This window comes from Sorex fumeus, unplaced genomic scaffold, assembly GCF_029834395.1.
Source record: "Sorex fumeus unplaced genomic scaffold, SorFum_2.1 ptg000075l, whole genome shotgun sequence".
NCBI lineage: Eukaryota > Metazoa > Chordata > Mammalia > Eulipotyphla > Soricidae > Sorex > Sorex fumeus.
In genome coordinates this window covers 5,511,310-5,655,488 of record NW_026606132.1, presented here as the reverse complement: position 1 = coordinate 5,655,488, position 144,179 = coordinate 5,511,310, and the positions used below count along the sequence as shown (strand labels likewise).

Sequence of the window (144,179 nt, the reverse complement as noted above, 5' to 3'; positions counted from 1 at the left end):
CCCTGCCGCACCCCTCTCTTGACATCAACGATCACTTCTTTGTAGAATGGTGAGATCCTGGTAGTGAATCCGCAATACAGCTCACGGAGGATCCTGATGTATTGGGCTTGAATGCCCTGATTGGCTAGGGCTTCAATGACCGCTTCCGTCTCAACAGAATCAAAGGCCTTCTTTAAATCAATGAACGTTAAGCAGAGCGGCATCTTGAACTCCCGAGAAACCTCAATGAGCTTGGTTACCGTGTGGATATGGTCGATGATGCTGAATCCTTTGCGGAACCCTGCTTGCTCGCATGGTTGTCCTTCATCTAGTGTTCTGCCAATCCTATTCAGGATGACTCGAGTGAACAGCTTGTAGATGACAGACAATAGGCAGATCGGGCGATAGTTGCCCGATGGATGCCAGGAATAAATATTATTTGGAGTCAGTTAACTCCTAAGTTACAAAACCATGGCCTTAACTGTTTTCTTGTGTCTATACAAAAAGGATATTGCTCTAAAGTAAACTATGCAAAAGATATAAAGGAATGAGAAAAGCAATAGTTCACTTTCACAAAATCCAGAGCCCTCAGAAGAATTTGACTTTACAAGTTACAGGGTTTGATTTGGGGACATAAATGATTAACAGATAGGGGAAGAAGAGCACAAAGGAGAGGTTAAAGATAAACACAGAGGATTAGGAGTGTCTGATGGAATTGGGTGTGCCCCAGCAGCACTATGGTGGGAGTAACTCGATAGATCTAAACTCCCTGTGAGAGGACCAAGAACAAACTAAAGTTATCCAACCCCTTCCTATGTTTCTTTTTATCTCACATTTGAGCTCTCTTTCTCTTTTCTCTTTTTCTTGTGAGAGTGATGACATCTGCACAAGTATAGATGAATAGAACTAATCTCCTGAAACAAAACTGTAAATCCATGATAAATTGATAAAGTACACAGTGCTTTATAAAAATGTAAATAAGTAAATTGATAAAGTAAAATTTTTCCAAAACAATATGTTTAATAGGTATATCAATCAAAACTTAATATCAGGAATAATTCTGTTCCAATACATTTTAAAATTTATATAAAATAGAAACACCTTACAAATGTAAAATTTAGTAAGAGTGAAGAGAATTAAGAGAAATTTAAGGGGAAATATTAAGTCTATAAAAACATAAAGGTGTGCTTTATTCTAAGGAAGGGAATATTGACTTCATTAAGGAACTATATTAGATACTGTTTAGATAGCTCTCTTTACTTTTTTTCTTTTTTGGGGGGGTCACACCCGGCGATGCACAGGAGTTAATCCTGGTTCATACACTCAGGAATCTCTGGCAGCGCTCGGGGGACCGTATGGGATGCGAGGAATCGAACCTGGGTCGGCCACGTGCAAGGTAAATGCCCTACCCGCTGTGCTATTGCTCCAGCCCCTAGATAGCTCTCTTTAAAGTACACTCTCCGTGCCTTTGAGTACCTCACATCCAGCTGTTTAACAAATGCAGTCTTGGATTTGTTTGTGGCATATACTTTGTATAGAACAACAAGTTAAATTGCTCTTTGGATTCCTTTTGTTTTCTTGTATGGAGAGGAGGGGAAGTCTTCACAAGTAGTTGGATCTGCAGGTGGTAGTTCCCTGATGGTTTATGAGTTCTGGGAAGTCAAACTCAGATCCTTTTCCTGTCATCTAGTGGCACCCCTAATCTTTGCCACTTACTTGTTCTCAGAAGAAGAGTTCGAAATATTTTTGGGTTTTTTTTTGGGGGGGATGTTGCAGGCCACAAACAGTGGTGCTCAGAGGCTCAGTGCTGGGTGGGGGTGGGGTCGTTCTGTGTTACCAGGATTGACCTCTTGCCTCCTGCATGTAAAGCATGTACTCAACCTCTTAAATAATCTCTGACCCTAAGACAGAAAAAAATTTTTAAATCTAGCCAAAAGATTCTTTACTAAAACACCCACAATTTTTTCTAGTGGGAAATGATCTTCGGTGGGGGGAGGACTTTTTGAACATACCCAGCATCTTCATTCAGGTATCATGACTGTTGTTGCATGAGGGACTCTATGTGGTATCCAGGATCAAACCCAGGTCAGCCATGCACAAGGCAAATACCCTGCCAGCTCTACTGTCCCTAGTAGGAAAGAGTCTTGAAGATGTTGCTCAAAGCCCAACAGAACCAGACCACAGATGGCCAGTATCAGAGCATCAGATGTGACATATCAGAAGAGTCATGAACCCTTCTTCCTTTCAGAATTCTCATAGTGAAAGGATGATCCTGGGGCTGGAGCGATAGCACAGCGGGTAGGGTGTTTGCCTTGCACGCAGCCAACATGGCCGACACAGATTCGATTCCCAGCACCCATATGGTCCCCTGAGCACCGTCAGGAGCAATTCCTGAGTGCATGAGCCAGGAGTAACCCCTGAGCATCGCCGGGTGTGACCCAAAAAGAAAAAAAAAAGGATGATCCTGCTGATTGCCTTCCAAGGTGATGGGTAGGAGTCCTTGAGATAGTCATGACTGCAGTAAAGATGGAGAGAGAGAGTACAAAAGCTAAGATGCTTGCCTAGCATCTGGCTGCAGTCCCAATCTGGTTCCAATCCTGGCATTGCATATGATCCCCCAGCCATCTCCAGAGGCGGGCACCCCCCCCCCCAAAGCAAAGCAAAGCAAAATAATATTAATAATCACAACCACACAACTGGAGGTGAAGTAATCTCATTTAATTTTTCTTTAGAGGGGTTTGGGGACACAGCTGGCATTGCTCAGGCCTACGCTCTGGGCTCTATTCTAAGGGGTCGTTCCCAGCTCTGTGCTGGAGGACCATAGGTGGTGCTGGAGATTAAACTTGTGTCAGTGGGATAGAAGGTCAGCACCTTAAGCCCTGAACTATCTCTCCAGAATTCATTTAATTTTTATGTTGCTGTGTGGGGAGTGTGGGGAACCACGAAGTGGGGAGGATCTCTCAGTAGAGTTCTATTGGCCTTTTGTTTGGCTGGTAGGGAGCAAAAGTGGGAAACTAGAGGCAGGACCTCTGAGTGATCCATTCTAGAAGCTGCACAAAGATGACTATGTCATGGGGGCTGGAGCAATAGCACTGCGGGTAGAGCATTTGCCTTGCACGATCCCAGCCAACATGAGTTCGATTCCCAGCATCCCATATGGTCCCCTGAGCACTGCCAGGAGTGATTCCTGAGTGCAGCAGAGCCAGGAGGAACCCCTGAGCATTGCCAGGTGTGATCCAAAAAGCAAAAAAGAAAATAAAAGATGACTATGTCATGAATCATGATGTTATGACCAGAAGTTATTACCAGAACAGAGCAAAAGAGTCAGACTGATCTGGTTGCGTTGGCAGAAACAGAACGGGACCACAGGAACAAATAGTAAATATCCATATGAAATTTTAAAATGTACTGGGACTGGATTGATAGTACAGCAGGAGGAGGGCTTGTGTTGCATGCAGCCAACCTGATTCAATCCCATAATGTCCCCAAACCCTGCTAGGAGTGACCCTTGAGCTCAGAGTCAAGAGTATGCCCTGAGTATTGCCAGACGTGGACCTCCAAAATGTGTTAATCATTATGTAGGTTAGTAACCATCCTGTATGTTAGATGAAAATTATTCCCATAGATTGGATGTATTGTGTATCTAGTTTATATAAGCCCTTTTTGAACAGTGCTCATGGCTCAACCCATTTTGGCCTTTAGCCATGTCATGTCCATATGTGTAAAAAAAGTTGGCTCTTCTTCTAGTCTCTCGAGTGACAATTTCTTTCTTGTTTACAACAGGCCGGTTCTAACTGTAGTGTTTAAGTACTCCAGAAAGTACTCATCAAGTCTGCATGGCTTCCTGTACCATGAGAATGTTCTGTTCCTGGTCGCCCCACAAAGGCAGCCTCCAGGCTGCACCCAAGATCCATTTGATCTGCATGAGAAATGGTCCATACCACCCATGTTTCAGGGAAGCTGTGGTTCTCAGACTGGAGGCAGTTTCTGCTCTTGTCAGAGAAAGGAAAGGCAGTGACCTTTGTCCAAATCTCTCGGGCTCATCCTCTATCCTTGTTGAAAGAATTTCATGAACAGTGAAGCAGAAGAATTGCATTTTGGAACCATGAGAGGGAGAGAAGAGAGGATTGAATACCCTAAGGTAAAAGAAAAAGAACCCCAACACCCAAACTGGGATGCAGAAAACCCCTGACATAGAGGGCACCATAAAATAAAGGGAAGAAGTTGTGCAACCAGAACGGAGGGATATGGGGGCAACTCAGGATGGGATGCGTGCCCCTAGCTTTTGTGAAGCTGGTTTATGGGCTTCCCCCACCATGGGGGCGGGGCTGGCTTGGGGCTTTCTGCACAGATAGAATTCGTTGCTAGGGTGTTGTCAAGGGAAAAGAACTCGGAGCTCAGGTGGTCTTCATTCAGTCTCATCAGGGCCTTTTATTCCTGCTAACTGCCATCTCCTCTCCGAAGGGGATCCATTCTTCTCCATTTGGGGAGAGGTTGTTATTCAGAGTCTTATTAGGCCCCAGTTCCTGCAAAATCATCTCCAAAGGAGGTCCCGCCTTCGTGCCTTTTGGGCTAGCAATAGAACTGGTGACAGAGTAACTCCTTTTCCAATCAAATCCTGGTTTAATCTCTTCCTAAAGCTCATTGTCAAGGTGGTTCCCCTGCCTTTAGTTCCTGCTTCACTTAGGGAACTCTAAATGAGATCAAAGAGCTGCTGCAATGGGCTGGAGTCTCTGCTTTAAGGCGGGAGGTCCTGGCCCAATCCCTGGCACCACATTGATGTAGGCAGTTAGACAGGGAAGATCCCATGGCAATGGAATTCCTAGGAAGTAATAAAACTAATAAGGCCAAGGCTGCAAACACAGAAACTAAGACCCTCACCCCGGCACCACCAGCAACAGACCCATAGAAGGCTGGACACCCCCCCACCTGCCCCACCCCCGCCCTTGGAGAGAAAGTCCAGCCAAACTAAAGGTCAGTAAAAGAATTTCAAAGAAGGCCATCAACACTCCCAACTCAACCCCCTTGACAAACACCCTAGCAACAGACTTTCACCTAGGTAGAAGTCCCAGGTGGGGGCAGGTTGGAGAAATCCTACAAAGCCACCTTAAACAAAGGAAGTGCACGCCTATGCTGTGCACACTCACATATGCTGTGCTGCTTGTGCCCACGTGGCCAAGCCCATGTGGCGCTCGAGCATGTGTACCTCTTGAGATGTGGACTTTCATGCTCCCATATCTAATGCTGGGGTGCGCGCAGGAGTTGTCTCAGTCTCTAGGGAAGCCCGCACTCTCTCTTGAGCACGTTCCTCTCTCTCACTTTCTCTCCCTCCCTCCCCTTCCTAAAAACCTCCAAATAAAATCTGTTTTACTTCACTGCTTTTCTACTCCTGAAATTCCTTTCTCCAAGAAAGACAAAGAACCTGTAAACCCTGGGTAAGGCCTAGGACTTTCCAGACATAAAGTCCTAATTTTGATCAGTCCTAACTTTCTGAGGGTGACAGAGGCAGATCGGGAGAAAGTGATCGTCTCTCTCCACTCCACCTCACATAAGCCACCCCAGGGGGGGCCCACTGACTTCAGGTGTGCTGGAATCCCTGGAAAACCTGCAAGTGTCATTCAAGTGAGTAAGTGAGATGAGGAAGGCTGGAACAAGAAATGTGACCAGGAGCAAATGATATCCCCTTCCACAGTGTACTTTCTTACTGTAATGAAATGGAACTCTTTCAGAACACTAAGAAAACTTCAAGAATCTTAAACCCCAAATGTGGAGTAATGTCCATTGTCTATACACTACAAGTAAATTATTTCAAGAACAAATTCTAATTAACTCACTTGTCAGGCCCCTGACAGCAGCTCTATTAGGTTCGCATGCTGAAGCATGCATGACATTTCACGCGTTGCCAAATCGCCCCTTTCTTTTATGTTTATTTGACAAGCATGAATACTTCAAAATGTTCCGAATATTTCCTTAGAGCACAATGAAAGCATCAAGGAATATTTCCAGTAAAGCCCCTTAATACCAGATTATAATTTAATAATACATTTGTGGCTTCTTTGGCATGCCTCTTGCAATATTTAATATGCTTTTTCCCCCTTTGAGCCAAACAATGCCTTTATGTTGCCATGTTTTAATGGCAAATATAGCATTACAGTTTTTCAAAGAAAGAGAGAAGGAAAGAAAGAGAAGGAGACAGTGAAATAATTTTCATTCCCAGAGACATCCTTCCATTCTCGTTCAGCTGTTCAGATTATCCCACACTTTATTCATTTTGCAAGGAGTCATGCTTCTCTTAACCATAGGGATCTGTTCTGAAAAATGCATTATTAGGTAACTTTGTTATTATGTGAACATAATTGGGGGTACTTATACAAACCTAAATGGTTCAGCTCACTACACACCTAATCTTTATGGTCTGATCTTCGCGACTATGGCCATATGTGGGGTCTTTCATATACTGCAATGTCCTTAAGTGATGTGTGCTTTTATCTGCTAGCCCACACCGTATTGTAGGAACTCATTGTTTCAGGGACTGCATATGCAGTTGTAAGTGAAACAGTGTTCCAGCCTTGGTTGCAATCCCTGCTCCCAAATATTTTTATGTCCCCTCAGTTTTTCTCTCTTTTTTAGTGGGTAATGAAGACCACACCTGGCTGTGTTCAGGGGCTTTTCCTGGTTCTGTACTCAGGAGTGATCACTGGCATTATTTTGGGGTCCATATGCAGTTCCAGGGATTCAAACTGGGGTTAATGAGGTGCAAGACAACTGCCTTAACTCCAGTACTATATATCGGTCCCTCTCTTTTATTTATTTGTATCAGATGAGTTCCTTGCAACCGGAGAGACAGTGCAGGGGTTAAGTTGACTTCCTTGCAAGTGAGTAACGCTAGTTGAATCCCCATAACCACATATGATCCCCTAAGCCTCACTTGGAATGATCCCTGAACACAGAGCCAGGAGTAGCTCCTGAGTACTGACTACAAGGTATAGCCCCAAACCCTCACAAAAACAAAAAAAAAAAACCTTTTACATTAAAAAATCATTTCAAATGAGTTGGTTTAATTCCAGATGGCACAAAATATGCCGTAGACCTAACACTTCAGAGCACACTTTGGCAGGATTCTAGACTGGGTCTGCTGATCTCAGAGCTATGGTAGAAAACTGCTGAGTGAGAAACAAAGAGAGGATGAGCAACTTCATGACTTCTTTTTCTTTTTGAAAGAGTTTATTCTTAAATGCATAAAAATTTACTCTTAAATACACAAAGAAAAATATTCTTAGATGTAGAAAGCTTTTGAGACACATCATTCTAGCTATTGTTGGCAACAGAGCAGGGAGTCTAGATATTTAAACAGGAATAGGACTGAAGCTTACCATTATTACAGCCATTACGAATGATTTACAGGTTTCTTAATTCCACTAGTGGCCTCCTCTCTGGAAAGAAAGATGGTGGCCGCATGGGAGCCTGGTGGAGAGCAGGTCTGAGCCGGGGGTGGGGGCGCGATGGGTGCCTCATGGGACGGGGGGCGCTCCGACCCGTCCTTCACGCCCGACCGAGGTCACCAGTTGCCCCCCACGAGCGGCTCTCCGGCACGGCCACGGCCCCAGAAGCACAAGGACTTAATACAGAAATCCAGCAGCTTGGAGCAGAAAAGCGAATGGCTATGCATTAATCCGCTCCATCTTGCCTGCCCGGAGGGGAAAGGGTGTTGCCCCATTCGCCCTCTCCTCTCTGGAAAGAAAGATGGTGGCCGCATGGGAGCCTGGTGGAGAGCAGGTCTGAGCCGGGGGTGGGGGCACGATGGGTACCTCATGGGACTGGGGGCGCTCCGGCCCATCCTTCATGCCCGACCGAGGTCACCAGTTGCCCCCCACGAGCGGTTCTCCGGCATGGCCACAGCCCCAGAAGCACAGAGACCAATTTCTTAATTATCTGACTCTCAGTAGAAATACTTGCAGGATTAATAAATAAAACAGCAGAAATCCAAAACTGCACGGCCGCAATAGCGGCCACGTGACATCATTTAATTCTTGAACCCAGAAGTAGAAAGCAGATCATTTCACAATGCTTTTTCAGCATGGCTGAGTTTGGGGGGGGGGTAAAGTCTAAATAATAATGGTGCAACTTTTATCAAAACAATGAAGCTAGTCAAAGTAGACAGAGTGTTAACTAGAATTCATCTACCCCACAGACATTGGGGGGTTGTTGGGGGGTGGGGGTTTATTGGGGTTCTTCGTGGTGAAAAATAAGTATTGGTAAAGGGAATTGTGATTGATATTTGCATGACTGAGACCTAAACTTGAAAGCTTTGTAATTTTTCCCACAGCGACTCAATAAATAAATAAATAAATTTTAAAAAAATTTCACTAGTGGCCAAGCTGCCCTGCCCTTAGCTCTGAGTTCCTCAAATTTCTTCTGTTCCTTCTGTTCCCTATGAAGGCCTTATCTATGTCATCCATTTCCTTGGCCTGATACTTGGGTTACTCAAGGGCTTCTTGACAACTTGGTGGCTGGACATGGCACCTGCCACCACTTGCCCAGCCTCTCCCTTTTTAAAATTTTTAAGTCAGTATGTCAAAATGACAAAAAACCAAGCTCCTGGAAGAGAACAAGGCAGAGTCTCCTGCCCCCGTGCCTGGCTGTCCTCACTGGGGCCCCTTGGAGGAGGGCGGGTTGAGTTTCCCTCTCCTCCCCGAGCAGAGCCCTGACAACTGAAGACCTCCAGGACCAAGCCAAAGCCATGCTGAGACCACTCTCCGCATGCGTGGATGAGGAACCAGCAGAGGAACCCAGGTGTGTGGGACCCGGGGCTGAGAACTCCAAGCCTGCTCGGTTCGGGACTGGACCTCTTATTCTCTAGTTCTCACTCTCAGAGAACCCGGCAGGCTACTGAGAATATCATACCCGCCTATATGCCTGACTAGGAACACCTGTAGAGGTGATTAGAGGCTTCCCCAAAAGCCTCCATCCGTCTCAGAGAGCCCGGCATGCTACAAGAGTATCCTGCCCACACGGCAGAGCCTGACAAGCTACCTGTGGTGTACCGATAAGTCAAATACAGTAACAATGAATGGTCCTCATTCCTTTGACACTGAAGGAGCCCCCAATATGTAATCGGGCTACACTTGCACTTGACAGGGACGAATGGAGACATTACTGGGCCTGCTCGAGTGAACTGAAGAAAAACGGGGTGATAGTGATAGTGATATGTTATCATTTGGGCTGGAGCGATAGCACAACGGGTAGGGCGTTTGTCTTGCACGTGGCCGACCCAGCTGACCCAGGTTCGATTTCTCTGTCCCTCTGGGAGAGCCAGGCAAGCTACCAAGAGTATCTTACCCTCAGGGCAAAGCCTGGCAAGCTACCCATGACGTATTCTATATACAAAACACAGTAACAAGTGTCACAGTGGACACATTACTGGGCCTGCTCGAGCAAATCGATGAACAACGGGAGGACAGTGAGACTGACAGTGATATTATCAGTGACAGTGAGTGACAGTGATATTATCATTTAAAAAATTAAGATAATATTAATTAAGATAATGTTAAAAAATTAATATAATATTAATTCATCGAGGACCTGATGGTACAAGCACAAATGACCAAGTACAACATCATTGGTCTGACCGAGACAAGAAGGCACCAATCTCACCATGCCGTTTTCGACACTGGAGAAGAATTGTACCTCGGAACATGCGATAAAAGAGGTGTTGGAGGCATTGGTGTCCTTGTCAACACAAACTTGGCCATGAGCATTGATTCATTCGAATGCCTAACAACCTGAATCGGACGTTTACATTTGAATAGATGTGGCTCACTGCCGGCAGTTTCTATCTTCGTTGTCTACGCACCAACATCTCATTATGATGAAAGAGAAATCGAGAAGTTCTACATGGAGCTGGAGAAGTTCTATAAAGAAGACCACACCTTCTACAAGATCATCGGGGGTGATTTTAATGCCAAGATAGGACCGAGAAGATCAGCTGAAGAACTTCACATCAGGACCCATAGCCTAGAATGGAACAAACAGGGTGAGAGACTGTCTGAGTTCATCATGTCGACCAAGACCATTCATGGTAACTCACAGTTCCAGAAGGCAGAATCTAAACATTGGACATGGGAATCTCCCGGTGGATGATTCCACAACGAAATAGACCACATCATATTCAATCGACGGTTTTGCCTGACTGATGTCGCTGTTGTCACAAAATTCCGAACGGGATCGGACCACCGTCTCCTTCGTGCAAAATTCTACTTCACAGAGCAGGGAGAAAGGGCTGCAAAGTTTAAAAAGAGAACTCCCAGAACGACCACCAACTGGGAGCTCTTTGGCACTATTGCGGCAACATGGGAAGATGCCATTGTTGACAACATTGACGAGGAATACAATCGACTGGTTCAGCACCTCCATGATTGTGCGAGGAACGCCAAGAGAGAGATAGCCACAAAAAACACCTGTCTTCGAAAACTCTTGAGCTTATTTGCCAACGTGGTTTGGCGCATGCCTTAGGCAACTGCAAGCTAACGTTCGAGCTCGCAAAGCAGTGCAGAGTTGCGATCAAGGAAGACATCAAAAAGAGAAGAGCAGAAGTGCTGGTAGATGCGGCAGAAGCTGGGAAAAGTATTCGTAATGTCCGCCTGTCCTTCGTCAACTACAAGACCAAGATGACTGCCCTCTGACGTCCTGATGGATCCATCACATCCTCCAGAACGGCAATGGAGAATATTATCCATGACTTCTACTCAAATCTCTTCGATAGCCATGTCCACTTGCCGACATACCAAATTCCACAGGATGGATATGTCGTTCCCAACGTTCTCCCTTCCGAAATCCGACACGCCATTTCGTCAGTAAAGAAACGAACAGCACCTGGCCCAGACAAGGTCAGACCTGAACACCTGAAGAACCTGCCGTCAGTACTCATCAATACACTGGCTTGGCTCTTCACACGCTATCTGTCTGAATGCAAGGTTCCGTCCCAATGGAAAACCAGCAGGACCATACTACTGTTCAAGAAGGGAGACATCCATGACATTGGCAACTATTGCCCGATCTGCCTATTGTCTGTCATCTACAAGTTGTTCACTCGAGTCATCCTAAATAGGATTGGCAGAACACTAGATGAAGGACAACCATGAGAGCAAGTTGGGTTCCGCAAAGGATTCAGCACCATTGAGCATATCCACATGATAACCAAGCTCATTGAGGTTTCTCGGGAGTTCAAGATGCCGCTCTGTTTAACGTTCATTGATTTAAAGAAGGCCTTTGATTCTGTTGAGACGGAAGCGGTCATTGAAGCCCTAGCCAATCAGGGCATTCAAGCCCAATACATCAGGATCCTCCGTGAGCTGTATTGCAGATTCACTACCAGGATCTCACCATTCTACAGGGAGGTTACCATTGACATCAAGAGGGGTTCGGCAGGGTGATATCATTTCACCGAAACTCTTCAGTGCCACCCTCGAGAACGTCATGAGATGACTGGAATGGGAAGGAATGGGAGTGAAGATAGATGGTCAGCAACTACACCACCTCCGCTTTGCTGATGACATTGTTTTAATAACACCAAACATCAGCCAAGCGGCACAAATGCTGGCCGACTTTGACCGTGAGTGTGGAAAGGAAGGACTACAGCTGAATCTTACGAAGACAATGTTTATGAGAAACAGCCTCGTTCCTGATGCCCCATTCACTCTCAATGGAACGACCATCTCCGAATGTAACGGCTATGTGTACCTAGGTCGAGAAGTCAACATGACAAATGACCTGGCACCCGAGCTGCACAGGAGGAAGAGAGCGGCTTGGAACGCCTTCAAGAACGTCGAAGAAATAGCTAAGAGGACGAAGAACCTCTGGCTCCGGGCACGTCTCTTTGATTCCACTGTTCTTCCTGCATTAACATATGCCTCAGAGACCTGGGCCCTACGTAAACAGGATGAGAATGCTATTCGGGTCTCCCAAAGAGGAATTGAAAGAGCTATGCTTGGAATATCATGTTTCGCTCAAATGAGAGAAAGAATCCGGAGTTCCGACATCCGTCGACGATCAAGAATCAGGGACGCTGTCTCGTTTGCCAAGGTGTCAAAAATCAGATGGGCTGGTCACGTAATGAGATTTAAAGACGACCGCTGGAGTAGAGCTGTTAACCGACTGGATCTCACGGGATGTCAAAAGACCGTGTGGCCACCCACCTACCAAATGGTCAGACTTCTTCATGAAGATCATGAACGATCGGTTTGAGGCTCTTCATGTTCCCAGAGCAAACAGATGCCATTGGGCTACACTAGAACGCGACAGGGACAAATGGAGACGTTACTGGCGCCCGCTCGAGCAAATTGATGACTAACGGGAAGTTAAGTGATTAAGTGATTAATTCATCCAACTTTATGTACATTATGGGTACAATTTCACACCACTTTCAAGTATATGTTACCACAGCTCAACCACATTGGTATTAAAGTACCAATGTGGACATTATATGTTAAGCATTTCTCAATTGGTCTGCCTCAAAGAGAAGAATAATCAAATTGGTTCTGTAGACAAAAAGAATTAGTCAGTTTTCAAAATGTTTGTACAGCACAGATGCACAGAGATTAGAAGATAAAAATAAAAACTATTGCAGCTGACCTGAGTTCAATCCCTGTCACCACATATGATCCCCCCAAACCCCATCAGGAGTGATCTCTGAGCCCAAAGCCAGAAGTAAGCCCTGGGCATAGTCAGATGTGGCCCCCAAACATATATATTTGATATATTGTCACATCCCCATTTTATATATAAGGAAATTGAAGCTCAGCAAGATTATTGTAAACTCAAGCTCATGTAGTTTATAAATAGCCAAGCCAAAAGTGAAGCTTCAATCTATATTTTTGTGCTGCCGACAACATTTTCCTCTACTCTGGAGATGGAAATGAGTCTTCTAGTTCTTCCATAAAGAGCTTTGACTTAATTCCATTTCTTTCTTTGTGATGGTTACAGGGAGTGGAAAAATCATTCTGTATCATCTGTTGCTTAATTTTCTAACTGCCTCCAGGTTTGAAAGGAGACAGAAGTTGAGAGAAAAGAAGTGGCGTGCAATTCATAGGAAGGGAAAGAAAAAGGAATTCCTCTCGTTTTCTTTTCTTCTCACCTCAATCTTGTTTATAGAAAGAACTAAGAAAAAGAGCCAACAACAACTAATGGCATAAGATACAGATTATTAAATTCAATAACTTGGCAGAATCGTCAAGAAATGCCAAAGAGCCAGAGGTTTTGCGAGGTCTTTTTGTTGTTGCTGTTTTTCAGTTTTTGGTTTTGAGCCACACCTGGCAGTACTCACAGCTTGCTCCTGGCTCTGCATTCTTTTTATTTTTTGCACTTTTTAAAAAAAAATTATTGAATCACTGTGAGATAGTTACAAGCTTTCATGTTTGGGTTACAATCACACAATGATCAAAAACACATCCCTCCACCAGTGCACATTCCCCACCACCAATATCCCCGGTATACCCCCCTTTCCCACCCTTCCCCTGCACTCTTGCTGAGACTCAAAAGACCAACAATTTGGTGGCATACCTGAATCACTGGTTAAAGGGAGAACAAGGTCCCTTTGAACTTTCGAGTACACTCTCCATGTTAATAACAACAACCAAAACAAAATTCTAGTAACAGGTATCACTGGACAGCCAAACAGCTTTTAAAGCTTTCAGTACACTGCCTGGTAGTTTCTCAAATATAAACAATGCATGATCACTTTCTAGAGGGGGCGGAGCAATAACACAGAGCATTTGCCTTGCATTTTGCTGACCGGGTACAATCACCGGCATTCCATATGGTCTCCGAAGCCCACCAGGAGTTATTTCTGAGTGCAGAGCCAGGAGTAACCCCTAAGCAGTGCTGGGTGTGGCCCCCAAACAAAACAAAACAAAAAGACACTTTTCAGTGTAAAATTTTATGTAGCTCTTCAGTGTTGACCTAATAATATTGAATATTTTCTAGCATAATTTGTTGGATAACATTGGTTTATCCTTTCTCCTCTCTTAGGGAGTTTAGGCTTATTGAGTTACTCACACAACAGTGCTCCTGAGGCACATCCAATTCCATCAAGCACCAATAATCCTACATTGCTTTTCTCTTTCCTGTATGTCATTTACATGGTTTAGCAATGTCCTTTTTGTATAGACACAGGAAGACAGTTGATGCTATGCTTTTGTCACATGGGAATTAATTGACTCCAATTAATACTTATTTCTGGGCATCCATCATATTTACTTGACTTAAGCCTCAGTTGCCTTTACTTCCTGTAGCACTGTAGCACTGTCCTCCCATTGTTCATCGATTTGTTCGAGTGGGCCCAGTAACGTCTTCATTGTGAGACATGTTGTTACTATATTTGGCATATCGAATACATCACGGGTAGCTTGTCAGGCTTTGCTGTGTGGACGAGATCTCTCGGTAGCTTGCCAGGCGAGATACTCTTGGTAGCTTGCTGGGCTCTCCGAGAGGGCAGAGGAATCCTAGGAAACCATCTGGGTTGGCCACGTGCAAGGCAAATGCCCAACACACTTTACTTCCTAACACCTCCAAAAGGAAGGTCCCAGCTAGGGACAAGGATGGACCCAGGGCAAGCAGTAAGCTACCCTGGCATCAAAAGGCATCGCCAGGGCAAGCAGTAAGCTACCCTGGCATTGAAAGGCATCAAAAGGGGACAAGTTAAGCTCCATAAGTATAAGTTAAGAGCACGGTCATGGAACAAACTCTGTCATGACTCAAAAAAGAAGTACCTGAATAAGGACCCTGCTGGGGTTAGGAAAGACTAACCTGGCCTGAGGACTGTATTCTGGGATATATATTGAAATGTACCCAGGAAGTGTCACCTTTTAAGCTTTATATATTTCTTACTGTGTTCATACAAACTGACCAAAATATTATAAGAAGTAAATTTATTATGATGGTTTAAATGAATTACTAGCTGAGGATAGGAGAAAGCAATACAAGCTAGATGGAATCCTTCCCTTGAGCTGATCTCCGAGTACTGCAGTGCTGAACCCTCAGATGAGATTTTTGTCCTTGAATTAATCTCCTAGAACTTCCCCTGAAGGCATGGGTTTACATTTGTTTGTTGTTATGACAATGATCAACCCCACCTATGTGTAACGCCCACCCTTCGTAATTTCTATATAACTATGCTGGAAAGAGGGGAAGAGAAATTATTATGCTACAAGAGAAGACATCGAACTATGCTGGGGAGAAAGGAGGAGAAATTACTATGTTTTAAGGAGAGAGATCAAACTACATTGGGGAGGATGGAGAAATAAACAGTCTACCAACCAGCCTGGGGCCCTGCTTCTCTGTTCCCCAGTACCTTGTCTGTCAATTGCCATGGGCCAGCTAGGGGAATGGTTCTCAGCCATCAAATGCTCACATCCTTTGCACCCACACTTCTTTTTTTCTATTTTTTAATTTTTATTAGTGAAACACCATGAGGTACAGTTGTAGACTTACAAATTTTTGTGCTTGGGTTTCAGTTATACAATGATCAATGATCAAGTACCCATCTCTCTACCAGTGCCCATTTTCCACCACCACGGGTGCCAGTATCCCTCCCACCCTCATCTCCCCATCCCCCCATCCCACCCTGCCTCTGTGGCAGGGCATTCCCTTTTGTTCTCTCTCTCCTTTTGGGTGTTGTGGTTTGCAAAAGAGGCATTGAGTGGCAATCATGTTTGGTCTATAGTCTACTTTCAGCATGCTTCTCCCATCCTGGAAGGATCCTCCCAACATCCTTTATTTGGTGCTCCCTTCTCTATCTGAGCTGCCTTTTCCCCTAGCATGTGTGGCTGGCCTCCAAGGCATGGAGCAAAATTCCTGGTACTAATCTCGGCCACTCTTGGGTGTTAGTCTCCTATTTTATTACTTTATGTTCCCCAGATGAATACAATCTTTCTATGACACCCACAATTCTTTGAAACTCAATAATTGAGACTGCTATGTGAGTTGGGGGAACATGAAGGGACATTACAGACAATGGTGGAATGATGCTGGCACTTTGTTGGCTGATGTAGTGAGATGACATTGTAATATAAAATTATTAATATTAACACCATATGGATCAGAGTGACTACATTTAAATAAAGTTGTGGCCAGATTGATAGTACAGCAGGTAGGGTGTTTGCCTCAAACACAGCTGACCTGGGTTTGATCATCAAGCATCCCATATGGTCCCTTGCACACTGCCAGGAGGGATCCCTGAGTGCAGAGTCAGGAGTAAGCCCTAAGCACTACTGGGTGTGGCCCCAAAATGAAACCAAAAATAAAATAAAATTATGCTATCCTAAAGCAAAATATAAATATCTTGCACCTAAAGTAGTTAAACAGTATAAAACCAAGGACCAGAGAGACAGAACAGGGCTCAAGACACTTGCCTTGCAAAAGGCTGACCCCAGTTCTATCTGGACACCACATTTGGTTCCCCAAATACTAGATGAGTGAGTCCTGAGCACAGAGCCAAAAAAGATAGCATGCCTTGAACATCACCAGGTATGGCCCAACCCTCAAAAAAGCAGTATAAATCCAGAATGGGTTTGCACATTAAATGCAAACAACATTACAAAATGATCCCACTACAGATGCAAGAAAAATGTGCCCCTGTGTCGTCTGTCTGATTGTGGTAGCCAACACTGAAGGGAAGAATTCATGAGGGGGGAAAACTCTACAACCACTACAATTAATTCAGTATGATGAATGATACTTTTTGCTGTAACTAATCACTTCCCCAAATGTGAAGATCAGCATATGCCTTATTAAAACACTCCTCGCCCTCTCATCCTTTGGGAACTAACATATTATCCATGCACTAGGTCAACCTCTGTTCATTTCTCCTGGTACTACAATACAGTATTCTTTGGGTTAGGGTTCTAAATGGAAATGCAAATGTTGATGCTGAATTGCACGACAGTACTTGGTGAGAAGGTCATCATCCACTTAATACAGTTCTGGGAGACAACTTGGGGAGCACAGTTTTAGAAACACTAGAGATTAAGAGCACAAACTTGGGAGTATGACTTCTATTATTTGTCGGCTCATCTGGCTTTGCCATTTTCTAGTGGACACTTTCTACGTTGGGTATGTTATTTAACCTCTCTGTTCCTTCTCTATAAAAATGGGGCTGATAATAATAGTACTTGGATTTTGCCAGCAGGAACAGGCCCCATGACCCACTTTCTAGCCATGCATGATGTCTGGGCATGAAAATGCAAACTTTAAGCCTCCTCTGTAACTTGAGAACGATATAGTATTGGACACGTTGGGGGAAAAACTTTCTCTGGTCTCCCTCCCTCCCATCCTCCCTCCCTCCTCTATCTCTGCATGTGCTGTCCTAGGTTTGTGTTTTAGAGAGGAAATGGAAAATATGATTTCTCTGAAAAGGAAAACAACTATCAATGCCAGTAAATAGACAACTGAAAATGAGTTTAACACACATCACAAGACAGCTGAAGCCCACCAACAAAGGAATGGGATTTTTCTTTTCTTTTCTTTTTTTTGCTTCTGGGTCTGGCATTAATCCCTTGACTCTGGAGGCCCCCAAGGTTGAAAATAGCCCAGCCACCTGCCAATAGTTGGTGTATTTTTAGGACCAGCAGGAGTGGAAACAGGGCTCTGTATGCCTGGAACTTGAGCCAGACTGCTGGGTGGGCCTCTCACCCCCATTGGGTTGCTAGGTCTGGAGCTGCTGGCCAAAACCCAGCTGACAAACATGGAAGAGGAGAGAAGGCCCTTTGCAGAGCAGATTGGAATAGTGAAAGGAGGAGGTGTTTGTTTTAGGGGGAAAAGTGCATGGAGGATGGGATGCATAGAACGTCTTGTTAGCTTGTAGGTTTTACTAAAAGGTAAGACTCCACAATAAGTAGAAATCATGGCAGTGGGTCCTTTATTAGAAAAAGAGTAGTTCAAATTGATCCTATTGTCTCATCGAGCTCTCGATTTAAAAGCCCAGTGCAGATTGTCCGAATACCAGGTATTTGTCAAATTGTAACAGATGTATGCAAAGAATTTGTTCTCTTCTTCCTCTTATTGTCATCCTACTCAGGATAAAAAAATTAATTCTTTTCGTATCACTGTATGTTTCACTTTCCCAAATGCTTTATCAAAGTCACTTCTAATCCAATCCAATGCTGCTTCTGATGCACAGAGATAGAGAGAAAAGACACAACTAGATGAATTGATAAGAGAGCAGAATGGGACAACATCATTTAATCTGGGGACAGATGTAGATAGGCAGTAGAGCCTTGCATGTATGAGGTCCTGGGTTTGATCCCCAGTATTTCCAAAACAAGTTGATTGCATACAAATGCTCAGAACAATGCTATTTTCAATAACTGAAAAATATAAAAGGAATAAATGTCCATTATCTGGTAAATAGAGAAACATAAGTGTGGCATACATGCAATGGAATACTCCAGTAATAAAAGGGAAGGAACTACTGGTAATGTAATCTAGATGAAATTCACCCATGAAGTTTCATAGATGAATCTTGCTGAAGCAAAATTGAAAAGACATACCACATGATTTCACGTTTATGAAACTTTTTTCAAAGAAAAGTGCTTACATCAAATATGTATTTCAAATATGTATTACATCTTTTTGTGTTTATTACAACTTTTTTTGGTTTAGTTTTATTTTTACCAACTGCAACTCAATACACTGATATAAAATGCAAACTAGGAGTTAGGGAGATCACTCAAAGGACTAGCACACATACTTTCTGTGTAGAAAGTCTGGGTTTGATTGCTGGTAACCCATGATCCCCAGAGCACTCCTGGGAGCAACCTCTAATACTGAACTAGGAGTAGCCCTCAAGTACCACAAGTTGTGACCCCAAAGCAAGAGAAAAAACATAAACAAGCATTCAATAGTGATTAAAAGGCCAATCAGAGGCATATTGGAAAGTAGGTTAAGGGCTGGAGATAAGAACTAAACAAGAGGCCAGAGCAATAACACAGCTGGGAGAGCATTTGCCTTGTATGTGGCTGAACTGGCTTTGGTCCCTGGCATTCCACATGGTTCTGCAAGCACCACCAGTAGTGCAGAGCCAGGAATAATCTCTGGGCATCGCCAGGTGGGGTCCCAAAACCAAAGAAAAAAATGAAAAAGCAAGTATTAAACTAAGTCATGAAGAAATGTTGATGAGTGGTGCATATGCATACTATCACACTAACTTGATTGTGGTGATAGTTTTATGGTGTATACATATGTCAAAATCAATCAAATAGTATACTCCAAATATGTGCCATTTGGGGCTGGAGTGATAGCACAGCAGGTAGAGCGTTTGCCTTGCATGCGGCCGACCCGAGTTCGATTCCCAGCATCCCATATGGTCTCCCAAGCACGGCCAGAAGTAATTCCTGAGTGCATGAACCAGGAGTAACCCCTGTGCATCGCTGGGTGTGACCCCAAAAAAAGCAAAAAAAAAACCCAAATATGTGCCATTTACTGTATATTCATACTACCACATTTTAATCTAAAATATTCTTTGTGCTGGGAGGATCCTCCCAGGATGAAAGAAGCATGCTGAAAGTAGACTATAGACCAAACATGATTGCCACTCAATTCCTCTTTTGCAAACCACAGCACCCAAAAGGAGAGAGAGAACAAAAGGGAGTGCCCTGCCACGGAGGCAGGGCAGGATGGGGGGACGGGGGAGTGGGAGGGATGCTGGGACCCGTGGTGGTGGAGGATGGGCACTGGTGGAGGGATGGGTACTTGATCATTATATAACTGAAACCCAAGCACAAAAATTTGTAACTGTCTAACTGTACCTCATGATGTTTCACTAAAAAAATAAATTAAAAAATATTCTTTATGTTTGTTTTTGAGCAACACCAAACAGTTCTGTGGGTTTACTCTTGGATCTGTGCTCAGGGATCACTTCTGACATTTCTCGGGGCACCTTATGTGGTGCTGGGGATAGAATTAGGTTCGTTTACATACAAGAAAAGGCCCTTGTTCTCTTGTACTATCTCTCCAGGCCCTGAAAAAATTCTTTTTAAAAAATATTTTAATGAGTCACCGTGAGCTACAGTTACAGACTTACAAACTTTCGTGCTTATGTTTCAGTCATACAATGGTCGAGTACCCATTCCTCCGCCTGTGCCCATTCTCCACCAACAATGTTCCCAGTATCCCTGCCACCCACCCCCTATCATCCCCACCCTGCCTCTGTGGCAGGCACCTGAAAAAATTCATAATTGAATTTGAGATCTGAAGGGAGAATAGTGGGAGATTGTATTGCAGAAGTCTTTGGGTGGGAGGGAGCAGAGTGGGATGAAAAGGAAAGCAATAAAGGTAGTGAGAACAGTGTGTAAATGACCAGGAAGACTAGGGTATGACATACCTGTGGAGTTCAGACAGATCCCTATTGGTACACAATTAAGAGATCAAAGGGGAAAGTGATAGAGTATAATGGCAGAGGGTAGCAGAATCCAGATCATTCAGGACCTATCATTCATCTTTTCTTTGAACTGTCAGAGATCTAACCCAGGGCCTTATTCATACAAAGCATGAGATCTATCATGGAGCTACACCCCCAGCTCCTACATTCATCCATTCTTCCAGCAAAAACTTTTTGATTGCATCCTGTGTGCAAGGACCTATTCAAAAATATAGAGGATTTTTTTAGTTTCCTAATGTCGCCATAGTAAAGTACCATAGATTTGGTGACTAGAACAACAAAAATTTAATTTCTCAGATTATGGAAGGCTGGAGCAATAGCACAGTGGGTAGGGCATTTGCCTTGCACAAGGCTGACCCAGGTTTGATTTCTCCGTCCCTCTCAGAGAGCCTGGCAAGCTACCAAGAGTATCCCGCCCACACAGCAGGACCTGGCAAGCTCCCTGTGGCATATTCCATATGCCAAAAACAGTAACAACATGTCTCACAATGGAGACATTACTGGTGCCTGCTCAAGCAAATCGATGAACAATGGGAGGACAGTGCTACAATGCTACAATGCTATGGAAGGCTAGAAATTAGAAGTCAAGGTTCCTTCTGAGAACTCTCCTCCCTTAGCATATCAATATGTATCCCGTCTCTGTATCTTCATACCCTTTTCTCTCTGTGTGTCCATGTTTAAACCTCCTCTTAAAAATCCACCCACATGGGGCCTGGGCAATAGTACAGCGGGTAGTGCATTTGCCTTGCACAGGGCCGACCTGGGTTGGATTCCTGGCATCCCATATGGTCCCCCAAGCACCGTCAAGAGTAATTTCTGAGCACAGAGCCAGGACTAACCCCTGAGCATCGCTGGGTGTGACCCAAAAAGCAAAAAACAAAAAATCCACCGACATGACCTCAGTTTTTTTTAAATCAACTCTTTCAAGGTCCTCCCTCTAAATATAGTCATCTTTTATGTTGAGGTGATTAGGACTTCAATATTAGAATTTTAGTAAGAATGCAGTTCAGTTTATGATGGGAAGATAGAAACCCTTGTACAAAATAAAGACCCATTAACTCATGGAAAGAAGTCTTACACTAGAGCATGAATAAAGAATAAACAATAGTCATACAAATAGTCAAAATATACAGATTGTGGGAAGGTAATAAATATTATGGGGAAAGTAAAAAGCAGTGAGAGATTAGGGGATTGGAAATATGAGCTAACAGAAGGTGGAGAAGGAAATAGAACTACTAATTGATTGCTTTATCCTAAGGGCAGTTTAAAACTATGGAAGGGGTTTATTATTTATTTATTTTTTTATAGTGTAGGAGTGCTGCTATTTATTCAGCCACTGATTAAGCTGATTGAATTGGGCATGAACTTCACTGGAAGGGTTTTAAATATAGGTATGACATGACATTGTTTTAGAAGAAGACTGTTTTTATGTAAAAAGGGTTAGGAAGGCAGCTAGGAGGAAATGGTAATTGCCCAGAGGCATGTCCGTCTGATCTGGAATAGGATGGTAATTAGGAACTGGAATGTTAAGGATAGATTCCAGATACAAGGAAATTTCATTGATAGAAGCTGGCCATTGGTTCAATGTGGAAGGCAAGGAAAGTGGACAAAACAGGAATGGCTTCTGGGATGCTGTCTTGCATAACAATATGGATGACAATATCATTCATTTGGAAAAAGAATAGTAGAAAGGTGACTTACTTTGGGAGTGGATACAATGAACTTGGATGTAGTAAGGTGATATGTCTGTATGATTTTCATGTGGAGAGATTCATTAGATATATGGGCCGGAAGTCAGATAAAATGCACAGGCTGAGGCACATACCTTAAAACCTGCAACATAAAAATGGTAGAACCAATGGGAGTGGATGAAATCAGCATTATAATAGCAAGTTACTTTGTTTATCTGGTCTATGTGCTCTCTAACTTTCTGAAATGACAATTTCATGCTTTCTCCACCTCCTCGAAAATTATTTCACTCCTTTTCAACCAACACACAAAAATACACCAACAGCACCTCATTGAGTAAACCCCATGTCTTGTGAATCTTGCCCACTATTCCCCCTCTCTTCAGTATTTTTAGTCACTTATTCTTTATCCTCCCCCTCCCATTAGAACTTATATATGTGCCAATCTTTTCCATCTTCAGAACAATTTTCTTTGGTTCCACTTTCCCCTCCGGCAGTCTATCTCTTCATTGTTAAGCTCCTCCCAACTAATATCACTGGCCCTGTTTTGTCATTTCCACTCTCTTTGCAATTTAGCCTCATTTGTGTTCCAAATGAGGAACCCACTGTTCCACTAAACTCTTTCAAGAAGGTCAGTAAAATCTTCATGTTCCTAAATCTAATGGACACTTATGGATTATTCTTTTCCTTGGTGTTTCTGGAGCATTTGTAACAGTAGCTTGCAGTTGAGAACTAAAGCAGGTTTCTCAGATTTCTAGCTCACTTCACTCATGAAAAACATTCTGTCAAAGCCTCAAATCCAAACGAATGGGGTTCTTAGGTAGGAGGAACCTAGTTATTGTTGCTATTTTGCTAGAAGTTTGTAACTCCACTGAGCAAGTTATGTTTTTATGATGAGCATCACATGTGCACTAGCGTTATATAAATACTTTCTATTTTAGGGGCTGGAGTGATAGCACAGCGGGTATGGAGTTTGTCCTGCACGCGGCCAACCCGGGTTCGATTCCCAACATCCCATATGGTCCCCCAAGCGACAGCAGGAGTAATTACTGAGTGCAGAGCCAGAAGTAACCCCTGAGCATCGCCGGGTGTGACCCAAAAAATTACTTCCTATCTTATAATACAATATTAAAAAGACCATGGATTGGAGACATAGTACAGCAGAAAGTAAGACACCTGCCTTGCTTGTGATTATGATGACCACCACCCTATTTTGAATCCTCCAGCTACTGTGCATAGTCTGGATATAGTCCAAAATACACCTCCACTCAACCTCCCATAAAAGACCTGTGCTCAAAGGGTTGAGGTTTATTACAATCAACAGTTTTTGTAATTGTTGTTGTGCATGTGGATTCACACCTAGAAAAGTTGGTTGTTACTCCACTATCAGTGCTCAAAGGGTTGTTTTTGTGGTGCTCTGGGGTCTATGTGGTACAGAGATTGAACCCAATGTTCCTGCATGCAAAGCATGTGTTCTACCCTGCTGAACTATTTTCCTGACTCCAGTGAACACTTCTTACTCTCTACTCATATAAAATTATGTTCTATTTTTCTTTATTCTGGGGCAGAAGATAATGCAGAGGTTAAGGTGCTTGCCTTGCCTACAGATAACTCCAATTCATTCTCTGGAACCACATATGGTCTTCTGAACACTGCCAGGAGTGATACCTGAGCAACAGAGGAGTAAGCTCTGAGCAGAGTCAGGTGTGATCCAAAGACAAAATAAAGAAAAATTATTGCTTTCTCAAGGGTATAATGATGAAGAGTGCTGTTAGTATAAACTGATGCCACCACTTTAATTCATGCCTTGGCACCCGCATTTTTACACAGCGTTGCTTTTGCACAATCAATAAAAATGTCCCTCAGTTTTAAAAGGGAAGGAAAAATAATGACCATTATTATGCAACTAGTTTTAACCTCATAGGACTTTGGAAACGGTGCTCCTGGGAACCCTAATTGGAAAATAATTTTCAATTACATGGATTTACCTCCAAACTGGTGAATAGAGTCACATTCCCTAAGGTATAAAAGAGGGGTGTAAACTAGTATTCTGTTAACAAGGAAGAACAGAATCCGTGTTGATTGCCAACCAAAAGTCTCTTTGAGAGGAAAGGGATAGCTATAGAATGACCTCTCTTGTATGAGAGTCTTAAAGATACACAGCAAGGGGACTGGAGTGATAGTACAGAGGGTAGGGTGCTTGCCTTGTATGCAGCCCAATCAAATTCGATTCGCACACCCCATATGGTCCCCTAAGTCCCACAAGGAGTCACCTCTTAGTGTAGAGCCAGGAGTAAGCCCTGAGCACAGCTGTATGTGGCCCTATAAGTTAAAAATGATACACAGGTAACAACAAAGGTTCAAAGGTTGAGAGAACTGATTCACACAATTGAATGGTGGGGGGCTTTGGTATTGAGTGCATACACTTGTAATGGGTGTGGTGTTAGGCTTGGGTGCAAGAAAAACCACTAATGTTAGCATTGTAAACCACAGAATCTCAATTTAAAAATAAAAAAACTCCCCCCCACGAGCGGCTCTCCAGCACGTCCATGGCTCCAGAAGCACAAGGACTTAATGCAGAGCCCAGCAGCTTGCAGCAGAAAAGTGAATGGACTATGCATTAATCCACGCCACCATGCCTGCCGGTGGGGAAAGGGTGTTGGTCCCTTCTGCCTTTTTCCCTCTGGAAAGAAAGATGGAAGCCGCTTGGGAGCTTTGTGGAAAGTCAGGTATGAGCTGGTCGTAATGGGGCAACTGAAACCTCATGGGAAGGGGGTGTTCCCAGCTCGTCCTTCACGCCCTACCGAGATCACGAGTTGCCCCCCAAGAGCGGCTCTCCGGCACGACCATGGCTCCAGAGCACAGAAACCAATCTTATAATTATCTGACTCTCAGCAGAAATACTTCCAGGGTTAATAAGTAAAATACCAGAAATTCAAAATTGCACGGCTGCTATCACGGCCGTGTGACATTGGTTGATTCTCATGACCAGCTGTAGAAAACAAATTATTTCACAATGCCTTTTCAGCATGTCTGATTTGGGGGTGTAAAGTCTAAATCATAATGGTGCATCTTTTATCGAAACAATGAATCTAGTCAAAGTAGATAGAGTATTAACTAGAATTCATCTGCCTCACAGGCATTGGGAGGGTTAGGAGGGGGGGTTTATTGGGGTTCTTCGTGGTGAAAAATAAGTATTGGTAAAGGGAAATGTGTTTGATATTTGCACAACCGAGACTTAAACCTGAAAGCTTTGTAACTTTTCCCACAGTGATTCAATAAATAAATTAATTAATTAAAAAATAAAAAAATAAATTAAAAATTTTTAAAAAATAAAAATAAATAAAAATAAAAAAGCTAGAACTGGTGAGTTAGTACAGTGGGTAGGGTGATCACCTTGCTGACATCCCATATGGTTCCCTGAGCACTGCTAGGAGTGCAATCTGAGCGCCGAGGCAGGAGTAAGCCCACACATCAGCAGGTGTGATCCCCCCCCCAAACAAGCAAAATTCCTCCCCAAAGAAAACTCAAGTCAAAAGTCTCTTCAGGGGCCGGAGCGATAGTACAGCGGGTAGGGTGTTTGCCTTGCACGTGGCCAGGCCAGGTTCAATCCTCGGCATTCATATGGTCCCCCAAGCACCTACAGGAGTAATTTCTGAGTGCAGAGCCAGGAATAACCCCTGATCATCGCTGGGTGTGACCCAAAAAGCAGAAAAACAAGACAAAACACAAAACAAATGAAACAGTAACTCAAGAAAAAATATTTTTAAAAAGTCTCTTTAGGACTTTTTATTTATCTCTTCAGAGATAATACAGGGATCAAGGCACTTGCCTTACACGCAGCTGACCCCAGTTCTATCCTCAGCACCAAATATTTCCCCAAGCACCACTGGGAGGGATCAATCCCTGAACACAGAAACAGGAGTAGTCCCAGAGCACCACTGAGTGTATCAATAAAACAAAATGAAACAAAAGTCTCCTCATTGGAAAAACTCAGGATAACTAAGGGGCATGTAGAACTGAGCAGAATATTGAGGAAGGTATATGGGAGGCCCTGGGTTCTATCCCTTGCACCTTCCCCAAAAGTAGAATTTTGAATAAAAATCTGTTTCTTCTGGTTGCAAGATAACCAAGAGTGCAAGCCTTGGAATGCATGAGTGAAGAAAAATATTGGAAACAAGGAGTTAAGGGCTAGAAGAGTAATGACCAGGGTAATGAGTGGTTTGTTCATATGGGCATTTAAAACATCCCAGGATATGATGGCAATAGAGCTCTTGGTAGAAAGACTATAAAAGCCAGTTCATCAGTAGATACAGAATGGTTAGAAGTTGAGTCAATAACAGCAGACAAGATGGGTAATATTACAGTCAAACAATATGAACCTCAACGGATAAAGTGATGATGAAGAAAGATGATCCTCAATCTGGACAACACCCAATTCCCTTTCTATAGAACATGTTGGGAGACAAAATTGGCATCATTCAACTAAGCTACAAAGAAAATGGTTTCCTCAAAGGAAAAAGCATGTCTATTAAGTTCAGCAGGTCGGGAAATGCTCTGAAAAGGTGTTTAGAATGTAAAGGAGTGTGATAAACTATGTAATAACCATTCCAGAAAAGGCATGCTGGACATTGTTTCAATTGAATCACCTTGAGAATACACAGTTACAAAGTTGCCCATGATTGGGTTTTAGTCATATGATGTTCTAAAAACCAACCCTTCATTCTGGACATGTTTGGTTGCTGAGAGAAGAGTAGTTCTTCAAGGAGCAGGGAAGGAAACAGAGTTTTGTGGTGAGACATGTACTTGGAAAGTGGTGTGTGTGTGTGTGTGTGTGTATGTGTGTGTGTGTGAAGATATATCCCTATGGACTTAGAGTTGGGGAAGCAACTTTGAAAGTAAGTCTGTAACCTATCCTAGATTTAGTTTTGCTAGCCTCTGGGTGCACCAGACTTAGATTTCTGGAATTCAACTAAGGTTGGGAGGCCCATCAAGTCCTTGAGATCACTGACAATAAAATGTGGGTGAGGAACGTAAGTGCTGATGGTTTTATGATTTGTTAGACTAAAAACATTTCAAAGCCTGAAGAGATTACTTAATGGGCTGGAGCACATGCTTTGCATGCTGGAGGTCCAGGTTGAACTCCTGGCACCACACAACTCCCCAACACTTTCAGATGTGAGTCCCAATAAAAAGGTATTTCACATAGCTTTCTTCCCAATAAAGGAATCTCTGCCTCAGAGAAGCGTGCAAATCCATACCTCTTTAAGAGACAGAAAATGTCTGTAGTTTTGAGCTTAACTTCCCTAGTTTCCAATTCAAGTTATTAAAAATCATAGGAGCTTCTTCCAGAACACTCGGATATCTTTTAAAAAATTTTTTTTACTTTATTAGGTGGTTCACAATATTTTATTACAGTTAATATTCAAACACCAATCCCACCACCATTACACTTCCCACCACCAAATTTGGGATGTTTCCATCCCAAGCCCAATCCCTGTGCCAAAGCACAACCAATATAATATATTTTGTATTGTCTGTTATGGAAAACTGCCTTATGATGTGTCACGCGGCTGTGAATGTGGCCATGTGGTCCAGAAATATGTTCACGCATACGTAAAGCTTGGCCCAAGCATGTGGAACGGCCTTGAGCGTGGCAGCAGTTGGGTTCTGGACATGTCTGGATATCTTTCTTTTTCTTTTGCTTTTTAGGGTCACACCCGGCAATGCTCAGGGGTTACTCCTGGCTCTGCATTCAGGAATCACCCCTGGCGGTAATCCGGGGACCATATGGGATGCTGGGAATCAAACCCGGGTCGGCCACGTGCAAGGCAAACGCCCTATGCGCTGTGTTATTGCTCCAGCCCCATGCCTGGATATCTTAAAACAAGTATTAAACAGGACAAAAACTTTATTTTTACTTTATCATCTATTTATTCATTGAGCAATTTTGTTATTAAGGTAACATAGGTTTGCAACATTGTAATATGACTTTGTGATAGAAAAATGACTTTGTGATTACTATCAATGGAATAAAAAGAGTCAGTATTATTTATGGTTTAAATATTTTAAGATAAAGGGGACAGTTGTGGTTCAGTAGTAGGGCACTTGCCTTGCATGTTTGAAGCCCTGAGTTTAATCCCTACTTGGGCCACTCCAAAAAATTACTTTTAAAGATACAATTCCGAACAAATGAAATGAAGGAACTTAGTATATATATCTCAATAATATTTATGATTTTTATATGACTAGTCTATTGGTTGTCATAACAATAATGAGGCAACATGATTACAATTCATCACTTCCATTGCGGTGCATTTTACTAAAGAGTTTTAACACTGGTAGATGATTGAAGATAAGGAGGTGTTTCACGTTGCTGATAAATGAATCGCCATAGCAGGGTTTCCTTGCCCTATTTTCAGAGACTGCTAGTGGGGCTACAAGAGATATTACTGGGGTTAAGCCTAGCAAATGGCAAACCCTGGTTCAAACCTCAGCGTGCGTTTGGTTCCCTGGGCACCACCAAAAGTGATGCCTGAGCACAGATCCAGGAGTAATTCCTGAGAACAGCCAGGTGTGGTCCACTCCCCATTAAAGTAAAGAGTTTCCATAGAGTCCAAACTCCTTGGTCCTTTTCAATCACAAAGCTACTGGTAATCACAAACATTTCATCAGCACAGAGAGCACACTGTCACAAAGTTCAAACAGCTCAGCTTAAAAGTATGACTGGTCAACCAACTTGTATTTTGATGACATAATCATTTGCAGCAGTTTTTATTGGTTAAAAGCAATTTTATTGGGGAGGGTGTTTCAAAGACCAGGCACTTTTTAGGTACATGTAACTAGAAGTGGCTTATTGAATGAGTAGGCTTGGTGTGTTAAATATCGGACTTCATTTCTTTCATAAAGTTATCAATACTCCATACATAACTAGACTCGGATTTCACTCCAAATGCTAAAATTCAAAGTATATTTTGTAGAGTTATTCAGAGATCCTCAACATGTGTATAGACACTCCCAATTTACAAATAAAATAAATGGGCTACAGGAGACAAACTTGTCCAAAGTCATGCACAGTAACTGTCAAAGTTGAGGTTTTAACCCATATTTGAATGCTACTTTACCTGTAGAGTGTACCTGCCATTTGCAGTGGACACTTAGAAAAATACTTAAAGCTTGGATTATAGGGCTGATCACTTTTGAAGTACAAAATAATATGGGATGAAGTCAGTCTAATTATATACAAGCTACGTCTTAAGTATGTGTTGGATTGCAGGATCTCCCTGCCGTGGCTTACTCATCCCAATCATTGAAACCATCTGTGTCCCTGTGATGAAATTTTCCCAGATGTGCTGTGGCATGCATGCTTCACTTAAAGACATTGTTGTCAGCTCACTTAAAGACATTGTTGTCAGCTATGATAGAACACTCTTCTAAGTTTTCATAAGAAGTGACTAGATAAGGGGAATGTGCACGTTATACATCCTGAATACAAAATGAAATTTTATGTTCCCTTAACAGGGTGCACCCAAAAAGTTAGTTCAGTTTTAAGTTCTAAATAGAATAATATTTTATTGAGTACCTACCAGATTACCAGATAGAAAATCCCAGAGTGGTCTACCATTTATGAGAGAAACCACAATGGGCTGGGGATAGGAAGTATAGGCTTTGAAAAGAAACAGAATGAAAGGATGGAGATAATAAAACAACAGAAAGCTCCTCAGGCATGTTGTGGGATCTCCCATACAACCCTTAGAGTTTTCAGTAGTTACCAAAGTTAAAACATGCTGGATTTCTGGAGTGAAACACCAAGCCATCTGGGTTTGATGCAGGTCAGAACTAAAATGAGTATCCAAGTATGAGCATGTCAGTGCTCAAGTATGAGAATTAAAAGGATGGAAATAACCTGGAGAGTGCAGAGACATGAGCTGGAACTGTCTTGGTTACTGTCTTGAAACTTACAACTGTCTTGGTCAGTCAAGCCAGTATGGAGACCAGCAATCATTAGATAGAATTGGCTCCCATTACAATACTCAACAAAAACCAGTAAGTACTCTCTCCATCTCTATCCCTTTCTCTGCCGCCTCTCTCTATCCCTCTTTTTCTCTCATTCCTTCCTTTCTCTTTTTACTTTCTTTCATTAATTCTTCATAACAATAACAATATAATAAATGATAATACAGAATTCCTTTTACAATCTAGGCCAAAGTGGGTGATACAACAGTGGTATGATCAAATAAAGTTAAAATTAAAAAGTTTCAATAACCAAGTTGATACCTGAATTGAGTGGATTTATTCCTGAACTCATGGATCCTTGAACATTGTACAAAAAATGCATACAAAGCTCAGAAGCATAAGAAGTTAGACGTTTTTGTACTGTTTAAGTAGATGGGTTTAGGTCCCTCCCCAATTCCCAGGCCTCTCCTTTTACTCATTTACAGTGTCATTGTCCTGTCCAGTGTATAATGTACTAAATCTTATTCTTCACTGTTTTCTTTCTTGCCTCTGACGTATGACAACATTTCCTTGTCTCCCATGTTGTGTTCTATCCCATTGTGTATTTTCCTACACTGAATTTTGTCACCTGTATCCATTTACTGGCGCTTGCTGCTCTGTAACCTGTTACTGGGCCACTCCAGGCCTGTTCCAGCAGGTCCCTGTCACCTTATCTTTCTTTAATTTCCGTACAGAGATCCCTGCTGTCTTACCTTCTGTCCAGGAGTAAGAGCCTTGCTTGGTCCTGACATCTGTCTGGGAGGAGGAGGTGGGAATGGAGGATGAGGAGAAGGGGTTGGTGATGGAAAGGGGAGGGAAAGAGAGAGAACAGAGAGATTGCCTGGTCAAGGCCTTCCTTTTAGCTGCTGCTATCTCCCACCCACATTACTATTACTTATTGTGATTACTGGGCTGGAGTGATGGCACAGCGGTTAGGGCATTTGCCTTGCATGCGGCCGACCTGGGTTTGATTCCTCCATCCCTCTCAGAGAGCCTGGCAAGCTACTGAGAGTATCTCTTCCGCACGGCAATGCCTGGCAAGCTACCCATGATGTATTCGGTATGCCAAAAACAGTAACAACAAGTGTCACAGTGGAGATGTTACTAGTGCCTGCTCAAGCAAATCGATGAACAACGTGAAGACAGTGCTACAGTGCTACAGACCTATTGTGTTTACCTATTACCTATTATGATTAAGGTAAAGGTAAAGGTCCTCCCGTTGTTCGTCGATTTGCTCGAGCGGGCCCAGTAACGTCTCCATTGGAGACTTTGTTGTTACTGTGTTTGGCATATCGAATACGTCACGGGGAGCTTGCCAGGCTCTGCCGTGCGGGCGAGATACTCTCGGTAGCTTGCCGGGCTCTCCGAGAGGGGCAGAGGAATCGAACTCGGGTCGGCCATGTTGGCTGCGTGCAAGGCAAATGCCCTACCGCTGTGCTATCGCTCCAGCCCCAATTACCTATTGTGATTGGATACCTTTTGGATGGGTGAGATTTAAAATGGAACTGGACCAATAATACAGGAGGTAGAATGCTTACCTTGCACGCAGCTAACCAGGGATTGATCCCTGGCACCACATACCCAGGCATTTTCAGGAAAAACCTTTATTTGCAGAGCCAGGAGTAAGTCCTTGAATACCACTGGGCATGCCTCCCCAAAAGAAATTAAAAAAAAGATCAGTTTAATTAATTAGTTCACCTGGTGCACCACACTTCCATTTCCACTGTGCCAATACATTCACTCATGGGGATGCTGGAAAGATCCAGTGGATCAGTAGTCACTTCGTGTATAATTGTGGGACACTGTTTACTCAAAGAAAATAGATTTCTAGTGGTAGGTGTTTCTCAGTGATTTTTTTCTTAAAAGGTGGCAAACATGATTGCCACTCATTGCCTCTTTTGCAAACCACAACCACAACACCCAATAGGAGAGAGAGAGAGAGAGAGAGAGAGAGAGAGAGAGAGAGAGAGAGAGAAGGGAATGCCCTGTTTCAGAGGCAGGGTGGGATGGGGGGAATGGGGGGTGGGAGGGATACTGGGAACCGTGGTGGTGGGAAATGGGCACTGGTGAAGGGATGGGTATTTGATCATTGTATAATTGAAACCCAAGCACAAAAATTTGTAAGTCTACAACTGTACCTCATAGTGTCTCACCAATAAAAATAAAAAAAATAAAAAAATAAAACTCACTTGCAAGAAATAAAAAAAAAATTTAAAAAGGTGGCAATGAACCGAATAAGTTAACAAACCTCCATTCTAGTGTTTGCAAGCATTCCTTATTTCCTCTGTTCAGGATTTATCTGAAAGAATGTTCCAAAGATGAAGGAAATGAGTTCAGAGAAATTAAACAACTTACCCAGTTTCCATAGCTCATCATTTCATGTATTTTTACCCCTATAAACCACGAGCGCCGCTCGTGACAAACTGGCAGGCTACCAAATGTAACCTGCCCACACGGCAGAGTCTGGCAAACTCCCCGTGGCATACCCAATATGCCAAATACCAGTAACAATGCTGGGTCTCATTCTCCTAGCCCTGAAAAAGCCTTGAATATGGCACTTTTAAAAAAATAAAATCTCAGGGCTAGGATGAAGAAGACGTTACTGGCACCTGCTCGAGGCAATCGACGAACAACAGGGTGGTCGTGATCGTGATCGTGATAAACCATATTGCCTCATAGACCTCATACTGAATCATCATCTATATCTAAAAGGGACACTGTCTTTGGTTCTTTTTCCTTCATACAATTTAGGCACAAAGGAGAATATCCCACATCCCTCTCAACTCTTCAAATGCTGGACAAATCATCAAACAGGCATCAAGCAGATTGATAAGAGAAAGAGTTGAAATACGTTTATTAATCATATGCATACCTCCTGTATACATATCAGAGACCCCGAGAAAGTGAGTAACTCACCCACAATCACTTCCAAGGCCATCTTTAATTTAGGTCAGAAAATCAAAGGTAGTTTAGGTCAGAAAGTCAAAACATTAGGAAGGTCATTTAGGGACATTATCAGGGAAGACTCAGAAGAACTTTTTCACAGCTTTAAGTTCCGTCTTTTCCATTGATTTTTCAATGGGGAAGGAAATATGAGGTCAGAGAGATGATAGCTCAGGGGTTTGAGGCACTTGTCGTGTGTGGCCAACCCCAGTTCTATAACCTGCATAAAAAAGAGTCTGTGAGAACCACCAGGAGTTATCGTGAGCAGAGCCAGGAATAGCTCTTGAGCACTACAAGGTTTGTGGTGCCCCCTAACCCGAACATAAAGAAAGGAAAAATAAGGAAGTCAGGTCTTTCAGAAAGGCATGTTTGAGGTTGACAAGTTATGTTTAATTTTGTTTTTGAAAAGGAAACTTTTGCCTTTCAGAGTCCTTTCCATGAAGCCAGCTTTTGCCAAAGACATATTTTAACCCTGTAATGCTGTTTAAGACTATCTCCTTGTCTTAGTCACCTTTCTCTAGCACAATGAATAGTTAGCCCTGTGTAAGTGTTGTAACTTAGCAGGTGCAAAAAAATACAGGTGGCTTGGTTGTCACAACAGAAGATGAGAAATCCTTAGTTCTGTCCACAGGTCACTAAGTCATAGGTTCCTCTTGGTGTCAGTGAGATCACCCTAAACTTCTGGAGAATGAGAAAGGCTTCCCCATTAAAGAATAAAACAAATCATTCATGTATAATGTTGACATCTAGCAGACAATTTAATAAATTTTGTGCTAACTAGTAATTCAATTCGGCTGGAGCAATAGCACAGCGGGTAGGGCGTTTGCCTTGCACGCTGCCGACACGACTGACTGGAGTTCGATTCCTCCGCCCCTCTCAGAGATCCCAGCAAGCTACTGAGAGTATCTAGCCCGCATGGCAGAGCCTGGCAAACTCCCCGTGACGTATTTGATATGCCAAACACAGTAACAACAAGTCTCACAATGGAGACCTTACTGGGCCTGCTTGAGCAAAATCGATGAACAATGGAAGGACAGTGCTACAGTGCAGTAATTCAATCACTTTTTTTTAAAAAAAATATGGCTTATAGCTGACTGGAAACAATGTTTGTGGGTTTGTGGTAAGAAAGGAACCTTCATCCATTGTTGATAGGAATGTCATCTGGTTAACCTCTATGGTAAGAAATATGGAGATGTATCCAAAAATAGGAATAGAATTGCCATACACCTCAGTGATACAATGCAGCATCTATGCTCCAAACAGAAAACCATTAATTTGATAGGATATATATGTAGGATAGGATATATAGGATATATATACCTATGCTCATCATCACATCTAGTACAATAGTCAAGATATGGAAACAATTGCAATAGTTAGTTTGGAAACCACCCAACCCAATCAGGAAGTTGTGGTATAGATACACAAGGAGATAATATGCAGCTTTAAGTAAACACAAAATCATGCAATTTCTAGCAACATGGATGGAACTAGAAGATCTCATGCTGAGTGAAATCAGTTAAAAGGAAAGGGATAGATACAGAATGATCTCTCTCAGATGTGAGACTTAAGGTACACAGCAAGGAATCAATGAAGGGCCAAAGGCAACACAATAGGAGAACTGATCCATGCAATTGAGTTGTAGTGGGAGTGACAGGGAGGGTCATTAGGATCATTGTGGGAGGGAGGTGAGTCCAATGATGATGGCTGTAGTTCTGGATTTATGTGTATGAGAAACCATTATGAACAGTATTGTAAACTACAGAATCTTAATCAATAAAAATGGGGCATGGAAGAGATGTTACAGAAGGTAGGGAACTTGTGTTGCCTGGATCTGACCTGGGTTCAATCCCCAACACCCTATATAGTTCCACGAGCCCTGCCAGGAGTGATCTCTGAGCATTGAGCCAGGAGTAATCCCTAAGCAGGTGTGCCTCCGACCAAACAAAGGACTCAGATTCAGAACTGAAAAATAAAATCAAATATGGGCCATGGGGTAAAAAGATTGCATAATTTTTTTTCTATAGTGATTTTGTAAGTTGGATCAGGGCAGGATAAAGTCTATTTCCAGGACTTTGAATACAATTCCCTGGTTAGGCCTGACACAGAATCGATCACACAAATAAATGACCTTTGGAGATCTAGGATGAAGCAAGGATTTTTCTGAGGTCATTTTTCATTTTTTTTCATCATCCTGTTATTCGTCGATTGCCTCGAGCAGGCCCCAGTAACGTCTCTTTCATCCTAGCCCTGAGATTATATTCAAGGCTCTTTAGGAGAATGAGACCCATCATTGTTACTGGTATTTGGCATATTTGGTACGCCACAGGGAGTTTGCCAGACTCTGCCCTGTGGGCAGGCTACATTCGATAGCCTGCAAGTTTGTCCAAAGTAGGAAAAAGGAGGTCATATAGCTAGTTATTGGGAAAATGGCAATCAGTTGTTATTTTTTCAAAAAGCACATTAGGCAATTAAAACTCTGCCACCAAATGCTTGAAATTATTGAAAATTATTACTTCTATTACTGAATGTTTTCTAGAATGAGATATGGCTAGAATGAATAGGAGAGGAGCTCTGGGCAAAAGTTTCCAAAATGTCTGATTAGTCTAGAACAAAAAGTTTTCTCTCTAATGCCTTTGTATGTCTGGATTTGCCAGAATCCTGGCTTGTCTGTGTGTAAAAAATCTTTAAGGGCGGCCAGGGGGAGACCCCAATGGCTCTGCCCTTAGCCTCCCGCATTCGGGGTGGGCCCAGGCCGCTCCTGCAGCCAGGGCAGCCTGGGCCGTGGGGCAGACAGTGGACGAAGTGAGGGCCAAGCCAGTTGATTGATCAGTTGCCGTTTGTTCCATTCTTCCCATGCGCCTGCCCCAATCTCCCTGAGCCTCCCATTCTAGTCTCCACTGCTCCTCATTCCCGTCTCCTCCTGTCTCTCCTGCTTATCTCTCCATGCTCCATCTCGCAGCCTGGACTCTCTCTCTCCACGTGCCTGCTCCTGTATTCCTCTACATCCTTCTCTCTCTGTCCCCCCGTGCTAGCCTCTCTGAGGTCCATCTTGCCTCCCTGCTCTCTCCTATCTTCAGCTCTCTTGCCTCCAACTGCCCTGCACTCTGCGCTGACACTGCACCCAGTCAGGTAGCAAAATCAACATAAGAAAGCCCTTCCTGAGGGCAAAACACCCCTTAAGGTGTTTTTCTCCTTTCCCTAGTCCAATAACTCTATCAACATCTCAATACTAGTTATTTTGTATGGACACAATAAGAGGTAACATTGAGGCTTGTAGGGCAGCTCTCCGGGGAACATCTTGCCACAGACTCAGACTACAGCGCTCAGGCCAGATTAATCACTCCTAACCCTAGCAGGGCCCAAATCTAGTTATTGCTTTTTGGATCATGACAGCATTTGTCCATGACCAAGCTCTTAACTTACAGTTAAGCATTATGGCACTTTGGCCAGGCCCATCTTGATGCCAGGGTAGCACATAGCTTACCGCTTGCCCTGGTTCCATCCAGTCCCTCATCAGGACCCTGCTTTTGGGGGCGCTAGGAAGTAAGGACAACTGAGGCTTAGGTGGGAGAACAGATGCCCAGGAGGAAAATATCACTGAGAGTTACATTACAAAAGCATAGTATATGCTGTCTTCTTGTATCCATACAAAAAGGACATTGCAAAGGACTATGCAAAAATAAACTATGCAAAGGACTTAGGGAGAAGAGAAAAACAATATTTACAAGTCAACAGAGCACAAAGAAAGTTACAAATAAACAGAGAAATGGGAGCACTGTGATGGGAGCAACCTAATAAACCTAAACTACGTGAAGCTATGCAGAAAGGACAAAACAGTGTTATCCTACATCTGTGGAGGAGAATATGGCCAAAGCCTTGCTGGTTCTCAGCTCTATTTGAGCCATGTTTTCTAATCCCAGCCCTTGCTTCAAGTTATCAGAGAATGCAACAATATTACACACTCCTCTCAGAAGGTCCTTCTCAATCTAACAGTGGATCAAAATGAGTGAACCTAGCCAGGGCGGTGGTTCAAGTAACATATTATCGGCTTTATGTGTCTCAGAACCTGGATTTGATCCCTGGTACTGAACTGAGTGATTTCCCCCTACCCCCATCCAGAACCACTGCCTCCTGTCCACCATTGGGTGTGGAAACCTCCCCAGTGCCTCAGCAATAAAAGCAACAAAAGTATATAAAGTATATTATATATAAAGATATAAAAGCAACAGACTTTCCTAGAATCCTAGCTTAAAACTGCTAGGAAAGACCAAATATAGGGTGTTTGAAGGACCCACTAGAGTTGGGAGATGCGTGCCGAAACACGATGGCCACTCAATACCTCTATTGCAAACCACAACACCCAAAAGGAGAGAGAGAGCAAAAGGGAATGCCCTGCCATAGAGGCGGGGTGGGGTGGTGGGGATGTGGGAATGTACTGGGATCATTGGTGGTGGAGAATTGCACTGGTAGAGGGATTGGTACTTGATCATTGTATGACTGAAACACAAGCACGAAAGTTTGTAAATATGTAACTGTGCCTCATGGTGATTCACTAATAAAAATAAAATAAAATAAATTGAAAGTTACTTTGCAATAAAAAGAAAAAGAAATAATCTCAAGAATAATGTTTTGCCCATAAACAATGTCAATAAGTATTTCTGGATAAATTAATAAATAAAGAATCATGAATCTTGAAAAAACAAACTGCCAGAGCCAATGCCTACCAGAACTCATATCTCTTAATACAGCTAATTTAGGCTCTAGCAACAGTGAAGGGAGACCAGCAGTTCTTTCACAAATGGTTGTTGACCTATGAGTGTATGGCCTGAGGCCAGGACATGAGGCTATAGAGTTAAAATGTGGCTGCCTTTGGCCTCACTGAGATTCTGGACGAGTAGGTGAGGCAGTCTGTCAACTATTTATTTCACCTGTTATTCGTCGATTGCCTCGAGCAGGCCCCAGTAACGTCTCTTTCATCCTAGCCCTGAGATTATATTCAAGGCTCTTTAGGAGAATGAGACCCATCATTGTTACTGGTATTTGGCATATTTGGTATGCCACGGGGAGTTTGCCAGACTCTGCCATGTGGGCAGGCTACATTCGATAGCCTGCAAGTTTGTCCAAAGTAGGAATGAGACAATAAGATGTCATAAAAAAAAAGTTCTGATAAGATGTCTGGATTTTATAGTCTCTGAGTCTTGGCCACTGATGGGATTACACGGCGCCAGGGGGCCAGGTGGTGGGTGTGACCCCCGCCTACTGGAATTTGGAGGATCTGGGTGTAAGATGCTCGACTCCAATCCGAGTAGGCTTGGAGGTCTCGGCCCCGGAACCCGCGTGGCTTTGTCCCTCTGCCAGTACCTTCATGTGTGCGGAGAGTGGTCTCAGCATGGTGGTGGCTGGTCCTGGAGGTCTTCGGCTGCCGGAGCCCTGGTCGGGGCGGGGAGGAAAGCTCAACCCGCTCCCCTCCAAGGGGCCCCGGGAAGGAACACCCAGGCGCGGGCGCAGAAGACTGCACTGTTTATTTCACCAGTCGGCTCAAAATCCATCCGGAGTGCATTTTCCACCCTGGACTGACTCAAATCTTGGCTTGAGATGTATATTCCTGACTGTTTTTCCCTCTGGAGAAGCCCGTGTTCTTTCTTAAACACAGATCTCTTTCTTTATCTCCCCTCACATTCCTCTAAGTAAGTTTCCTTAATTAAAAATGAGTCTACTTAAAAAAAGAAAAAGTCCATCTGGCATGATGTCCTGCCTGGGAGATGTGGAAAGGTAGAAGAAACCAAGGCCAGCCTCAGCACCTCTGACACAGGAGGAAAATTAATGATGATACAGGGTTGAACTGCTGTGAAGAGGGACCAGCCCAGGATGCTAGGAGGAAGTCTGAAGAGAGGGGTTGAAGAGAAATCCTGGCTGGCAAAGCCCCCATGGCCCGGGGAAAATGCTCGGGAGGCTCTGATGGAATTGAGATTGTAAAAGCCACTCTCAAACACTTGGATTTCAGATAGTGACCTTAGGGCAAATGCAGATAATTTGTTTGGAAGCTAGGTTCTGAGGGCTGGAGACAAGGACATGGAAATTCAAGGGGAAGATATTGCCTATAGACTCGTGCTGTCGCTTAACAACGGGGCATGCAGTCTGAGAAATGTGTCACTAGGCAATTTCATTGTGTACGGAATGAATGTCCTAGAGCACAATTATACAGACATAGATAACATAGCTTACCACACACCTTGGCTACAGGGTCTTTTGACACTGTTGCGGGCAGGTCGGTAGGGGTCCCTGGTAATGTACTTTTGGGAAAAAAAAATAAAACAAGAAATTGCCTAGCTAGCCCTGAAGTAGCCTTAAAGCATGAAGACCACATCTCTTTTGCATGCAAATCCTGAGCTCTTGGGAGAAGAGAAACTGAGGCATCCACCCAGAGAAGGTGGATGTCCTGTCCACTCAGGACAGAAGAAGCTGCAGAAGGAAATTGATAATCTGAAAAGATGATCAAAAGGATGAGATATGCAAAGACCATCAGCAGTGCCAAGCTTTCCTGTTACAATGCCCAGATTAACTTTCATGTATGCAGAACTCCAGGAAAATACTATTTGGAGGAATTGTATTTACGCTTCTCCTGAAAGCTATTTGGTCTTGCTTTTCAAGCCCATGTTTTCTTTTGAACACGTCTCACTTGCTGGTGTCTCTTTGCTTGCTTTTTTACACTCTAGAGAGGCTTGTGTTCTTTCTTAAATATCTATTCTTTTCCTTCTCCCACCTCATATCTTTCTAAGTAAGTCATTCAGTACACTCTATCTTGTTTCACTATTTTGCCTCCTCCTGAAATTATTTTCTTTGAGGGAAAGGCAACAGACCTGGAATGTCTGTGTTGAGTGAGGTTAGGACTGACTTTTCTTTCCTGCAGAGAGGAACTCCCCACTCCACCCTCATTCCACAGTTCTCTGAGAAATCGGGTGGCAGGTGATAGATCAGGGAAGGAAAAATGAAGTGCCAGGTGAATTTAATTGGTCAGTTTAAATTTTGCCCATCGAAAAGGCTTCTAATAAAAATAGACAATGGGATAGCTGGAGAGAACAGCAGGTAAAAGGAAGCCCTAATCAGACACTCTTTTTGCAGACTCACCTACTGTAGGATCAGGTAGGGCTGGAACATCCAGAGAGATGGCAGAATACAGGCAGGGCTCATTGGCCCAAGCAGGAAGGGCTCAAAAGGCGCTAACAAGGTATTGAGCACAGGAGTCTCAACCAAGTGCAGAGCGGTAGCTGGAAACTTGAAAAGTTGAAAAGGACAATAGAGAATCACTATGATACGGTCCAAGAGAGGCCCAGCAATAGGTATAGAGAGAGCACAGGGATGTCCCCCACATTTGGCTATGGCTATGATGAAGAAAAGCTAAGGCAGCAAGAAAGTGCTGGGGTCCAGTCTGAGAGAGGTTCAGGCACAGGTGTAGAGCACAGGGATCCCGTGTATGTGGCTGTAGCTGGAGACCAAGGAGAGCTGAGGCATCAGGAAACTGCTGAGATATAGTTCAAGAGAAGTCCAGTCACAAGTACAGAGCACAGGCATCTCACTCAAGTGCACATGGCGGTGGAGAGACTTAAAAATGAGGATGGGGGCTGGAGCGATAGCACAGCGGGTAGGGTGTTTGCTTTGCATGCGGCCGACCCGGGTTCGAGTCCCACCATCCTATATGGTCCCCCGAGCACTGCCAGGAGTAATTTCTGAGTTCATGAGCCAGGAGTAACCCCTGTGCATCACAAGGTGTGACCCCCCCCCAAAAAAAAGCAATAAATAAATAAATAAATAAATAAATAAAAGAGGATGACAGGGTACTGCTGAGGTGCAGTCAGAGAGGCTCAGCAACAAGATTTCAGACTAGGAAAGCACACACTGGCTAGAGAAAAGTGTCAGAACAAGACCAGGCCATCATCCACCGGAGTCAAGCAGAAAGCAGGGGACAGGACACATAAGAAGTCATGCAAGGCATAGTGAGGCAGGATGAGTGACATTGCACATGGGTGAAAGGAGAGTCCTGGACATGGGAAGGAACCCAAACCCATGTATTTAACTGTACAATAAACTGCTTAACCTTCTGAATTTTTGGGGGGGGGGTCACACCCGGTGATGCAGAGGGGTTACTCCTGGCTCATACACTCAGGAATTATTCTTGGGGGTGCTCAAGGGACCATATGGGATGCTGGGAATTCAACCTGGGTTGACCGTGTGCTAGGCAAACACCCTACCCGCTGTGCTATCACTCCAGCCCCAACCGTCTGAGTTTTATATGTAAATATTTCCTACATTTCTTAAGAACCCTTCTGATCAGGAAAATCCATTTTCATGGTAACGGCAGCCACCATCTCCCACGCGGTACAGAACAAGGAGACTTTAGGCACAGCTTCATAGCTGCCTCATGGGACTGGTGAGACGTAAGCATCCGTGCTGTGTAGGTGTTCCTAGCAGACGTTACCAGTTCTGACCTAAGCCAAGCATTTCCCTGAGCGTGGGTGGCTGCGGTGGGTTGAGCAAAGAGTGGAAGCTCTCTTTTCTCAAGTCTACCTCCCTTGTTTTTCACTTTACCAAGCCACTGGCAACAGCCACCTTAATATATGTGGTTCATCATGGTCAACCAAACGTCATCCAGATCTGGATGCAGGTATCAAGCTAATGCCCATTGAAGTTCCTGTGCCTTACTGGAGCTTCCTTTCAAATTCTGCTCTGATTTTTCATTTCTCCTCTTCTGAAAGTCCTTCTCAGGGAGCAGAGATAGTACCAGGGTTAAGGTCTTGTGTTACTTACAGCTAACCCGGTTTCGAGCCCAGATACCCCATGAGCACTAACATCAAGAGTCACTTTTGAGCACACCTGGTCAGGCCACTAACTACCCGTGAAAGTTCTTCCCCAGGAAGATTTCCAAACTCATTCATTCTGATTTGTGAATAACAAATAGCACCGACTCCCAGACTTGCCTGAGGATAAGAGTCTCCTGGTGTTGGCTTCAAGCCCGTGCGTGTTCTCCACTGGACACGTATTTCGCTTGCTCATCTATGTTTCTTTTGCTTGCCTATTTCTCCCCTGTAGAAGCCCATGTTGTCTCTTGTCTTCTCTCTCAAGAATGTACTCCTCTCTTTCTCTCCCTTTAATCTTTCTAAATAAGGCTCACTAAAAACTATCTTGCTTCACTGAAAGAAAAAAGTCACCTGCTGTCACACTTAATTGCACTTAATCCCTCCCAGTTCTTGGCACCAAGCTCCTAAAATCTTTGGAATTTCCTAAGTGATAAGAGCAAAGAAAGATGTTCTGATAATCACCCTAATCCATTTCATCCACACCTGAGTTTATGTTAATGAGGAGAGTTTTAGAAAGTCCCTGGAGATGGGCTGGTTGCCAAGGGCAGCAACCATATGATTGGAGGGTTGGAACTTTTAGTCCCACCCCACCTGACTGGTAAAGAAGTGGGACTGGAGACTGAATTAGCTACCAATGCCCTATCATTTAATCAATTATAACTAAGTGATAAAGCCTATATAAAAACAAATTAGGATTTTGTATTTGACAAGGTGCTTAGGAGATTCTTTTTTTGGGCCATAGCCAGTAGGGCTTAGGGGTTACTCCCAACTAGGTGCTTTGGATCTTTCCAAGAGGTGCTGGGGATTGAACCTTTGAGCTCTCTGATTTCTCTAGGAGAGTCAACTTTGACAAAGTTCCCAGGCAACTTTGGGAAAATATGATTAAAAGCATTATCACCGATAATTTGCAAATTAGGCTTTGACAGAGAGATAGCTTAAAGGGCTTGAGCACACACTTTGCTGGTAGCAGGCCCAGTTTTGATCTCAGAACCACATGGTTGAGAAGTACAGCTGGGAGTGACCCAGAGCAAGAAGCTGGGAGTAGCTTCCTAGGTGTGGCCCCAAAAGCAAAATAAATAAAGACTTTGTTTATTTTTTAATGTGGACTTTCAAACATATATACAAAAGTAGTATAAATATGTTTTGTTTTGTTGGGGGGGGTAATACCAAAAATCGAAAATGGGGCCTTACAAGGGAAGTGAGTGTATAAAGATGTTTTAAAGACATAATAGTAAGGACCAGGGATGTGATTCACAGTAGAACACTTGACTTGTGTGTGTGAGATCCTGGTTGCAATCCCAGGCACCACAAAACAAACAGACAGATAAACATGGAGCCAGAGAGATCGCAAAGGGAATACAGTACTTGACTTACAGTCAGTCAAATTCAGTTGGATCCCTGGCACTTCAAATGGTTCCCCCGCCCACCCCTGCTGAGAACGACCAGAAGTGATCCCTGAGCACAGAACCTAGAAGAGACACTAAGCACCACCTGTGTGGCTCCCAAATTCATAAATAGAACAAAACTATTATTTAAAATGATCTTACACTGGGGGGTGGGAGGGATACTGGGATCCGTGGTGGTGGGAAATGGGCACTGGTGGAGGGATGGGTATTAGAAATAAATAAAAAGAAAGAAAAAAAATAAAATGACCTTACATTTACAAAGTGGTATGCATAAATATCCTATGTATCACATACATTATATACTATATACGTACATACACGCACACACACACATACACACACACACACACACACACACATATATATGTACATATGTGTGTCTTTCCATAGACCTAAAAAAACAGCCTAGTAAACTAGATTGACCAAGGATTCTTGTTTCTATTTTAGGGAGGGGAAATTCCCAATAAGAGTGTAGCTTGTAATATGATGGAAGAGAAAGTAAATATGCATTTAAGAAACAAAAACAACACAAAGCAAGAGAATTCCACTCTTCCAAGAGAATTCCTTAGAACAACACAATATACAAGGTCTGAAGGAATGTGGAGCCCAAAGTTAGGCTGCAGCATTTAGGGGGATATAGCTTCCCAAAGGTGGGAGATATGTCTGCATTTGCAAATTCCATGGTGCCATGAAGTTTGTTTATGCTGGATTCTTATGTGAATTACACTAGTTACATTTTCCACAACCACATATAATACCACAAACCAGTCTGACCTGCAAGGGAAGTACATGCTTTGGTCCTTTTGCAACACTCTGCTGCCTAATCAGTTTGCGTTTGCAAAATGACATGTGACTGGATCAAGATGATGTCCTCGTGAAGGGAGGCTAGTTGTTGAACAGAGTGTGCTTAGGATCCTTTTTGGGCCTATTTAGAGCTTTTCATGAATCTGAGTGGAAAGCAAAGATTTCATTTCACCCAGCTTTACTGATGTTAGTTCTACACCAGACATTGTATGATGGGTCAATTTTAGGAAATTTTAGTCTAGACAGGCGAGACAGACAACCTATGCATGACCAACCAGGAAGAATTACAAAAAAATAAGAATAACAACCTGCCATGTTGTTATGAGCAGGAATTCATAAGTTCTCAAGGAAGATGCTGGAAAGTTTATCAGAGGAACTGGCATTTGCACTAGGCCTGGAAAGACAAGTAGATATGCCAAAGAGAGAAGGCCATGAGGGAATCTGAGTAAAGGCACCAGAAGCCTGAGCCCAGGGAAGATGTACTGGCAATCCATTGCCTGGGCAGGACAACTGAAGAGAATTTTTCAGTTCTTATGCTTAAGGGGAGGCAACTTGAGGCTGCTGTGCATTTCTGAACATCCATTTTGTTTTGTTTTGTTTTTTGATTTTTGGGTTTGGGTCTCATCTGGTGGTGCTCAGGAATTACTCCTGGTGGGCTCAGGAAACCATATGGGATGCCAGGGATGAATTCAGGTGAGCTGAGTGCAAGTCAAGCACCCTACCTTGTCTTGTACTATCACTCCTGCCCCGATCATCGTTTAATCTCTTTTTTTGCTCAAGTTTTATCATTGTTGTTGAGGATCTATGTTACAGAAACAAAGAAGTAAACACTAGTGAGTTACTCTATTGAAGGGGAAAAATACAGTAAGTCCAACATCAGGTTAGGCTTAATCTAATATCTGACTCACGATATATCTGGCTATGGAACTGTCTCTAAACACTGTGCTTAAACATTAATCTTGAACATTCTGTCTTTAATGATCTTCCAAGAGGCCTGTGAAATAACTGGCAGTATGGCATCCTTCCAGGGAGAAATATTTGGGGCAGTTGGTGCTGGTTGAGTTGTGCCAGGTATCCCCGGAAGAGCAGTTTACTGGGATAGAGTATTGGGTGCACAACATGGTATGTAAAGGAGCCTATATATACCATGCTCAGGAGGTATAGGGATTCCTAATTGAAATGTTTTCAGAAGAGCACCTCACATCTTAGTTCAATGCCTCTGATTACTGTCTGGGTGATGGCTTAGGGATAGCCAAAGGGGCAGACTAGCTGGAGAGAGTCCAGCCAGGGGTTCACCGGAGAATAAAAAGTCCTGGAGCCTAAACAGAGTCTGTAGCATGGGGAATGCGGTGGAGAAAGAGGAGGTCAATAAGACTTGTAGGGCTCAACTGGCCAAGGGGACCCAGGGGATGTGTGTGAGTGTTGCATACGGAAATGAGACAGGAGTCAAGGGTGGCAGCTGAACACGTGCACCGAGAGAGGTCTCTCTGCAAGTCTCTCTTCCAGGCCCAGCCTGACTGCAATAGAGTAGATCCGAGTCGGATAAGGAAGTTTGCAGCTCGGCGTGGAAGGCAGAAACTCCCAAGGCCAGGTGGTTGCGGGGTTGGCCCGCCCCCGGCTCTGGCCCCGCCCCCGGCTCCACCTTCTCCCCGTCTTCCCACCCACCCCCCAGCCGCAGCTCATCCTCGAGGGCGGAGAGAGGTGGCATTTGAGTCCTCCGGTATCCCAGCAGGCAGTGCAGCTTAGAGACGCTGACAAAGGACCGGAGGAGCAGTCGCAGCTGCTTTCCGAGGAGCCGGTGTTGCCGAGGTGAGAGTCCCCCACCGTCCTGTCACCCACTTCCTCCGACTTCGGGGAAACGTGGAAGTTACGTGGCCGAGAGACCCCGCGGAAAGAATGAGCCGCACCCTGCCCCAAGAGCTTGCCTTGCATGACTGACAGCTGGGCGCCGGGGCGCCGGGGCGCCAGGATGCGGGTGGGAGGCGGGGAACAGGCAGAGCCCGAGTCCTTTCTGCTCCGAATCTCCGACTGTCAGTTGTCCCGTAGCCCGTGGTTCCCGATCCCAGGCTCCGGCTGGCCCCCCTTTGGTGCCTGGTGCTCCCGCCCGGGCGGAGGCGGCAGGTTTGGGATCCTCCCGGCGGCTGCCCGGCAGAGTTAGGTTGCCCCGGGGATGCGACTCCTGGGACAAACTCTGGCGGATGTTGCTGAGGGTGGGGTGGGGTGGGGGGGAGATGGACACGGTCCTCGCCCTTCCTCCAGCCCGGCCGGTTCCCCCCAACGAGTCGCTGGAAGGAAACCCGCGCACCTGCAGGCGCGGCGCCCCGGGAAGGCTGGGGTGGGGTGGGGGATGAAAGTGGGGCGGAAAGGCAAGGAGGGAGGGGGACGGCCTTCTTGGAATAATAGGGGTGGGGTAGGGGTTAAGTGGCCTGTATGCTTCCCCCTTCCTGGACCTCCGTGTCCGTGCGGAGCCTAATGGTTGCACCTGCTGCTCGGCTGTAAACAGGCTCACATGACCGGTTTCACATGGAGCCGGCCGGGACTGGGGACGAGGGCTGGAAGAGGCCGGGCCCCAGTCAGGTGGAGCTGAACTCTGGACAGTCCGATTTAGACTCCCTCTCCAGCACGTAATCGATGTGATGTGGTTTCCCTTCTCGGTCAAGTTACCTGCCGTCTGTCCTTTCCCGACCGAAGGCGCGTTTCCGCCCCAGTCCACTCGGAGAGACTTCACGTCGGGGAGCGAGAGGGCAAAATGTGAAACGAAAGAGACCCGGGTTTTTTTTTTTTAACCTTTGAGGGAAAGAGGAGGACACAAACTGAACATTGGGCTCTTTGGCTCTCGCCTTTTAAAGCAGTTCTGTGCTTGCAGAATGCACTGCCTTCATAATGTGAGTTCCAGACAGAAGTGGAACAGTCCTTATTTTCAGACAGGGCACACATGGGATTGAATAGATTCTTCATGATGAGAGTTTTGCTGGGAGACCCCTCCGCCTGTAAAAACCGTGCACTCAGACAAATTGAGGAGGGTGCAGACACCAACTTTCAGATTAGACATATATTGGGTATAATCCAGAGCCAAAGTTTGGGAAACACGAAATGGGGCCAAAGGTGCCTTTCGAGTTGTTAACGTCTCCATAGCCAAACAGGATGTGAGATGAAACTCGTTTTTAACAGCATTTCCAGAACTTTCAGAGTAAGAGGTTTACTTAAGTATCAGGACATTTGAAAATGTGGAGCTTTCCAAATCTCTGAGGGATAATTTGTAGTAGATTCCTTTTACATCTACTATAGAATTCAACATAATGGACATTATTCGATATAATTGCCCCTTTATAGGCAAGGTAGTAAATATAATCAATAGATTATATAGTAATGATTTCTTATCCTTACATTGTTCATGCACAGTTCCTATTCAAAAATTTTTAAAAAATTCTTTATGGAGCATTTACATTTAACTCCAGTTTCAAAAAACAAGACCAAGAAACTACAAGAACAGCTTCCTCCTCTTCTAATAACCTGATAAGCAATTTGTTCCCTTTTTTTTAAAAAAAAAAGTTTGAAGATGAAAAAGAGGGGACTTTTAAGGCTTGTTTGAAAGTTAGCAAAGGCACGGTATTCTCATTGTTGGCTCTGCTTTGCACCTATTTTGCATTTTGAAGAATTTTTCTCTATAACAAATTTAGTGAATTGCTTTTTGAGGCCCTCTGTCTCTTCATCTGTAATAAGTAATAAGTAAGTCTTGTTTTAATCTCTAGAGTTCCTTATAGATCTCAAATTTCAAAAATTAGTACAATTTTTTTACTTAGTTTTTGAGCCACACCTGGTAGTGCTCAGGGCTTTCCCCTGGCTTTGGGCTCAGGGATAAGTCCTGGGAATGTCCAGTGCCCATGTGTGGTGCTCGGGATTGAATCAGGGTTGACTACGTCCAAGCCAACATCTAAACTATCTCTCAAGCCCCAAGATGAGTGAAGTGTTTGACAGGGAATTGTTCTTGAACAAAATCAGTTGGTTAAACAAAGTGAGATATTGGCATCATTGGAAAGAGCATTCAGTAAGTGAGAAGCATCCAGGGTTCTAATACAAATAAATAGTAATTGAGGGCTGAGGAGATGGCTCAAGGGGATGGAATGCATGCTTTGCCATGTAGAAGATCCGGGTTTGTTCCCAGCCCTGTATTTTCCCTCAAACACATGGGTGTAGTTACTTCCCTACTCCCCCACACCTTAAACAGAAAGGAATGGCGCTCTGCAAAATCCACACTAGCTGAATATGTTAACCTGTACCCCCCATTAGGAAATTAAAGATTGCCTCAGCTGAATCCGGCCTCCCAAATTAGAAAGAACAGTTCCACCTGACTTTCTTGACCTTGGAGGCATAGTATAAAGTCTGATTCTTTCACTCATACCAGCTGCTTCTTTAATTCAGTGGTCGTGTGATCTGTAATGTAGATGAGATAGAATACAAAGAAGGCTTTAGACAGGGTCTCACCTTGGCAGTATCTTGGTTAGATCACCAGAGACTATGGTTTTGTTTGGCTTTGGAGATTTGAAATGTGAATTTTGCTAGACCCTCCCGAAAAGATTCCTGTCTGAGATCAATTTGTGGGAACCAAACTCACAGATGGTTTCTCTATTCCTGTGAGTGCCAGTGGACGTGCTGTGAGAAATAGAGCAGTCAGCCAGCCCAGCAGGCTTATAGACCACCCAGGACACCCTTTGCTCTTGACACTCTGGGAATACAGATGTTGCTTGTGACATTCCTGTTTTTTAGCATCTGTGTGCACCACATTTTTCTTGGGGCACATGTCAGTTGATCCATTCAACTGGACTATAGCTTTCTTTTCTAAATCACAACCATTACAGTCCTGCTTTCTGTATGACTAGATCCTACTCACCTGATTGGATTTGGGCCACCCGTAAAACATCTCTAAAATCTGTTTCCTTTCATTCCTGTTGTCTTAGTCTATGTCTTCATCATCTCTTTATGCCACATCCATTCATCAAGGTGTCTTTTTTTTTTCATTTACTGTAATTACCCCGGAGACTGGAGATTGGTCATAGCTGCCTGTTTCCTTCTTCAGTTTCCTGCTCAAAACCCTTCACAGGTTTCTCTTTGCCTGCAGCAGTGGTTTTCAGTGTAGCTAGATCCAATCTGAATCTTCCAAAGGGTTTGGAAGACACAGATGGACGAGCTCTAACCACAGATCTTGGTTAGATTCACTAGATCAAGGGCGAGACCCAGGACTTTGCAGTTCTAATGAGTTTGCAGGTGAAGCTGTTCCTACTGCTGGACACCACATTTGGAGAAACATTGACATCCAGAATCAAGTCTAAACACCCAAATTTGGTGTAGAAGATATTTCACCATCTGCCTCCTGCTTATCTTTCCAGCCTTATCTCTTGACACTCCCCCCCTTATCCGCATGCTCACTTTTAGCCATCTCCAGTGCCAAAGCTCAAAGCTCAGAGTCCCCTTCGTGCCTCTACACCTCTTCCTGGAATTCATCTCCTCTTACCGCCAACTCCTACTTTAAGGCCAACTCTGTCTTTGTGCTCCCAGAGCATTTTGTATCTAGCCACATTTGTGCACTTGTGACATCATATCCCAGTTACTACTAATGTCTGCTTTTCCTGCTCAACTGAATTTTTTGGAGGGCTGAGTTGTTTTCCTTGTTTCTCTCTATTCTGTAGTATAGTGCCCATTAAATATATGCCCAATAAATGTTTGTTGATTGAATTTCTTTTTTTGCTTTTTGGGTCACACCTGGCGATGCACAGGGGTTACTCCTGGCTCTGCACTCAGAAATCATTCCTGGTGATGCTCAGGGTACCATATGGGATGCTGGGAATCGAACCTGGGTTGGCTGTGTGCAAGGCAAATGCCCTACCCGCTGTGCTATCTCTCCTGTTGAGTAAATTTTTTGTTTTAAAACAACTGAGAGTGCTGCATGTAGTAACGTAGAGTACATGCATGTAATGAATTAATATGCATGTGGCTTTGCAAATTGCCCATCTTGAAATAATTGAAGACATATGAGGATATTTATGATAAAACAAGGGTTAAAATCCACTGTCCTCCCATTGTTCATCGATTTGCTCGAGCATGATCCAGTAACATCTCCATTGTGAGACTTGTTGTTACTGTTTTTGGCATATCAAATACGCCACAGGGAGCTTGCCAGGCTCTGCTGTGTGGGCGAGATACTCTCAGTAGCTTGCCAGGCTCTCTGAGGGATTGAGGAATAGAACCCGGGTCAGCCATGTGCAAGGCAAACGCCCTACCCACTGTGCTATCACTCCAGTCCAAGGGTTAAAATATCTAATTTAAAATGAGGTGAGTTTTGTTTTTGCAGGGGGATCACTTGGGCAATAGCTCAAAGGACTGGAGCTCATGCTTTGCATGCAGGAGTCCTAAGTTTGAACCCTGGCACATAATTATCTTTGAGTATTGCTGGGAATAGCCTCTACCATTGTTGTGTGGCCCTCCTCTGCAAATAAAAGTTTTGGGGAAAAGACATTACTGAAAGGCATCTTCATTTTTAAAAATAGAAGAAAATTTTAAAACATAAAATATTTTGCTTTGTGACTATTTTATAACCTTAGGACTCCATATCATTTATAGGAGTCACTTCCATTGGCAAGATAGCAAATTATACCCCCACCCAAACCTTAGGAAATGTGTAAAAACAAAATTGCCCAATGTTGAGCAATGAGCTACTTAAAAATACAAAGTGAACATTGTAACAGCACTTGTGAAAGAGTCAACTTTAGGAACGTAGCTGTCCCTCAAAACTCCTACTAGACAATCCTCAAGATGTAAAGAGGAAGAGAACAGTGTTTCTAAGCTGAGAAGGCAAAGCTTCTTAATGAGCATCAAGCAAAAGGGCATCATTTTTTTAATTAATGAAACACCATGAGGTACAGTTGTAGACTTACAAATTTTTGTGCTTGGGTTTCAATTATACAATGATTAAGTACCCATCCCTCCACCAGTGCCCATTTTCCACCACCACTGATCCAAGTATCCCTCCCACTTCCCATCCCCCCATCCCACCCTGCCTCTGTGGCAGGGCATTCCCCCTTGTTCTCTCTCTCCTTTTGGGTGCTGTGGTTTGCAAAAGAGGCATTGAGTGGCAATCATGTTCGGTCTATAGTCTACTTTCAGCATGCATCTCCCATCCTGGGAAAAAGGGGATCATTATTTTGAACGAGTTAAAACTGAGTTGGCCATGGGCAAGTACTACAAAGAGTGTGTAGGAAAGAGATAAAAATGCCTTTTGGGAGATAAAAGGGCCTGTGGGTGGGAATCCAAGTAAACACAAAAGTTAGGGACAAGTAGTAAGCAGCCATGCAAATGGATTACCAAATTCTTGGGGGAAGCCTGTGCTTCCCAGCATCCTTAACTATCTTCAAAGTTTGCATCACTTTCATTCAGGCATCTCCCAGGACTCCTTGATTTCTCTTGTAGCTTATTACCATCCCCTGAAGAAAAGGGGGGATGGGACAAAAGAGAAAATCCAAGAAAAATATACTTTGCAAGTGACTTCTGCTCTGTCTCCACCTGTTGAATCTCTAGTGGTAGAAGATACTGAAACTGCAGTGTTTAATTTCTGTCTTCTCTCTGGTCAATCCAAAGTGAGGAAAAGAGAAAATAATTACACGTTGGGGGATACTGGTATCTCTGGACTGATGGTGGCAAGAGTGTGGAATTGGGGGTGTTTATGCTTTTTTTTTTTTGGCTTCGTGAAAGAGTAGTTTGCCAACTGGTCACAAGGTGGTGTACATACATAAGGTTTTCTTCCAAATTTCATTTATTTTTATGTCCCTTGGGTATAGGAAAAGGACAGGGAAGTGAAGGCAGTTTCCTGTACCTCCAGCTCCTGGCTGTACTGTCTCCCTGCAAGGGGCCTAGGGCCACTGGAGCCAGGATGTTGGAGCACGGAATTTCTAAACACTGCTGGCCCAGTTGGGCACAAACAACCCCTGGGAGATAAGAGGGAAGTGGAAGCAGAGAGGGAGGAGATGGGCAGAGAGGGGGAGCAGAGGCAGCTGGGAATACTTCTTCCCTCTGCCCTCCTCTTACCCCAACCCATGGCAAGCTGCCACCTAAGATTTACTGTTCCACTGATTGCAATCTTTCGCCTGTCTTTTATGGACAAAGCGTCCATCTGTGCATGAGGGATCTTGTGCTTTATCTTGATCATCTGCTTCTCAGTGGAGCAGACAGTTATTAGGGTTCACCAATAAGCTCAGTGTCTAAGTGCCTCACACTGAATTTGGGTCATTTCTGGATGTAAAGGGGGTAACAACCCTGTAGAGAAACTTATCTGTTGCCGGATCTCAAGAGTCAACATGAATCCACAGCAAACAGATCAAAACCAAACCAGACCCAAACCATCTCTCCTATCCCGCCAGCCACTTAGAAATGAGTAATAAAGTTAGTGGTATCCAGGACAGTAGAGGAGTAGGGGAAGGCCACAAGCAGGGAGAATTTGAATGGGGCTCTGAAGAAGGAATAAAGTTTAGGTGTCCAGTGAGGAGGAATCCCCATGCCTTCATTACTGATGCCTTAATGAAGCCTTCCTGATAGCCAGTTGCACTTCCACATTCGTGGCAAGAAGGGGTTTTCAACTTCGCAAGTGAATTTGTCTCTTGATCTTTGTTGATCAAACTCAGAAGGAAGTCTGCTTTGAGTCGTGGAATTTGGCATGTCCTTGGGCAATCTTCTGGAAAACAGGGGACTTTTCTAGAGAGGGGTGTAGTTAGAACCCATGAGTCAGGATTTTGGAATTAGGACCCAGAGGAGGTGTTTGGGTATACACCTATAGATGCGAGCCTGGAGAGCAGATTTCTGCCGCCAGTACCCTGTGTGACTAAGTCCCTATCCAGGGCCTGCCGCTTTCATCATCTGTAAGGCGAGAAGGGTTGGGAGCTCACATTCTTTGACTTTGTGCTTGACTTTTGGAACACAACCTCAGAAACTGATTTGCAGTCAGGTTTTACCGGCTTAGTCTATAATCTCTCCCCAGAATTTTTGCACTTCATCATTTTGCAATATCGACTGGAGCAAAGTGAAAACTGCTGGTCTCCAGAAAAGTGCCAATTAATGGGAGGTGTTATGCTTCATTATGTTTGCTGGCAGAGTGTCTAATATGACTCTAGTGACCCAGTGCTAATTCCTACCTAATTTCCCCCTGGTTGGAGTTTAGGAGACGTCCCAACTTATATCTCATAGCCAAGCTAAGTGCTAAATGGGAGCAGGCCTACAAAATAGAATAAACTACTCCAAATTTATTGAAGACATGGATAGGCAGCCTACGGGTGGTTCATGTGGAAATGTGATCATTCATAGGAAACTTTCAACTCAGATATTTGTTAAAGAAAAGCAAAGTTATTCTAAGTTGTTATTTCAAGTGAGTAAAATGTGTACTCTGACCAACGTGGAGGAATTTCTCAAAGTTGGAACTAAGAGTTTAAGCACTTTTTCTGTGTGGGGTTAATTTTTTTTTTTTTGCTTTTTGGGTCACACCTGGCGATGCACATGGGGTTACTCCTGGCTCTGCACTCAGGAATTACTCCTGGCGCTGCTCAGGGACCATATGGGATGCTGGGAATCAAACCCAGGTCAGCTGCCTGCAAGGCAAACGCCCTACCCACTGTACTATTGCTCCAGCCCCCTGTGTGGGGTTAATTTTGACTTCATAACCAAATCTCTCTCTTTGCTTTCCATTATTTTGCCCTGGATATTTGAACTTGTATCTTTTTTTATTTACTTTTTAAATTACAGTTTAGGCAATATGTTTACAATAGAATTAATGTTTATGGTTTGGTGAGCATAGTTACTACTCTTCCACCAAAGTGTCCCAAACCCTCCTCCATCCCTGTCCTTCTGTCGCCTCTAGTCCCATTCTACCTCTCCGCACTACCACTACTTGGAAATTTCAGTTTTGTAACCCACGGCTAATGTTTGTCATCATTTGATACTGTCTGTTCCCTTGTTTTGTTTCTCATCATACCACTGGTTAGTGAGATCATCTGGAACTTCTCATTCTCCCTCTTACTTATTTCACTTTATATGATGCCCTCCAGTTCCATCCACACTGCGGTGAACTCCCAGCAAACACAAAAACATTCTGTTCCCACAAACACAAAAATATTCATTTGGAAAGATATATGCTCACCTATGTTCATTGCAGCACTTGGTACAGTAGCCAGGATGTGGGAAAAACTCAAATGTCTAAAGACAGATGAATGAATAAAGAAGTTGGGGTCTCTGTACACAATGGTTTGGGTACTACACCTGGTGGTACCAGTGATTGAACCTGGGCAAAACATGTGCCCAAGCCCTTGACCTATCTCTCTGGCCCTTAATTTGATGTGTTTTTGGGGGGGCGGAGGCAAGCACACCCAGTAGTGCTCAGGGCTTATTACTACCTGTGTACCCAGGGGTCATTCCTGTGAATGCTTGAGGGACCATATCATGCAGTGCAGAGATTGAACCAGTACCAGCCACATGCAAGACAAATTCCTTTATCCTTGCATTCTCTCTCTCTCTCTCTCTCTCTCTCTCTCTCTCTCTCTCTCTCTCTCTGATGGCCTTACTTTAACTTTAAAAAGTCGTTTGAATAGAGTTTAGAATTCAAAAGATACAAAAAGCTACCCGTATTTGATATGCCCAACACAGTAACAACAAGTCTCACAATGGAGACGTTATTGGGCAAATCGATGAACAACAAGAGGACAGTGCTACAGTGCTGTGCTACAAAAAGGCCATTCTTCCAACAGCATTTTATCCATATTTAAGAGAATAGGCTTCATACCCTTTCATTTTCCTTTCCATGCAAAAGGTAGCCTACTTGACACCTTGCTTTTGTTAATTAACCCCACAGACACTTGAAGATTAGTCCAGAGACACATTGCACCAAGAGCTTCCTCTTTCTTGACCTGCTAGCCCAATGAATGATCATATCATACTTTACTCAGTAAATCCCTTATTAACAGGCAGTAATAAGGACTGTTTCTAATCGTTTGCTTTGGGGAAGTAACAATGCTGCGGGCTGTTCCTTACTCGCTGTTCAGGAATTGCTCTCAGCGTGGCTCAGGGACCTGATGGTGCTGGGGCAGTTCTTGCTTTTTTATTTGTTTTTGGTCCCCACCTGGCAGTGCTCAGGAGCCGCTGCTTTTTTGCTCAGGAGTCACTCCTAGCTGTGCTCAGGGCACCATGCAGTGACAGGGAGTGAACTAGGACTCCAGCATGCAAAGAATGTGCTAAGCCTGGTGAGCCATCTCTCTGACCTCAGTCTCTTGGTTTTCACAACAAGTAGCTCTTTATTGAGTGCCAACCTCTGGTCTATGCATCACATAAATGGAACCCTTAGCAAGTCAAGGAAACCCTTATAAATATTACACCAAGGAAAGATATATGCCATGTAAATTTATAGAAGTAGAATTTCTAGATCTCGGAGTATTTGCATTTAATTTTGGTAGGTATAATAGATAAGCCAGTTCATATCCTGGCCAACAATGTTAGAATATGCTTGATTGTACCCATCATGTGTAATCAGTTTTTTTAAATTTTTGACACTGTGACAGGTATTTCAGACTAGCTTGTGAGAGAATGTGATTACATCATCTTTTGTACATTTAAAACAAACTGTATATTCATTTCTAGAAATATAATATTTGTTCCTTTTTATATTGAACTGTCTTATGATAGTTTGTAGTTTGTTTATAATACAAGAAAATTACACATTGCTTATGATATGTATTGTAAATTTTTATTTTGAGTAGGGCTTATTATAAGGAAGAGTTTTTGGTCATGGAGAATTTAGTAAATTTTTATATAATTAAATTTATCAATGTTTTTTATTTCTGGAAGTTAGAAAACTTAAGATTACAAAACATATCCCATGGTGTTTTAGTGGTTTTGTGCTTTGATTTTTACATTAATTTTTTGATCCATCTGTAATTTACCCTTATAAAAGTTTTATAAGGAGCAAAGGATAAAGTCATCCTTTTTTTAAGATGAAAACCTGGTTTTACTAATTTTTCCTGACTAATATTCCAGAAATCAAAGTTGCCACTTTTTTTTATCATGAGCTAAGTTCTCATTCAGAGTTTTAGAGTGATTGGTGAATATTATTTAATGAAACCAAATTTGGGTGTTATATTCCTCATACTGAAGTTTCTTAGGAAAGTGATTATAGAGCTTTTCTTTTTTTTTTTTTTTTGCTTTTTGGGTCACACCCAGCGATGCTCAGAGGTTACTCCTGGCTCTGCACACAGGAATTACTCCTGGCGTGCATGGGGGACCATATGGGATGCCAGGGATTGAACCCACCTACCTGCTGTACTATTGGTAGAGCTTATTTTTCTTAAAAAATAAAAGCAACAAACATGACAGACTTCTGAGAGCAGATTATCCAAACAAATATGTATGACTCACTCAGGTTAATCAGGTAAGGTGTTGGGTTTTGTTTGTTTGTTTGTTTTGGGGCATACCTTGGCAGTGCCTAGGGCTCAGTCCTGGTTCAATGCTAGGAGGTCTGTGCTGATGCTAATCAGGGGATTATGTGTGGTGCTGGAGATTGAGCCAGGGTCTGTCAAGTACAAGGCAAAAGCCTTACCCCTGTACTGTCTCTCCTTAATCAGGTACTTTTCTGAAAAATCTTAGGTTTGGTTTATTGAAGCTCATAGTTATTTTAATATAGTGGAAAGAATACTAGACTAGGCAGCAGGTGGCCTGTTGACATATTTTGGGCCTCACTCTGGTTCTTTTCCAAACGATAATAATGGTAACCAACACTTAAAACATCACCTGACGGTAAGTGTTATGAGCTTTACATATGTCAACACGCTCAGTATGTTTAATATATATTACTTATACATTCACTGTCACTGTCCTCCTGTTGTTCATCGACTTGCTTGAGCGGGCCCAGTAACGTCTCCATTGGAGACTTTGTTGTTACTGTGTTTGGCATATCGAATACATCACGGGTAGCTTGCCAGGCTCTGCCGTGCGGGCGAGATACTCTCGGTAGCTTGCTGGGCTCTCCAAGAGGGGCGGAGGAATCGAACTCGGGTCGGCCATGTTGGCTGCGTGCAGGGCAAACGCCCTACCGCTGTGCTATCGCTCCAGCCCTACACTTAAACATTAGTGTGTATATAAATAATTAAAAATTGTAACCTGTTATACAGTGGGTAGGGCAAGGGCGTTTGCCTTGCACGTGGCCGACCCGGCCCACCCAGATTCGATTCCTCCTTCCCTGTCGGAGAGCCCAGCAAGCTACCAGGAGTATCTCGCCCGCATGGCAAAGGCTGGCAAGCTACCAGTGATGTGTTCGATATGCCAAAAACAGTAACAACAAGTTTCACACTGGAGACGTTACTGGGCCCGCTTGAGCAAATTGATGAACAACAGGAGGACAGTGACAGTGACAGTGAACCTGTTATGAATTATACAACCGTTAGATATTCTTACCGATGGATTTCCAACACAAATCCAACACCATTATGAGCTACATGCATGGTTAGAGAATTTTTTTCTTTTTTTGCGTTTTGGGTCATACCTGGTGTGGCACAGGGGTTACTCCTGGCTCATGCACTTAGGAATTACTCCTGGCGGTGCTCAGGGCACCATATGGGATGCTGGGAATCGAACCCGGGCTGGCCGCGTGCAAGGCAAATGCCCTACCCACTGTGCTATTGCTCCAGCCCCACATGATTAGAGAATTTAACCAGGACCCACATGGTTAGAGAATTTAACCAGGACCAGCTGCCCCAGGATGTACCAGAGTGACTTGCTGAAACTTTTAAATGAAAAGAAATTGGGAGAAGATCCAAGAATGATGTTTTGCCTAATTATCTATCTCTCTAAAAACAGGAAATAAATCTTCTCTGTGGGAGGTCCTGGAGGTGAGAGACAGACAGCTTTGTCACCCCAGACTAGAGTTTACAAGATCTGTTTTCAAAGCATATGTAAATAACCCTGCCAAATGCCTTTCTTTAAATTCCAGTTTCTGTAGATCTGTCTTTTCTTCCCAATTAGCCTTGCCCTTTCATAAACTGTATAACTTCCCTGGAATAGCCAGGTGAAGAGGTCATATCCTGTGGGCCCTTGTGTAAATATAATTAAGGTTAGTCTTTTCTTTTCCTAATCTTTGTTATATTGGTTTATTATTAGGCCAACCAAGAGCAAGACACCAGAGCACAAGAAAGTTCCCACTGCCCTCCAAATTCCTCCTTCAGATACAGAATAGGAAGATAGTCTGGGACAGTCTTTGGGCTACTAACTCCCCCCAATTTCCCTTTCTCTGGTTCTGAATGCCCTTCCTTGCTCTCTCACCCCTGTCCCATTCTCAGCACAGAGGGGTGACCTTTCTTGATATTTGTGGTCTAAGACCACAAATATCATCTCAGGCCTCTCTTTCAGGCAGAATTATTCAAGTCGTCCTCTAATTCCTTACTACTTTATATAAAGTATGCATTATATTAGAGGTAGCTTAAATATTTTATCTCAAAAATTAGAATTAAGGGGCTGCAGCGATAGTACAGCGGGTAGGGTGGTTGCCTTGCAAGCGGCCGACCCAGGTTTGATCCCCAGCATCCCAGATGGTCCCCCGAGCACTGCTAGGAGTAATTCCTGAGTGCATGAGCCAGGATTAACCCCTGTGCATGACTGGATGTGACCCAAAAAACAACAACAACAAAAATTAAGTTTCTTGAGGGCAGGGCCCGTGTATTATTCATCTGTATACCTCTGATCAGCTTCTGATAATTCTTAGCCTAAAATGGGCATTCAATGGGCAGAAATGAATAAACAAAATCCTGATAAAATTATACAAGACCCTATTTGATTAAAAATGGAGATGCCTCAATCAGACTTACAGCTCTTGAGCACATTTGTGGGTAAAAACCAAAAGATTTCATCATTTTTATATATTTTTTAATGTATGAGAACCAAATACAAAGTATTAAGTCATCTATGGCCTATTTTCAAAGTGTGATCTACAAGGTGAAAATCATCCATTTTCTGTGATTGTATGTGTTCGCTTTTGCATTTTATTTTTAAAAGCCACACTTCGGGTGCTAGCTAAATAAGAGTGTTGTGGATTAAAATTAGATTAGGAAATAAATACAGAAACATCACACTTATCAGACAGTCAGACTTCTGCCAGCTACAACTATCTGGAACATATTCACAAACCCCAGAAGGAATACAAAAAAGGTCTCTCAAGTTGGAAGAAAATAACTCTGTGTACTTGAAGTAGGAGGGGAGGCATGTTGCCACCAGAATGCCAAAGCCTACTTCTGACTTTGAATTTTCGTAGAAAACTTGACTACTTAAGTGAGTTTGGATATTCAACTTCCTTTCAAGACGGTTTTACTTGCCTTGAGTTTCAGTAGAAAAAGATTAATTGACCCACGCATGCGACCAAAGGGCAATAACTATACTCATTGTTGAAATGTATTCCAATGGTCTCCTATAAGTCATGGAGACTTACTCCTTTTTTGTCTTAAAGAATTCTCATTGGCTCATATAAAATCAGTTGTGACAATACTTTTTTTTAAAGGAAAATATGAGACTTAAAAGATTGATGTCCTTTTGCCTCATGTCTGTGCAGGGGGGTGGTTACTAATTTGCAACGAAGTGGCTTCTTTATTCCCTTATGTAAGTATTTATGTAATGTTTCAGAGGTTGAGATCTTGATTAAAAGGAGCATGTGTACCTGTTGGTGCATAATTTGGTAAAAGCTATATATATAAGAAGGTGAAGGGAAAAGGCAGAAGGTACGTTGAAATGATTTGGAAATGTATTTTAATGCAAGCAAAGCATAGCTAATGAAAACTGGTATCATTCAACTTTCTTTCTCTCTTCTTTTTCTAGAATGCCAAAATGCTTTGGAGTTTTTAACTGACTTTTAAGGAAAGTCCAAAATAGCGTTGAGACGGTATAAACAAGCTGCAGCAAGGGGGATTCAGTGCCAATGCATCAACAAAAAAGACAGTCAGAGTTAGTGGAAGGAAATCTTCCTGTTTTTGTGTTTCCCACGGAGCTAATATTTTATGCAGATGACCAGTCAACACATAAGCAAGTGTTGACTCTGTATAATCCCTATGAGTTTGCCTTAAAGTTCAAAGGTGAGTTTCCTAAGCTATGTTGTGGCTTTTTAACTAGTCCCTACTAATTTTTAACTTTTAGAAATGAATGTTTTTTTAAAAAAAAACACTAATGGCTGTTGTGACTTTTTCTTTCAGTTTTGTGTACTACTCCAAATAAGTATGTTGTCGTAGATGCTGCTGGTGCAGTAAAGCCTCAGTGTTGTATGGATATGTAAGTCAAAATCACTTCTCGGTAACATGGTTTTAAATGTGTTAATATTTGTGTATTTAACTTGAAAATGATCTTTGCTCAAGGTCCTTCCTCCATTGGCATTTACTGTGATTTTATTTTATTTTTTGGTGGGGCATGGGGGTCACACCTGGAGGCACTCTGAAAACCATGCAGTGCTGGGGCGTGGAACCCAGACCTCCCTTTAAGCTATCTCTCCTGCCTTGCTGTGCATTTTTATTTTTGCTGAGAGTTTAAGACTATGAGGATATTTGTGAGAGATTCTAAGCAGGTCAACCAGATACCTAATGATATTTCATTACACTGGTGCCAATATGTGTTCCTACAACTGGTAGGGCTTTTGCCTGGCATGTGGCCAACCCGGGTTCGATTCCTCCATCTCTCTCAAGAGAACCCGGCATGCTACCGAGATTATCCGCCTGCACGGCAGAGCCTGGCAAGCTCCCTGTGGCGTATTTGATATGCCAAAAAATAGTAACAAGTCTCACAATGGAGATGTTACTGGTGCCCATTTGAGCAAATCGATGAACAACTGGAGGACAATGACAGTGACAGATTTTATAAACACTTCAGCATTGTTGTGCCTTCAGTCATAGCAGGGAGAGTTGAGAATATAAAGTTCTAACTTTTCTTTAAAGTTTTCTAGCTATGGGAGAGAATTTAGCTTTTTTTTTAAACTTTCTGCCATTAGAGTGACATCTGTAAAGCTAATAATACTGCACTCCAAGTACAGTGGTTACACGAATTCATCTGAAATGTTTCAGCTAATAAACGTGGAAGTTAATCTATACAAACAGGAAGCAAGTGTGTAACTGCTCATCTGTAAAAGGTTATCAGAGCTCTTCCAGATAATTTCATCTTAAAGAGTATCAGATAAATGATTGTTTGTTCAAGCTGTTCCTATTTAATTTTCACTTTAGAACTAGAGGTGACCAGATGGATTCATTGACCAGTCCTTAATTTAAGCTCTGAAGTGAACTGTGTTAGTTTAACTCTCCTGTGACAATAAGATGTCTATTCTTAGTAATATATTTTCTTTTTGTTTTGTGAGTCTGAAGTATTTCTTCATTTTTAAAAGATTTTATTATCGAATCACTGTGACATAGAGCATTACAAAGCTGTTCATGATTAGGTTTCAGTCATACAGTGTTCCAATATTCATCCCTCCAACAGTGTATATTTCCCAGTACCAGTGTCCTCAGTTTCCCTCCCATCACCCCTCCACCCCAGGAACATATTTTCATCTCAAAGCCACACGTGATATATCTTTGAGGATGTGTTTTTACACATTCCTTTTGATTTTCATTCAGTATAAAGTAAGCAAGGACTATAGCACTGTCCTCCCGTTGTTCATCGTTTTGCTTGAGCGGGCACCAGTAATGTCTCACAACAAACTGTGAGACTTTGTTGTTACTGTGTTTGGCATATAGAATACGTCACGGGTAGCTTGCCAGGCTTTGCCGTGAAGGCGAGATACTCTGGGTAGCTTGCCGGGCTCTCCGAGAGGGGAGGAGGAACCAAACCTGGGTCTGCTGCGTGCAAGGCAAATGCCCTACCCGCTGTGCTATTGATCCAACCCAAGCAAGAACTAGTCATAAGAAATAGAGTTTCTTTGCAGGTAAATGGGTGACTTTGAACTAATTGTTTTGTGTTCTCTGTGAAAAACAAGGGTGAAAGGGAATTGCAGCTGTCTGATACAAATTATATTGCTTTATCCTCTAGAGAAATACAGAAGTGTATTTCTTGCATTGCTCATACTGGATTATTTATTCAGTTGCTTACTTTAACTTTTCTGCATAGACTTCAATTTTAAGTCTAGGGTGAGGTCTGTTATTAGTTATTTATTTATTTTTTGCTGTTTGGGTCACACCCAGCGATGCACAGGGGTTACTCCTGGCTCTGCACTCAGGAATTACCCCTGGCAGTGCTCAGGGAACCATATGGGGTGCTGGGAATTGAACCCAGGTCCACCACGTGCAAGGCAAATGCCCTACCCACTGTGCTATCACTCCAGCCCTGAGGTCTGTTATTTAAAGAATAATCTGTGGCAATGGGAAAAGGAAGTGGCAATGGGAATTTATGAAGCTTCTTTTGGGGAAAGAAATGATTTTATATATCTTAGTAAATATTGTTACACTCAGCTACCTAGGGGAAAATGTCATTACTAAAAGGAATTTTCTTTCTTTTTTTTTTTGGTTTTTGGGTCACACCTGGCAGTGCTCAGGGCTTATTCCTGGCTCTGCACTCAGGGATCACTCCTGGCAAGTTTGGGCGACCATATTGGGGTGTCTTGCATCAAACCCAGGTCAGCTGCATGTAAGGAAAGCACCCCACCTGCTATACTATTGCTCCAGCCCCTAAAAGGAATTTTCTTGGCCTATTTTTCTTTTACTAAAGACTTTTAGTCTTAAGTTTGAGAGTATGAATCCCCATTTCTTTTTGGACTACACAAAGTTTTTTAAATGTCATTAGTAAATGTCTATATTTGAATATTTAATTCAGTCACTTTAAAATTCTTATGGTATGATTCTCTTGATGAATTCTATTTGGCAGGCTTCGGGAATCTAAACAGCATTTGTCTTTTTCTAAACACCCTTTCAGTGTGATTCGTCATAAAGATGTTCGATCCTGTCACTATGGTGTAATAGACAAGTTCCGCCTCCAAGTTTCTGAGCAAAGCCAGAGGAAGTCATTAGGAAGGAAAGAAGTTGTAGCTACTCTTCTACCATCTGCAAAAGAACAACAAAAGGAAGAAGGGGAAAAACGAATCAAGGAACATTTAACCGAAAGTTTATTTTTTGAGCAGTCATTTCAACCAGGTATTTTGGGGTTGATTGTTTTTTTGTCTGTTTCATTTATTAGACCTTTTGAGGGGGTTACATGTGTCTAACTTTAAAATAGCCAGATAATCAAGGAACTAAGAGTAATGACTAGTGAAATAATCTGCCACTTTAAACCTAAACAATTACTTCACAAGCAAACCCAGAGATCTGGCCCCTAATACGCAGCAAGAGGTCTAGAGCTCTGGACTCCCCGGAGGAGGCTGCATGGAAGGAGGAAACAGATGTTGCCATAACCTTTGAAATATCTAAACCCCGAGAATGTAGGCACTGCACTTTCTAATGCTAGTACAATTTGGCAATTATATACTTTTGTTCTGTGACTTTCCTATATCCTTTCTCATTTAATTAGTTCGAAGAAGGGGAGAGATTGTGTTTGGCAATTGGCCAAGCCTGGTGCACTGTTCATATTATTTTGAAAAAAAAAATCTCATTAAAGTTGAAGTTAATTAAACTAAGTAGATTATAATATCCCCTGTGGGCTATTAATTGAATCCCTCTCCATTCCTCATTTCCTTCCAGCTTAGATATTCAGAAGTGTTATGATATACTCTTTCAACATTGACACTCTCCTCATATTCAGCTCTTTCTTTGGATATCAGTCCCCCTCCCTCTTAGCTTCTCATTATCTCCCACCAACCCTGTGATAAGAGAAAGTAGATAAAAATTTTTCCCTAGAAAAAGTCTGGAAACTTTTGGATCATGATATATTAATGTGATAGCTGCCCTTGAAAGTGCAACATTCTATGTGAGGGATTAAAATAAATCTCCTTATCATTGCATTAATTCATACATCCCTGTCCATGTGTTCACGTTAGAATGTTGACTTCGATAAGACAGGAAGTAATGCCTCTTTGATTTACTAGAACCAAGAGTTTTCCCAGTTCATGTAGGAAGAGTGCCCAGATTTTCTGCTGGATACCAAGACTAGAGAGTAGTCAGTGGCTGGGAGAGCCACGATTTTCTCCTTGGCAACTATTATTAACAGATAGTGCTTTCCATTCTTTGAAGCTAAAAGAGAACCTCATCAAATATCACTTTGATGTCTGATGAATAGGGTGAAGTTCACTTGTAAACATTTTCCTTTTCTGCTATTTGGTCGGGGGCTCCCCAATGGTGCTTGAAGCCTGGGGGAGGAGGATACTCACTTGGCAGTTGCCAAGCTGAACAGTGTTGGGGACCACCAGGGATCCAACGTGGGACATCATGCTGCTAGAACCAGGCAGCATGCTAGTCCTGTAAGCTCTCTTTCCCCAGATGAAAAAAAATTTGTCTGTCTGTTTTTAATTTTTTTGACATTGTGGGCCATACCCAGTGGTGCTCAAGGGACTATGCAGTGCAGAAGATTGAACCTGGGCCTTGAACCTGGGCCACCTACATACAAAGCACATGCTCAGCCCATTGAGCTGTCTTTCCAGCCTGGATTTGTTAAATAGAGGCTGTGTCCAGTGATACTGAGGGGGGGGGGGGGGCTTGCAGTGCCGAAGATAGAGATCGGGGCAAAGCACATTCTAGGCATGCGCTCTACCACTTCTATTTCTCCCTGGCCCCTACATTCCCCTTTAAAAATGCCTCCTCTTGGGACTGGAGAGATAGCACAGCAGGTAGGGCGTTTGCCTTGCATGCGGCCGACCAGGGTTCGATTCCCAGCATCCCATATGGTCCCCTGAGCACAGAGCCAGGAGTAACCCCTGTGCATCGCCAGGTGTGACCCAAAAAAGCAAAAAAAAGCCTCCTCTTAGGGCTGGAGCAATAGTACAGTGGCTAGGGCATTTGCCTTGCACACAGCTGACCTGGGTTCAATTCCTGGCATCCCATATGGTCCCCCAAGCACTTCCAGGAGCTGAGTGCAGAGCCAGGAGTAACCCCTGAGCATCGCTGGGTGTGACCCAAACACCAAAAAAAAAAAGCTTCCTCTTGGGGGTTGGGGGAAGGCGCAGAGAGAAACTGGGGACATTGGTGGTAGGAAATGTACACTGGTGAAGGGAACACATATGACTGAAACCCAATCATAAACAACTTTGTAACTGTATCTCACTGTGATCCAATTAAAAAGTAAATACAAAATAAAAAAAATAGTGCCTCCTCTGTGGGGTAGAGCAATACCACAGTGGGCAAGGTGTTTGCCTTGCACACAGCTGATCCAGGTTCGATCCCTGGCTCCCCATATGACCCATCAAGTCTGTCAGGAGCAGTCCCGGAGGACCACCAGGTGTGGTCACCCCCACAAAAAACCAAAATAATAAAAAAATAAAACAAATATGCCTCCTCTAGAATAATCAAGGCCATTGAAACATTTCCAGGGACTGGAAGCCAACCTACAAGTCAACCCACATTCGATCCCTGTCACTGCATTTTTGTTCTCCAAGCACCATCATGTGATTCCTGACCATAGAGCCAGGAGTAAACTCTGAACATAGCCAGGTGTGGCCCCCAAATAAAAAATACTTTTATTCTAAATCTACAATTTAAAATGTCATTTCTGTAATAATTAAATAGCCAATAATAATGAGTAAAAGTTTAGTTATATCCTTCTTTAATTTTTTTTCCTATTTACTTTATTATTATTTTTGGGGTATTTGGAGATTGTTTAATTTTTTTTTAGTGAAACACCATGAGGTACAGTTGTAGACTTACAAACTTTCTTGCTGGGGTTTCAATTATACAATGATTGAGTACCCATCCCTCCTCCAGTGCTCATTCTCCACCACCAATGATCCCAGTAGCCCTCCCACCTCCCCAGCCCATCCCCCCACCCCACCCCGCCTCTGTGGCAGGGCATTCCCTTTTGTTCTTTGTTTCCTTTACGGTGTTGTAGTTTGCAATAGAAGTATTGAGTAACCATAGTGTTCAGTCTATAGTCTCCTTTCAGCACGCATCTCGCATTCCGAGCAAGTCCTCCAAACATCCTTTACGTGGTGTTCCCTTCTCTATCTGAGCTGCCTTTTTCCCCAGCATGTGCTGCTGGCTTCCAAGACGTGGAGCAGACCTCCTGGTACTTATCTCAACTATTCTTGGGTGTTTGATTCCCATTCCGTTACTATATATTCCCCAGATGAGTGCAGTTTTTCTATGTCTGTCCCTCTCTTTCTGGCTCATTTCACTTAGCATGATACTTTTCATGTAGAACCACTTGTATGTAAATTTCATGACTACATCTTTTCTAACATCGTACTCCTTTGTGTAGATGTACCAAAGTTTCTTTAACCAGTCATCTGTTCTCGGGCACTCGGGTTTTTTCCAAATTTTGGCTATTGTGAACAGTGCAGCGATGAACATAGAAGTGCAGATGTCATTTCGACTGTACTTTTTTGCCTCCCCGGGATATATTCCCAGGAATGGTATTGTTGGGTCAAACAGGAGCTCAATTTCTAATTTTTCAAGAATCGTCCATTTCTTCTTTTCTTTGGTTAGAAGGGCAGGGATTCCCAAGCAATGCTCAAGGAGCCTCGGGCCACTCCAGGCAATTCTTGCCTGAAGTTTCAGTTATTGTCCCTATAATGTTATTCTCCAGCTTTTGGAGCTGAGGTCCATGAGGGCTTCTGGGGATGGGTTGTGCCATGTGGTACCAGAACCTGGAGCCTCTACATCAAGGCCTGTGCTCTGACCTTCGTGTCATCTCTCCAGCTCCTTTTATTTTTCAGTTTTGTTTTTTGGGGTCACACCGGACAGTACTCAGGGCTACTCCCAACACAGTGCTCCAGGATTGCCCTCTGTGTTGCTCAGGGCACCATGAAGTGTCAGGGATTGAACCCATGCCTCCTGCATGCAAAGTATATGCTCGACCTGTAAAGCTATCTCTCCAGGCTCTAATAAATTTTATTTTTGCTTTTTGGGTCACACCCAGTGATGCTCAGAGGTTACTTTTGGCTCTGAACTCAGGAATTACTCCTGGAGGTGCTTGGGGGACCATATGGGACACCGGGTATCGAACCCAAGTCGGCTGCATGCAAAGCAAACGCCCTACCTGCTGTACTATCGCTCTGGCCCCTCTAATAAATTTTAAAACAAAACAGGTTGGCTGACAAGATAGCCCAACAGACCAAGTTTGGTTCCCAGCACCACATGATCCCTCAGCGTCACCAGGAGCAGCCCCCAAGCACTGAGCTGGTAGTAAGCCCTGACCAGTACTGGGTATGGCCCAAAAGCCCAAACAAAAAAAATAAACTTAATTTTTCACTTATTGGTAAAAATTTTCCTAAAAGACTAAATAACAGCACTGTATTAGTTGAGCAGTTTTCCCTTTTTTTTTTATTTTGACCCATACTCAGCAGTGCTTAGAGTTTACTTCTGGCTCTGCTCTCAGAGATTACTCCTAGGGGGCTCTGGGGACCATATGTGATGCCAGGGATCGAATCTAGTTTGGCCACGTGCAAGGCAAGCACCCTACCCACTCTACTCTAACTCCAGCCCCAATTTTTCTTATTTCCATAATTAACCTTAGCTTTGGTATCCAAAGTATATTAGAGAATCCATCTAATTGTAAAATTGGAGCAGGTAGATGAATGAAGCTAAGTCATATTAGCATAATCCATGGTGGGGTCTCTTGCCTTGATAAAATGATTTTCATCCCAACTAGATGAATCATTCATGTTAGTAAGCTCAGCAAGGGAAGTCACATTCTATGGGGTGTTTACCTTTATGTTCTGGGCACCTGGTGAATTATTTACACAGGAAAGTATGCTTGTGCTGCCCTAAGTGTGATGAGCTTCTCATCTTCTAGGGTCTGCTGGATTGATTTCCTTTGACTTACAAGGTTTTCATGGCTATTACCATCCTAGTGTAAGGACTCTGGCACAGCAGAGCATCCAGAGTCCTGACCGGAAATGGGTATCTACCCCAAGATAGTTTTATAAATATGTCAAGAAATTGAGTAACGATTTCTTCTTTAATTTAATATAATGGTGACTGATTTAGTCCCTATTGACAAAGTGATGCATATTATATATATATTGGTTTTGGGGCCACACCCAGTGGTGCTCATGCTTACTCCTGACTCCTGTGCTCAGGGATCACTCCTGACAGGGTTCATGGGACCAAATGGGATATGGATTGCTGAGGGTTCAACTCAGGTTGGCTGCTTTCAAGGCAAACACCGTACCCTCTGTACTATCTTTCCAGTCCCCAGCATAGTGATGTTTTTTATTTATGTTTATTCAGTTAATAGTAAATTGCATGTGACTTCCAGTATGAAGAATTCTAAGGCTTTTGCTGTTAAGTTTCTCTGAACTAAAATGTTGAAAACATTTGGGACTATTTTCTTTTATGGGAGTGGGGGGAGCGGACCACACGTGGCAGTGCTCAGGGATTACTGCTGCCTCTGCACTCAGGAATCACTACTGGCAGGGCTCATGGAACCACGTGGGATGCCAGGGAATGAATGTGGATTGACTGTGTGCAAGGCAAATTGCCTTACCCAATGTACTATAACTCTGGCCCCAAGACTTTTCTGGGAAGTTTGAAAGTGGCATTATTTTTGCATATTTTTAGTTTAGAGAATGTGTATTGGACATAGTACAAACCCAGCCGTGTTGTGAGGCTCTGAGTTAGCTGGAAAATAGTTGAAGAGGATCCTGAAATATTTGGATTTTAAAATGCATTGAATGGCAGTAAAAATGAGAAATTTCTTCTCAGCTTTACTATATAAAAAAGCATCAAGCAGTAATAAATTCCAGAAAGAAAACAGCACCTATCATCTAGCACATTGAACAGATCTGTTTAGACCTTGTTTAGGTACATACATGCAATTCTGTTTTTAACAGAATTTAAGGGAAAGCAATAAGGCATGCTTTTGTGAAATACCAACGCCCTGTTGTTCGTTATTAGATGTTTTGAAAAGGTGCAGCTGAATCTTAGTGGAGTTGTCTTAATTACATTACTGATGAACCCCTATGTGTATGCAGTGTTGGAGTCAGTGCCCTCTGGCTTAAGAAAATTATGTTCTTTATTATTGTACATAATAGCAAAAAAACTGAAAATGACCTAAAAGTCCATCAACTGGGGATTGCTTAAATCATGAATATTCATCAAAAGGGATGTCAGCCTGACATTCAATTTATAAGGATATGATATAATGACGGATGATTACATATTGACTTTAAAAATTTGTTCAAATATATTCCTGGGATAAAAGTTGTAGAACTATATAATATGGCCTTATTTATGTAAAAATTTTGTTATAAAATATTTATATGGGCATTTATAAAATCTGAAAGAATCTATACAAGCTGTTAACAGTGTTATTTCTGTAGGGATGGAATTATATATAGCACTGTAGAACTGTCCTATTGTTCATCAACTTGCTCAAGCGGGCACCAGTAATGTCTCCATTGTGAAACTAGTTGTTACTGTTTTTGGCATATCGAATATGCCACGGGGAGCTTGCCAGGCTCTGCCATACGCACGGGATACTCTCTGTAGCTTGCCAGGCTCTCCAAGAGGGACAGAGGAATTGAACCTGGGTCGGCCGTGTGCAAGGCAAACGCCCTACCCACTGTGCTATTGGGGCTGGAGTGATAGTACAGGGGGTAGGGCATTTGTCTTGCATGTGACCAACTGGAATTGAATCCTCAGTATCTCATACAGTCCCCCATATACTTCCAGGAGTAATTCCTGAATGTAGAACCAGGAATTAACCCCTGAGCATAGCTGGGTGTGGCCTCCTTAAAAAACAAAATGAAGTATTTTTAATAAGAAAGTTTCTCCTTTCTAGATCTCTGAAATATTTACAGGAATCTTCCAGTATCACAAAAATAGCAAGTTCCAGTTAAAAAAAATGTCAAGGGCCAGGCATGTAGCTCAGTGGCAGAATACTTGCCTTGCATATATGAGGCCACATAGATTCAGTCTCTGATACCCCACAGCAATACACTTCAATTATGCATGAAAAATTAGGGGAGGGATTCTGTAAATTATGGAATTATATTGTGGGTGTGTAGTGAAAGATATAATTATCGTAAATGATTTTTCCAGAAAGCTTATTTTTATATAAAGTTCCTTCATTTGGTAACTAAGAGAAGACTTGTTTGGAGCTATTTACGCTAGTTCATCTCCAAAAATAATTATAAAATTTGAATTTGTTGTTACCTATCTGGCTTTGGCAAGGCTCAATTAACTTCACACAACAGCGAAGGTATTAATAATTTAGAAAAGCTGCAGTTAGTAATAAAATGAACTCTGTTATTTCATTAATAAAACACAAAGATTGTGTTGCTGTTGGCTATTCCTTGTAATGAAAGGAATGGTAGTAGGAAAAGCCATATGACAGAAAATGATGTTATTTGGTTTCTTAAAAACAGGAGTGTGACTTTTGTACAAATGCAGCCACAACTGTGAGAGAGCTGGCCTTCTAGCTCTTGACATTTTTTTTTAAAGCCAGTGTTTTTTTAAATTTTATTTCATTGGAGTAAGAACACTTGACATGATGTTACCCTCTTTACAAAATTTCAAGTGCACAATTGTGTTTTATTTACTTGTTTTTGATTTTTGGACCACACCTGGCAATGCTCAGGGGCTACTCTTGGCTCTGTGCTCAGGAATTAACTCCTGGTGGTGCTCAGGGGGCAATGTGGGGTTCTGCGAATCGAACCCAGGTGTGCTGCACTCAAGGCAAGCACCCTACCTGCTCCAGCCCCCAGAATTGTGTTTTTAACTATGTGCAAATGCCTTAGCAGATCTCTGGAACATACTCATCTAGCATAATTGAGAATCTCTGCCCAGCAATTAGGAAATTCCATTCACTGCCTACCCCGTAGCCATCGTTGTGCTCCTAATTCCATGCGTTTGTCTGGTTTAGTTAAGTCTTATAAGTAGAATCAGATGGCATGTGTCCTTCTGTGATGAGTTTATTTCATTTATGATCATATTCACCAGATACTGTTTCTTCTGCTTTTTTCACTTCATTGTTCAAAATAAGGTAGTCAAACATGGGATCAAAGGGCTAGTACAGGGGTTAATGAACTTTGTATGAAGCCAACCTGGGTTCAGTTTCTGGCACTGCAATGTGATTCCCTGAGCACAACCAGGCGTACCCCCAATGCCAAAGTAAAGAAGCAGAACTTTAAAAAGTTAAGAGCGGTAGAATAGCAAGAATTTTCATAGGTGATTATTCCTTAAACATTTTTTTATTAAATCACTGTGAGAGAGACCCTTACAAGGCTGTTCATGATTAGGTTTCAGTCATACAGTGTTGCAACACCATCCCTCCACCAGTGTACATTTCCCAGCACCAGTGTCCCCAGTTTCCTTCCCATCACCCTCCACCCCCCCTGCCTGTCTCTATAGCAGACAGTTTTCTCTCTCTCCTTCTCTCTCTCTCCTTCTCTCCCACCCTCCCTTCCTCCCTCACTCCCTCTCTCTTTCCTTTTGGGCATTGTAGTTTGCAGTACAGATACCGAAAGGTTATCAGGTGTATCCCTTTATCTCCTTTCAGCACACAGTTCTTTTAAAGCACGATAATTTCCAGCTGCTATTGTCATACTCGTTCCTTCTCTATTTTACCTACCTGGGATCATTCCTGGTGGTGCTCAGAGTACCATATCTGGTGCTGGGGATTCGAACCACATGCAAAACACACACTTTTCCCACTCTACTATCTATCCAACCCCCTTCATAGGCAGCTTTTGACAGCTTCGGTGTCTTTGTGATGTCCTAACATTTTCAGAAATGGTAGCAGGGTGTTGCGTTGATAAGGATGAAAACTGGGGGGGGGGGGGGGGGGTGTCAAGCTAAGGTTCTCCAGTGGAGCCGTTACTGAAATGGAGGGACATGCAAGCTCTCCACCAGGGTATGAGAAGGAAAGAGCAAAACCTCGGCTTTTCTATATTTCAGCCCATCATTTAAAAAAATTCCATTTGGGGGCTAGAGCGATAGCACAGAGGATAGGGCATTTGCCTTGCACGTGGCTGACCCGGGTTCAATTTCCAGCATGCCAGATGGTCCCCCGAGCACTGCCAGGAGTAATTCCTGAGTGCATGAGCCAGGAGTAACCCCTGTGCATGGCCGGGTGTGACCCAAAAAGGAAAAAAAAAAAACGGTCACAGTCACGGTCCTCCCGTTGTTCATCGATTTGCTCGAGCGGGCCCAGTAATGTCTCCATTGGAGACTTTGTTGTTACTGTGTTTGGCATATCGAATACGTCACGGGGAGCTTGCCAGGCTCTGCTGTGTGGGCGAGATACTCTCGGTAGCTTGCCAGGCTCTTCGAGAGGGGCGGAGGAATCGAACTCGGGTCGGCCATGTTGGCTGCGTGCAAGGCAAACGCCCTACCACTGTGCTAAAATTCCATTTGTTTTATGTTAAACATATCTGTACCTCCACTTTATCCACTGTCTTCATTCATTTCTAGATGCACACTCAGGGTTTTTGTCTTTTTACAGAAAACAAAACTGTCTCCTCAGGACCTAGCTTACTTACTGTCTTCTTGGGAGTGGTATGCATTGCAGCTCTAATGCTTCCTACGCTGGGGGATGTGGAATCGCTGGTGCCTCTCTACCTCCACTTAAGTGTGAATCAAAAATTAGTGGCTGCTTATATTCTAGGTAAGTTTTTCCAGGACGCATCGGGGACATGCGTATTGGTAATTTTTTTTTCCTGGCTTTGAGATGGTCGGTAGCATCCCTGTGTCTGTGATTCTGGGGGAGTGTTTGGATTTGTTTTAGGAAAAAGATCAAAGATGGCATCAAAAGTTCCTTGAGGTAAGGTGTATCTTCAGACTTAGGGAGTTTATATTTATTTTTTTTTCAGTTGATTTATCTAGTACCTTATATGTAGCCAGTTATTTTCTTTCCAGTTTGCAATGGCATAAAATGTATCAAATATTTGTTTTGTGATACAATGTTTCTACTTCTAAGAACTGCTCCTAGAAGAACCAAGTCCCTGAAGTAATACAGATGAGCAACATAGCCTTCTCTAATGTAAATTCCTTTTTTTTAAAGCAGTTTCTTCCATTCATTTGGGTTTGAAATCCTATAGTCACAACAGAACATCTATTCGGGACCTACTCTGTGTCAAAGGTCACTTGGCTCTTGTTCTGATGATGAATAACTTTCCTCTTAGTCTCTTTCACCTCTTCTTAGATTATCAATTCTCAGTAGCATTCCCTGATATACCCTTTAGTGTTAAATTGACTTCTAAATGTTTGCCCTGTTTCTGCTATTTCTCATACCATTTCCTCCCCAAAACCATCCATTACACTGCTGTCAGAGGGACTTTCATTGTCTCTAGGATTTACAATTTTCTCACCAGTTCCTATCAAAACCCGTTTGATGGCTCTCCATACTTTGTTGGGTGAAGTATAATAATACCATAACTTGCCATTAAGTCATCCAACTCTGAGACCTCTAAGCTAATGTGGTTCTAGTTCCTTTCCTACCTGAAGTTTTGCTTAAAGCCAGTTAGATTCTTTCTAGGTCCCTGAAAATCTTGAGTCCTGGTCCTACCCTCAAGTCTACACTCTTGCCATTCCTTCACCAAAAAAGCTGGCCCATGCCATTGTTCATTTTCCTTCTTGTCTTTTGTGTTTATCTCAGCTTTACCTTTTGTGGCGGGCACTGTTTCTAACTGTCTCAGTCCTACGTGACTATTCTCCTTCTCTGTACTTGATCATTTTTTCCTTAGCCACTCATTTAGGGCAGAACACATTCTAATTATTATGATGGTTTAATGGTTCTATGTGTATGAGTCTTCAAAAGAGACACGTCAAACAGGAATACCATCTTCATTCTCCTTGTGATCGAAGGGCCTGGGATACAAATAGGCTTGCAATGTTTTTGTTGATGGAGTTGGCTGTCTTTCCTGACACTTGAAAATGGCATGTCTGTTATTATTATAGCTGATGTGACTGGTTAAAGTGGGAGGTATATTTGATAGTTAAAAAATTAGCTGTGGCCAGACATTAGTGATTTAATTAAATCTACCCAGTGACTGCCCATTGCTGTAAATTGGATTTCTTCTGTATAATATCAACTAAATTCAAATTGACTTTGAATTCTTGGAAGAGTGTCTGCCGATGTGCTGTGTTTGTTTTCTTTGCTCGCTGAGGGCTAAACAATTGTTATTGAATGGCAGATTTTACAAAACTTCTATGTGTCTAACTTCTCTATTTTTTTTTCCTTTCAAGGTCTTATCACAATGGCCATACTTAGAACATGAGCTAGGAATTCAATTGACTTCTGAAGTAAATTTATCCTGAAAATATGAATGTGGACTGCCTTTTATCTCTATTCCACTCCATTAACATGCTACAAACTATCGAGTGATTTACAATAATTGTAAATGCATAATATATATTTTAAATTGCTCTGTAATTTTTGTTCAGAGGACTCCAAGCACGATTTTGCAGAGGGCAAGGATGCTTCTGAGTGATGGATGCCTAGGGAACTCTTTGAAGATATTCTTTTTCTAGCTAAACCTGTTGTGCAAAATACTTAAAAAGATTTATTTTCTCTTCTTCTTTCCTAATTCACTTGAATCATTAAGGTCATATGTTCTTTACAGATAAAGGTCTAAAAGAACAAACTGACCAGCCTAAAAATCAACTTACTTTCCTACTATAATCAATGTTATTATGTAGATTATATCAGCTCCTCAATGGACGGTTGCCATGGTATTTCTAAAATAGATTGCCCAGTCCATGTGTTTCACGTAAAATGGTGAAGAGTCAAGTTTATCCTAGAATCTTACAGAAGAGAGGCCTTTCTCAATTCATCCCATGAATGACAAAATGGAGCTGGACACCCAAGGCACATATCTTTGGTTTGGTTTTGTCTAACAAACTACTAGAAGTTGGGTGACCTATTTGGTATAAGACGTCAAAAGGAGGGGCCAGAGTGATAGTATAACCAGCAGGGTGTTTGCCTTGCATACAGCCTACCCAGGTTCAATCCCTTGTACCTGAGACCCTCAAGGAGTGGTCCCTGAGTGCAGAACCAGGAATGAGTCTTGATCACAGCTGGGTGTAGGCCCCAAAACCAAAAAGAACAAAAAAATTCAAAAGGAAATAAAGGATTTGTTATTTGCTTATTTGCTTTACTCTGGTTTTACCTCTAGATAGCATCTTATGCTAATAGGAGGGGTAAAAATCACTCATTTTCCTAAGCCCCCTGCCTGACTGAGCGACTAGGCACAAAAGGATTGCCAGGTGTCAGGTAGAATATGTGGAGCTGATTGTTCACCTTTAAACTCTCAGCCAAGAATAGAAAATTCTTAATATCTGTGTCTATTTTATATCAGTCACTGAAACATTTTTTAAGTTTGTATTATTAAAACAATTTTACCAAAAAAACCCAAAGCACAACTATTTACATTTCTTTATAGCCTCTTCTGATATCTAACATGTGTGTGTGTATATATATGTATATATATAATGCAGTTTTAACTGTTATTGTCATAGTAACCAATCTTTGACTTAAGATTTTTATCTGAGAGCACAATGCATTCAGAAACTCTTGCAAATCATCTTCCAGACCTTTTTACAGAAAGACCTTCTGCACTGCTACTGTAGTAGTCTCAAGGAATATACAAAAACAAAATGTATGCCTGAGATATTTTGGGTGGGGAATGGTATTTTGCTTCTAAACTCAAAGGCTTTTATGTATACCTTTTCTTAGAAAGTCCTCATTGTTTAACCTTTTGGGGAGCATAGATCATTAAATGGATCATGTCTGTACATTGTGTAATAACTGAAAAGCATATAAATGTAATCTATTTTGAACTTTGTAAAAAAAAAACATGCTTGGAAGTGATCCCTGTCTATCCATCTCAAGTCCTCTGTGTGTGCACGTGGAAATGTACACACACATGTGTGATAACACATTGTAAAGATCAGAACTAATTAAAAAATAAAAGAAAATGGAGAGCCAAGTTTCACTATGATTGAGGCATTTTATCTGAGTTACCTGTGAGGGACTCAGGTTTTAATCCATTTCCTTAAGCTGTTTTCTACCCTTGTTTCTTGGGGAACGTGACTGGAATGAGAAAGCTAAAATGTCTTAATTTTTTAATTTGTCAAGGAAGTTGATTTCATTTATATTGTATTATAATTTTTAATAATTGAAATCTTAATTTACACAACTGTATACAGCTTAGGGGTATAATTTCCTGTCTTTTCAATGTATAGGTCACTACATCCCAATAACTTATAGTACCAGTACCATATTTCACCATATAATCATTGCTACTGCAAAATCAATGCAGCCTGGGATTATTTTTTGTAATACCAGCACAATTTTTATAAACATTTCACCTAATAGTTACATCACACCACTTTGAAAAGGTAAAATCTGCAACAATTATACATTGAAAGATGATGTTTTTCCATCACATCTGTTGAATCCCTTCTCTCTCATGGTCTGGTAACCATTTGTTTTTATTTTTATTTATTTTTCTGTTGGGCTGGAGTGATAGCACAGCGGTAGGGTGTTTGCCTTGCAAGCAGCCAACATGGCCGACCCGAGTTCGATTCCTCCGCCCCTCTCGGAGAGCCTGCCAAGCTACCGAGAGTATCGAGCCCACATGGCAAAGCCTGGCAAGCTCCCCATGACGTATTCAATATGCCAAACACAGTAACATCAAGTCTCACGATGGAGACGTTACTGGGCCCATTCGAGCAAAATCGATGATCAATGGGAGGACTGTGACTGACTGTATTTTTCTGTTTGGGGTCACATATTGCGGTGCTCGAGATTTACACCTGGCTCTGTGCTCAGAAATCAGTCCCAGAGGAACTCGTGGGGACCTTGTGGGGTGCTGGAGATCAAACCCAAATTGGCCACACATAAGACAAGTGCTCTACCTGCTGTACTATTACTCCAGCTTCCATGTGTTTTAATTTTTGAACAGGTAACAGTGACACATTTCAAACTTCAAAAACTCTGAAAAGATAGCTGTTGAAAAAAACTCAGTCCTCACCATATCTATTCACCCCATTCTCTGTCTTACTCAGCCCTTACAAGTGACTACTTTTGTTATTTTCTTTGTCCAAATGTATGCCTTTTATGCCTTTATATAGCAATGGCAACACTCTACCAAACCTAGCCATCTCTAATCAGCCCTCTGATTTCCCAGTCTGAATGATATAGTTGAGTTTTGTTTTGAGTTTTTCCTTTGGGGCCACACCTGGCAGTGTTCGGGGTTTACTCCCAGCTCTGCTCTGAGGGAATCACTCCTGACAGGGTTTCAAGGGACCCTATGTGGTGCTAGGTCAGCTGTGTGCAAGGCACGCAAATTTTCTGTTGTACTATATCTCTGGCTCTAGATCTAGTGTTTATCTGAGCTCTTTCCAGAGTTATTTTTTCATCTCCTTTGTCCCACATCCCCCACTTTCTGGTGGATGGCTAGGTTTTTTGGTTTCCTTCTTTGTAGAAAGTTCTTTGTAAATCAAGTTGCAATATTCCTTCTGGTTTATTCTCTCTAACATTGTGTTTTTGCCATAGAAAACTTATTCTGAGGACAGTCATATTTAGAAATCTTTTATGGATTCTGAGTTATTTTTTTCAATGGTTCCAGTGATTCAGCCTAGGGTTAAGGCTTTACTGCTATATCCCCAGCTCTGACTAAAAGATTTTGAATCAGAAAATCCTGTCACACTCTGAGGCAGGGATTCATAACTATAATAAAATAATTATATCACTAAAATTGTCATAAATTTATAACTAGTATATAATAGTTACAAAAGCACTAGTTGAAAGATATATAATGTGATTATATAATCACTTAATCACTTAATCCCCGTTATTCATCGATTTATTCGAGCGGGTGCCAGTAATGTCTCCATTCATCCCGGTTGCGTGCTAGCGTAGCCCAATGGTATCTGTTCGTTCTAGGAACATGCAGAGCCTCAAACCGATCATTTAGGTTCTTGACGAAGAAGTCTGACCATATTATAGGTGGGTGTCCACGTGATCTTTTGATGTCCCGTGGAATCCAATCAGTAATGGCTCTAGTCCAGCGGTTGTCTGTAAACCTCATTACGTGTCCAGCCCATCTGATTTTTGATGTCTTGGCAAATGAGACAGCGTCCCTGATTCTTGAGCGTTGACAAAGATCAGAACTCCGGATTCTATCTCTCACGATTGAGTGAATCGTGATATTTCAAGCATAGTTCTTTCGATTCCTCTTTGAGAGACCCAAATGGTGTTCTCATCCTGTTTTCGTAGGGTCCAGGTCTCTGAGGCATATGTGAATGCAGGAAGAATAGTGGAATCAAAGAGATGTGTTCGTAGCTGGAGGTTCTTGGTCCTTTTAGTTATTTCTTCAATGCTCTTGAAGGCATTCCAAGCCGCTCTCTTCCTCCTGCGCAACTCAGGTGCCAGGTCATTCATCATGTTGATTTCTCGACCTAGGTATATATAACTGTTGCATTCAGAGATGGTGGTTCCGTTGAGAGCGAATGGAGCGTCAGGAACAAGGCTGTTTCTCATAAACATTGTCTTCGTAAGATTCAGCTGTAGTCCGACCTTTCCACATTCACAGTCAAAGTTGTTCAGCATTTGTGCCGCTTGGCTGATGTTTGGTGTTATTAGAACGATGTCATCAGCAAAGCGGAGGTGGTGTAGTTGCCGACCATCTATCTTCACTCCCATGTTTTCCCATTCCAGTCGTCGCATGATGTTCTCGAGGGTGGCACTGAAGAGTTTTGGTGAAATGGTATCACCCTGCCGAACCCCTCTCTTGATATGGATGATTACTTCTTTGTAGAATGGTGAGATCTTGGTAGTGAATCCGCAATAGAGCTCACGAAGTATCCTGATGTATTGAGTTTGTATGCCCTGATTGGCTAGGGCTTCCATGACCGCTTCCGTCTCAACAGAATCAAAGGCCTTCTTTAAACCAATGAACGTTAGACAGAGCGGCATCTTGAACTCCCGAGATACCTCAATGAGCTTGGTTATTGTGTGGATATGGTCGATGGTACTGAATCCTTTTCGGAATCCAGCTTGTTCACATGGTTGTCCTTTATCTAGTGTTCTGCTAATCCTATTCAGGATGACTGGAGTGAATAGTTTGTAGATGACAGACAATAGGCAGATTGGGCGATAGTTGCCAATGTTGTGGATGTCTCCTTTCTTGTATAGTAGTACAGTCCTGCTGGTTTTCCATTGGGATGGAACCTTGTATTCAGACAGGTAGCGTGTGAAGAGTCGAGCCAATGTATTGATGAGTACTGATGGTAAGTTCTTCAGGTGTTCAGGTCTGATCTTGTCTGGGCCAGGTGCTCTTTGTTTCTTTACCGACGAGATGGCATGTTGGATTTCGGAAGGGAGAACATTGGGAACGACATATCCATCATGTGGTATGTGGTATGTGGGCAAATGGATGTGGCTATTAAAGAGATCTGAGTAGAAGTCATGAATAATCTTCTCCATTGCCCTTCTGGAAGATGTGATAGATCCATCATGATGTTGGAGGGCAGTCATCTTGGTTTTGTAGTTGGTGAAGGACAGGCGGGCATTACGAATGTTTTTCCCAGCTTCTGCTGCATCTACCAGTACTGCTGCTCTCCTGTTTTTGAGGTCATCCTTGATGGCTTCTCTGCACTGTTTTGCCAGTTCGGATGTTCGCTTGTGGTTGCCTGAGGCATGTGCCAAGCCACATTGGCGAATAAGTTCAAGAGTGTTCGAAGAAAGACGTTTTTTTGTGGTTATCTCTCTCTTGGCATTCCTTGCACAATCATGGAGGTGCTGAATCATTCGATCGTATTCCTCATCAATGTTGTCAATGACGGCATCTTCCCATGTTGCCGCAATAGAGCCAAAGAGCTCCCAGTTGGTGGTTGTTCTGGGAGTCCTCTTCTTAAACCTTGCATTCTTTTCTCCTCGTTCTGTGAGGTAGAATTTTGCACGAAGAAGACGGTGGTCTGATCCCGTTTGGAATTTTGGGACAACAGCAACATCGGTTAGGCAAAACCGCCGATTGAATATGATGTGGTCTATTTCATTGTGGAACCGTCCATCGGGATTTAGATTCAGCCTTTTGGAATTGTGAGTTACCATGGAAGGTTTTGGTTGACATGATGAACTCAGACAGTCTGTCACCCTGTTCGTTCCATTCCAGGCCATGGGTTCCGATGTGGAGTTCATCGACTGATCTTCTTGGTCCTATCTTGGCATTAAAATCACCGACAATGATCTTGTAGAAGGTGTGATCTTCTTTATAGAACTTCTCCAGCTCCATGTAGAATTTCTCAGTTTCTCTTTCACCATAACTGGATGTTGGTGCATAGACAACAAAGATAGAAACTGCCGGTAGTGAGCCACATTTATTCAAGTGTAATCGTCCGATTCGGGTTGTTAGGCATTCGAATGAATCAATGCTCGTGACTAAGTTTGTGTTGACAAGGATACCGACACCACCGACGCCTCTTTTATCACATGTTCCAAGGAACAGTTCTTCTCCAGTGTTGAAAACAGCATGATGGGATTGATGTCTTCTCGTTTCGGTCAGACCAATGATGTCGTACTTGATCTTTCGCGCTTGTACCATAAGGTCTTCAATGGATACAGCAGATGCCAGCGTACGAGCATTAAAAGTACAGACAATCATTTTTGTTTTTCTGCATTTTGGCAGCCTATGTCTGCCTTGGTGTTTTATCTGCCTCTCCTTCCATATCCTTCTCGACTCTGCATATTAAGGGTTAGGGAAATGAGATCCATTTATTACTGGATTTGGCATATCAATTTGGTCTATTTGGCATAGACCACGGATAGCTTGCCAGGCTCTGCCGTGCGGGTTGGATATTTAAGGTACCCTGAAAACTTAGAGAAAAGTAAATAAATAGTCGCGCGGCCACGAATGCGGCCGCGCGCTCCCGGGAGCTTGTTGTGATAATCTCTGGATCCTGGCCGTTGTTGGGGTTACACGGCAGTTGGAGGGTGTAACTGTCTAGCTACTGACAGGTCCAGTCCCAATCCGTGCAGGCTTGGAGATCTCAGCCCCGGGTCCCACACACCTGGGTTCCTCTGCCAGTTCTGTTATGTCTGAGGCTTATCCAAGTGTGTGGAGAGTGGCCCCAGTAAGGCCTTGGTTGGGGCCTGGAGGTCTTCAGCTGTTGGGCCCTGGCGAGGATAGTCAGACACAGGGTAGGAGACTCTGCCTTGTGCTCTCCCGGGAGCTTGTTTATATAAGTATAACAAAAATATTAACTAAACTTTTAAAACTCCCAAAGAAAAATTAAGGAAAATTATAAAAACACTCATAAACACAAAACTAGACAAATATAAGATATCTAGGATGTTTGGGGATATATGCTCTTGATAGATTTTACTTCTTCCTAAATCATATACATTTAACATAATTCTGATAAGAATACCAAGATTTTGATATCAGGTTAGCAAGTCAATCCTAGAGAATGTTGTTTGTAGAGAAATAGCAATGAAACTCTTTAAGAGAAGTTTAAAGAGAAAAATTTTTCCCAGAAATTAAAGCATATGCCTATTTCAACTGTGTGGTACTAGACTGAACGGAAAGGTCAGAAAGACCCGCACATACCTGGAAATTCATTATATAAAAGTTGTCAATCTCAGAATGCATAAAGAAGTGCCCTGGTCAGTAAATGACATGAAATCAACTAGAGAGACATCTAGAAAATAACTATGTTGAAGTTGAATGGATGTATTCCATCAGCATAAACTCCCAAGTGGATAAAAATTTAATATGTAAAGAAAAATCATAGAGGTGTTAGATTGCAGTACATAAGAATTTTTCTTCAGGGAAGGGGTTAAATTAGCTCAGCTTAAGTATTTCATATAAAAGGCTAAAACTGTAACCAATGTCTGTCCCCGTGGCAGTTTACTTTCTCTTTCATGTAAATTTCCCAGTTTGCAAAAGGATTGCCCCCCCCCCAAAACAAGAGTCTCCAAAATAGCAAAATCATGAGTTCCCAGAATCACGAAGAGTTGGCCTCGCCTTATTAGTGATGACTCAAGTCACCAGGTCGTTCCTGTTAACTTAAACCCAGCTGTAATTTGACAGACTAGACTCTTCAAGAACAGAGTGCCTCGCCAGTGGTCATACACTATGTGTGTACACTGTCTAGACTTAGACTTGACAGTTGAGCATGTGGTAGTGTAGAGGAAGGACAGAAATGAAACTACACGTCCAACAGGCACAACCCACAAAAATGCCATGGAAGTCAGTTTAAGGGGCCGAGCTTTTGGAGAAGTCAGAGTTCTGGGCTGATTCTTGGTTCATAGGTAGAGGGGACTTGGTTCACAAGAAAAAGACAAGGATGAGTGTGACATAAGTGAAGGAGTTCCACCAAAACAATTTCTAGGAAGGTAGTTGAGGATTGAAATGTGTACCATGAACAACAATATTTACTGCCATAAATAAAGGGACTGAACACAGACTAATGAGTAATGGCCTAAGCTTAGCAAAGGGCCACAGGCATGACAAAGTTTTATTATGGTTGAGGCAAAGAAGTTGTCACGAGGAAAACAAATCTGAATCACTGTGGAAGCTGCCAGGAAATAGGAATCCCAAAGCAAGAGCAATGGCTTTTGTTGTAATTATCTGTCACTGCAGGTGTTTCTGCCACCTCAAAAACATTAGGCCTGGGGTTGGAGCGATAGCACAGCAGGTAGAGCATTTGCCTTACACGCAGCCGACCCGAGTTTGATTCCCAGCATCCCATATGGTCCCCTGAGCACCGTCAGGGGTAATTCCTGAGTGCATGAGCCAGGAGTAACCCCTGTATATCGCTGGGTGTGACCCAAAAAGGAAAAAAATAACATTAGGTCTGCATGTCACCCGAGTTCACTTCAAAGTCAGCATGCAGAGTTTCAGTTTTCTAGAAAGGATTCTGGAAAGGATTTTCCTTGTTCTTTTCATTCACTGAACAGTTTAAGCGGAAAGTTTGTGGCTGCTGAGCAGGCAGCGGCAGAGTTTCAGCATGGACATGGTAACAGAATGCTGGGGTTTCCCAACTCTGCTATTATGGGATCAAAGAATTCAAGTAGATGGGCACTGGAGTGATAGCACAGCGGGTAGGGTGTTTGCCTTGCACGCGGCAGACCCGAGTTCAATTCCCACCATCCCATATGGTCCCCCGAGCACCGCCAGGAGTCATTCCTGAGTGCCTGAGCCAGAAGTAACCCCTGTGCATCGCCGGGTGTGACCCAAAAAGCAAAAAAAAAAAAAAAGATTTCAAGTAGCACCTAACGCCCTGACATTGGGAGAATATACCTAAAAGAAAGTTTTAGTTAAATCTAGAGAAAAGGGGGGGGTGGACTAGGAGAGAAAACTGAGTTTATGAAGCTACATTAGATGATTTCAGTGGTGGGGCCAGAGTTTGGCCAGGTTAGCATGTGAAGTTGGTGGTTACCTCATTAGGAAAATATTTGCTCTACCTATAATCTGAACATGATCAACATATCAGAGCGGAACAGCACTCTCCAGGATTAAACACTAAATAAAATGAATAAACAATTGTTCCAAATATGTGCCACTGGGATGAGACCTTATCTAATTCTCACATCAAAGACCTTTTCAGTAAACCATGGGCAGAGAAAAACACCCGGAATCTAAGACATCATTTGGAAAAGCTTTACATGACCAAGCGGGCAAAGGAAAGTAAATAAAACTCAACTCAAGCTGGATGGTTCTTTTATTTAGTTCAAATATACCTTCTATCTGATGTACCCCAGTCACTTGGTTAATAAAAAGATGCCAAGAGCCAGAGAGATAGTTCTGTGGGTAAAGGCACTTGTCTTGCACATAGTCTGAGTTTGATCCCTGGAACCCTGATCCCAGCCAGGAGTGACCTCTGAGTGCAGATCCTGGAGTAAGCCCGAGCACCACCAGCTGTGGCCAAAAAAAAAACAAACTGAAAACTTAAACTGCTCCATATTCTTTTTTTTTTTTTTGCTTTTTGGGTCACACCTGGCGATGCACAGGGGTTACTCCTGGCTTTGCACTCAGGAATTACTCCTGACGGGGTTCAGTGGACCATAGGGGATGCTGAGAATCGAACCCGGGTCAGCCACGTGCAAGGCAAACACCCTACCCGCCATACTATTGCTCTAGCCCCAAAATGTCCCCTATTCTAAGCTCTGTTAGCTCAGTACCAAATAAAAACTGGGTCTGTCCAGGAAGAAGATGACTAAAAGCTCACTAAAAGCAGTTCCCAGTTTGTTGACTGACTGCTTTGTGACTCACTGGCTCAATGGACACACAAGCTGGATACTTCTGGATGCAGTCTAGGGAGGTAGGGGAAAAACCTGATTCAATACAGTGAAAAGATAAACATGTAGGATTTCACTCATCTGTGGATGAGAAAGAAATGAAAACAAGTGGGGAAAAAAACAACAAAGGCAAACTCAGACTATATGAACAAAATGGTGTTTACGGGAAGAGAAGAGAGGCAGGGGCGGGTGAGTGGGTGGGGGGCGGTCAGGTAAATTAGGTCAATGCACTTATGAAAATTAGTTTCAGTGGTGAGTTTAATGTCTTCAAATCCAGATGCAGCAGTGTACCCGAAGCCCACCTGAAACCTTTATGAGATGAATCAGCCCATGTGACTTCAATCAAAACATTTCTAAAGAATAAATGAGATGGTTTCATAAGGATGTAGTCAGATTTTAGTCCACCAGGGCAGAGCAAAACAATGTCAGTATTGGCTGTGACAAAACAAAGCACAGCCTGTGCTCATGTTAAAGGGAAAATGTCCTTAAACCCTAGGATGGCTGGCAGAGCACCCACGTGGCACAGAGGGCCCGCTCTGCTTCTAAATAGGCGCCGATGCAATCCCACAGTGAATTACTTTTGCACAATAGTCGGGTCATGTGAGGCAAGGTCAGGGATAGATTCATGGAATTGAAACGAAAGCCATCTCTCTCCTAATGAGCATGTTTTAGTAAATAATCATTGTACTGGGTAACCTCTATCTTCTGCTGCTCTCAGGTTGTTAGGAAACAGGTGCTCTCCATTTGTTTGCAGTTGTATTTTTTAATAGACTTTATCATGTAGGGCACATTGGGGTTCACAGTAAAAATGAGCAGAAATTACATTTTCTCCCAGCACACATAGACACATATACACAACCTTCCCCAGTATCCACATCCTGCAGTGACACATTTGTTACAAATAATGGACCTACATTAACACATCTCTAACACCCAAAGCCCACAGTTTACATTAGGGTTCATGCTATGGGTTTGGGCAAATACATGATTTGTATCCATGATCACAGAATCGGACAGAATAGTTTCACTGTCCTCAAAAATCCGGTTTGGATTTTCTTTTTCAAGTTAAAAAAATTCTGTCATGGAAAATGTGGAACATGTACAAAAGCAAAGAGAACAGTATCACAAGTCCCTCCCAACTGTAACATGCCTGCAGGATGACCAAACCATTCTACCTGTCATATTTTGCATGGTATAAGGGAACATAGTCAATAAAGGATGGTGTTGCTTTGTATTTTAAAAAAATTTTCTTCTTGGGACCATAGAAGTAAGACAGTGGATAGGGCACTTGCCTTGCATGCAGCCAACTGGGTTTCTAACCCAGCATCCCATCAGGTCCCCCAAGCACTGCCAGGATCAGTTCCTGAATGCAGAGCCAGGAGTAACCTTTGAGCCTTGCCAGGTGTGGCCCCCAAACAAATAACTAAACATTTAAAAAATAATTTTTTTCAGGCTGGAGCTATAGTACAGTGGGTAGGGCATTTGCCTTGTATGCAGCCGACGTGGGTTCGATTCCCAGCATCCTATATGGTCCCCTGAGCACCACCAGTGGTAATTCCTGAATACAAAGCCTGGAGTAACCCCTGTGCATCGCCAGGTGTGACCCAAAAAGTAAAAAAAGAATATTTTTTTTCTTTAGTTTTGGTATTACTTTCCTGAGGAAAGGTTTTCTTCTCAGGAATTTAAATTTTATTGTTTTGGGAAATATCCTCTTTTTTCTATGCTGGGGATTAATCCCAGGCCTTAAGCTTGCCAAGCATTTACTGTGCCACTGAGCTACATTTTCAGTTCCTTGTCAGCAACATTTTTTTTTGATAAGATGGGAAGGAAGAGAGTTGAGACATCCCCAGCAATATTTAGAGGTTACTCCTTGGCTCTATGCTCAGAGGTCATTCTGATGGTTCTTGTGGTGGGGGGAGTGCCATTTATGATGCTGGAGATAAAAGCAGGGTCAGGCATGTACATGGGAGTGCTTACCTTACCCATTGTACTATCTATCCAGTTCCAAGAACCAGGACCCCTGGAAGTCTTGTTTTTGTTTTCTGTTTTGATTTTTGTTTTGGTATCATATCTGGCAGTTCTCAAGGGTTACTCATAGTTCTGTGCTTGGAGGACACCCCTAGAGATGCACAGTTGACCAGGTGTTGATGAGGTCAGCAACTTTTGAGTGTCTGGATTATTTTCAGTTGACCATGTACATGACACTAACTGCGCTAAGCGTTTTGGTGGTGGGGGTCGGGTGGCAGTGCTTGGGCCATACTTGGCAGTGTGCAGGGGCTATTCCTGGATCCGTGCTAAGGAGTGGCCCCTGGAGATACTCAGAAGACCGTATGTGGTGCCTGGGATTTGAATCAGGATCGGTAAGATGCAAGTGAGGTACCTTAACCCCTGTACTATCTCTTCAGTCTTGTGCTAGGCAATTAGCAAATGATACCTCGACCCTTGGGCTGGAGCGACAGCACAGGGGCTAGGGCGTTTGCCTTGCACGCAGCCAACATGGCCAACCCGAGTTCGATTCCTCTGCCCCTTTCGGAGAGCCAGGCAAGCTACCGAGAGTATCTAGCCCGCACGGCAGAGCCTGGCAAGCTACCCCTGATGTATTCGATATGCCAAACACAGTAACAACAAAGTCTCCAATGGAGACGTTACTGGGCCCTCTCGAGAAAATCGATGAACAACGGGAGGACCGTGACCATGACCTCGACCCTTGCTACTCCAAGTGTAGTCCATGGATGAATCGTGTCATCCAGAAGTTTGCTGAGAATGAAGGCTCTCCCACTGTACCCCAGACCTACTGACTTGGGGGTTGGTAGCTTAAGAAAGTTGCCAAGAGATTTATATGTGTATTAAAAGTCAAGATAGCATGCTGTCTCTCAGATAAGGAGTTCATTTTGGGGTTGACTCAGTTAAAAAAAAATGGGCATGGCATGTGTGTGCACAACACAAAAAAGAACCAGTCTTTTCAGCAGCAACTATCACAACAGAAAAACAAACGGGTTTCTATTATGCAATTAATTACTTGCTTCCCCGGAAAAATTTTATTTTATTTTTTTAAAAAAATTCTTATTGACTCACTATGATACATACAGTTACAAAGTTGTTCATAATTAAGTACCGTCACTGTACTGTCATGGTCCTCCCGTCGTTCATCGATTTTCTCGAGCGGGCCCAGTAACATCTCCATTGGAGCCTTTGTTGTTACTGTGTTTGACATACGAATACATCACGGGTAGCTTGCCAGGCTCTGCCGTGTGGGCGAGATACTCTTGGTAGCTTGCCAGGCTCTCCGAGAGGGGCGGAGGAATCGAACTCGGGTCGGCCATGTTGGCTGCGTGCAAGGCAAACGTCCTACAGCTGTGCTATCACTCCAGCCCCATAATTAAGTATCAGTCATAAAATGTTCCAACACCCCTCCCTTCACCAGTGTACATTTCCCACCACCAATGTCCACTATTACCCTCTACCACACCCTCAAGTCTGTCTTCATGGCAAGCACTTTCTCTCTGTATCTCTCTCTGTCTCTGCGTCTCTTTTTATCTCTCTCTTTTCTTTTGGATATTTTTTGGTGGCTGGAGTGATAGCAGAGTGGTAGAGCGTTTGCCTTGCAAGCCGCTAGCCCAGCTGAGCGAGGTTTGATTCCTCTGCCCCTCTCGGAGAGCCCGGCAAACTGCCGAGAGTATTTCGCCTGCATGGCAAAGCCTGGTAAGCTACCCATGATGTATTCGATATGCCAAACACAGTAACAACAAGTCTCTCAATGGAGACGTTACTGGACCTGCTCAAGCAAATCGATGAACAACGGGAGGACAGTGCTACAGTGCTATTATGGTTTTCAATACAGGTACTAAAAGGTTATCATGTATATCCCTTTATTTCCTTTCAGCACTCAGTTCTTGTCCGGAGTGATCATTTCCAACTATCATTGTCATAGTGGTTTCTTTTCTGTCCTAACTGCCCACCTCTGGAAGAATTTTAAATCCGTTATTATGGTATCAATATGTAGATATTTCAGAATGATCAGAAAAAAGCCACCAAAACCTGTAATAATTATCAGGCAGGAGCGATAGTACACAGGGTAGGGCATTAGTCTTGCATGCAGTCGACCTGGGTTTGATCCCCAGCATCCCATAGGGTTTCCTGAGCACCAGCAGAAGTGATACCTGAGTGCGGAGTCAGGAGTAAGCCCTGAGCACCACTGGATGTGACCAAACAACAACAACAAAATTGCTCTAGTTTCAAACCAGAAAAAAAAAACCTAAAGCAATTATTAAAATCACTCTTGACAGTAACTGTTGACCAAATCTGAGCCAAACCACAAACTCTCCCAGAACAAAGAGGTTTGCTATAGACTCAAATAACTGGTAGATGCGTTTTTTAAAATTAGATCAGTTTGACGTCAGATAGACAGGAAAGATGGGTAGTTATTTTACTGTGCAACCAGCCACGCAATCTTAATCAATTGCTTTGTGCCAGCAGGAACTGCTTATACTGAGAAGGAAAGCCTTAAATAGCCAGCACCACTGTGCACTGCAATTGACTCTTTTATTTTATAGGTAACTTTCTGAAAGGAGTATTACAGGAAAAGGTAGGAAAACTGCATATCCTGAACAATTCCAGGTTAGCAGGAACTCATTAAATTTCAGGAACTTTTTTCTCTCTAATCCTGGGATATTAGGTCATTTCCTTCTTTTTCTGTTGCCTTGATAACTCTGGGGACATGCTTTAATGCATCAGCATGGCTACTTGGTTTTGTGATGAGCTGATGTGATCATTAATTAGCCTTTAGCAGAAACCTGATGAAGTTCTCAGATCAAAGCTCCAGGGATTCAGTTCAGGACTGTGCAATCTGCCCTCATCAAAACAAACAAACAGAAGACCAAGAAGAACACAAAGTGACTTAGTACAGCGAGGGGGGTTATGATTGATATTCTAAGACATTGTGAAAAGTGCTTAAGCCTACTGGCTCAGCAAAGCTAATTGTCTTTATGCAAGAAATCATAAGTATATGTTCTCTGCCTTGGAAATACTTTTTGGCTCATTTTAACATCATTTGGGGTTAAATCCACAGTCTAACAGATTTCATAATATTTATGACCAATGTCACCTCCATGCTAAAAAAATATCTGGAACAATATTAAAATTGGAGACTAAATAGACCTAAAGGAAAATAGTAAGACTCTAAGAAGGTAATTTTTGTGGGGTTTGCGACATACCTAGCTATTCTCAGGGTTTACTGAGAACAATGGCTTACTCCTGAGAACGGGGGTTTGTTTGGTCTTGGGGGATCCTATGTAGTGCTGGGGCTTGAATGAGGGTTGGCTACATCACGTGCCTTACCCCCTGAAGTCTCTATCCCCCCCTTAAGAAATATTTAAGAGTGATTTCTAAACATTGAGGAACATTTTATTGATTAATTTACTACTGATTTTCTTCCTTGGCAGGGAATCCCAGGCCAGGGAGTCATCAGGATTGTCTTGGCACATGTGCACTACTGGGGTTTAAACTTAAGACCTCATACTTGGGGCTGGAGTGATAGCACAGCGGGTAGGACGTGCACCTTGCACGCAGCCGACCCGGGTTCGATTCCCAGCATCCCATATGGTCCCCTGAGCACTGCCAGGAGTAATTTCTGAGTGCATGAACCAGGAGTAACCCCTGTACATTGCTGGGTGTGACCCAAAAAGCAATAAATAAATAAATAAAAAAGACCTCATGCTTGCCCTGGACATTTTCTTTCATTAATTTATTTTCTAAAAATTTATTGAGTCACTTTTAATTACCAAATTACAAAGTTATTCATAATTGAGTTTCAGGTGTGCAATGTCCCAACACCAATCCCTCCAGCAGTGTTCCCTTCCCTCCACCAATGTCCCCAGTTTCCCTCCCACCCCACAGCCGGCCTCTATGGAAGACACTTTCCCCTTTTCTTTTTTTCCCTTTAAGGCACTGTGGTTTGCAATACTGTTGCTGAAAGTGTATCCTGCATATCACTTTCCCTCCAAATTGACCATTTCCCCCCTGTCATTGGTATAGTGGTCCCTTCCCTGTCTTAGACCCCCTATCCCTCCACCATCCTCCAACACCTTTTAAGCCAATGATCCATTTTCCAGGCCCTTTTTTCCTGGGAATCCCTAAAAGCAGAGTTGTCAGAACCACTGCAGCACGTGTGGGCAGGAACTAGGGTTTGAATTCAAGAAAAGGCCTTGTGATGACAGGCAAATGACTTAAGCCATGGAGTTGTCTTTCAGGCCCCAAAGAACATTTTACAGAAGCATTGTAAAAATTACTATATTTCCCCCTCTAAATATTACACAAGGACATTTCTAAGCTGTCTATTTATCTAAATGCCACATTTACATAAAAAAGCCATGGAGGTGTATTCCAGGCCCCAAAGAACATTGTAAAAACTGCTATATTTTCAAGGCTGGAGAGATAGTACAGCAGGTAAGGCACTTGCTTTGCAGGCAGCCAACTCAACTTTGATCCCCAGCATCCCATGTGGTATCCCGCGCACGCCAGGAGTTATTCCTGAGCACAGAGCCAGGAGTAACCCTTGAGCACAACTAGGTGTGGCCCAAAAACAGCCATGGCAGCAAGAGGAACAACATTCACATGATAAGGGGTCCAGAAGGAGAAGACCAAGAGGCAGAATTCTTTCTTGAAGAAATAATAACTGGCAAATGCCCCAAACTTATAGAGACAGATCTACAAGCTCCAAAAGCTCCAACAAAAGATAAACAAGTAGTAGTACACTAAAATTAAAATGGCAAAAATCAAGGACAAGCAGAATCCTACAAGTATTAAAAGAAAAGCAAATACAAAATCACATCAGGAAGTCCCCAGTAAACTATCAGCAGATTTCTACACAAATTGTACAGGCCAGAAGGGAGTGCCAAGTGATGAATGGAACAGTTCTCTAGTCAAGCATACTCTGCCTAACTAGATTATCACTACTAATTAAAAGAGGGAAAAAAGACCTGTTGGGGAGGTGCTCCCAAGTGGTGGTCAGGAGGCTGAGGGGCCCTTCCTGTGATTCTAGGACAACTAGGCCAGTAGTTTAATGCTATAGTCCAAAGATGCACCAAGGATTCAGTTGGTCCTAGAGCGACAGGATTACCTGGGCTATAACAGCAGTGCTGGTGTGTGTGTGTGTGTGTGTGTGTGTGTGTGTGTGTGTGTGTTGGGGGGACTCTAGTATTACACCTGCAAGTTCTCAGAGGACCAGGTTGTACTGGAAATTAAATCAAGGTTGATTATATGCAATTTATGCACCTTTAACTCTTGTATTTTCTCTGGTCCTTTAGTCAACAGTTAAAGGGAGTCATCATAACCAAATTTCCGAGAACTACTTAGGGGAACTTCAAGAAAGACTTAAAATATTCTGTAACAGAAATCCTGCTTAGAAGTAGTATGATACCTTAAAAACATAAAATATTTTATGTGAGAATAATGAAAGACTATTTTCTAGTTTGTGGATTCTTTCCTTGTTATCTCCATTGAGTTAAGTTTAAAGAATGTGAAATTTTACATGTATTTTCGTTATCAAGTTGATATTTTTGCCTTTAACTAGTTATTATTTACCTAATATTTGGTATTCATTTATTATTATTGGTATATTTTCTATTCCATCATTAAATTTAATTATCCTAGGTTTTTTTTGGTTCAACATTTGGCTCAAATAAGGGGAGGTCTTTATTTTCTTTTCCTTTGAGAATAAGCCATATTGTCCTAATTCTTTTGTTGTTCTTGCTGATGCTATTGTTTTGGGATAACACCAGCTGTGATCAGGGGTGACTTCTGGGTTTGTGCTCAGGGATTATGCCCAGTGGTGCCAGCAATTGAGCCTGGGCCTCCTGCAGGCAAGCCCTGCCTTTTACCCATTGAACTATATCTCTGTCCCTTTCCGGATTCTTTTGTTAAATAATTCTGGATCATAGTCTAGATATTTTCTATATTCCATTCTGAGTCTATGGATTCTATCTTATTCTTATGGGAAAAATAAAATAGGTAGTTCAATGTTATCTGCTTTTCAATATAGACATTTTAGAGCATTCTCCATAGAAACATAATTTAAGACTCTATTCTTATATTTGGCCTGCTATTTTATTTAAGATTTTAATAGGATTCTTTTACTGCCTTTTAAAGGAGAAAGACAATTACCAGATGATCTTTATGTGGGGCACAGAGAAACAAAGCAAGGAACAGACAAAACCAAATACAAACAAACCCTGAACTCTGACCACATTGCTGAGGTAATCAGGAGAGAGGGGAGTGGTTTTGAAGGGGAAGGGAGTCCAATGAACTATGGTGAAAGGATATTAATGCTTTGATGGTAGGTGTGGAGTGGTAACATACATTTGAAGAGACGTGAAACTATAAATACACAGTGTTGTAAACATACAGCATGACAAAACAATGTTACCTCAATACAATTTAAGAAAAAAGAAAACAAGCAAACAAGATGTTTTAAATTAAAATATTTCAGATCAGATGCTGAGAACAGATTGCTGATTACTATAGGAGGAAGCATTGGGGGTTTGGTGAAAATGGCAAAAGGGTAATTTCTATGGTGGTAGAAGGCAACTAGACTTTTGGCAGTGATCATAATGTGGCATATATACAGATGTTGAAGTCAAAGACACCTGAAATATGCTATAAAGCAGTTGTGGCAATTAAAATTAAATAAAAGGGGGAAGTTAACAATCAGAGTAGAAAAAAATTACATCCTAAAACTCCAGGGTAATTGAGACCATGTCCAGTTGGAAACATCATTTTGCTATGGAAATTACTAATTACACTTATAGAGCTTTTGGTGAAGAGGAAATATTGAGACATAAAGTGCTCCATTGATCATATATGTTGAAGGCCTTTGTTATAAGTTGTGATGTGGAACTGGAGTAATGGTACTTGATGGGGGCAGAGAGCTAACTCCATTTTCCTTCCTTCCCTCATTGCTCACATACCCTTTTCCACTAGAAGGGGCCTTCTAATAAGATAGGGTAGTGGGGCACTGTTGCCTCAACTTCAAGAAGGAAGAGGGTATCAATAGAACTGCAGGGTCTCCTGACCCAATGGTTCACTCTACATCAAACTCTGGGGTTGGCTGTGGAAGGAATCTTTAGTTTGAAGTTACTTCTTTTAAAGCACATACTATTGTTTGGGGGCTGGCATTGTAATGATGCTGACTGATGCAGATTTATTGACATTTACTGACCACCATGATTGTGAGCTAGGGACAATTGATACAGAGCCCCTCTAACTTACCAATTAGAAAATAACTACATGTTGGGCTGGAGAAACAGAACAGTGGGTAGGGCACTTACCTTGCATGTGATCAACCCACGTTCTATCCCCAGCACCATGTATGGTCCCCCATGAACTGTGAGGAGTGATCACTGAGCACAGAGCCAGGAGCTTATTAAGTCACCTGGAATGGCCCCAAACCCCGTCCTCCCAAAAGCCAAAAGAAAAAAATGGGAGGAAAAGACTGTTTTATTTTTTATTTATTTTTGCTTTTGAGTCATACCCAGCGATGCGCAGAGGTTATTCCTGGCTCTGCACTCAAGAATTACTCCTGGTGGTGCTTGGGAGACCATATGGGATGCCGGGGATCGAACCCAGGTCAGATGCGTGCAACGCAAATGCCCTACTACTGTACTGTTGCTCCGGCCCCGAAAAAGACTTTTCAATGAAAGAAACTCAACTATCAATAACTTTGTAAATCATAATTCTTTTTTTTTTCGCTTTTTGGGTCACACCCAGCGATGCTCAGGGGTTACTCCTGGCTCTGCACTCAGGTATTACTCCTGGCGGTGCTCAGGGGACCATATGGGATGCTGGGATTCGAACCTGGTTGGCTGCATGCAAGGCAAACGCCCTACCCGCTGTGCTATTGCTCCAGCCCCCATAATTCTTTAATTGAATAAAAATTACAGAAAAATAACTGAGACCATAGAGATATGCCAATCAAATATGTTTGGAATAGGTTTGAGCCAGTAAAAATAACATTTTCTTAGAATAAATTTTAACATTACTTATTATTTGATGGCATTAAGAAATAATTTTGGGGGGCTGGAGAGATAGCACAGCGGATAGGGCTTTTGCCTTGCATGTGGCTGACCCGGGGTTTGATTCCCAGCATCCCATATGGTCCCCTGAGCATCACCAGGAATAACTCCTGAGTGCAGAGCCAGTAGTAACCCTTGTGCATTGCTGGGTGTGACCCAAAAAGCAAAAAAAAAATAATTTTGTAGGAGAGAGAACAAAAGAAGCAGGGGGGATGGGGGAATGGGTGTGGGAGGGATACTGGGACCCGTGGTGGTGGAAAATGGGCACTGGTGGAGGGATGGGTATTTGATCATTGTATAATTGAAATCAAGTGCAAAAATTTGTAAGTCTACAACTGTACCTCATGGTGTTTTACTAATTAAAATTAGAAAAAAAGAAATAATTTTGTTAGATGTCATTACAACATCGTGCTCATATAGAAAAAGATACTCAGATAATCTGTGTTTGTGGGGGAAAGACCAGACTAAGGAATGCATGGGGATTCAAACTAATCCTAGCCATAGAACCCCAATGACTTCACTTCTGCTAGAGCTTTCTGATCGTAGTATGAATCACTATTTTCTGATGTTATAATCCATAAGAGCTCTGTAAAGCTTTTGTCTGCAAAGGAGACCTGGCAGTGGAGCTCCAGTTTAGATCTTCTCACAGAATGACCCTTGCAGATATCATGTAGATAACACACTTACAATCAGCTCAGTAAATAAGTTCCACACAGGAACCACGTATTATGGAAAAGCTCCTATTTGCTGGACTCTTTATCATAAAAGAAGGGATTTTTAGAGTTTTTATGGTTGTTCCAGGCTTCCTGCATCGCAACCCTCTTAAAAGGTAAGAGTAATACAAAAAGGAGATACCTCATTGAGACAGAATAAATAGAATATGACATTTTGTAATGTCTTAAAGTAAGAGTTTTACTAAGTATTGAGTACATTTATGGAAGGAAATAATATTATTGTTTTATTAATTTGCGTTTTTTTGAGGGGAGCACACTCAGTTGTACTCAGAAGTGAGTCCTGGTGGTGCTCGGGGGACCATATGAGGTGCAGAACATTGAACCGGATTGGTGTTGAGGAAGGCAAGTGTCTTGCCCACAGTACTATTCTCTGGCATGATAGCCTTCCTCCAAACAGTTATATCAAATATCTCAAGATTCCTAAACTCTAGAGGGTTCTATTTAATGTGTGGTAGGAGTTATACAGACACTTGGAAGAGGACATTTGTGCATGGGTCAGATTGTACTGGGGAAGCTCAGATTGAACCTAAAATTCTGTGAATTAATGATTATCAGAAGTTAGGGAGAATATAGGAGTGCAGGAAGGTGTTATTGTAAAGGGGGTACATAAAAGAGATCTTAATAGTGACAAAGTAGGACCAAAGAGATAATACAGCAGGCAGGCCATTGCCTTACACGCGGCTGACCCGGGTTTGATCCTTGGCACCCCATATAGTCCCCTAAGCCTCACCAGGAGTGATTCCTGAACACAGAGCCAGGAGTAAACCCTGAGCACTGCCTAATGTGCTCCCCCCCCAAAAAAAGAAACAGAAAAACTTACTGACAGAATAGTTTTGTATCTTGAGGTGGCACAGAATTACACACACACTTTGTCCCCATGTCAATTTCCTGATTTTCATGTGTTATTGTAATTGCGTGCAGTACAATCATTGGGGTGATTGGGTGAAGGGCAACGTCCTGTGAATTTTAATTAAAAAATAAGTTAAAAAGAAGATTACAGGGGCCGGAGTGATAGGGCAGTGGGTAGGGCGTTTGCCTTGCATGAGGCCGACCCGGGTTTGGTTCGATCCCCGGCATCCCATATGGTCCCCAACCTAAGCAACGCCAGGAGTAATTCCTGAGTACAGAGCCAGGAGTAATCCCTGAGCATCGCCAGGCGTGACCCCCCCCCCCCCCAAAAAAAAAAGAAGATTAAAAGCACAAGCCTGCATACCTTTGATGTTCCTACCAAGCCATTTACTACATTCTTCATTGCAAGAGCCCTACCGGCACCACCCCACTTGACCCTTTGACTCTTGAGAGTTAGAACTTTTCATTTTCCTGTTTATTTCTTCACTGGGGAATAAAAAAATGCCTGAGACTTTGTTGTCTTTCCTTTATTCCATTCTACAGATCTGACATTGGAGAGTGCATTTCATTCTTTCAGCAGACTAGAAAGATTTTATATCAAAATCAGCTCTTCTCCCAGTCCTGGAAAAATGGCAGAAACATGTGAAATTCCTTTCACACCTCAGATGTGACTAAAAGCCTGTGGGCAGGCAGGAGGAAGAGAGCCATCCAGGAGGGTGTGGGGACTTGTGGTTCTGAAACAAGAGGGCTTAGACCACACAAAGCAGAGACTCCTCTGCGCTCAGAGGGAGCGCTGTTTCTGGGATTGAGCAACGTGGAGGAAATGGCCCAGGAGGTCTGGCGCTTGGAACAGTCATAGCACGGGAAGGGAACAGTTTCTATTGAACGTGGGCATGTGACTCAGCTTCCTTTTCCAATCTCACCAAGTATACCAGAAGAGAGACAAGCCAAGTCCTCTGGTGGGAGCAGGTGGTTGTCCTGAATAGTTTGTGAAGGGATTTGGGATGGAAACACCAGCTCCAAGCTGTCAGCTTCCTGACATGCTCGTTCTCCCAAAGGCCCCCTCGTGATTTCACACAGCTCACTAAAACTTCTTCAGTACTTTCCCCTCTGGCCCCTGGACACTGAGCACTTGACTGTAAGTTCTGTCATGTTATTGTCTTAGTGTCTCCACTTCTCCAATTGCCATCTGTTAAATGGGACTATTATCTACCTTCTAGTGATGGACCAGATCTGGCACTGAACAGGTGCTTAGCAACCACCCACCTTCGTTTCACACTGCTTGTTGTTTCCCATGTGGATGCCCACTCAGTAAACCAGAAGCTCATTGAGAGTTACTTTCTAGTCTTTCTCTTCCTGGCACCTAGCACACGGCAGGGTACAAAACACTGGGGGTGAGGTGGGGCTGAAGTGGGCCTGGAAGTACTCATGGATTACTCCTGGATCTGTGCTCAGGGATCATTCATGGTGGTGTTCAAGGGACCACAGGAGGTGCCAGTTATGGAACAAGGGTCAGCCACATGCAAGGCAAGTGCCTTAGCCCTAGGCTTTCTATCCAGCCCATACAACGTGTTTTAATGAGTCCCTCTTGGCTAAGCTAAATGAAGTTAGTTCCTGGCTGCCTCAGAGCAACCGATGGAGACCCAGAAATAAGCATAAAGGATCATCAACATCTCATTACCAAGATATGAAGATGACATGCTGAATTCACTTCTTCGCTATATTATTAAAACAGAGCTGTCTGTCTGTAAATCCCACCTTTAGTACAAATGAGTACTCAAATAAAATTAAAGTCGGTGCCACACCTTGATTCCAAACTCCTAGGTTCTGAATCTGGGGGTGAACAAGTGTCTGTTTTGTTCAGCTACTGTGTTTGTGGCTATTTATTGAGGCAGCCCTAGGAAAGTAACACAGTCCTTCAAACAGAAATAGCTCCACCACATACTTCCCTCTGCCCGCCACATAGCAGTGGTGCCCCTGTCTATGAATGACTCCTCATGAAAATGATGCCCTGGTGCAAAGTGCCAAAAACAACGGGACACCAGAACGGCAGAAGGACTGATGTGGACGCCTCAGCTCCATGTTAGGTTTTTCAATCGAGTCCGTGTGGGCAGTGAAAGTGTCAATTTTCCCACTATGCCTCTCTGCTCTCAAGTTTGAAAGCGAATACAAAGAGCAGGCAGGCATGGGACACACACACAGAGCTTCAAACAGCTGCTACTTCTCTCCCTCACCATGGAGACTATCGTGGGAAAGCCAGAGTCTGTTTTGGGCCCTGAGAAAGGACAGTGAGGCTTGGAGAACTGACCTCATTAAAGTATCCAAGCACCGTCGTGTCGTTGTGCTCCACGGACATGAAAGAGGAATTTTCTGTAAGAAAAACAAGCAATTAATTTAATCAGTGGATAGGTATTGTTTTGAAATTCATACAACTAAATAATTAAACTCTAACCCAATTAAAAAAAAGGGGGGCAGAGGAATCTGAATAGATATTTCTCCAAAGAAGATATGCAGATGGCCAGTAGATACATGAAAAGATGAAAGGATGCTCATCATCACTTCAATCAAAATGGCAAAGAGATATTATTTCACACCTGTTAGGATAGCTATTAAAAACCAAATGTGGGGCTGGAGAGAGTACCGCAGGTAGGGTGCTTGCATAGCATGCAGCTGCCCTGGGTTTGATTCCCGTCATCCCATATGGTCCTGTGGGCCCTGCCAGGAGTAAGCCTCAAGCACAGCTGGGCATGGCCCCAAATCATAAACAAACAAGTATGGATGAGAATGTGGAGAAAAGAGAACTCTTGTCCAGTTGGTGAGGTTATAAACTCGTGCAGTCATTATGAAAAACAGTGTGGAAATTGATCAAAATAAGAATAGGAATACCATATGATCCACTAGTCCGTTTCTGGTTATTTACATAAAGAATACAAAAACATTAGGGTTGGAGACATGGGCTGAATGCATATTTTGCATGTGTGTTTAACTCCCCTCATGAGCTGGGTTTAATTTTCCTGACCTCTAAGCACAATGTTCAGAACAGCCCACCGAACATCACTAGGCATGGCCCCAAAAGTAAAGCAGCAAACAAAAACTAGAAAAATACTAATCTAAAAAGATATCTGCATCTCCATATTCAACACAGCATTATTTACAATAGCAATATATGGTTGAATGGCTAACTAGAATGGATAAAAAAGATGAGGTATAGCACAACCTACTTATACATACAAGGTCATTTCCAACACCAGTTAGCCTAGAGGGTACTATGTTAAATGAAACAAGTCAAGTGAAGAAAGGGAATATTGTATGATTTCTTTCACATATATATATGTGGAAGATATATATATGTATATATTTATATCAGAAAAAAACAGATTGGGGGGTATCAGAGGGTGGGGAGGGATAGTAAAAATGGGAAACAGGGATTAGTTGTCTGGTGAATGAAAAATGGAAACTAGACTCTCAGTGGTGATTATCAGATAGTACATAGAGATACTGAAGTATTGTGTTGTATACCTAAAACATAATTTTATAATATTATAAATAAGTGTTACTTTGATAGTTCGGTGGGGACATAAGGGGGGTTGGGGTACACCAGGCAGTACTCAGGACTGACTCCTGGTGATTATAGGGAGTGTGTGCATATACAGTCCTAGATATTGAACTTTGTGCAGCTGCATAATTAGATAATTTTTAAAACAAAAACTCCCTATGTGGTAAATACCATGGTAATAGCTGATTTAGGCAAGAGGCAACAGTGGATCACAAAGCCAATTAGTGAACATTGTGTGTTCATGAAGTATGCTACTTATGTAGACTAAAAAACTCTCCAGGGGCTAGCACAGCAGGTAGGGCATTTGCCTTGTACACGGCCAACCCAGGTTCAATTCCCAGCATCCCATACGGTTCCCTGAGCACCGCCAGGAGTAATTCCTGAGTTCATGAGCCAGGAGTAACCCCTGTGCATTGCCAGGTATGACCCAAAAAGCCAAAAAGCCAAAAAAAAGGGCAAAAATAGCCCTCTCCATATATTATCTATTAAGTACAGAAAGAAAAATAGTATCTTTACAGTAGAAAAATCTAAGTGACATCAATTTAACCATGCAATCAAAGTTATTATCACCGACTTTCTTCATGTGCCTTTTTGTTTCACTCCCGGTAAAAAAATGCATAACCTTTCATCATGAGGTCACATCAGACAAAATCAAATTGAGGGGACATGCTAGAAAATAACTGACTTTTAGTGAAGACATAGAAAGGCTGAAGGCAGTCCAGATTGAAGAAGACTGGTGGGAATGAAGAGACATGACAACTAAGTACTACGTGTGACCCTGGATTGACTTCATAGACAAGAAAAATGCTAGCTATCAAGGACATACTTTGGCCAATTAAAAGTTTTTAATATGACACCAAGATTAAATAACTGTATACTCTAAAGATGCTATTATTACTTGGATTTGTTGACTTTACTGTATCTTTAAGAAAATACATGTTGAAATATTACGGGGTCAAAGAGACATGATGTCTCAACTTACTCTCAGATGTTTCAGGAAAAAGAATGTGTGGGCTAAAAAAAAGTACGTGTGTGATGGAGAAAGAGAATGGTAATGTATCAAGATGCTAGAACAGAGGTCAGGGATGTGGCTTGGCAGTAGAGCACGTGCCTTGCATGTGTGAGGCCCTGGGGCTGATTCTTGGCACAGAAAAAGCAATCTAACAAAAATGAACCTTGATAAAGGCCACGAAGATTCCTTTTGCTATTTTGTTATTAAGATTATAATGATGATGATTCATGGTATTAAGATTGAACCAAGGCCCTCACACATGCAAGAAAAATGCTCTGCCACGGAGCTACATTCCCCGTTCTCCTTTAACTATTTCTGCTTATAAGGGCCTGTAACTTGGAAGCGTTTCCCATTAAAACATGCAAACGATGATTTTGTGCATTTAACAAGTCTCACAATGGGGACATTACTGGTGCCCGCTCGAGCAAATCGCCGAACAACGGGACAACAGTGCAGTGCTACAGTGCTAACCAGGTGCTCAGTGCCATGCTATGTGAGGTATTCAAAGAACAAGACCCAGGCTCTATCCTTAACCCAAGTGCACTCCACCTGGGGCTGGTAGGACAAACACAGTCAAACAGAACTCAGTGTGAGGCAGGACTTCTTGAGAACACAGAGGAGAGGTGCTCAAATCAGACTTCCTAGGGGCCAGAGGCTAGAGGACACTTTTTTTTACAGAGGAAGTCAAGTGGAAGGTTAAGGTTGTGGGAACTCATAAAGTTTGGGTTGCTGGTGGGACACGGATGGAGAGTTGAACAACAGAGTATGGGCCAGAGGGAAAAGGTCTGATCCTCCAGGCAGCAAAAGGCAGTCAGTCACCTGCCTCCTGAGGACTGAAAACAAGGCACGGATTAATAAGCAGGAGTCTGGGGCCAGGGCAGAGTCACCATGGCTTCCACAGTAACGTAAGAAGCAAAACAAGTGGAGGCTGAAAAGTGAACACAAGTGTGCATACTGTTGGCTTCGGATGAACTCTGCCGTTGGATGTTGAATGTCTAGGAGACGCTGGCCCCTGAGGCTGATAAGCCGAAGTAATCTGAATAGGGGTCTGACCCCACATTAGTCAGGACTTCTGATAATAGACTGCCAGTCAGGAAGAGAATGTCAAATGATCCTAGAAAAGTAAAGAAGGGAGCTTTTGAGAACAGGATGAGCTTTTCCAGCAAAAGGATAAGGTAGTGCCCAATTAACACACACAGGATGGAGAAAGATTGTTGTTAATAGGAAAAAAATTCTGAGAACATACCGAGTCTCCTAATAAATGGAAATCAGCAAGGCAGTACTGATGTTCCAGAAGTCAGCTGTGGGGGGAAGGGTGGTGGAAATGGGAATTTCCATTCAATTACAAGATACAAGAGCAATGATGAGAGGGTACATGAATGTTCTGAGCAAAGGGAGCTAATTTATTTTCTTGCTTTGAAGACTTCTACATTATGGGAAATTTACAAAAATAATGAGAGCAGCATTAGCCTGAGCCACATGAAATTACTGAAATGTGAACCTTTTTGTCAACAGAAAATGGCAACTTCATTTTTGAACATGAAACCCATCTACCCATCGCCCAGTTTCAGCAATTCTTCAGCACACGGTCAAGCTCACTCTCCCCAAATCTCTACACATTTACCCCAGAGAAAACTGGATCAAAGCAAATAAATCTCTGGCGAGATACTTTGGTGTGCTTTTAAGGTAATGATGTAATATCTCTAAATGAGATTCAGATTATATATGTAAACATGTTGTCAGATTATATATATGTAAACATAGGTTGTTTGTTGATTATCTTATTTACTACACATGATGTTTACATGGCTCAAAATTCATGCTGTACACTTTTCAGATATAAGCATTTCATTTGCCAAGCATATATACCTCAATGAAGTTTTAAAAATGGGTACCCCTAAAATGACAAGCAAAAAGTCACCTTTCCAACCCTAGCCAACAGCCCTCTCTTAGAAGCAAGCCAGCATTAACAATATTTTTTGTTCCCTTCCAGGGATGTTTTCAACATGTGTCTAGCAATAGCTGCAAACTACTCTGTGCTGATCTGCACCTTGCCTCTCTCATTTAAAATAGTTTAGAAACATGTTCATAGTCTCTTATAGAAGGGCTTCATGGCCTCTGGGTGAAATACACAATCTTCACACACTTTCCTCTAAGAAACCGTTTTTGGATAATTTTTAGTGTACTATTCATAATAAACAATACAAAATAAATTACTTTGGTTCTGCTTTGGGGGCAGGGGTTGGGGTTCAAGATGGAAACATCCGAAATACGGTGGTGGGAAGGTGTAATGGTGGTGGGATTGGTGTTTTAATATTAAATGTAATCAAATATTGTGAGCTACATTATAAAAATAAAATTAAAACAAAATGGTTTAGAGATAATACCAAATCAGTATATAAAGAGTGTCCTTCTCTCCCTCCCCCAACACCAGCTACCTGGCATTCCATTCAAGGGAGGCACAATTTACTTAACTAATCAAATCCCGATTGATGTACCTTTCAGCTCTTTCCAATCTGCGTCCATTAAATGAGGCAATGATTCACCTGATACACTCTTCTGCACAAAAGCCAGTAATATTATCTGTGGGAGGATTCCTCAAAGCCCACTCGCTCAGTAAAAAGAACTGGGTATTTGTAATTTGGACAGAGATTGCCAAATCACCTTCATTGGGAATTCCTTTTCTTTTAAATGTTACCATATTGTTTTAAAATGCATTTCAGGGGCTGGAGTGATAGCACAGCGGGTAGGGCATTTGCCTCGCACGCAGCCGACCCGGGTTCGATTCCCAGCATCCCATATGGTCCCCCGAGCACCGCCAGGAGTAATTCCTGAGTGCATGAGCCAGGAATAACCCCTGTGCATTGCCGGGTGTGACGCAAAAAAAAAAGCATTTCATTTTATTCTAGTTTTATTACTGGGGGGCTGGAGCGATAGCACAGCGGGTAGGGCATTTGCCTTGCACATGTCCGATCCGGGTTTGATTCCTCCATCCTTCTCGGAGATACTGGCAAGCTACCGAGAGTATCCCGCCCACATGCAGAGCCTGGCAAGCTCCCTGTGGCCTATTTGATATGCCAAAAACAATAACAACAAGTCTCACAATGGAGACGTTACTGGTGCCCGCTCGAGCAAATCGATGAACAACGGGAGGACAGTGCTACAGTGCAGTGCATTATTATTGGGATGGGGCGGCTCCCAAACAATGCTCAGTAGATCTGGGAGCTACTCAGAGTGATACTCTGTTAACTGGGCCAGAGGGGTCAATGTTCACGGTGGGATATGATGCTGTGCAGGCCCAGTGGTGTTGAGACTCACAGGGTGACTCAGGAGCTGTTCAGGTACCACCAGGGGGAACCACTGGTAGTGCTGAAGTTGAGGGCCAGGAAGTACTGGGGATTAAACTTGTAACTTCGCCTATGTGCTCTAGCCTTCTGTGAGCTCTCTCCCAGGCCCATAATGAATTTTGTTTATTTAGGAACCAGAGGTTTACAGGAGTGTAAATGTTTTTTTTTTTGGCTTTTTGGGTCACACCCGGTGATGCATAGGGGTCACTCCTGGCTCTGCACTCAGGAATTATTCCTGGCAGTGCTCAGGGGACCATATGGGATGCTGAGGATCTAACCCAGGTTGGCTGCATGCAAGGCAAATGCCCTGTCCACTGTGCTATCACTCCGGTGCCAAGAGTGTAAATGTTTATGTCTTCGGGGTTCCCACACCAGGCCCTGCATGAACAACTAATATCAAGGTTTCAGCCATTAAAAAATTTAATTGAGATTCTGTGGTTTACGATAGTATTAATAATGGTTGGGTTGGGGCAATAGGACAGCAGGTAGGACACTTGTCTTACATGTGGCCGATCTAGGTTCAATCGCCAGCACCCCATATGGTCCCCTGGGCCCCACCAGGAGTGATCCCAGGTGTGGCCCCCCTCAGCAAAAAAATACTATTAATAATTATTTCTTGTGCACATAATTCCAATACCACACCCATCACCATTGTACACACACCTCCTTTCCCACCGCTCCCAAAACTCAACTGTGTTGGTAACTTCTCCCATTATTTTGCCTTTGGACAATTGTTGCTACCTTGCTCTATATCTTTAAAAGTTTTGGCTATTTTAGTCACAATTTCTTTGCTGTTCCTTTCTATTATACCATTACGCCCCAGGTCCTCAAGGGAACAGCTTCAACATCCCCAATTCAGAAATCCTTTTCTTTTCCTTTTTTGCTTTTTGGGTCACACCCGGTGTTGCACAGGGGTTACTCCTGGCTCTGCACTCAGGAATTATTCCTGGCGGTGCTTGGGGGGACCATATGGGATACTGGGAATCGAACCCAGGTCAGCTGCGTGCAAGGCAAACACCCTACCCACTGTGCTATCGCTCCAGCCCCCAGCAATCCCTTTCTGACCACAACCCGTGATCCGTCTCCCCATATTATTCCACAGTCACCCGCCTGGCTTTCCTCTTCCTCGGAGTCAGTCTGCTTCCTTCTTGCTACCAATCCAGCTGCCCCTGTGATCTGCATTCCCGCTAGTGTTGCCCCCGGGCCTCCTTCTCCCTGTGACCTTCTGCAGCACCTGCCCTGCCAATCCTGGCCTGGTGAAAACCCCTTCATCCATCCTCTCCACCCGCCTGCTAACTAGAGCTGGAGAAGGTCATGAAATTGGCTCCACTACAAAGCCAGGCGAGCCAGCCTTAGTGGGGCCCGAGGGGCTGGAAAGCAGTCCTTTGATAGAACGGTCTCAGATTTCTCTCCAGGATGGTTCCCCAAATCCTGCCCTGCCCCTTCAGTGAGGCCCTCATTTAGAATCTGATACACAGTGGGCAGGTCAGCAGCCAAGAACTAACTCCCTTAAACTTCTCCCCCTCCTGACCTCACCCCTTCCCCCACTTCTCTGCTTGTGCCCAGGCCTGCCCATCCTTCTCTGGTCGCAGCCTCATGGAAGCAAGGGCCGCTTCTTCCACCTGTGCCCTTGACACTGGGTTCTGGCCTTCTCCTGCACTTGGTGTCAGAAGCGCTCTTCTTTTCCTCTGGCCAAGCTCTCTCATCCTAACAGTTTTTCCCTCCCAGCCTAGAAACACTTCCTCCCCATCTGTGGCGTTGTTCTACAAGGCCCAACCACTTCATTGTATAACTGAAATCCAAGCACAAAAACTTGTAAGTTCACAACTGTACCTCATGGTGTTTCACTAATAAAATTTTTAAAAAATAATAAATAAAAATTTTTAAAAAACTGCAAAAAAAATGTATGAACTGCATTATAGGTCTGAGAGTGACAGATTGTGGCAGTGGGGCTGGGGGAAGGATTAGGTAGATGAAGTAACGTGAAAACAGAGTGGGGGGGTCTGGACCACATGGATGATGCCAAGGGTGGCAACACCACACAAAAACCGAAACAGTCCATTGTGTGAATGTTCCAAAGTTTCTTTAACCAGTCATCTGTTCTCGGGCACTCAGATTTTTTCCAGATTCTGGCTATTGTAAAGAGTGCTTCAATGAACAAACAAGTACAGATGTCACTTCGACTATACTTTTTTGATGAAGTCATGAAATTTACATACAAGTGGTACTACACGGAAAGTATCATGTTAAGCGAAATGAGTCAGAAAGAGAGGGTTAGACATAGAAAGATTGCATTCATCTGGGGAACATAAAGTAACAAAATAGGAGACTAACACCCAAGAATGGCCGAGATTAGTACCAGGAATTTTGCTCCATGGCTTGGAGGCCAGCCACACATGCTAGGGGAAAAGGGAGCTCAGATAGAGAAGGGAGCACCAAATAAAGGGTGTTGGGAGGATCCTCCCAGGATGGGAGAAGCATGCTGAAAGTAGACTATAGACCAAACATGATTGCCACTCAATGCCTCTTCTGCAAACCACAACACCCAAAAAGAGAGAGAGAACAAAGGGGAATTCCCTGCCATAGAGGCAGGGTGGGGTGGGGGGGATGGGGGTGGGAGGGATACTGGGATCCGTGGTGGTGGAAAATGGGCACTGGTGGAGGGATGGGTATTTGATCATTGTATAATTGAAACCCAAGCACAAAATTTGTAAGTCTACAACTGTACCTCATGGTGTCTCACTAATGATAATAATAATAATAAAATAAAAGTAACAGTCACTCAACAAATAACAACTGGGGATTGCAAAGAGGTGGTCAAATGAGAAGTGACATAGGAACAGGGTTGGAGGAGGCTCACAGACCCTTTGTTGGCACTGGGATGTGGTAATTTTGTACATGGATACCATAAATTGAATACTATGGCAAACCTAGTGCCTACATTATAATAAAAACATTGGGGAGCTGGAGAGACAGTACAACCCTTGGGATCCCATATGGTCCTCTAAGCCAAGAATAAGCCTTGGGTACCACCGGGGTGGCCCCAAAACAAAACAAAAATAATTTGGGGGGTCTAAGAAAATAAAGTTACACAGGCAGAACCTGGGGTGGCTCCTGGACTGAATGTGCCTGCCTTGCAAGCATGAAGTCATGAGGTTAGTCCCTTGTGTAGCCCGCATGCATTGTACATGGTCACAGACACTCTGGTGCTGGGAACAGAGGGTGTTGTGCCCGGAACACAGCCACGTATATGCCAACACCACATCCAAATGAATGCCATCGTAAAGTGTGTAACATGCAGTGAACACTGCAACCAGGTCTGTATACAGTACCTTCTTCAACTCCTGTCATTGGAAAGGGGAAGGGGAATAAGGTCAAATGATGCAAGTAATTCTTCTGTCCCGCCTTCATTTCTTCCTTCTGAGTCAGTCTCTAGCTGCAGCATAAAATAATGAGAAGTGCGGTGGGGGGGGGGGGGGCAGGGAAGCAAATAAAAAGCACCCAACACCTCAGGGTTAATACTCTGATGAATTCCTCCCCCCAAGATTATATAGGCACACAGATCCATTTATAGATGGATGTGGAGTCTTATGAAAGTGGATCATGGTATATATACATTCTCTTCCTTCATAATATATTTCCGTCATCTCCGCTTGGCTACTAATTAGTTGACTGTCTCTGCCTAAGTAAATTCACTTCCCTGAGTCCATTTCCGCCTGTGTTAAAATGGGGACTATTCTCGTTACTACCTCACAGGGCTGCTCTGAGGATTACATGAGATAAAAATATATAAAAACTCTTATCACAGTGCCTGACACATAGCAAGTTGAATTAATGTTAGCTATTATGATCTTTCCACATCAATAAATAGAACTCTGCATAATAATTTACTGAGATCTGTCATGGCTGTGTCTAATAGTGACTAAAAGCTCTGCCGTGACTCACCAACACATACTCATTTGGCACAAGAGCAAGTATATCTGTAGGAGAGACTCCTAAAAGCGGAATTGCGGGTTGAAAGGCTATGTGCATTTGTCGTTTTGAGTGTTACTTCCAGGCTGCACCCCCCACCCCCAGGAAGAGTTACTCTGATGTCTCTAACTTACCGACCCCTGATGGATGCATATTTGGAGTTTATTTCTGAGTTTTCATCGAAACAAAAGCCGAGCAGCAAATATGACTCTTTTAACTAACGCTTTGCCTAGATCCATGCTTCTCTATGCACGGCAAAAGCAGAAAGAATGTGAGTGAAAGAGAGGAGCTAGGGAAGTGTTAACAGTGCACACGGGAAACTGCGAGGACCAGTGACACAAGGCAGAGAGTGACAACAGAGAAGGCAGCGAGAGTGGGGCTGGACTTGGAAATTACTTTTGTTTGTAGATTTGTTTTTATCTTGTTTGGAGCCACAATTGGCTGTGCTCAGGGCTTACTCCTGGTTTTGTTCAGAGGTCACTCCTGGAAGTACTTAGGGGACCCTATTTGGTGCCAGGGATCAAACTAGGATTGGTCACATGGAAGGCAGGTGTCTTAACCCCTGAACTATCTCTCTGGTACCTAAAATTACTTTAAAACTTCTTGTGGGTGCCATTCTGGATAGTGCTCAGGGGCTACTAGGACTATACCTGGTCATGTTCAGAAGATCAGACACTGGTGGGATTGAACCCAGAAATCTGCACGTAAGGGCTGTGTTCTGGCATGCCCCGGCCCTGAAATTATTTTCTGAATCAGGGGAATGTAATAATACCATACCTCTACAGAGACTGAATAATGAGGTCTGAAGCAGAACAGAGTGTTGTGATCAGTTTGAGACGCCAAACTTGAAAGATACTGACAAACTGAAAAATGTTCAGAATTCAACGATCAGGTGGCAGTTAAGCCTAGAAAAAATGTCAGAGGGGCTGGAGAGTTAGTACCGAGGTTTAGGTTCTTTTCTTGCGCATAGTCAACCCTAGTTCCAACCCTGAGCCTAGGGTCCCCTGAGCTCTGCCAGGATTGATCCCTGAGCACTGGGTCCAGGAGTAAGCCCTGAACACTGCCAAGTGTGGCACCAAAACCAAAAGATAAAAAAAAGACTAAGATAGAGACCAAGAAGAGAAAGAATTAGCAGGGCTAGTACTGTTATTGCCAAATGTCTAAAAATCTATCTATGAGTGAAAGAGGTTTTGTTTACTTGCTTATTTTTCTTGGGAGCCACATCCAGCAGTGTTCAGGAGCTACTCCTGACAGTGCTCACGGGACAATGAGATGCCAGGGATTGTACCATATGCGAAGCATGTGCTCAGCCAGCCCAACTGAGTACTTGTCTGGCTCAAGAAGGGTTTTGTTTAATTTGTGCCATGCCCTAGGACAAATAAGAACCAAGAGATGAAAAGTAGATTTCGTTCAATATAAGGAAGGATTTTTGAATGAGCATAACTTTCCAATCTTTCCCATCTCAAGCACCCTTTGAATGCCAGAGAGAACATGGATGGATGAAGCACCTGGCTGGAATGTGGAGGTCCCAGGTTTGATCCCTGGCACCACATATTCCCCAGAGTACTACTGGACTTAGCCTTGGTGGCCCCTGTGCACTACCAGTATGGGCCTCTGAGCCTGACTTGGGACCTCCTCCTTGAAAGCCCAAACCAATCAAATAGCAGCAATACCCTTTGCCTTTCATTCAGTGAAAATTCAGATAGATTTAAGAGAGTTTGATTCTCTTGTGCTCTCCTCTGCAAAATTACGAAGTGTACACAAACTTTAAATATGTATCTACTTTAGGAATGGAGAGATAAGATCTTACAGGGGTTGAGGTACTTGCCTTGCACATGGCAACCCAGGTATAATCCCTGGCCCAGCATAGAGTCCACCAAGTATTGCCAAGAGTGAATATGTGAGCATAGAGCCAGGAATAATCCATGAGCACTAACAGGAATAGCCTCAAATCCCCCCGATCTATTTTGGGGTCAGAGAGACAGATCAAAGGGCTAAAGTGAATGTTTTGCATGCCAGAAGCCTCAGGTTTGATTCCAGGCACCAGATGGTACCCAGCGCACCATGCCAGAGTACCCCCCCCCCCCAGCACTGCCGGATGTGGCCCCTGAAACAAAAAAGTCTATTATTTATTGTTTATATAAGTAACATATACCATATGAGGCAAAATCTGAAAACACAGATAAGCAGAGAAAAAAGCAAATCAAAACAAAATCATCCATCTTCTTACCTCCCAGAGATTTAAACATTTAGACATTTAGTCTTACAGACCCACAGACTTCTTTTTGGTCATATATCCATACACAAAATATATACATATACTTCTTAAAAACAAAAAATGTGATGCCATTAATCACTCTGGTTTTTCACTTTACAATACAGTGTAAACATCATTCCATGTCAAGTGATATATGACCGTGTCATCATTCTTATTGGGTGCAGAAATTTTCATGGAAGGAATGTACCATAATTTGTTTAACCCCAGGTTTTCCAAAGGGTATTTTACATGACATCATTCGCACAAGATGTGCCTTAAATCAGAAAATTTTTCACAGTTTGAACATTGAAGAAGGCTTTATACTAGGGGCAGAGCAATAGTAAAGTAGGTAGGGCACTTGCCTTGCACATAGCCAGCCAGGTTTGATCCCTGGAACCCCATCCCTGAACACAGTCGAGGAGGCCCAGAAACAAATGAAAGAAATACTTCATACCACAGAACTCCTTTCCATTGACTTTCTCAATGTTAAAGAAACAAGTTCAATAGTTTCACAAACTTACTTGACCAGAATAAGTGGCTTTTCCCCCTCTTAAATGTTTTTCCAGAAAGCACTGTAGCACTGTCCTCCCACTGTTTATTGATTTGCTGGAGCAGGCACCAGTAATGTCTCCATTGTGAGACTTGTTGTTACTGTTTTTGGCATATCGAATATGCCACAGGGAACCTGCCAGGCTCTGCCATGTGCGTGGGATACTCTTGGTAGCTGGCCGGGCTCTCCGAGTGGGACAGAGGAATTGAACCCAGGTTGGCCCCATGCAAGGCAAACGCCCTACCTGCTGTGCTATCGCTCCAGTCCAGATAAGTTTTTTCCAGAAAACTTCTCAAATTTTCTAAAACACCCTGAGAGTCACTTGCTTAGTGATCTTGCAGCATTAGGTGTGAGGGTTTTTCAAACAATTTAAAACTTGTCCTTTCTACTTGCTTGGGGTGCGACATGCGTGCTGAAAGTAGGCTATAGACCGAACATGATAGCCACTCAATATCTCGATTGCAAACGACAACACCCTAAAGGAAAGAGTGAGCAAAAGGGAATGCCCTGCCACAGAGGCGGGATGGGTGGGGGGGATGGGGTGTGGGGGTGGGAGGGCTACTAGGATCATTGGTGGTGGAGAATGGGCACTGGTGGAGGGATAGGCACTTGATCATTGTATAACTGAAACCCAAGAACGAAAGTTTGTAAGTCTACAACTGTACCTCATGGTGTTTCGCTAAAACAAACAAACAAACAAAAAACAAAAAAAAAAAAACCGTGTCCTTTCTAATTTGTTTTGGGGCCACAGCTAACAATACTCAAGACTTACTCCTGGCTCTGTGCTCAGGGATCATTCCTGGCAAGGGTAGGTGTACCACAAGGGGAGGCCTCCAATCACATATTGGGGGATTGAACCAGGGCTGGCTGCATACAAGGCAAGATTTTTATCCTCTGTACTATCTCTCTGGCCTGATCGTATTATTCAACTCAGTAGCATTAATTCATTCATAATGTTGTGAAACTATTGAAGAAACATTTTCCTCATACCAAATAGGAATTCTTTACATATTAAGAATCACTCACTGGGCACTGGTGGAGGGATGGGTATTCAATCATTGTATAACTGAAACCCAAACACAAAAATTTGTAAATCTACAACTGTACCTCATGGTGTTTCACTAATAAAAATCTAAATAAATTAAAAAATCACTCACTCCCAATCTGTTGAAAATTATAGTGTGCGGTTTTGTGACTGGAATCTCCAGGCTTTCTCATAGTTGGGATAGGCTACCTCCCCCCACTTCTCAATACTCATGGAAGCACTGGCAGTTCACCACATGAACCAACTCCAACACCACCATGTAACCTCTACTACCAGCCTTGTTTCAGAGACCCATAAATAAATCGTGAAAGAGATCTAAAGCCACAGTTACTCTCAGACCCGTGCATGGCTGAACAGACCAGGGTAAGTCAGAGGTTGGAAGGTTGGCCTGTGCCCACCTAAGCAGAATCCCCAGCAGCTGCTTGTTTCCACAATCCAAAATCACTGCCATACCCCCAGCCTGACTCTACCATCTCAGGATGGACCTCGCCAAGATATAGTCCGCTGAAAATTCTGGTATGTGGGTTTTGTGACTGAAATATCCAGGCTTTCTTGCGGTCAGGATGGGCTACCTCTCCCCACCTCCCTGTACTTCCAGAAGCCTCGGCAGTGATATTCACACCTCAAAGCTGCCACCCAGTTGAAAAGCTACTCCAGCCTTACCATCCCGATAAAAATACTGAATGTCCTGAACAAATACCATGACCTCTTAGCACCTGTATTGCACGCCATAATGCACAAAAGGAAAAGGAGAGAGAGAACAAGAAGGAAAGTGCCTCCCATAGAGGTTGGGGATGGTGGTGGGGGGTTGGGGAATGGTGGTGGGGAAATGGGGGACATTGGTGGTGGGAAATGAACAATGGTGGAGGGATGGGTGCTGGATCATTGTATGACTGAAACCCAATTATGAACAGCTTTGTAATGGTCTATCTCATGGATATCCAATTAAAAAAATTTTTTTAAAGTTATGTGGAGTTCATACCCAATTCAATCAGCTTAATCAGTGGCTGAATAAATAGTAGTACTCCTACATTTTAAAATAATCACTCCCAAGGGCTGGAGCGATAGCACAGCAGGTAGGGTGTTTGCCTTGCATGCAGCTGACCCAGGTTCGATTCCCAGCAACCCATATGGTCCCCTGAGCACTGCCAGGAGTGATTCCTGAGTGCAGAGCCAGGATTAACTCCTGAGCATCGCCGGGTGTGACCCCCCCCAAAAAAATCACTCCACTAGGGCAGAGAAAGAGAGAGATTTGTAGAATTGGAGGGCATGCTTTGCATGCAGAAGGCCTGAGGTTGATACCCAGCACTGCAAGGTCCTCCAAGCACAGCCACACACAGACCTCCATGCACAAAACTAGGAGTAGCCTCTGAGCCAGGTGTGACCCTCAATCCAAAATAAATAAATATATAAATAACTCCTAAGCCAGGGATGTGGTTCAGTGGTAGAGCCTCTATCATGCATGTGTGAGGCATGAGTTTGATCCTCAGAGCTGCCTGCAGAAGGCTTAGCAAATACAATCCTGGCAGCTTTGTTGTTTGATCTCCAAGGCTCTAACTGATCCTCAGTAGTATGTACAGTAGCCAGGGGTGTGCAAGCACGGCAATTAAAGGGTGGGATTCCAAGTGAGGAACACAACTTAAGAATGATGTACCTCCAGAGAGAGTACAGCAGGTAAGGCGCCTTGTCTGCCTTGCTTACAGTCAACATAGGTTCAATTCCCAGCACCACAGAGGGTCCTTGCAGCACTTCCAGGAGTGATGCCTGAGCACAGGGTCATGAATGTGGCCCACCCCTTCGCAAATAATGTGCAATCATCATGGCCAAGAGTGTGGCAACACCTCAGGGAACAGTCCAACAAGAATGTACCTGAGGACCATAAATTAAAGAGTGTGAGCCCTGGCAAACCAGTGTGAAAGCAGAGAAACTATAGGAGTGTGACCACTGGGTGCACACCCAGGGCCGGGTGTGAGCACTGCAGCCTGATCTGTGGCCAGACCACCACCAAACACATGGGTGATCCCCGGATATAGCAACACCACCAGTAAAAAGAAGGGCCACAGATGAGTGAAGTCGTTCTATGTCTGCCTCATAAGCAAAGGGGAGAAGGCAGCTGGAATATAGAAGGGATCATTAAGAAAATGATGGCTGGAGGAACCAGTCGGGATGGGAGATGTGTGCAGAAAGTAGATAAAGGACCAAACATGACAACTTCTCGGTGTCTGTATTGCAAACCATAATGCCCAAAAGTAGAGAGAGATTGTGGGGAATATTGTCTGCCATGGAGGTAAGGGGAGGGGGGGAAGGGGGGAGGTATACCGGGAATATTGGTGGTGGGGAATGTGCACTGGTGGAGGGATGGGTGTTTGATCATTGCATGATTGTAACCCAAACATGAAAGCTTGTAACTATCTCACGGTGATTCAATAAAATTAAAAAAAAAAAAAAAGAACGGCCAGGGACTGAGAGAAAGAATAATTCCCTAGGGACAGAGAAGTGCACTTGAGTGGCAGAGCATAGGTCTAGCACATGTGAGGCTATGAGTTGGATCCCCAGCACCACATGCCCCCACTCTAGTCCTGGAGGCCCCTAAGAAACACCAGGTCTAAGGAGTACATCACTGGGCCAAGGCTGGCCCCTACAGCAGGGAAGAGCATCCCCAGGAGCCGCCCCACTGTCCCCCAGCACTAGTGAGTGTGACCCTTATTAAAATAAAATAATAATTGCCTAGTTCCCCTTGCACCAGACCCAGGCCCTTATCATACGCTTTCGGTATCTGTGACTTCCTCTTTTAAATGCTTCACAGAAGTGGAGTCATACACATCCTTTTGTGTCTGGTTTATTTCACCTTGCATAATGCTTTCAAGTTTCATTCATGCATGTATCAGAACAAAGTTCTGGGACTGGAATGATAGGACAGTGGGTAGGGTGCTTATCTTGCAAGTAGCCTACCTAGGTTCCATCCCAGGCATCCCCTTAGGGTCCCCAGGGCTATACCTGGCAATACATGGGGAGACCATGTAGTACCAGGGATCAAACCCAAGTCCGCTTTATGCAAGGAATGCATGTTAACCCCTGTTCTATCTCCCCTGAATATGTTGCACTTTCAGCCATTCATCTGATGACAGACATCTAGGTTGTTTCTAGCTTTTGCCTACTGTTCATAATGCTTCAAGGAAAACTGGTTCACAAGTATCTGAGTTCTCACATTTCTTTTTTGGGCCACACCTGGTGATGCTCAGGGGTTACTCCTGGCTCTGCATTCAGGAATCACTCCTGGCGGTGATACCATATGGGATACTGGGGATTAAACCCAGGTTGGTCGTGTGCAAGGCCCTACTGGCTGTACTATCACTCCGGACCCTGAGCTCTCATTTTAAAGGATAAGAATTGCTGGATCATAAGAAAATCCAAGTTTAATATTTTATGGAACTGTCAAGCAAGTTTTAGCAGTGGTTTTATCACCTTATATTGGAATTAGCAATGTTTTTAGCAAAAGGTCTTTTCCAAGACCTCATCTACAATTGTTAATATCTGCTATAATATAGATTATAGCCATCCTAGGGTCTGATGTGATATTTTTTGTGGTTCTGATTTGCATTTCCCTAATAATGAATGATACCTCTTCATGTGCTTTTGAGCCATTTGTATAACTTCTCTGAAGAAATGTCTGTTTGTAATATCCTTTTGTCCATGTTTTAAAATTGGTTGTCATTTTGTTGCTAAGTTATAAGAATTCCTTACATATTATGGGTTAAAATGTTATCAAGTATGATTTACACATGTATATTCTTATTCTATAGGTTTTCTCACTGTTGGTTTTTTGGGCAGTGTCAAGTATCTCATACAAGCAAATCATGCAGTTTACTGCAGAGTCACATTTCCATTCCTTTCTTCAAGTCTTTTAAAATCTGTTGATGGAGGGAACTGGAGCGATGGACATTTGCCTTGCAGCCACCTGACCTGGATTTGATACCTGGTATTCCAAATAGTCCCCTGTGCACTGCGAGGAGTAATTCCTGCGTGCAGAGCCAGGAGCAACCCCTGAGCATTGCTGGGTTACTCAAAAAGAAAAACAAATCCTTTGATACACACAAGTTCTTAATTTTGAGAAAGTCCAGTTTTTTTTCTTTTGTTGCTAAGGCTTTGGATACTCAAGCTAAAAATCCATAACCAGTCCAAGGTTAAAAAATAGTGCCTGTTTTATTCCCAAGATTTTATTGATTCTAGCTCTTCAGATTTAGAATGATATTAGCTCTTAATATTCAGTTGATCCATTTTGAGTAAAGTTTTACATACAGTGTGAGGCAGTAGGCCAACTTTAGTATCTGCATGTGAATATTCAGTTTCCCAAGTACCCGTTGTTGAAAACTGTCTTTCAGTTACAAATAATTATTACAGTAAACATCCTTTAAAACTGGCTCCATAGTTTTCTTAGGAAAAAATCCTAGGAGACTTGCTTTATATCAGAGGATATGCACTTTTTGAAGACTTTTGGTCCAATTCAACAAAATTTCCCCCAGAAAGGAGAGTCAGAGCCCACCCTAGTGATTTCAAATACCACGTTGCCCAAACTCAACAGCCTTGTATATTAAAAAACCATGAAAGAAATAGCTGTGGATTAACATGGTGTGGGAATGTATTCCAAGTTTAAGGGAGTTTTAGCCCCGACATGCTAGCCTCAGCACATTCCTTTCCAGAGAACTCACACTCAAGAAAAGATTATCCAAGAATAGGACTTGCTGTAAAACCACTGCAGAGTTTAATATTCATCTAGTTAATGAAACAAACTAAACTCTTCCTCCCTCTCAGAAGAGCATGACTAGAAGTGGAAAGTATAATTTGGCTCCTCTGCTGGACAATATAATTTCAAGTTATTTCCTTTCTCAGCACAAAGTCACAAACCAGCTGTTTGCACTTTTAAGTGTAACCTTTTTGGTTTGTTTTCAATGGAGAGTTACCAAGCATAAGAGCTATGCCAAGGACAAAACTAAACTGACGTTGGATGGGTCTTCTTAAAGCTCTATAATAATTATTGAGGGCTAGTCAACTTTTTAGTACTAGTTAAGCACTTCCAAATGTGTGCTGGGACAGTTTTTATAGTTGATGTAGCTTTTGGCACTGTCTCTTCTGCTGCTCCAAAACAAACAGACCAAGTATATCTTTATTTTGTTTTGTCTCAAACTGTAGTTACAGTAGGAACAAAATTTTGCAGTGAGTGCTCTGTCAGTGGGAACTTGTTATTAATATGAAAATCCTGAGAGGATCATTTATCCACACAAAACAAGAAACCAGGGGGAAATTAGCTTTCCACATTTCACCATAAATCATGCATAATTCATAGAAGAGAGGAAACTATTGATGAGGCTGAACAAAATGAGCTTCTTGTTGCCAGGAAGAATCAAAATATTAGGCATAAAGCTCACTAATTTCCTAAATATTTTCTCAAAGCCCTCAGAAGCCTATGCCATCATGACTTTCGCTGCCAAATGATCAAAAATGAAGGCAGATGTTTTATTATTTATTTTTTGGGGGGGCACACCTGATAATGCTCAGGGTTCCTGGTTCTGAGCTCAGGAGGTCCCATGCAGTGTTAGGGATCAAATTAGGGTTGGTTTACGTGCAAAGCAAGCACCTTAACCCCTGTACTACCTCTCCAGAACTGGCAGCAGATGATTTTAGAGTCAATACAACTGGGGGAACAAAAGGTTGGTCACACCTACTGGTGCTTAGGGGTTCTATTCCTGGCTCTGTGCTCAAGAATGATCCCTGATGGTGCTCAGGACCCCTTATGTGGTGCAAGTGACTCCAATCAGGGGTAGGTGGAAGGCAAGGCAAGCCACTATTCTGTCTCTGGGTTTAAGAGTGAATCCAATTTTAAGAGGCAGAGGAATGTAAGAAATATCCACTCCAACTCTATTTGACAGGGGGGAAACCTGAAGTCCAGAGAGGAAAAGTGACCTGCTGTGCTAGTCACAGCTACTGGTCTCCTGATTCCAGGAGTCACGAATATCGTAATCGTTTCCCTAAAAAGTTGACATGCACAATTACATTATCAATTTACCTTGCTGTCAGTAACACCACAGGGGTCTCTAGTTTCATAATTTAGCTTATTGGTTAGCTTACAGCATTTGGTTCATAACCACATGAATCAATTAAGTCTCTGAATGTCAAACTGAGCAAGTTTTCAAGATTTCTATATGATGTATGACTGTCCATTTCTATATTACAGACACAGGTGAAAACCCATCCTGATTGTGTTAATTGGTTAAGAACAACATTGTAAGAAGTTCCACTAGATAAATGACTTTAAAGAAAACAAAGGTATTTTTCTGACAGAGTGCTTACTGTTCTTCAGATTTTTCTAGCTGCGCAATTTCTATTATCTGACAGTCAAGTCTACCTATGTGATAAGATTTTTTCCAGCTCAACTTTTAACATCTAAAATGTTTAAAAACACTTCAGCAAATTATAATTAGTTTTCTCCATAGATATCCTAAGTACCATATATGCATTTTCATCATGGGTATTTATATATAGTTGCTTCTAGGTAATTTTTTAAAAAACCCAGTTAACGGATGAGATTAAATATATCCTGTAGTGGGAGTACTAATAATTCAAGAACAGGGACAAAGATTAATGCAGAATTAGAATCTTAACACATGTGCTTTAAATAGCTCATTTGATTTGCCTCAATTCTAAAGAACCAATGAAACAGACCACCTACATACTTAGATCTTAGCCCATCTTCCCCATTGAATGTAAGAGAGTTTTCTAATAGTTAGAGCTGTCCAACAATAGAATGAATGGTCCTCTGAGGAAGTCAGTTTATTACTCTCCTAAATCACTAAAAGGTTAAAAGATACATCTGTCTGGATTTCTTAAAAGGACTCCTGCATTGATGGGAAGATTAAAAGACGTGTCAAATTCTTTAAGTTCTATGATTCTTTTATTCCACTAGTGTCTTCTATCATACTTTTGTAGTACAGGGTCCTTTTATATGTGCATCTATAGACTTTTAAAAAATCTTAGGCTGCTTTATATCGTTATTTCTGGGTTTGGTTTTTTTGTTTTGTTTTAGGGTCACATCTGCTGGTGCCTATGAGCTATTCCCAGATGAGCGCTCAGGGTCACTCCTGGTGGTGCTCAGGGGACCATATGCAGTGCTGGGGAACACACCAGGGTCTCCTGAATGCAAACCATGTGCACAAACCTGTTTAGCTACCTTCTCTGCTGTAATTTCTATATTATGTTATCCCACTTGAGGTTAGGAATATTATATCACTAATTTTCACATGTTCTACAATTTAATTATAGTACCCTGTAAAGAGAAATTATTCACTGGGGACTCACTAAACATACTAGGAATTACAAGTTACTGGTTAATTTTGTCACTAAATTTTTGGAATCATATTATCCCCCTGATGTGAGAATCTCAACTATAGGTAGCACTGTAGCATTGTCCTCCCATTGTTCATCGATTTGCTCGAGTGGGCACCAGAAATGTCTCCACTGTGAGACTTGTCGTTACTGTTTTTGGTATATCGAATACGCCATGGGGAGCTCTGCCGTAAGGGTGGGTTACTCTCGGGCTCTCCAAAAGGGATGGAGGAATCGAACCCAGGTTGGCCGCATGCAAGACAAATGTTCTACCCACTGTGCTATTGCTCCAGTCCAAATATAGGTAAAGTAGCAATATTTCAATATTTAATTATTTACTTAGTTTTTGGGCCCCACTTGCTGATGCTTAGGGGCTACTACCTGGTTTATGCTCAGAGGTCACTCTCAGTGGTGCTCTGAGACCCTGCAATGCTGGGGGTCAAACCCAGGTCTCCCACATGCAAAGCATGTCCTCAGCCCTTTGAGCTAGTTCTCTGGAGGTTATTTTGCATGTGGCTGACCCAGGTTGAATCCCCAGCAGCTCATAGGGTCCCCTGAGCATCACCAGTAGTGATCCCTGAGCCCAGAGCCAGGACCGAGCCCTGAGCATTGCTGGATGTGACCCCACACACCCACTGGAATTGCTCTGATATGAAAATCAATAAACAGCAAATCCTGGATCCTAAATGCATCTTCTAAATAAAGTTCAAAAAAAGCAACAGAAAGCAGAAACTACTACAAAACCCTTGATTCTGAGCGTGTTGTCATAAGTTGTAGCACCCAAGGTACACATAAAACAATAAAAGCAAAGAATGAAATAAATTGTCTGAATTTTAAAAGTATATTGAGATAATGAAGATTAGCAAGATTTATTGCTCAAAGATTTACGACTCATTGTACAATTGAGTAGTCTAACCCTGTATTCCGTTTCCCAATTCTTTGTCCTCATACTTGAATATTCTGAAAAAAAAATAATTTAAAAAAATTCTTTTTTCTAAATTGTCAGCAGTGCACACGGGGACCTTTTTGTCTGTCAATGAGCTGTAATTTCACAAGGATTATTACTGCAATCACACCTCATTCCATGAGGACCCCCTTATATGTTCACAATTAGCCCTGTAAAGCTGTTGCAAGTAGAGGCTGAGTAACAAAGGCATTATTTATAGTTCACTTGTGCTTAGCCAATTCGTAGACGCCTGTCACAGTTTCAGGAGCCCATCATGATACCAGTCATCTTATAAATATTCAATTTCACTTATTCATAGGTAAATAGAATCTGTCCCCTCATAAATATCCATTCTAATCAATTCCATTGGGACCACTGTCAAAAATTCTTGATATCACAGTCTCTCCCATGTGGGAGCAATACCTCCATCAGATTTCCATCATTCTGATTATTTCTAAAGTCAAGGAAAACTTTTAATAAATATTTTAGATAACTGTTCCTATTTCATTAGCTTGAGGAAATTTAAATCAATTCTCAACTTCATTTCATGAGGATATCTATTTCTATTTTTCAAAATGCTAATACTGTCCCCAATTACTTAAAGCAATTACTTTAGATTTCAAAATTTTTAACATATGAATTCTTATTAAAAAACCCTTAAGACTTTTGAATAGAAAATTGGGGTTTAAACAAACATTTATAGCCTTTAGGGAACAACTGGGATCACGTAATTCTTGCAGAAAAGCCCTAACATATTAAGCCTGCATTTAATCAAATAAGTAGTCATGATGATGAATAAAAGGTAATTCATATAAATGTAAAAGACCACAATTTATGGACATTGTCTTTTTTCCACATTTAATTAGAATACAAAATTGGTCAGGCATAATCAGTTTAAGTACAAATTGAGTGAAGCCCTAGTTACATATTATTTTCTGGCTATTCAATTAGCTTTCATTCATCTTGCTTCCCATACCTATTCCTTCCCAACAAATTGCACATACAAGGATTCATGTGCAAAATAGGCAATCCTTAGATCAATGTGGCATAACTAGCTCAGTTTTCAGAATTGCTTTTGAGGGGCTGGGAAGATATCTCAAAGGGCTATTATGCAGCCTGGCATGCCAGAGGCTCTCGTTTGAACCCCGAGCACCAAGCAGGAGTAACCCCTAAACACTGCTGGCTATGATCCCAACACACACACACACACACACACACACACACACACACACCACACACACTGAAATGCTTTTGACAGGAGTCTTCTCCTTTCTAAGTGGAAACTAACAATTACTGAAAATATCATTAAAAACTAGCATGAAGGGGTTGGAGTGATAGCACAGAGATTAAGGTGCTTACCTTAAACACTGTCGATCCGGGTTCAATCCCCAGCACTGCCAGAAGTGACCCCTGAGCACAGCTAGGTATGGCCCCAAAACAAAACAAAACTTGCAAAAAATAACATGGATATTGGTATATAATGTAAATCATTTTATTTGCTGATTAATAGAGCAATTAGTTTCATTGAAACTTCTAATTTTCATTTCTTTACACAAATAAATAGAACTTCCTAATTTGGGGGTGGTAGTTGGGGTCACACCTGGCAGAGCGTGGAGGCTTTTCCTAGCTTGGTACTTAGGAGTGACTCCCAGTAGTGCTTGGAGGACTGCAGTGCCAGGGATCGAACCTGAGGCTCCAGCATACACAGTACACACTTCAGCTTGTTGAGTTAACGCCCGAGCCACATTCTCTGTTTTATTTTAAATTCAAGATACAGTATATTTCTATATAGGAACAGCTTAAAGATGTATATGTGTATCCTCAAGAAAGTTTTTTGGGGGGCTGAAGCAATAGCACAGTGGGTAGGGCATTTGTCTTGCATACAGCCAACCCGGGTTCGATTCCCAGCATCCCATATGGTCCCCCAAGCACCACCAGGAGTAATTCCTGAGTGCAGAGCCAGGAGTAACTCCTGAGCATTGCTGGGTGTGACCCAAAAAGCAAAAAAAAAAAAAGGAAGTTTTTGGGATCTCTATCCCCTCTTTCATTAAAGTTGAGGTAACCTGCTTCACAGAACTATGAATGTTTAGGTATATAATTTCTCACCACTGGATGTGTGTGTTACTGCATCACGCCCATCATCCAAGGTAACAATATTCCTACTGCAGTCCATCAGTTCTCTCCAATTCAATCCCATGCCTCTCTCCCCATATCGTAGCCTTATTCTGTGGTCACAATCCAAGGATTTGTTTGGTTTAGTTTTTCCCTGGCTTTATGTCTTTACATATCACATGAATGAAATCATTCAGTATTTATCTCTCTTCTTCTGACTTATTTCACTTAGCATAACCCCCTCCAGTACAATCTACAAGGTTACAAATCTCACGATTTTATCTCTTTTGTTTTTGACAGAGAAGTAGTAAATTCTAAGTTAGAAAACATCTTTGAAAGTATTACTGCATTAATTTTAAGGACATGTGTAAATTAGACAGGAGTGTTCTCTATATGCATGGAATTTTAGGAAATTGATTTAAAAAAAGTAGGAGCAGCCTAATTATACCATATAATTTTGTGATCACGTCAAGTTAGTGTGTGTACTGTTAACAAGTGTGTTTCTCCATTGGTGAGAGTGTATTGGGATGAGTAGATTTTTTAGTTTAAAGTCCAAATAATGGAATACATGGAGAAGCAGGACCAGAAAGGTGTAAGTGGGAATTTGTGCCATTGAAAATGTGTTTGTTTGGCAGCCGTGTCTGGCAGTACTCAGCACTTACCTTAGCTCTGTGCTCAAAGATGACTCCTGGTAGGACTCGGGGGACTATATGGGGTGCCAAGTACTGACACCAGGTCAGATGTGTACAAGGCAAGTGCCTGGCCTCCTGTACTATCTCTATGGCCCCCAATTTGAGTTTTTGCAGGAGAAGGGTTTTGGCTGCACCCAGTGGTGCTCAGGGGTTATCCTGTCTGAGCTCATGGATCATTTCTGGTGGGCTCAGGGGTTTATATGGGGTGTCAGGGATCAAACCTGGGTCAGTCGCTTGCAATGCAAGCACCTTATCCTCTACACGACTGCTCTGACACAAACTCTGGTAATTTTATCTGGTGAATTATAAGATCCGAACTGTTCTTGTTTCTATCAAAAGTATCTGAAAAAAAATTAACATCTAAAAATAGAGTAGAGGAAGAAAATGTCATTGATGACAGAATTCTGTTTTGTCTGGACACAAAACACATGAAGCAGAGAACTGACAAGAGTGGTCTCACAAGAGCAATAATACAAAACCGACAATAACAATAAATGAAAATCTATTCACTGCATTTCCCATTTTGATTAATAAAATATGCTTTCTTGTGTGCAGATAACATTTTCTCCCAGTTTGTATTTTATTTCTCTAATACTTTTTAATCTATTACCAAAACCTCACTTGCAAAACTATATCTACAATATGATTGTATATTAATGCTGCACATAAATGTTAGAGAGAAGATTAACAGCATTGATTGGTATTAGTTTTAGTTTAGAAAATATATAATAAACCACATTTCTGAATATATACCAAAGTAGACTTAAATACAAGTGAAGGGGCCAGAAAGATAGCTCAGTTACTTGGGGTTGTATGCTTTGCATGTGCCAGGATTTAAGTTGGAGGCCTGGTACCTTATGGCCCCTTAACACTGCCAGGTATAGCACTGAAGACCCATTAACACTGCCGAGGTAGCCCTGGTGGTCCACAGCACTGCACGGCCAGATCAGCATCCCATCCTCAAGCGCTAAGCACTGAACCATTCAGGCTGGATGGTGTTGGTCAAGAATGGGAATGGCACCTGGACCTCCTAACCACTACTGCTTAAGGCCCACCCCCTGCTAGAAAAGTGAAAAACAGCCAATGAATGTTTAAAATCTCATTCTAAGACTCACCACATATTCCTATTTAATTGCTGGGTAGAATCAGAATCAAGTATGTTGTTTGTGCCATGGAAAAACCTCTTTGGCAGATCTTGGAATGTTGGTTCACCTATGACCAAAATAAAAAAAAAAGATGATCAAGGTAGATATGCTTTTGGTAGCATAATTATTTTTTAACTACAAAAGTAAAACTTTTTTTCATTGCAATTAATTTACAAAAGGCAAATAAATGCAAAGGGAAAATTTTATAACACGAGTATCCCGAGCAACCCCACTTTTCAGTAATTCTTAAATATGAGTGTATACCATATTATTTTTATTTATTTATTGCTTTTTGGGTCACACCCAGCAATGTTCAGGGGTTACTTCTGGCTCTGTGCTCAGGAATTACTCCTGGCAGTGCTTGGGGGACCATATGGGATGCCGGGGATTGAACTCGGGTTGGCCACATGCAAGGCAAGCGCCCTACCTATTGTACTATCACTCCAGCCCCAGATTGTTTTTAAAACAAGAGTGTCTTATAATATCAATGTCTAGCTAATGTTTTATTTTAGCGGTTGTAATTTTCTCACATTATTAATTCAATTCTGTAATATTCATTTACAGGGCTTGCAGTATAGTTGTACCATAACTTACTTCCACTCCTATTTATTTACTTATTTTGTATTTGGGGCCATATCCAGAAGTGTTCAGGTCTCTCCTGGTGGTGCGCAGGGTCCTCTGGGGGCCATGGATCAAACTGGGCATCCTGCAAGCAAAGCATGTAGCCTGCTGAGCTAGCAATCTAGCTCTCATTCCTTAGTTTATTTCTTATTTTATTCTTAACCATATTTAATTAAGGTGCAGAGGTTTACAATAGTGTTAATCATACTCTTCATGCATACATCATTCCAATACCATTACTCATTACCAGAGAGCCTGCTTTCCTCCACCAGTGTCCCAAGGACCCTTCTAAATTCCTTCCAGGTAAGCTCAATTCTATAGTCAAAATCTGCAGTTCTGATGACTTTGACCATTTTTCGTTCCCTTACTGAGTTTCTTTTTTTTTTGTCCCACATATGGGAAAGAGAGATTTCTCTTTTTTATTACTGAGGTGGTGATACCCACATACACATAGATGAATGGAATTAATATCCTTTCTTAATCTAGTAGAGGGCAACTACTATATGTGCCATGAGTGAGTGCTATACTTAATGCCATGGGTTTGGAAATGTGTCCTGTCTTTTAAAGAAGTCCCTGTGACACTTCTTGCAAAACTGGTTTCACGATCACGATCATGATCATCCTGTTGTTCGTTGATTGCCTTGAGCAGGCACCAGTAACGTCTCCTTCTTCCTAGCCCTGAGATTTTAAAAGAGCCATATTCAATGCTCTTTCAGGGTTAGGAGTGAGACCCATCCTTGTTACTGGTATTTGGCATATTGAGTACGACACGGGAAGTTTGCCAGACTCTGCCATGCGGGCAGGATACTTTTGATAGCCTGCCGGGTTCTCCAAAGGAAAAATGAGATAATAAGATGCCGCACAGCCACAAATGCGGCCTCACGCGCTTCCAGGAGCTGGGTTTTATAGTTTCTGCATCTTGGCTGTTGATGGGACCAACCTGGCGCTGGCGGCAGCTGGTGGGTGTGACGTCTACCTACTGGAAGATGGGGGATCTGGGTTGAGAAGGCCCACTCCCAATCCGAGCAGGCCTGGAGATCTCAGCCCCGGGACACGCATGCCTGAGTTCCGCCAGTTCCTTCATGAATGAGGCCCGCCTGGACGTGTGGAGAGTGGTCTCAGCATGGCTGTGGCTGGCTCTTGAGGTCTTCAGCTGCTGGGGATCTGCTTGCGGGGGGGGGGGGGGGGGGAGGGAAACTCAACCTGCCTCCCTCCAAGGGGCCCCAGTGAGGACAGACAGGCGCGGGGGCATGAGACTCTGAAAACTGATTTCAAGGCTGTGAATTCCCTAAGCTGTTGCTTGTGCCTGAAGCTCTGCATATTTCCTTCAAATGTGAATGAGAATGTAGCTAGATAGAATATTCTTGGTGAGGTGTTCATTTCATTGAGTTTTTGTACTATATTGTGCTCAGAATGACAAAAACCAAAGACTGAGACAGAATATTGAAAGCAGGAAGATCAAAAAAGGAACTTACATATAAAGGAATGCCCATTAGGTTCAAGCAGATCTATCAAATGAGAGTCTATGAGCCAGAAGAAAATGGACAGATACCATACAAAAACTCATTCTTTATTTCAAACAATTACAAATTTCCATATTTTAAACATGAATTAAAAAAATCTGTTTTCTAAACATATCAGCTCTTTAACAGCAGACAGTGAACTTTCTTTCTGTTTTTTTGTTTGTATTTTGGGCTAAATCTGGTAGTTCCTGGGGCTGAATCCTGACTCTGTGCTCAGAAACCACTCCTGGCAGTGTTGGGGATGAACCTAATTTGGCTAAGTGTAAGGCAAATACTCTACGCAAGTGCCCTACCCACTATACTAGCTCTCCAGTCCCCAAATAAATCTATTTTTAAAGGTTAGAAAGGAACATCTAATCACAAAAATGCATTGCTGCAATCTTCACCTTGAAGTAAATGTTAAAGTGTCCAACGGTACATATTTGTGTGACAACTATATCTGGATATGAGAAAAAGTGATGTTCAAATCTGTAACTTCAAGGGTAGAAAACACTTGAGTGATAAAACAGCAGGGATACCTAGTTAACTATTAAAACTATTACAAGAGATCAACATCCCATGACCCTTTTCTAGGAGTATTATGATCAGAAATCCTAAAGCTCAAAAGATGTCTGGATATCCTATCCAGGCCAGATTATATGCATTATATGTTCCATTATGGAAAAAATACTCATCTTCACTTTATTTTTGACTTTTTCAAACTAAAATATTTATTAACAATCTATACAATAGCTAAACTAGTTCATGTACTAATATATTATATATATATATTTTATTAGTGAAACACCATGAGGTACAGTTGTAGACTTACAAATTTTTGTGCTTGGGTTTCAGTTATATAATGATCAAGTAACCATCCCTCCACCAGTGCCCATTCTCCACCCCCACCAATCCCAGTATCCCTCCCACCCCCCCATTTTCACTTTTTAGTTTAAATTCAAAATAAAAGGAATCAAAAAAACTTTGCCATTGATTAAAATTCAATGTTTTTTACTAAAACCTTATTAATTAATTAATTAATTAATCAATGGTCTTGAGGTCACACCTAGTGGTGCTCAGGGCTTACTCTGGCTCTGTGCTCAGGGATCACTACTGGAGGAGTTTGGGGGAACATATGGGATGCTGGAGACTGACCCTGGGTTGGTCAATTGCAAAGCTCTATTATCGCTCCAGCTCCCCAACTCTTATTACTTGCAAAACAATATTTATAGCTTCAGTGTTATGCAGATTTCTCAGAATTCCCTTTGAGGCTTTCCTTGCTCTTGCATTTTCCTACAGGAAATAGTTACAGCTTATGATCAAAAATAATACCTTCATATGCTCAGAGTCTAACCTTTATCTTAATTTTTTTTTATTTGATTCCTGGCTCTGCACTCAGGAATCACTCCTGGTGGTGCACTGGGGACTATATGGGATGCTTAGGATTGAACCCAGGTTGGCCGTGTGCAAGGTAGGCACTCTACCCACTGCACTATCTCTCCAGCCCCTAACCTCACACTCTCTTCCACTTTAGAGCCCTCTTCTTTATCACTGTGCCCACTTCTTTTTAAATTGTTTAGTTTTTTTTAGAACCACACTCAGGGTGGTTCTCAGGGAACACTCCTGGCTATGATCAGGAGAGAATGAACCAGGACAGAAACAGATTGACTTCATGAAAGACAGCACCTTAAGACTCATACTATCTCTTTGGCCCACAAAAATATATATTTTTAAATTTTTATTAGTGAAACACCATGAGCTACAGTTGTAGACTTACAAATTTTTGTGCTGGGATTTCAGTTATACAATGATCAAGTACCCATCCCTCCACCAGTGCCCATTTTCCACCACCACAGATCCCAGTATCCCTCCCACCCCTCATCCCCCAGCCCACAGAAATATTTATTCAGCCATATATTCAAAGAAATTATGGATATTTTTGATATCATAAAGCATTTATATGTAACTCTCTTAAAAGGATAATTATGTAAATTTGTTCCCTTAGGTTAATGATTGATTATCATCAAAAACCAATGTGCTTAGTTTGAAAAAAAATGTTTTCCAGAATTGATCTGATCTTCATCTTAAAATATAAGTACATGCTGAGTTAGGTATGTTGTTAGAAGAATTGCCCTTAATTAATCCTAAATATATAGCGTACTTAAGTATATTTCAATTTCTTTCCCTATAATTTTGCTCTTCTGTATTCCTTTTCTTTTCCACCTGAATGTATTTTGCGCCATTATACATTTTTGGGAGTAAGTTCTTTTCCCTTTTTATCCAGTTTCCCTAGCTATTATAGTGAAGCACTGCATTAATTATATAATTCAGTGGCTCTATTAACAAAAAAAGAAGAGCTCATTTTAGTGAGGAAGAGCTGAGAAATGGGATCCAGCACTGTGAGAGTTAAAATAAATACTTCTTGAGTCCGAGGGAGAGAGACTGTCCCAGAATGATGTCTCTCATATGTGGGACATAAAGAAACACAATGGTGGAAGAATCAATACTCCAAGACAATGGAAACAAAGGACATGAGAACTGGTGGTAGGAAACACATCACTTGAGTGGGCTGGGGGATAGGACATGGAGGAGGGAATCATTCAACTGGGAGGAGGACGTGATGCTGAAAGGTGGGAAAGTGATATGTATGAACCCTATCAGCAACAGTACTGTAAACCACAGTGCAAAAACTTATCTAAAAAAAAAAGAGCCTGTCATAGGAAGAGACTGGTGGGCGGGAGGTAAATGGGTGGGGGGGGGGGGGGTAGGTATTGGTGAAGGGAAATAACACTGGAGCAGGATTGGTGTTGAAACATTATATGCCTGAAACCCAATCAAGAATAACTCTGTAATTTTACTGTGACTAAATTTTTAAAAATACTTTTGTATTTTCAGGGCAGAGCAATAATAGCACAGCAGGTAGGGTGTTTGCCTTGCATGTGGCCGACCTGGGTTCGATTCCTCTGTCCCTCTCGGACAAGCTACCGAGAGTATCCCGCCCTCACGGCAAAGCCTGGCAAGCTCCCCGTGGCGTATTCGATATGCCAAAAACAGTAACAACAAGTCTCACAACGGAGACATTACTGGTGCCTGCTTGAGCAAATTGATGAACAACGGGAGAACAGTGCTACAGTGCTATTTTGTTAGTTCCACTTCTCTCTCTCTCTCTCTCTCTCTCTCTCTCTCTCTCTCTCTCTCTCTCTCTGTTTTTGGTTTTTGGTTTTTGGGCCACAGCTGGCTGTACTCAAGGGTCACTCCTGGTGAGCTGGGGGAACCATACAGGTTGCTGGAGATCAAAACCAGGTCAGCCACATCAAAGTGAAGGTCCCTACCACTGTGCTATCACTCTGACGCCTTTTATAACTTTGTAGATGGGTCATTTGACATCTGTTTTAATTTTAAAAATAGTCTATATAGAGACATGAAACATCCAAGAATATTCTCATTAGCACATATTTTTAGTATAAATGATCCAATTTGTGTCAATTTATTCATATGATATCTAAGTGTACATGTGAAGGCAGCTCAGGGGTTGAGATTCAGAAAAATATTTGATGACTAACATACACTATTTGTTCATTTACTCATCCTCCACCTTGTTTCAGAAAGTATTTAAGAAAGCTAGCTTGGAGGTTATACTTAATCACTTAATCACTTAACTTCCCGTTAGTCGTCGATTTGCTCGAGCGGGCGCCAGTAACGTCCCCATTTGTCCCTGTCGCGTGCTAGTGTAGCCCAATGGCATCTGTTCGCTCCGGGAACATGAAGGGCCTCAAACCGATCGTTCATGATCTTGACGAAGAAGTCTGACCATCTGCTAGGTGGGCGGCCACGCGGTCTTTTGACATCCCGTGGAATCCAATCAGTAATAGCTCTAGTCCAACAGTCGTCTTTAAATCTCATTACGTGACCAGCCCATCTGATTTTCGACATCTTGGCAAATGAGACAGCGTCCCTGATCCTTGATTGTCGACGGATTCAAGTTGAATATGCCATTGAAGCTATCAAGCTTGGTTCTACAGCTATAGGGATCCAGATATCAGAAGGTGTGTGCCTAGCTGTGGAGAAGAGAATTACCTCTCCACTCATGGAGCCCAGCAGCATTGAGAAAATTGTCGAGATTGATGCTCACATAGGAGGTTATACTAGTATAGCAAATATCATAAGAGTGACTAAACCGGGGCTGGAGTGACAGCACAGCAGATAGGGCATTTGCCTTGCACACGGCCAACCCTGTTTCGATTGCCAGTATCCCATATATTCCACCAAGCACCTCCAGGAGTAATACCTGAGTGCATGAACCAGGAGTAACCCCTGTGCATCGCTGGGTGTGACCCAAAAAGAAAAAAAAAGAGTGACTAAACAAATTAAATTTCTCAATTCACATTTATATGCTGCTTTACAGTTTTTGGTCTTTGGTTTTCAGTATGTCTTTACATGTAGTTCTGTTTGTGTAAAATGAAGTATCTCTATGGTAACTAATCAACTATATTTAAAACAAATCCCTTAGGATAGAATTTTGTCTAACATTTGATTTTTTATGATATTTTACAAAAAGATTTCAAGTTTAGATTTATTTCTGCTAGTCTAAAATTGTGCCTTTTCTCTTTAATGATCCATGGTTATTTGGATTTATAATGTTGGTTGGACTTGTATTTCTAAAATAAAATAACAATAATAACAAGAGAAGTTTTGAACAAAATCAGCTTTGACAATTTCCTTATAACAAATCTAAGGACATGCACTAAAAAAAACCTGTACAATGTTTCACATCACATCATTTTATTGCTTTTGTCTATATCTGGGTAAAAATAAGAAGGCCTCAGAGCAACCAATTCACTTCTAATTAATAAGGATTCAGGATTTTCTGAGTTATAGAAATAAAACAGTAGGAGTACCTATTGTCTTGGTTGTGATATACCTTGCATCTAAGTGAAAAATCATGGATGAATGGTTGTGCACCATTATTGAAAGCTTGGAGAGAGGAAGACTATGTTTAAGCAAGGTTAATGAATTACTGTGTTCTTAATGAATTAATGTATTCTTCATGTGTTCACATGTTTTAGTCACTAAATTCTTTTCAATATACAAAAGCACTAATAAAAAAAAGGGCTTTTTTTTTGCTTTTTAGGTCACACTCGGCGACGCACAGGGTTCACTCCTGGTTCTGCACTCAGGAATTATTCCTGGCGGTGCTCAGGGGACCATATGGGATGTTGGGAATCGAACCTGGGTCGGCCATGTGCAAGGCAAATGCCCTACCCACTTGTGCTATCACTCCAGTCCCAAAACAAGGGCATTTTAACTCAACTAAAAAGATATTCTTCAGTTGTTCAGAGAAGCTGGAGCTATCTATCATTTAAGTTTCTAAAATCCTTTAGAGCAATTCGGCATTTTCATGCAGCCCAAACTTACATCATAAACTGTTGTGTACAATTAGGAATAGAACTTGAAGGCAAATCGATGCAATTCACAGACACTTGTGCAGACGGAGAAAAATATTGCTAAAAACAAATTGGAACACAGGTTTTTAAAAACAGTTACATTTCTCAGAAAGCAGATGAGTGGTTTAGTTTGCTAGGGTGAAGTAGGGAAGGGAGGGTAATGAATATTATAAATTGTTTAGAGTTTATGAACAGTTCTACATCTTGATTATAATTGTGGTTTCAGGCTTGAACATAATTACCAAAATTAAACAAATTGTATACTTAAAATTTTGTGACCTTTGTTATTATAAATAATTGTTTAAGAAATGAAAAGGAAGGGGGAAAATGGCTATTTAGAATCAGATATACTATACCAAAATATATCCCCCCCCTCAGTTTTGTTAGTGAATCATTCATGTTCCATAAATATTTTAAGGGGTGTAGAGATAGTAGAGGGGTTAAGGAATTTGGCTTGCAGGGATCAACTCTGGTTCAATTTCTAGCACTGCACGGTCCCCCAAGTAAATCCAAAAGTGATCCCCTTGCATAGAGTGGGGAGCATCCCATGAGTATTGTTGAATGTGGTCCTCCAAAAATTATTTCAAGGAACACTTATACCGTTAGGTGCTCCTAACTTACCTTCCCATTACCTCTGATGGAAGAGCTATCTGGGGATACTATATTTATTGGGGTGGAGCAGGGTGGGGTTGGGACCATCTGCTCAGGGTTTAATCCTAGTTTTGTGCTCAAGGATCATTCTTGGAGATGCTCAGAGAACTGTATGTGGTGCTGGGGACTGAACTGGGGTTGGCTGCATGCAAAACAAGCACTTTATTCTATTTACTTATTTAAGTTTTGGCCTGGAGCGATATAGCACAGTGGGTAGGCATTTGCCTTGCATGCGGCCAACCTGGGTTTGATTCCTCTGCCCCTCTCGGAGAACCCGGCAAGCTACCGAGAGTATCCTGCCCGCACAGCCGAGTCTGGCAAGTTTCCTGTGGCGTATTTGATATGCCAAAAACAGTAACAACAAGTCTCACAATGAAGACATTACTGGTGCCCGTTCGAGCAAATCAATGAACAATGGGAGGACAGGTTTTGGGCAACAATCATCTGTGCTCACGGTTTAGTCCTGTCTCTGTGCTCAGGAAACATTCCTGGCAGTACTCAGGGGACCATATGTAGTGTCAGGTATAAAACCCCAACCCAGACTGGCAGCAATAAATGCAAGCACTTCCAGCCCCAAAGCAAGATCTCTAACCACTGCAATATTTCTCAGCTGTTAAAAGGGTTTTTTTGGTTTGTGTGTGTGTGTGTGTGTGTGTGTGTGTGTGTGTGTGTGTGTTTGGAGAGGAGGGGTGGATCACACCTGGCAGTACTCAGGGTTTACTCCTGACTTTGTGCTCAGAGATTATGCTTGGTGGTGCTCAAGGGACTCTGTGATGTACAACTCAGTCTGGACTCGGCCACAAGCAAAGAAGGTGCCTTCACCCCTGTACCTCTCTAGCCCCTGGGATATGATATTTAAATCAATGATTTAAATCAATGTACTTTGGAGCTAATGGTTTCTCTGAGTCACTGCCACTTTGCATAAGTAGAAAACCATGTACAATTGTAGAATCAATTGATTTCTGAGCAAACCCATAGGGATACAGATGTTGCATGGGGAAGGGAATTCTTCCCTTTCCTGCATTTGTGCTCGTACCATGGTACAAGGCGCTTTCATCATCCCAAAACAAGTGTGAACCTAACATTCATTCTAGAATCAAAGACACTGTTTGCCTTTTTGGGTAAAGAGATTTATGTATGCTTAAGGGGTTCTCTGGCACGCCAAAAAGGCCAAGAATGTGAGTACTCAATATTGAGCAATACCAACTGTATATAAAAATTCTAAATGTGTTTCTTTTTGAGTTTAGCCTATGCTTTAGTATTGGAAACCACAACACTAAGTCCAGGAAAAGATAAAAGGAAAATATTTGGAATGAACTAAGAAATAAGTGGGATAGGAAATATAACTATAACTATAATCAATATTCATAAATATTATGGATACACAATTATTACTGTATGATTCAGGATTTTGAAATGTGCTCTTTTCTAAGATATAAGAAAATTTGTATTACATGTTTCACTCCTCTTTCTCACCATTGTCAGATTCACTCACTCATGCATTCTCCTACACACTCATTCACTCACTCACCGCACACAAAGTAATTAAAACTGCTAGTTAAAAGAATCCAATAACATCTAAGAGTTATATTAGCATCAAAACATGAAAACTAGCAGGCTCCAAAGTTATCTACTCTTTCTTCAGTATCTACTCCTATCTTGGGGATAGATGCTTATCTGGGCATCCAGAGTTCAAAGGAAAATAATGTCACCACATCTGCTGAGGACCTATTTTCTCATCTAATGGTCAGTCTGGAAATAAGTCATCAAAACAGAATCTCTTTAATGCAAATTTCGGTTGAGTTTTGGTTGTCATTATCTGAGACATCCATGGAGAAGAACTACAAATATCAATTACCAGAAATAAGTCACCATAACATAGAGCGATTGACAAATGGTAGCAAGGGATACATCTAAATTTCAAATATTTTCAATTAAAGGTAGTATGTTACAATGTTAGTTGAAGTGTAAACAAAGACAAAAAACAGTGTTTTCTTAATAAATCAACTGTATGTGGTTTAAAATTCTTGTATCTAGTTAACAAGCCCTACAAAGGGGAATAAAATCATCTAATCTATTGTCATATAGACATTTTTTCTCTTGTGGTGCCAGGAATCAAACCCAGGGTCTCACACATGCAAGGCAAATACTCTAGCGCTGAGCCATGTCCTCTTGTTCATTTAGTTTTCTCCTACTGCTGCTTCATTTGGCTTGGAATCCCTCTGAAACCTGCCTCTTATTTTGCACTGTTGATTTTTAACATCTCTTAAGGAGATCCACTGGTACAATTCCTGATTTAATTTTGCCCTTCAACAAATACCTTGTCTTATTTCTCAAGATCATAAAAGAACTATTTTTGTGCTGCCTGGAAATTGAACCCAGAGCATAAATGCAAGGCACATCTGGGGTTCACATATAAACACTTTTCACCCCAGTAATAATGAACAATTTTCAGGCCTGAAAAGTCAAACAGGTAACTTATCTACAACAATGGGTGGTGTATCGTTCTTGATTTTGAACAACCCAGGTGTTTAGGGGTTACTCTGTGCTGTGCTTTGCATTCTGGATCATTCCTAGCAGTGATCATCAGGGTTCATTCCCAGTGGAGCTTGGGAGGCCATATGCATCTTCTAAGGATGGAATGCCTTACCTGCAGTTACTAGTTCTCCCACTCCACAAGTTATTTTGTCTCAACTCTTTACTTTGAATCCCATTAAAGAAGTTAAATGTTATAATGTTTGGTCCATAATGCCCAAAAGTAGAGAGAGAGTATGGGGGAAATTGTCTGCAATGGAGTCAGTGGGAGGGTGGGAAAGGGGGGGTATAATGGGGAGATTGGTGGTGGGGAATGTGTACTGGTGGACAGATGGGTGTTTGATCATTGTATGATTGAAACTCAAACATGAAAGCTTGTAACTGTATCTCACGGTGATTCAATAAAATTTTAAAAATTTAAAAAGTTAAATGTATAGGTTAATAATACATTCCTAAAGAAAAATTTAAAAAGTGATACAACATATAATTTTTGTTTGTTTGTTTTGGGTCACACATGTTGGTCTTCTACTCCCGCGCCTGGCTGTTCCTCGCCGAGGCCCCTTGGAGGGAAGCGGGTTGAGCTTTCCTCCCCGCCCCGATCAGGGCTCCGGCAGCTGAAGACCTCCAGGACCAGCCACCACCATGCTGAGACCACTCTCCGCACACATGAAGGTATTGGCAGAGGGACAAATCCACGTGGGTTCCGGGGCCAAGACCTCCAAGCCTACTCGGATTGGAGTCAAGCATCCTCCACCCAGATCCTCCAAATTCCAGTAGGCGGGGGTCACACCCACCACCTGGCCCCCTGGCACCGTGTAATCCCATCAACGGCCAAGACTCAGAGACTATAAAATCCAGTTCCCGGACGAGAACAGTGCAGTCTTCTGCCCCCGCGCCTGGCTGTTCCTCGCCGAGGCCCCTTGGAGGGAAGCGGGTTGAGCTTTCCTCCCCGCCCCGGCCAGGGCTCCGGCAGCTGAAGACCTCCAGGACCAGCCACCACCATGCTGAGACCACTCTCCGCACACATGAAGGTACTGGCAAAGGGACAAATCCACGCGGGTTCCGGGGCCAAGACCTCCAAGCCTACTCGGATTGGAGTCGAGCATCCTCCACCCAGATCCTCCAAATTCCAGTAGGCGGGGGTCACACCCACCACCTGGCCCCCTGGCGCCGTGTAATCCCATCAACGGCCAAGACTCAGAGACTATAAAATCCAGTTCCCGGACGAGAACAGTGCAGTCTTCTGCCCCCGCGCCTGGCTGTTCCTCGCCGAGGCCCCTTGGAGGGAAGCGGGTTGAGCTTTCCTCCCCGCCCCGACCAGGGCTCCGGCAGCTGAAGACCTCCAGGACCAGCCACCACCATGCTGAGACCACTCTCCGCACACATGAAGGTACTGGCAAAGGGACAAATCCACGTGGGTTCCGGGGCCAAGACCTCCAAGCCTACTCGGATTGGAGTCGAGCATCCTCCACCCAGATCCTCCAAATTCCAGTAGGCGGGGGTCACACCCACCACCTGGCCCCCTGGCGCCGTGTAATCCCATCAATGGCCAAGACTCAGAGACTATAAAATCCAGTTCCCGGAACCGCGTGGCCGCAAATGCAGCCGCGCGACATCTTCTCAGGACATCTTTTTATGACATCTTATTATCTCATTCCTACTTTGGACAAACTTGCAGGCTATCGAATGTAGCCTGCCCACAGGGCAGAGTCTGGCAAACTCCCCGTGGTGTACCAAATATGCCAAATACCAGTAACAATGATGGGTCTCATTCTCCTAAAGAGCCTTGAATATAATCTCAGGGCTAGGATGAAAGAGACGTTACTGGGGCCTGCTCGAGTCAATCGACGAATAACAGGATGATGAAATGAAATGAAATGAATGTTGGTATTCATAGTTAACTTCTGTCTTTGTACTCAGGAATCACTCCTGGCAAGGCTCTAGGGACCATATGGAATACCAGGGATAGAACCAATGTTAGCCACATACAAGGCAAGAGCCAACCTGCTCCAGCCCCTGCAATTTTAGTTTTAAGTGAAAAATTCAATTTCTAGGAAGTACAGCAACAGTAGATAGTGCTGACACCATTAATTAGTAAGAATTTCCAATTGTCTACAATATTGAACTATTAATACCATATGCCATGTGTGCTTGCTTTAGCAGCAAATATACTAAAATTGGAATGATACAGAGATTAGCACGGCTCCTGAACAAGGATGGCACACAAATTCGTTAAGCATTCGATATTTTAATTGCCACATTATGATGCAAACTATGCTTCTCTGTGATAATTATAAAAAAATTAAATACCATACCACATTCAAACTTTCTTCCCAAGATGGAGTTGTCTGTGATGTAGTTTGTATTTCCCTAGAAAATAAAAGACAGCATTACTATAGTTTGCCTATCTGAATGAAAGGATGTAACTGAATACAAATGAAAGTACATAACAGAATACATACAAATTATCAAAATATTATTTCAAAGTACACTACTCATGTTGCATACATTACTTCAATTTTGTATCCATATCTTCTCCTTTAAAGGCAAGAACTTAAGAATTAACAGAATACCACTTCCTATGGGTTTTCCAAAGTTTTATTTTAGTTATACCTTTCATATTATTCACTGGAATACGGAAAAGCTGGAATATAAACAAATCTCTAAACAAGTACCTGATTCTTCATTTTCTATCACTGTACCTGATTTATTACTTAGATATCAAAGTAATTCAAATTTGTGGGAACTGATTGTATGAGATACCTTGCATATTTCTTCACTGAAAAGGAAAACATCAAGCATTCTGTATTCTACTATTATTTCTACCATTAATACTTGATAACAAGAAATATAACTCACAGTCCAAAACAAACTAAATATTTGCAATATGGATTTGCTTAAGTAAATGACAGCACAAACATGATTTAAATCTAGTTATTGACATCAAAAACATAGGTTAAATATGCACTGTAGCACTGTCCTTCCATTGTTCATTGATTTGCTCGAGCGGGTACCAGTAACATCTCCATTGTGAGACTTGTCATTACTGTTTTTGGCATATAGAATGTGCCACGGGGAGCTTGCCAGGCTGTGCCGTGAGGGCGGGATACTCTTGGTAGCTTGCTGGGCTCTCCGAGAGGGATGGAGGAATCGAACCCAGGTCAGCCACATGCAAGGCAAATGCCCTACCAGCTGTGCTATCGCTCCAGCCATGGAGCGATAGGTTGAATATAAAATGGGAAATTATATGCTATTTATATAAGAATTAAAAAGATTATTCAGGGACCAGAAAGATAATACAGTGGGTAAGGCACTTGCCTTGCACAAGGTTGGCCTGGGTTCAATCTCTAGTACCCCACATGGTCCCCCAAGCCCACCAGATGTTATCCTTTAGTACAGAGCCAGGAGTATGTCCTGAGCACAGCTAGGTGTATCCCCCCCAAAACAAGGAAGAGGTACTAATACAGATGTTCACCAGAAAGTTAATAGCATCTATCAATGGGTATTTTTTCCCTCTCTTTGCACTTGATCATATTATTTGACCTTTAGACAATACACAGCTATCACTATTTACATGGACTTTTTTCAAAATAATCCACACATGGGAAGAAATTCTATGCCCATGAACTAGAAGACTTAATAATAACATGCAAATAGTACCCAAAGTAATCTATAGCTGCAGTTCACCTGTGTCCAAATCTCAGTTTTGTTTTATTTTATTTTTTGAGGGGGGAAACATCCAGTGGTGCTTGGGGGCAAGTCTTAGGGGTGTGTCAGGAAACATTGCAGTAGCAGGAATTAAACTGGTATGAGCCACATGTAATGCAAGCACCTTAACCCTTGTACTATCTCTCTTGCTGCCCCAATGTCATTTTTTGGAGAAATTTTTTAAAACACTCATTTTAAGATTCATATGGAATCATAAGGGAGCCAGGAAAACAAAACTTGAAAAAGAAAAACAAACTTGGAGGACTCACAATGATTTCAAACCATAGTAAAAAAAAATGACTGTAATCAACATGCGGCAGTGGTATAAGGAAAAACAGATATAACGGAACTTTTTGACAAGGGTGTCAAGATCATCCAATAGGGAAAGAGTGTTTTTTTTACAATAAATGGTGCAGGGAAAATAGAATACCCACACATAAAAAAATGATGTTGAATCCTTTCATTTCATCATATATGACAATTAACTCAAACTGCATTAAAGGCCTAAATATAAGTCCTAAAACTATGGAACTCTTAGAATAGGGCAAAAAGTTTCATAGCACTGAATTTGGCAATACTTTCTGTGTATCTGATACCAAAGCCAGATAACAAAAAATAAAGATAAATTGGACTCTAGGAAAATTTAAAACTTCTGTGCATTGAAGGAGACTATCAAGAGATTGATACACAGAATCTGAGATGCTTGCAAATTATATATTCAAAAAGGGAACAATATCCAAAATATATAAACAACAATTCAAAAACAACAAAATAATTCAAACATAGGCAAAAGGATTGAATACACATACCTCCAAACAATAGCCTATTAAGACAGGAAGATAACTCAATGTTTTTCATTAGAAAATGCAAATCAAAAACCATAATGAGACTTCAATTAGGTTAGGTGCTGTTTAAAAATATGCACTTAGAACAACAGCTAAAATTTGGAATCAATCTAAATGTCTGAAGTCAGATAAGTGGATCATAAAGATGTGGTATATATACCTAATGAAATATTACACAGAGTAAGGAATGATGTAGCATTGCACTGTAGCACTGTTGTCCTGTTGTTCATGGATTTGCTCGAGCGGGCACCAATAACGTCTCCATTGTGAGATTTGTTGTTACTGTTTTTGGTATATCGAATACGCCACCGGGAGCTTGCCAGGCTCTGCCGTGCAGGCAGGATACTCTCAGTAGATTGCCAGGCTGTCCGAGAGGGACAGAGGAATCGAACTGGGGTCGTCACGTGCAAGGCAAATGCCCTACCTGCTGTGTTATTGCTCCAGCCCTAGGAATGATGAAATCATGCAATTCACAGTAACATGAATGAAACTGGGAGACATAATATTAAATGGAGTCAGCCAGAAGAAGAATAAACACAGGCTGACATCACTTATATGTTGTATTTAGAATAACCGGCTGAGGGAATACAATGTTTTAAAGTGGGAATGCCCAGATCAATCTTGGCCCCAGAGTATAGGGAGGACAAGGAAAGAAAAAGTGGAGGGGAAGAGAAGAGACAGAAACAACAAGGGCCAGGTCAAAGGATTAAGGTACAAAAGTGGTGTTAAGGAGTGATAGAACCAAATATCCAAACCACAGCATCAAGAGCACTGAAATCAAGAGACTCAAACTTTAACAAGTGAACCAGAAAGATAGCTGTCAAGAGGGCAGGCTATGGGGGCAGTATGTGTGTGTGCTGCGGAGGCAGGGTTGGGGTGGGGGTGGGAAGAATTTAAGAGGTTATAGGAGGAAACCTGGGGACATTGGTGGAGGGAAGCTAACACTGGTGGTAATTTGGTGCTGCGATACAGTATGTCTAAAACTCAACAATGAAAACTTTGCAAATTGTGGTTCTTTAATTTAAAAAGCATTCCAAAAGATAAATGGAAAATACAAGTACTGGCAAGAAAATAAAGCAACTGGGCTGGCGGGCTGACTCAGCAGGAGCACATGCCTTTCATGTGTGAGACCCTGACTATAAATTGTAGCACTGAAAGAAAAATCTGAATGTAGAGAAATTGGGATATTCAAATTTTCATATATTACATATGTGAAAACACATGTATGAAGAAACAGCTACCGAATTGATTTGGGTTTTGGTGTTTGGTTTAGGGGCATAAAAAGTAGTGCTTGGGGGCTACTCTTAGCTCTGTGCTTGAGGGTCACTCCCAGTGATCAAACTGGGGTTGACTACATGCAAGTCAAGCACCTTAACCCTGTACTATCTCTCCAGTCCACCTGTTGAGTATTTAATATGGTACAGGCTTTGGGGAAAACAATTTGGTGGCTCTTCAAAAATTTAAGCATAGACATAGCATAGCATCCTGCAATTCAGCTCCAAGGGAGTAAAAAGCACTGAATGCAAGGACACAAGCATCCTTTTTAATACCAGTGTTCATAGTAGCATTATACAAAACAGTTTCAAAATTTTTTAAATCCAGGTGTGTCCCGCTGATAATTCAAGTTGTATAGGAATTCTGAGAGAAAAACATAACACTTTGGGAACTATTCACTACATTTTGTGCTTTGTGTCCACCCATGCATCCTTTGTGCATCTGAACATCAAATGGTACCGGGATACATTTTGAATAAGCAACACCTAAAGTTAGAAATAGGAAGGAGTAAGGTCAGTTCTCAAGGCTAGTTCTGAGCTAGATTTCCATTTGACTCTTGGGCACCACAAGAAACTTTCCTGGTAAGGTTCTGGGAACAGGCTACACACCTGGAGGCACAACACTAAATATGTACCTTGAATGGTGAGTGGGGATTATGTGGGCTTCTGTGTTGGCTGTGGAGAGCATGAAGGACTTATCTGAGAGGAGCTGTGTGGAAAGGTACATGGACAAAAGGCATTCCATGTCTCAGCAGAGGCTCCTTATCTTAATAAAAAGTTAAAATAAATAAATAAATTTAAAAAATTCGGGTGTGTCCATGAACGGACAAATAGACAAAAAGAAAATCCTGTGGTATTTTTATAGAATGGAATATTTACTTAAACATAAAAAGGAAGGAAGGTGTAACATTGTCACAAAACTTTGCTGTTAAGAGAGTAAGTTTTACACGTTCTCATTCACTTATATGAAATATCTGAAAGAGTCAAACTTCTAGAAAAAGTATGTTGAATAGAGGTTTATAGGTGGCAAGATTGAAGGTGGTGTTTTTATGCCCCTAAACCAAACACCAACATGGCAAATTGAAAGGGCAATTAATGCTGAATGGGCAAGGTTTCCATCAGGGATGATACAGAAGTTTCAGGAAAGCTGAATGATGAGAGTCACCCAATCTTGTGAACCTATTGAATGCCACTGCCGTGCACTCATTAAGAGGGTGTCCATAAAAACCCCATATTTAAAATTTATCCAGAGTTTCTCAAAAATATTTTTTCACACATAATAAAAGACCTAGGCTGGTGCTGGGCAAAATACAGTGCTAATTATTATGGGGAATGGGAAATGAATAGACAAGCCTTCCTTAAAGAGGTCTAGAAATGTCTTTGAAAGACAACCTAGAGCCTTGAAGTTTTGTGCTAATAGGTCTTATAGTCTGAGTATAATAGTTCAGGAGCTGTACAAGATGATAAACTGAGAAAGAAAATGGAGAAACAAAAATTATGTGTGTATTTATCTATGATGGTAAAAAGTAGAAGTTTGCTGACATTACACATACAGATCAACACAGGTGGCTCAGATCATTGAGCAAAGATCAAGTGTTTTGGCCTTGGCTAATTTTAGGGACATATGAATGTATTAGCTATTTTTGTTCTGGTTTGGGGGATCACACCCAGCGGTGCTCAGAGATCACTCCCAGAAGTGAGCAAGAGGTATTACGGGGTACTGCAGATTCAAACCAGGTTCAGCCACATGCAAGGTAAGAGCCTGACTATGTACTATCATTTCTTCACCCCAGTTTGTATAAAACTAATTTTGGCAAAATGATTATGTGCCTTATGAGTCCTACTAGAAACCTTAGGCAGAAGATTAATCAGCAGTGCATGTGTAAGCATATAACAGGGAAATGGCAAAAATAAAACTTGTTCTACTAGCTCACCTCATCACCTGTCACATTAAGGGAAAACAAAATGCTGACTTAGTCTCATCTATGAAAGAGTTGGCTGAACTAATTTTAAATTATCAAACCTACTGAAACTACGAATTCATATTCATCCTCAATAATGATCTATAGTCAATAAAACTTGAAGAATTCCTACAAATGCAACTTTGACACTTTAGTATATGTTCTGGTTCACATTACATACTAGCACAGGAGCACATATGCCCAATGTGGAGCACATAAGAAGCATGCACTGAAAATATTTTTACTGGTGTGGTATAGGATCGGGCTGGAGCAATAGCACAGCGGTAGGGTGTTTGCCTTGCATGCAGCCAATATGGCCGACCCAAGTTCGATTCCTCCGCCCCTCTCAGAGAGCCCGGCAAGCTACCGAGAATATCTCACCCGCACGGCAAAGCCTGGCAAGCTCCCCGTGACGTATTCAATATTCCAAACACAGTAACAAGTGTAACAATAGAGACGTTACTGGGCCCGCTAGAGCAAATCGATGAACAACGGGAGGACTGTGACCCCGTGGTATAGGATCAAAAGATTTTTAAGAATGTTATTTAAGGCCAGAGATATAATACAGAGATTAGGGCACCTGCCTTGCTGGCAGTCAGTTCCCATTTGATCACCGATGTCACATAGTCCCTGAGCATTGCTGAGGCTCAAGGGCACTGCTGGGTATGGCTGTAGAAGACTCTCATCACCAATAGAGTGAACACGTAGATCCCCAGCACAACTGGACCCTCATAGGAACATACTCCTAGGCCTCACGTAGAACTTTCAGCCCAGTTGGCCAAGAATCTATGGGAGGGGTCCCCAAGCTCCCTGAGCACTGCTTATGAGATTCCCCCAAGAAAGGGCAGCTCAGATAGAGAAGGGAGCACCAAATAAAGGGTGTTTGGAGGATCCTCCCAGGAGGGGAGATACATGTTGAAAGTAGACTATGGACTGAACATGATTGCCACTCAATGTCTCTTTTGCAGACCACAACACCCAAAAGGAGAGAGAGAACAAAAGGGAATGTCCTGCCACAGAGGCAGGGTGGGATGGGGGGATGGGTGTGGGAGGGATACTGGGATCTATGGTGGTGGAAAATGGGTACTGGTAGAGGGATGGGTACTTGATCATTGTATAATCAAAACCCAAGCACAAAACTTTGTAAATCTACAACTGTACCTCATGGTGTTCCACTAATAAAAATTTTAAAAAAGTAAAAATTAAAAAAAATAAAAATTAAAAAAAATTAGATTCCCCCAAAAGACTGCCATCTATATTATGCACTGTAGCACTGTCCTCCCACTGTTCATTGATTTGCTCGAGTGGGCACCAATAATGTCTCCATTGTGAGACTTGTTACTGTTTTTGGCATATTGAATATGCCACGGGGAGCTTGCCAGACTCTGCCATGCAGGTGGGATACTCTTGGTAGCTTGCCAGGCTCTCCGAGAGGGACAGGGGAACCGAACCCAGGTTGTCCGCGTGCAAGGCAAACACCCTACCTGCTGTGCTATTGCTCCAGC

The 144,179-nt window shown here is 42.5% G+C and overlaps 1 protein-coding gene and 1 pseudogene across 2 annotated transcripts; both read left to right on the top strand.

Moving 5' to 3' along the window:
- The first annotated feature begins 45,796 nt into the window (after positions 1-45,796).
- MOSPD1 (motile sperm domain containing 1) lies at positions 45,797-102,892 on the top strand. Of its 2 annotated transcripts, none has more exons than XM_056130305.1 (6): positions 45,797-45,913; positions 59,987-60,240; positions 60,358-60,433; positions 63,053-63,270; positions 72,668-72,829; positions 102,203-102,892. In XM_056130305.1, the coding sequence occupies exons 2-6, from the start codon at positions 60,087-60,089 to the stop codon at positions 102,370-102,372; spliced, it is 780 nt and encodes a 259-aa protein (XP_055986280.1). In that variant the 5' UTR covers positions 45,797-45,913; positions 59,987-60,086; the 3' UTR covers positions 102,373-102,892. The 2 variants fall into 2 exon arrangements, with proteins under 2 accessions (XP_055986280.1, XP_055986281.1); XM_056130306.1 differs by lacking the exon at positions 102,203-102,892 and adding an exon at positions 74,410-76,041.
- A 34,145-nt stretch (positions 102,893-137,037) lies between these two features.
- On the top strand, positions 137,038-137,137 carry LOC130038489 (uncharacterized; annotated as a pseudogene).
- The last annotated feature ends 7,042 nt before the right edge of the window (positions 137,138-144,179 follow it).

Excerpts from the sequence above, each read along its gene's own strand:
- MOSPD1 (XM_056130305.1), top strand. The coding sequence starts at position 60,087 with ATGCATCAACAAAAAAGACAGTCAGAGTTAGTGGAAGGAAATCTTCCT. Across the intron at positions 63,271-72,667 it reads TGAGCAGTCATTTCAACCAG|AAAACAAAACTGTCTCCTCA; the intron begins GTATTTTGGGGT and ends GTCTTTTTACAG. Across the intron at positions 72,830-102,202 it reads AGTGGCTGCTTATATTCTAG|AAAATGGCAACTTCATTTTT; the intron begins GTAAGTTTTTCC and ends TTTTGTCAACAG.